Source organism: Drosophila mojavensis, unplaced genomic scaffold (genome assembly GCF_018153725.1).
Source record: "Drosophila mojavensis isolate 15081-1352.22 unplaced genomic scaffold, ASM1815372v1 contig_108, whole genome shotgun sequence".
Taxonomy (NCBI): Eukaryota; Metazoa; Arthropoda; class Insecta; order Diptera; family Drosophilidae; genus Drosophila; species Drosophila mojavensis.
The window spans coordinates 1495402-1635438 of NW_025318636.1; the positions used below are offsets into that span (position 1 = coordinate 1495402).

Sequence of the window (140037 nt, forward strand, 5' to 3'; positions counted from 1 at the left end):
CTGCTGGCCTTCTTCATAGGTATCTGCCAATACCCATCCTTCAAGTCCAGGCTGCTGATGTAGCGCTGGAACTTCTCCAGCTCCTGCATCTTTATGCATAGGCGTTGGCTGCTCCATCTTCGCCTGAGCTGGCGTCTCTGGGTCCGCCTCCACACTGGCCACAGCCACGGACAGTTTCTCCTCTGGCTGTCCGCTCGACTGTGGAATTCTCGGCTTGATCCTCAGTGTCAAGCCGCCGCATTCCAGTGTGGTGCCCATGCTGGCCAAGAAATCCCAGCCCAGCACCAAATCGTCGATCACTCCTGGCAGAATCAGCAACGGGATCTGGATTTGCTGATTCCTCAGGCTGATCGTCGTCTCCAGTTGAGAGTCCACCTGACTGCAACTGCCGTCCGCTAAGCGTATGCGCCGCCGTGTAGCACGTACCACGCCCACTCCTCTGAGCCTGTCAGCAAGCTTTTCTCACCCTGTCGCGTGTCCTGCAGTCGCGCTGCTGCACTTCTGGAGGGCAAACAGAGCCGCGCCACATACGCAAGCTCTGATTCCAGGTCGTCCTCCGTGAAGGCGATTGTTGCCTCATCCCTGAGTGAGGCATGGCGTCCATGCAGTCGCCACAGCTCGGCGATCCTCAGTGAGTAAGGAATGCTTCCATCATTCCTCTCAACCCACTCGCCGAACTGCCTCCGCATCGCGTCCAGTGTGCCTGACAAGCTCACCCCGAACTCGTCACCATACCGCAGCACTTCATCCTTTTTCAGATTATATACCCACGTTCGCACCATATTCACAAATATTCGCTAATTAATCTCTTATCGCAGGGCCCCACGTTGGGCGCCAGTTGTAACGAACCTTCGGTTTATCCCGAGTCTAAGCTGGGCTAGTTTCAACTGACTGTGGATTCGTGCCAACAAATTTATTTGTTGAAGCCCCTGCGATATTAATTAGTCACTTGTGAATTTAGGTTTTATAGCGTACATGTATATTCTCTTAATAAGTTTGAAATGTACACGTCAGCTGGTTCGCTGGTTGGCTTTAGCGAAGCACACCTACTGAGCGCTGGTTCAACGCACTCCGGCTGAGAGAGTGTTGTGCTAAAACACGCTAGTTCACCGGGACGATTCGGGAAACGCTAGGATTTCGATCTGTAAACTCTGGCGGTTCGCTCAGATATACAGGCCTCTCCTACTATCCCACTCGTTCACAGCACAGCACTAGCTACGTTTCACTCACAAACACTTCTCTTGCGCACGGCTACGTGAACTTACTCAAATACTCACTTAAGCCGCTAATATGCACCGATGTCTTGATCGGTGCCGCTGATGATCCGCAAGGATTCCCTCTGGATGTCCTTGCTGTTCCCACGATGTCCTGGGAGTCCTGATTTACCACTCGCGTTGACTTTCACTTGACTTTGGCACTTTCTTCACGCACTTCGACTTTCACTTTATATCCTCTCTTCACTATAGTTTCGACAGCCTCGTATGGAGCTGCTGGTGGCCTTTTATACCCCAGCCACAGGCCCTGACTCTTGTGGTAACGGGGCCTGTTCGGCTCTGGAGCGGGGCCTTTCTGTTGCTCGTGCCCATAAAACGGTAAAGTGGCGTGCTCTGGGTGACGCCACTTTCCCGCCAAATTGCGTGGCAGCCTCCCATAGGCCGAAGTACCGTTGTTGCCATGCGAGTGAAAATGTTCACTGCTATCACCCAGCCCGAACGGCACCTCGGCTAACGGTCCCCGATGATCGTCGTGCGTGCGACGCGAACCCATTGCTGAATCTGTAGGAGCGAAAGCGACCGCCTCTAACAGGACTTTGACCCCCTTTCCAGTGCGAGGGTCGCTCCTACAGTACTCGCGTCGCTGTGTGGAGCAACATGTATATGCACGTATATGCATATAAACGCACTGCAAATACGTACGTTCATATACATAAATACATGCATACCTATATTGCTCCTCACAACATGGATGATTAATCCTTATTGGTTGTTCTGAACAACATATGATTAAAAACTTAACAGATGTTTTCAATGTTCGTAAAAAACATAATCTGAAATTACATCCAGAAAAATGTTCATTTTTCATGCACTAAGTGACATTCTTAGGTCACAGATGCACAGATAAAGGAATACTATCAGATGAATAGAATCAGACGAATACTGGTTCGCGGGGTACTGCTTCTCACACCCCTTCGCACTGTGGTCACTTGCCCCTTCTGGCATATACATATACACTTTACACACTTTTTATACGAGCGACACAGCTACCATACTACAAATAAAGACTAGGAAATTACAGCCTGATCTTTTGTATTTATTGAAGACGCCACCACTTCAACAAATAATTTAAATAAAATGAATTCTAAATTTTTGAATTTCTCTCTTTTTGCGTTACATGCTTTGTGAAAGCTTAAGGTATAACGGAATATTCGCCGTGTGACAAAAGTTATTGACAATCACTTAACCGTTACAAAATAGTATATTAATTATATTATTATTATATATAAACAGCATATACATATATAAAAGATTATTATTATTATTATTATTTTTCTCTTTTAAATAATTTTCTATTAAAAAACATTATTATATTATTATACCCTGAACCCATTGAAAATGGAAGGTGTGGCAGATCCCACAAAGTATATATATTCTTGATCAACGACGAGCTGACTCGTTTTGGCCCTGTCCGTCTGTCTGTCTGTCCGTCCGTATGCTTGAACGCGTCGATTTCAGAAGATATAAGAGCTAGAGACTTCAATTTGTTTTGTTTTTTTTTTTTTTTTTTGTTAAAATTTACCCTCCACCAGCCTTATATCCACCCCCTCACCCACATATTTGTAAAAGATGTATTTCAAATACTAGGGACTTGTACTTTGGCAAATGCATGTATATCCACGTTATAATCATAATCATGAAAAAAAAGTACATCCACAAGTCATTGAACAATTAAGTTCGCATAGTAATCCACCACTGCAGCCAATGTGTGCTTATGCGTGCGTGCGTATGTCTGTGTGTGTGCGTATGTCTGTATGTGTGCATGTGCGAATATTTATTGAAATATGAGTTGCTCGAAGGGTTTAGGAGGTCTCGTAGTCGAGTAGTCTCGACTAGAGCTTTCTTAGTTTTTTTTCCAATAGTAATATTTACTTTAATAATATTACACCAATAACACTAACTTAACACTATCTTATAACTGAAAAATAATTTTGTTTTATTTAATGTATTTATTTATTTATTTATTTATTTATTTATTTTCTTAAAGCTATTGACAAAAATGAGAGTCAATTTTAATTTAAAAAAGCCTATACAAAGTACACGATATAATTTCAATAGTAACACCAACCCGATGGGGGTATTTTATTTGCCAGTCCGGCCGGCTATGCCCACGTCTCACAGCCAAATATGGTCAGTGATACTATTGAAGCTATGAAAAGAAAGTGTTAGTAAGAAAACTTAAAAAAATAAAATATTAAAATGTAGGTTATTAAACAATATTTAGCATACTTAAAATAATTCTTAAAATAATAATAAAAAATAAAAAAAAATAATAATAATAATAAAAAAAAATAAAATAAAATAAATAAATAAATAAAAGGAGTTAAAAAAAAACAATAATAAAAAAGAAAAAAGAATAAAATAAGAAGAGGTAAAGTATAGAAAAGAGAAAAAAGGCCGGTAATAAGAGAAGTTGCAAGAAAAGTTAATAAAAAGAATAAGAAATAATAAAAAGAAAAGAGTAATGGAAGAGCCAAAAATAGAGTATAAGAATAGAATTGAGAAATCACTAACACAACATTAGCAGCAAAAGCGTATGCCAATGCTTATGCCTGGGCATTGTGAGTGATTTCCCTAAGATAAGCTGATAGTACACTTTTTATTTTAGGAGGAGAGAGCTCTAAGGAAAAAACGTGATAATATTTATTAAAATTAACACAAAGAACATGAAACGCACTGTGCAAAGAATAATCCCTAGTGCACACAGGTAAATGAAGCGGACGATAGTGTCTAGTTGCTCGGGACGGAACCAAAAAATTTAGACGACCCAACAAAGAGGACGAATCAATATCACCACTAATCAATTTATGCAGAAAAACAATTCCTAAAATTGTTCTGCGATTGGTTAGCGATGGAAGATCAATTAGCTGGAGCCTACTATGATAAGACGGTAATCGTAAATTACTGTCCCATCTAAGGTCTCTTAAGGCAAAGAGAAGAAACTGTTTTTGGACCGATTCGATACGATCCTGATACAGTTTATGTTGCGGAGACCATACGACAGAACAATACTCTAGGATAGGACGCACAAGCGAAGTAAATAAGCGCTTGGTAATAAAAGGATCTTTAAATTCCTTAGACCAACGTTTAATAAAGCCAAGCGCACTTTTGGCTTCATTAATTATGGTAGAAATATGAAGATTAAAGTTAAGTTTACAGTCAAAGAATACACCAAGATCTTTGACTGTAAAGATGCGTCGTAAGGAATTATTGCTAATTTTATAATCAACAATTAGAGGAACGGTACGACTGAAGGTCATTGTCATACACTTTGAGCAATTTAGGTCAAGCTGGTTTGCCACACACCAAAGTTGAAATGCATTTAGGTCATCTTGAAGGTGAAGATGTCCATTTGCCCTGGAGTATGGAAGGCAAAGTTTTACATCATCAGCATACATAAATATAGTGGAATACGAGATACAACTAGGAAGGTCATTTATAAAAAGGGAAAAGAGCAATGGGCCCAAATGGCTACCCTGAGGTACACCAGACGAAACAAAGATAAGTTTAGACATAGCTGTACTCAGCAAGACTCTTTGGGTTCTACCCGTTAAATAGGATGAAATCCAAGAGACAAGACTGGGTGAAAATCCTAAACGTTCAAGCTTAAGAATTAGTATGTAATGATGTACTGAGTCAAATGCTTTACTGAAGTCCGTATAAATAACATCGGTTTGCATTTTTTTGGAAAAGCTGTCATTAACAAGCGACGTGAACTCAAGTAAATTAGAGGACGTAGATCGATTTTGAACAAAACCATGTTGAGATGGTTGAATAATCGATTTGCAAAAATGCTGCAAGGCCGATGTTATGATTTTCTCAAATAACTTCGGAATAGCAGATAATTTCGCGATGCCTCTATAATTGGAAATATCAGATCTTCCACCTTTTTTATATAAGGGAATGATGAAAGATTCTTTCCAAATTGAAGGGAACACAGAAGTATCCAAGGACAAGTTAAACAATTTTAGTAATTGTGACTGAAGAGAAACACTGCACTCTTTAATCACACAACTAGGAATATTATCAGCACCAGGAGAGAAAGATGATTTCAATGTCTTAATGGCTGCAGCCAGAGAGGATGCAGTAACTTTGGGAGTATTTATAGATCCATATTCAGGAAGAGAATAAGGATATGAGTTGCTGTAGAGATCAGCAGAAGAATAAGTGGATTGAAAAAAATCAGCAAATAGATCAGAGGAATCCTGATCATTGCATGTTTTTTCACCTCCAAGGACAAATGAGGACGGCAAACCAGCGGATTTACGCTTCGAGTTTACAAATGAGAAAAATTGTTTGGGATCACGAGTAAACTGACGTTTGCAACGTGTAAGATAATTCTCATAACAGCTAGAATTTAAAAGATTGAAGTTTGACTTGGCAATGGAATATTTGGACCAGTCAATACTTGAACCAGACTTTTTGTAATTTTTAAAACATTTAGTTTTAATGTTTCTCAAGTTCGAAAGAGTTTTGGTGAACCAAGGTGGCTTATTTGAAACTGGCGAAATACGGCGGATAGGGACACAAACATCCAGAATAGAGTTTAAGGTAGAATAAAAAAACGATTCTGCTAAATTAATATCAACCGACTCATATAAAATAGACCAGTCTGTTGAATTAATTAGTTCGTTAAGCAAAACGAAATTGCATTTACGATAACAGCGACTAAGTTTAGAAGGCATTGGAGTAGTAGAGGGAGGATTATCGATAGTTAATAAAACCTCTAAAGTGGGGTGATATATATCCTCAGGTAAGGAGAAAGGAGTTGATCTCGCGACATTAATGAGCGAATAATGATTAACAAACACAAGATCAAGAGTACGATTAAGATGGTTTGAAATAGAGTTCATCTGAAACATAGACAGGTTAAACAATTCATCAAAAAGATAGTGATCAATTGTCGGAATAAAGTAATTTGCATTACAAGTTGAAGACCAAGAAGTGTTCGGAATATTAAAATCACCCAACACAAGAAGACAATCTCTATCATTTACATGTTCATTAACTTGTTTAATACAATTTATGTGGTGAGCATAAACTTGTACATCAGAAGAGGGAGGGATATAAGAACATGTGATGTATAATGAGCACGATGGCAGAGTTAATTTAACCGCTATAATCTCCACATCATAAAGGGACGAAAAGGTAAACAATTCAGAGTGGATAATGGACTTAACCGCAATTAACACCCCACCACCTCTGCGCGACGAACGGTCGAGTCTATAAATAGTGAAATTACTTGAAAGAATTTCACTATTATGAATATTACTACTTAGCCATGTTTCAGTGAAAGCGATAATATCATATTGTACACTGAAACTATGCAAGAAAAGACTTTTAAGTTTTGAGTTTAAGCCACGTACATTTTGATAAATCAGGGACAGCTGAGAAGAGGTTTGTAAGTAATTTAGTTTTTTGGTACAACGTTTGATGAAGATTGCACCGAAGGTAAATTTACTGAAATAGGCATCGATCTGTTACGATTTTTGGGTTTAAATTCATGAACAACTACATGAGGTGGCCAGAAATTAGGGTCACAAAGGGTTTTAAAGTGTTCTACAGGCACATTGATTTTGAACGAAGCAATTTCACGCGGTGTCGCGAAACTAAACTTCGATATAAAAACATTAACCGGAATCTTATTTGAGATAAAAGCCGATACTGCCTCAATGGTAGTGTCAGATGAAAGCCTAGATAAGAAAACTTGCTTTCTAGGAGAGACAACAGATAAGGTAATGCTATGAGAGGCTGACTTATTGACACTCATTGTTTGAGCAACAATAGAAGTAGCATCCAAATTTGGGACAGGGGCTTGAGTTTCAATAGAAGCCTCAATAGGAGAAACAGATATGGGACAAGGTGAAGGAGGATCTAGAGAATTGGGAGCCGACGACAAAACAGAAGCGCAAGGTGAGGGAGGAGCAAGCGAATTAGGTGACGGTACTATTACAGAAGGAGTTACCGACAACAAAGGAGTATCCAATTGAGAGAGAGGACTTTCAAAGCCGTACTGATATAAGATTTCCTCAGCAGCAGCCATGTCACTGGTCAACTGCATAGAAATCTTCTTCAGTTTTAAAAACTGAGACCTCACAGCACTATACATTTTAGAAAAGTTTATTTGTTTTTCCAAACAAATCGGACAAGACCAGCGTATGCCTCCACTACCAGCTTTAGTAGTAGACATAATCTTGTCATATTCACGCCCAGTAAGACCTGCACACTTAGTATGCATCATGTTATCACACAGCCAGCAACTTATAAATTGCGCTTGTGCAGAATCAACTGTTTGCCTGAAAGTGCAAGCTTTTTTGCAGCAACTCATATTGGCAATCGGGATAGATCACAAAATTACTGAATGTAAACAGAAATGTCACAACAAAGAGAGGTATAAATGTGTTGAGAGCGAGTCCAACAACAAACAGCCGTTACAGAGCGCAACGAAAATATATGTTGAGAGAGCGAGTCAACAACAAAAACAGCCGTTACGGAGCAGATCAAAAGTCCTCAGCGAGAGAGTATACTTGCACACCACAAAAATCAAAGATTCAAGAGAGCAACTTATGCACACACTCACACAAACTTAGAAAGAGTGAACTGGGGAGAGCGCCAACAAATAGAAACACTAAAGCAAAAATGCAAATAATGAAACTAATGAACCGACACTGCACACAAAGCTTCACAAATTAAAAAAGCAAATTATTAAAAACGCAGTGAACAACGGATCAAACCTTGCACAGGATAATATAGATATTTACTATATACAACCGAACCGCAATTATGTGAAATTTAATAAAAATAATTAACTAAGAAAACAAGAATAATTGAAGAGCACAATAGTAAACACGTCTGTTAACTCTCACTGAGAACTCTCTCTTGAGAGTGCTCGGACGCAGTCCCTCCTGTTCAAGTAGAAATTTGAAACTGATTACTTAAATCGGCGGCGTTGGCAGCGGCGTCGCTCATGATGTTGTTGAACCGTTGTGCAATTCTTCTTAGAATTGCTGGAGCTCTGGTTGGCGTATGCAGGAAGTCCGCCAGACTTGGTGTCAACATTGTCTGACGTCTTTATGCGTCTATGTCTATGTATGTCAGTGCGTGTGTGTGTGAGTTTCTGTTGTAAGCAGAAAAGAAACGAATAATTATTAAAATATCATTGGAATATATATTAATATTGACTAAAGTTAAATAAAACAATTATTTTATTTGTAAATGCTCAAACAACCAGTGTATTTGCCAAACCACTGGTGTATAGTATTTGCTATACACTTTTCGTGAATTTTAAAGAAAATGGGATGAATTTTGGGACTGTAATCAATAGATGACAAAGACTGAAATCCTGTTAATTACACATATGAAAATCTATATTTAAAATTTTGAGACTCTAGAATTATAGTTATAGTTTTTATCTGCTGACCGTGTATAGTACGGACATAGACACAAAATTTAAGTCTCAGACGACCGGAAGGGCGAATGAAGGTACAGACAGATGGATAGGGTTAAATTTCAGCTTGTCGTCCTGATCAAGATTATGTATACTTACTTAAGTTAAAAGCATTACATCCTGAAATCGTATTCAGTGGATTCTGGGTATAAGATGACAGATGTTCCGGGGCTCAGAATGTCCTTCGCCTAGAACCTTTATTCTTGTATACTTTTAAAATTCTGATAGGACCACAATAAATAATAACCTATATTAATATATAATCTGAAGATTCAATAATCGATTTGAATAAATTTGTGATAGTTGTTTTAATATTCGAATTTTAAAATATAGAAATACAAATAATGAACTATAGTCTTAAATTTATATTATTAGGTTAAAATCTGTAGATATATTAGTCCTTTGATCTTCTTGGTCTTCCAACTTTTCCTTTCCGTTGCGCTAGTGTTCCATTAGAATTTGAGGGGTTTTTAAGCAATTTATGCCAATCTTGTTCGCAAACTAGGCTAGCTCCCAACATTGTATACCTAAATAGTGAATTAAAACACATCAAAATTAATATATTAGTTTGCTGGCCTTTTTTTTATTTATTTATATTTTTTTTTGAGATGCTTATATTATAAAATATTTTTATCACATGTTTTCTATAAATGTTCAAAATTTTGTTTACAGAATTAGGCAATATAAATATACATTTAATTTTAATAATTTGGACCTTCAAGCTCTGAAGCTTTATGATCAAAGCGCATGAACGCATGAAATTCATAGCGTGTGTGTGTTTCTTGTGTAAGCAGAAACATGCAAAAAATGATTGAAATAGCTGTTGCTCGAGGGTTCAGGGATCTCGTAGTCGAGCAGTCTCAACTAGAGCTGTCTTACTTGTTACACTCTGAACTAGGGTTGTTGAAAATATATCGATATATCAATATATCGATTTTTTTATTTTAAAAAGAAATATTTATATCGGGATTTTTCTTTTTGGCCAAATACCTAATATTTTTTGTGATTTTTATACCCTGATCCCATTGAAAATGGGAAATCAGGGTATAATGTTTTTTTTTAATGTATGTAACAGGCAGAAGGAGGCGTGGTAGACCCCATAAAGTACATATATTCTTGATCAGGGCGGCGAGCTGAGTCGATTTGTCCGTCTGTCTGTCCGTCCGTCTGTCCGTATGTATGAACGCGTCGATTTCAGAAGATATAAGAGCTAGATACCTCAAATTGTTGGTAAAATGTCCGTATTTACAGCGCGGATATCAAGTTTATCACTACAAGTCGATAACTCATCCCGATCTTTTTTTATCGATAAAAAACCATATCAAAAGCTAGTTATTTAATTATATCTCCTACACCTTTAGAGCTATAGCTTGCAAATTTTAAATGTATGCTTATATGCATTTCATATAATTTCGGTGTTTGTTAAAATTTACCCCCACCACTATATCCACCCCTTGGTGGAGCAGCTCAACTCCCGGAGCCATGGGTAAGCCGCAAACATGGCGAGGTTAATTTTTATCTTTTACAGATTCTTTCGGGACATGGGTGCTTTTAGAGCTACTTAAAGCGCTTTGGCCACGAAGAAACCGATGAATGCTCTTGGTGCGGACGGGGTCTGGTGGAGGACGCCAACCACGTCTTATTCGCATGTGGACGCTTCCTAGAGGAGAGGCGTTGTCTGGAAGAAGCAGTGGGCCTCTCCCTTAGAGCGAACAACATGGCCAACGTTATGCTGGAATCGGAGGCAGCTTGGAAACTTATAAGCACCTTGGCGGCCACAATTATGATGGAGCTTCGCAGAATCGAGCGAAGACGAGCTGTCCCCCGAAATTGTATAAATTGCATATAAGTCTACAAAGTTAAATCTACAAGTTATTGAAACAGATATATGATAATCAACGTTTAATTTTCCAGGCACAGAATGATCTTAGGTCTAAAAAGGTAGAAAATGGATTGATAACTAAACTGCGAGAGCTATCAGAGAACTTCAATGTCCATATGCGTGCTCTCAGTAGTCTGGGCACAACAGAGCAGATAGCCAGTGCCACGATTGCTCAGATATTGCCACAGAAGCTTGATGTGGCCTTAAAGTACTCCGCTTCCGACCTATCCAGTTGCACTCACAGGCGATATTTTCAAAATTTATATTTGCATGAAGGTAACGGAGATGATGAGTTATAAGTTTTCAAGCTTTATACAGTCACATATGAAACAAAACCAACGTGCGCGCCATGCACCAGCGAAAGTGGTGTTCAAGTCATCCCATGGTACTGCACTGTGACAAGGAATCATAATCAATCATAAACTTCAATGATGGCAGCAACATTACAAAGACACTTGGTCTTGCATGGGATCCAGCATGTGATCAACTTGTCTTCTCATATATGACTCTGAATCGAACCCCTAAGCCCTCCAGTCGCTTTTTTCTCTCATCTATTACTCGGTTTTATGATCCCCTCAACCAGGTTCGCTTAGTAATAACGACATTGAATCTCGGTGCTTGCCAGATTTCGATAACAGTACCACGTCTGCTGTATAATTTCGTCCAATTCTCGTTCAAGAAGTTATGAACGTAATCAATGGTCTTCAAATTAAGAAGTCTCACGGATTAGACTTCATTGACAACTGGACAATTAAAGCACTTCCCTTGAAGGCGTTTCGCAGTCAGCACTCCACGAAACAGCAACTTGGTCGCGTCACTCAATTTATAATGGAGGCTTACTCTCAGGACTATCTACAATTCTTAAGAAGCTAATTATGATTATTTGAGATTATTTGAGGTAGAGGCGTTTCGAAAGACAGTGCCGGACCATCAATTTGGCTTTCGCAGTCAACACTCCACGGAACAGCACCTTGGTCGCGTCACTCAATATATTATGGAAGCTTTTGAGGGCAATTGTTACTACTCGGTTGTCTATCTGAACATTTCTGAAGCTTTTGATCAAGTCTGGCACTCAGGGCATCTATATAAACTAAAGAATTTACTGCCTAATGTGTTTAATATTCTATATATTTATATCAAAAATCGGACATTTATAGTGGAATGTTTTGATGGTACACGATCAAGTAATAAACAAATCGCTGCGGTGTTCCGCAAGGAGGAGTATTTAGCCCAATACTATACAATTTCTACACTGCGGACATACCATTACCAGACATATCCAGCGCTCGACGCTCAGCTTCACGCAGCACCTCAATCGTTATCTCAATACTTTTCACGAATGGACCAAAAAGTGGTGTATCAAACTTAACTATTCCAAAACAGTTCATACATTCCTTAAGACATGTACAATATGATCACCAGAGTGTCATCACAATAGCAGGTAACCATATTGACAGCAAAACTGGCCATAGATATTTGAGCGTACCATTGGATAACAAGCTGTTGTTAGGGATTCATATCAATAATGTAATTGGTAAGCTTAAAACCAGAATTAAGCTAGATAATTGGAGCTAGAAGTAACGTGCCACTAAAACTTGAAATCGTGTTATATAAGCTGCACTGCAGTCCACACGTGTTTATGCGTACATGCCAGTGTGTGTCTGTGTGTATTTCTTGTGTAAGCAGAAAGACGTGAATAATTATCGAAATATCAGTTCCTCGAAGGTTTCAGAGGATCTCGTAGTCGAGCAGTCTCTAGACTAAAGTAGACCAGCCTCTAGTCTAGAGCTTTATCGCTTGTATAATGGTTTTGGTAATGTATGTAACAGGCAGAAGGAGGCGTGGCAATGCCCATAAAGTATATATATTCTTGATCAGTGTGACGAGCTGAGTCGATTTAGCTCTGTCCGTCTGTCTGTTCGTTTGTTTGAACGCGTCGATCTACGAAGATACGCACATATCGAGTTTTGCTTCAAATATCGATACCTTGCCCCGTTTTTTTGCTATCGATTAAAAACATTATCGAAATCCATTAATAAATTGATATCTCCTACATCTTTAAAGCTAGAGTCACCAAATTTTTAATGTAGATTTATATGTACTTCGATTCGATTTTGATTTATGTGTATTTCGATTTTTGTCAAAAAAAAAAAAAAAAAATAAGAGAAAGTTAACGAATTGAAGTCAAATAGAAATTAAATCAATTTGAAGCCTGACACTAAAAATTCTCAGAGTCTCAACATCACCCCACTTTAGAGGTTTTATTAACTATCGATAATCCTCTCTCTACTACTCCAATACCTTCTAAACTTAGTCGCTGTTATCGTAAATGCAATTTCGTTTTGCTTAACGAATTAATTAATTCAACAGACTGGTCTATTTTATATGAGTCGGTTGATATTAATTTAGCATCATCGTTTTTTTATTCTACCTTAAACTCTATTCTGGATGTTTGTGTCCCTCTCCGCCGTATTTCGCCAGTTTCAAATAAGCCACCTTGGTTCACCAAAACTCTTTTGAACTTGAGAAACATTAAAACTAAATGTTTTAAAAATTACAAAAAGTCTAGTTCAAGTATTGACTGGTCCAAAAATTCCATTGCCAAGTCAATCAATCTTTTCAATTCTAGCTGTTATGAGAATTATCTTACACGTTGCAAACATCAGTTTACTCGAGATCCCAAACAATTTTTCTCATTTGTAAACTCGAATCGTAAATCTTCTGGTTTGCCGTCCTCATTTGTCCTTGGAGTTGAAAAAACTTTCAATGATCAGGATTCCTCTGATCTATTTGCTGATTTTTTCAATCCACTTATTCTTCTGCTGATCTCTACAGCAACTCATATCCATATTCACTTCCTGAATATGGATCTATAAATACCCCCAAAGTTACTGCATCCTCTCTGGCTGCAGCCATTAGGACATTGAAATCATCTTTCTCTCCTGGTGCCGATAATATTCCTAGTTGTGTGATTCAAGAGTGCAATGTTTCTCTTCAGTCACAATTACTAAAATTGTTTAACTTGTCCTTGGATACTTCTGTGTTCCCTTCAATTTGGAAAGAATCTTTCATCATTCCCCTATATAAACAAGTAAGAAGACTCTAGTCGAGACTGCTCGACTAGGAGATACCTTGAACCCTCTAAGCTGATATTCTAATAATTCTGCACTTCTTTTATGCACACATACATACACATGCATCCACACGCACGCATAAGCCTGCGCTCTGCTAACTGCGCAGTAAGCAGCGACTGCGCTTGGGCTGCGCTGCAGTGTGGGCAACATTGTAAGAATTTATTTGTTGAATAATTTAATTTCTAGACGTACAATCTTAATAAAACTTTCAGAACATAATTATAATGTTTAAATGTATATACATTCCAAAGCACAAGTCTCTAGTACTTGACAAACGCCTTTTACATAGGTGAGGGTGAGGGGGTGGATATAGGGGTGGGGGGTAAGTTACAACAAAAATCGAAATTATGTAAAATACATATAAGTCTATATTTAAAATTTGGAAGCTCTAGCTCTAAAGGTGTAGAAGATATAATTAAATAACTAGCTTTCGATAAGGTTTTTGTCCGATAATAAAATATCGGGAGCAGTTATCGATATATAGAAAAGAACTCGATACGCGTGTGATATACACGGACCTGGGAAAAAAAATTTCAAGTCTCTAGCTTTTATATCTTCTGAGATCGACGCGTTCATACATACGGACAGACAGACGGACAGGGCCAAATCGACTCAGCTCGTCGCCCTGATCAAGAATATATATACTTTGTGGGGTCTGCCACGCCTCCTTCTGCCTGTTACATACTTTTAACAAAACCATTATACCCTGATTTCCCATTTTCAATGGGTTCGGGGTATAAAAAGGCGGAAGATCTGATATTTCCAATTATAGAGGCATTGCGAAATTATCTGCTATTCCGAAATTATTTGAGAAAATTATAACATCGGCCTTGCAGCATTTTTGTAAATCGATTATTCAACCATCTCAACATGGTTTTGTTCAAAATCGATCTACGCCCTCTAATTTACCTGAGTTCACTTCGCTTGTTAATGACAGCTTTTCTAAAACAAGTAAGAAAGCTCTAGTGGAGACTACTCGACTACGAGATTCCCTGAACCCTTGGAGTAATAGCTATTTCAATAATTTTTCGCGTCTTTCAGCTTACACAAGAAACACGCACACACACGCACACACAGGCATACATACACACACACGCATACACACACACGCATACACACACAAACGCATACACACACACACACATATATGATATGATACTGAATGCGCTGTCACAATATAATATCCTTAAATATCTTAAAGAAACAATAAAGGCTCAGTGCTGGGGCCTCTCCTATGGAATATCATGTACGTAGCCATAGGAAAGGAGCTCAAAGATACAGAGGATATGTGCAGCGAAAGTATCAATCGCATACGAAGCTGGTTGACTGGAGCTGGGCTCGAGCTAGCGGCACACAAAACTGAAGTTGTCCTAGTCAGCAGTCGCAAAAGAGTGGAAACTGCCAATATAAAGATCGGCAGCGTCACCATTGCGTCAAAGAGGGCGATAAAGTATCTTGGCGTCATGATAGACACAAGATTAACTTTCCGCGAGCACTTAGAGTATGTGCATAAAAAGGCAGCTGATTCTTGTAGAGCTCTCTCGAGAATTATACTTAACACGCGGGGACCTAAACAGCAACGACATCTCCTTCTAATGAGCGTCATTAGGTCCGTCATCCTCTATGTTGCGCCAATATGGGCAAGATCGATGGCAACGCCGAGCTACAGCCGGGGCATTTGCGCGATCTACAGACTGAGCGCAATCAGAGTCTGCTGCGCTTTCAGGACTATCTCCGATGACGCGGCGCTCGTCATAGCTGGTATGGTACCACTGGAGTACTTGGTCGCCGAAGCCGTGGAGCGGAATTCGCACGCGCCTGCGCGTCTCAACGCTATCAGGGCGAACAGCATTGCACAATGGCAAAGAAAGTGGAATAGCTCAGCTGAAGGGCGGTGGACGCACAAGCTCATCCCGGAGCTTGAACCATAGGTCAACCGCAAACACGGCGAGGTAAACTTCTACCTTACGCAGATCCTCTCGGGACATGGATGCTTTCGGAGCTATTTGAAGCGCTTTGGCAACGAGGAATCTGACGAGTGCCCCTGGTGCGAGCGAGGGCATGTGGAAGACGTCAACCACATTCTTTTCGAATGTGGACGGCTCCTGGAGGAGAGGCGTCGTCTGGAAGAGGCAATGGGCCGCTCCATCAGAGCGGACAACATTGTCAACGCCATGCTGGAATCGGAGGAAGCTTGGGAACTAACAAGCACCTTCGCGGCCACAGTGATGATGGAGCTCCGCAGAGTCGAGCGAATGAGAAGACGAGCTGTCCCAGGCTAAGGTAGCGCACAGTGCTTGCGAAGCAATGCTTTACGGCCGTCCCGCAAGCATCGCGCACTATCCTAGCCAACACACAACTTGCAACTTGTATTAAGATTGTCAATAAACGAATACAAAAAAAAAAAAAAAAAAAAACACACACACACACACACATACACACACAAGCATAAACACGCATGGGCGGCAGTGAGCGCTTACTATGAGAACTTAATTGCTTAATAACTTTTTTTGTGGACGTACGATCTTCATGAAACTTTTAGATTATGATTATAACATGAATATGCATGTAATTGCCAAAGCACTAGTATAATGGTTTTGTTAAAAGTATGTAACAGGCAGAAGGAGGCGTGGCAGACCGCACAAAGTATATATATTCTTGATCAGGGCGACGAGCTGAGTCGATTTGGCCCTGTCCGTCTGTCTGTCCGTCTGTCCGTCTGTCCGTATGTATGAACGCGTCGATTTCAGAAGATATAAGAGCTAGAGACTTCAAATTTTTTTTTAAATGTCCGTAATTACAGCGCGGACGTCGAGTTTGCTTTTAAAATTCGATAAATCATCCCGTTATGTTTTTATCGAGTAAAAACATTCAAGTTCAAATCAGATGCCACTAATTGTGAATGATTTTTTTTTTTTTAATTTCTCAAATATTTAATATAATATGTAGATCATATGCTGAAAGTTTCATTAAATTTCGTTCAGTCAAAAATTAATAAAAAATAATCAAATATTTGGCCAATTAACAAACGCACGTGCAGCAGCTACAACAGCATCGTATGCGTGTGCACACATACATTCAAACTTCTTCTAGAAACATTCGTTGAATCACATCAGCTGTTAGTTTCGTTTAGTTTTGGTAGATGGCGCTGCAGCAGTGAATCTATTTGAGTTTTGCCAGCGCCACTAGAAGGAGTGGGGTGGCCTAGTGTGTTAGCTGCATAACGCTCGATCGAGCAGTCGCGGTTCGAATCCCGATCGATGCAACTGATGTTAATTTTTTTAATTGTTTCAAAATATTTTTATATTTTCATAAATGCGTTTTCTATTTAATTTATATTTTTAAATACACAGAAATTGAAATTGTAACTATACTTTATGTGCGTTTTTAATAGTTTGGTTATTCTAGCAGATTCTTAGAATCACATCAGCTGTTAGTTTCGTTTAGTTTTGGTAGATGGCGCTGCAGCAGTGAATCTATTTGAGTTTTGCCTGCGCCACTAGCAGGAGTGGGGTGGCCTAGTGTGTTAGCTGCATGACGCTCGATCGAGAAGTTGTGGTTTGAATCCCGATCGGTGCAACTGATGTTAACTTTTTTAATTGTTTCAAAATATTTTTATATTTTATTAAATGAGTTTGGTATTTTATTTATATTTTTAAATACATCGAAATTGAAATTTCAGCCATACTAAATGGGCATTTTGATTTGTTGGGTTCAGGGTAGTATCTAGTCGAGCACTCTCGACTAGAGTTTTCTTACTTGTTTTATTATTGTTTTTTTAACTCTTTTTATTATTTATTTATTTTTTATTATTATTATTATTATATTTCTTATTACTTTAAGAATTATTTTAATTATGTTAGATAGTGTTAATAAGCCTACATTTTATTATATTATTTTATTATTATATTTCTTATTACTTTAAGAATTATTTTAATTATGTTAGATAGAGTTAATAAGCCTACATTTTAATATTTTATTTTTTTAAGTTTTCTTACTAACACTTTCTTTTCATAGCTTCAATAGTATCACTGACCATATTTGGCTGTGAGACGTGGGCATAGCCGGCCAGACTGGCAAATAAAATACCCCCATCGGGTTGGTGTTACTATTGAAATTATATCCTGTACTTTGTACAGGCTTGTTTAAATTAAAATTGACTCTCGTTTTTGTCAATAGCTTTAAGAAATAAATAAAAAAATAAATATGCATTTTATACAATTTCGGTTTTTGTCAAAATTTACCCCACACCCCTAATTCACCCCCTCACCATCACATTTGTAGAAAGCGTATTTCAAATACTAGGGACTTCTGCTTTGGCAAATATATGCATATCTATGGTATATTCATAATCTGAAAGTTTCTTGAAGATAGTTCATCCACAAGAAAAGTTATTAAACAATTAAGTTTGCATAGTAAGCAGCCAATGCGTATTTATGCGTGCGTCGTATGGCTGTGTGTGTGCGTGTATGTGTGCATATGCGAATAATTATTGAAATATCAGTTGCTCGAAGGGTTCAGGGGATCTCGTAGTCGAGCAGTCCCGACTAGAGCTTTCTTACTTTTTGATAATTATTTTCTTAATATATATTATGTAAAGACAAAGAAATTTTAAATTTTTTTTATGTTATCTTATTTCATTCTCATTCGCAGTTAGTGGGGTCATGCCAATAAAAAACCATAACACACTCTTGCTTATTATTTCTATTCTTCAAACTCTGTAGGTGTACGAAAATTGTACTCAAGCGTGCAACACATACATACATATTTTGTAATTTTATGCTTATAATTAATTTTGCCTATACGAATGCCACGGACCCGGCATAGTAGTTTATTTCTTGTCTTCGCAAATAATTGGCGCCAGAGTTGAAGAAAAAGCCAACCCAGGGTATAAATTGGTTCACCATACACTTCTGTATTTAATATTTTTTCAATCATTTTATCTACATATGGGCGTTTCTCCAGAGAGGTTAACCACAGCAAAAAAATACAAAGTCAAGGAAAGCATGTTCTGCTAACATATTTATTTTTATACCCTGAACCCATTGAAAATGGGAAATCAGGGCACAATGGTTTTGTAAAAAGTATGTTACAGGCGGAAGGAATCATCACAGACCCCATAAAGTATATATATTCTAGATCAGCAATACGAGCTGAGTCAATATAGCCCTATCCGTACGTCCGTATGAACAAGCCAATCTCATAAGATATTATGGCATGCATACTCGTGTATACCATACGCAGTACAAGTTTATCATATTTGTTCGATATTTCATCCGATAACTTTTTTATCGAGAATAATCGAAAAATTGATTTTGTTTGTGCATCCTAACTTGAACACTTTTAGACCGTTTAGACTTAAAGATTCAGATTTCCTGTGTATATACATTTGAATACAAAGATTTGGTAATTTACAGATTTTGGACACCACGTCCTCTTTGCCCCAAATTTGTAAAAAACCGTATTTGAAGTACTAGAGACTTTGGAATGTGCACACATTACGTGCTGCTAGTTTCATAAATATAGTCCGACTACAAGAGAAACTATTCAACTAATAAAAATTGTCCACATCGCAGTGCAGCAGTGCAGTAAGAAGGCTCCAGTCGAGACTGCTCGACTGGGAGATACCCTGAACCCTCTAAGCTGATATTCTAGCATAATTCACGCATAAAAACGCTCTCTACTGACTGCGCAGTAAGCAACGACTGCGCTTGGGCTGCGCTGCAGTGTAAATTGGGCGCAAATGCCAATTTAGCGGCATAAACTCCAAATTTAAAGATATGGACTTGAAATTTTGCAATTATGTTTAGATTTTTGTTTTAGAATTTTGGATTTTCTTCTTTTGGAATTTTGACCACACCCACACAAACCGCCCTCCAAAGCTCTGCAAAACACGTCTATTAGGTTATTTTCGCGCCTGTTTTGCCTAGCGTGACAATGGATATAATACTTATTCCGTGCCTCAGAAGCGTTTTTTCCAAGTAACTACCGACAGGAAGCACAGAAGCGCTCGTTGGATACCACGAGACTGCTCGACTACGAGATCCCCTGAACCCTTCGAGAGATAGCTATTTCAATCATTTTTCGCGTCTTTCTGCTTACACAAGACACATGCACACACACACAAACACACACACGCACACACACACACGCCTAAACACGCATGGGCTGCAGTGTGCGCTTACTATGAGAACTTAATTGTTTAATAACTTTTCTTATGGATGTACTTTCTTCATGAAATTTTCAGATTATGATTATAAAATGGATCTGCATGCATTTACCAAAGCATAAGTCTCTAGTATTTGAAATACGCCTCTTAAATTTTGATAAAAACAGAAATTCTATAAAGTACATATGAATCTACATTAAAAATCTGGCCTGCATGTTTGAAATACGCCTTTTACAAAGATGAGGGTGAGGGGGTGGATATAGGGGTGGGGGGTAAATTACAACAAAAATCGAAATTATGTAAAATACATATAAGTATACATTTAAAGTTTGGAGACTAGGAGTACTAACCAGAGAACACATAGACCGGACAAGTAGTGTAAAGCGTTTTGCACACTTTTTTTCGGGAGTTATCTCCCAGACACTTCATATTTGCTCGGCTCTTCACTTTTTGGGTTCGGGCTACGAAAATATACGAAAGCACAATCATTTTGCTTCATGCGCTCGACCGAGATGGTCGACTGTTGAACAAAAGATCCCTCTGCGCTGAATGTTTCCCTTGCTCTCTCTCTCTCACGATGCTCTCTGCTCTCTCAAATATGTATATGTATGTATGCATGTGAGCACAAGCAGCGCTCACAAATTGAAATTTCTTCGCAGCGAGAGCCCATGCCTACCCTTATGTGTGAAGAGTATACCGAACTTTTCAAACCGTTTGCCATGCGTTTTCGTTATTATTTGTGGGAAGGGTATGAAAGCGTTGGTGCGCATAATGAAAATGTTTTCGCGACGAGCATGCACACACACACACACTGTCCCTTGCTACATGTACTATGTACTGCATGTGAGCACAAGTAGGCTAACGAAAATTGAAATTTCTTTGCAGCGAGAACCCATGTGTGAAGAGTACACCGAACTTTTCAAACCGTTTGCCATGCGTTTTCGTTATTATTTGTGGGAAGGGTATGAAAGCGTTGGTGCGCATAATGAAAATGTTTTCACGACGAGCATACACACACACACTTACAGTATGCTGCATGTACTATGAACATTTGTATTCCTGTGTGCGAAGCTCTTTCTGCCTGTAGCAATTTTAAATCCCAGCCTTTGCATTTGGTCGATCTTGGGAAGTGCTCACATACATATGTATGTATGTATGTATGTATATACATTTGATTGTGTGTACTCATGGGAGGCGCTGCTCACAATTTTGGGATATAACTTGTAGAAGCATTTGTATGCCTGTGTGCCTTTACATGTGCGTGTGTGTATGTGTTTGTATGTATGCATGGGAGATGAACATTGGCGTGTGCCTCCCTCAACTTAGAATGGTGTGAACGATTTTGGGCTTTTGCGCTTATGTTTAAGTAACTGTTTTGATTCAATGATCGTGGGTTTACCTATCAGAATGAATGTGCATGCTCGTCGCGAAAACATTTTCATTATGCGCACCAACGCTTTCATACCCTTCCCACAAATAATAACGAAAACGCATGGCAAACGGTTTGAAAAGTTCGGTATACTCTTCACACATAAGGGTAGGCATGGGCTCTCGCTGCGAAGAAATTTCAATTTGTGAGCGCTGCTTGTGCTCACATGCATACATACATATGCATATTTGAGAGAGCAGAGAGCATCGTGAGAGAGAGAGAGCAAGGGAAACATTCAGCGCAGAGGGATCTTTTGTTCAACAGTCGACCATCTCGGTCGAGCGCATGAAGCGAAATGATTGTGCTTTCATATATTTTCGTAGCCCGAACCCAAAAAGTGAAGAGCCAAGCAAATACGAAGTGTCTGTGAGATAGATAGATCGATGGAAATTTTTCGATTTCGATCTATCGAAGTTTTTGCGAGCGTGGTAGCGTGTAAGGTACAATAACAATTTTTCTTTATTAATTGTTATTTTTTAGCTTTCAACAGATTAAAATAGTTAGGTACATAATATACAATAGCAATGAACACGTTCTTAGAGTCCTCTCGTAAGTATTTTACACGGATATAATTGTAAGCCCTTATGAATGTTAAAATAATATTTATGTATACCAGCAAGTTCTGCCGAATCGGAAAGAACATTTGGAAAAACAGGAGCGTTTGCTTCGGACCAAAGGTCGAGTTTAAAGTCAACTATATTCAACACTTTGGTATTTATAAACTAGACGTCTGCATGAATGGCAAAAAAAGCACATTCAAATGTACAAAGTCATCATTGAGAATGAGTGAGTGACTGAAGTCGTGTTTCTCTCGGCTGCACAAACATATACCCGAAAAGAAACGAAGTGAGTGAGTGAGCAGCAGAAGCTATTAAATGTTGTATATTGAATACATTCGAATATTGTCAGCTGTTTTCTGCTGTGTGTGTTATCTGTTAAAAGAGGAAAAAATAAAGAAATATGTGTGCAATGTATTTTTTGTTGTGGAATTTTTAACTTATATATTTATTACAAATAAAACACATTTTGCTAGCAAGAAGGCCATCGAACTCAATTCCACATTCGTTTTTTATTTTGGCAAAATATCGCCACACTTCAGTTCGTCCGCTTTTATCTGTTAAGCTGTACACTCCACTTTGTAGCATTTTTTTTATTTCGTCGCTTTTAAGCAACGCACTCTACTATATTTTATATCTTTAAACCAAATAAATATTAAATCTGCAAATATCAACACAGAAAATATATATAGACGGTCACAACTACACATTCTGTTAGTAAAACTAAAACACAAGCTTTAAACAAAACAAAACACAAAAATAACACGCTGGTATTTGCCGAAAAATACATACATTTTTTCCTGCAGCTTCCGCTTCCATTTCACAAAGCACAATATGAATAGACAAAGTATTCTTCGAACTACTTGAGTAGTTCGAATGTTTTCGAAGTTTTCATTTCATTTTGCTCTTCTTTCGTTATACTCAGTCATTCGGCATGAGACACAATATGTTCGTCTTGCGAAACAGTAGTATACACATTAGTCTCATTCTGTCCTTTTCACTCACTCATATTCTACTCAATTCGAATGTACTCAATGTGGCTTTGTTATGAATGTATTCATGCAGATGTCTATTATGAACAAAAACCAATGGCTTATTAATCAAAAGACTTATTTTTTAATTATTCTGTCAGTATCCACTAGGTTAAGTTATCAAAATGTAGTTATTATTACACAATAAGTGATTCTTGTTGACATCAAAATAAAGTTATTTTCATTTAAGCACGAGTGATTCCCCTAACTATAGATATCATGTTAAAGTTTGTAAGGTGGCTCACCTGCGACCCACCTTACATTGCACTCGCGCCATAAGTAGATAGGAGTTTGTAGGTAATAAGATTTGTAGTAGATAGGAGTTTGTAGTTCACAAGGTTGGTAGTTGATAAGATCCGATTTAATAGAATATAAGCTGTTTAGGTTTTGGATTTTTGTAGTAAGTTAAGCAATAAGTTGGAAAAGTTGGTAGTTTGTAAGAAACTGTTAATTAGTTATTAAGTGGTCATAAGTGACATAGCAAGTAGCTCTTATAGATTAAGTAGGATTTGAATAGTGGGCGGGCGCGCGATCGGCAATGCGACCATGCAGCTTAAAAGCTCGCTGTGGTGAGGCTGCATTGCCGACGTCGACCGAGCAGAATAGCAGCGAAAGCTGCAACCGTTGGGGATTAGTTTTTGGCAGGCAAACAGACGCATTTTTGGGAGTTGGAGTTTTCGGCGCTCGGCGCGAGCGGTCGTGCGCGGGTCAATTTTCGACACTCGGCGCGAGCAGATATTTTGTACTATATTTAGCGAGAAGACGAATAGTTATAAGGAATAAACTGAGTATAACCGAAGAAAATACCGTGAGTTCATTGGTAATTAGTTCCCATCACCCTATTAACCTTCGTCACTAACAATGGGCGTAGTCGGCGAGACATACCCCACGTGGTCACCTAACCTCTAACTGGTATCCTTCCCCCCTTTTTCTCTAACACTGCACGTACCGTAGAAACTTACTTGTAAGTTCTGGCCCTGATGAGACTGAGTCTCTTACCCCGGCCTAAGAAAAGTAACCTTACAAGTGGCGCCCGAGCAGGGACTGCGGGGCTGGAGATAGCGTAGTATACGGGCGGCGTAAGGACTCGCCGGTATGCTCAAGTAAAGGTGTCGGGTAATAGAGATGATCGGTAGGTTGTTGGTGGAGGCTAGTTTTGTGGAAAACTAGGAAGCTGAGGTAGTGTGCGTATGTAAAGCAGCGAAAATTAAAAGAAAAAAAAGAGAACGGGAAAAATATACATATAGTGAAGTGCGAAAGTTCATAACGGGTATACCCTACGGCGGCCACGTGGTCGAGGGTAGAAAGTTCGACAATCGGCGAGAGAGAAACGAAAAACGGTAACGGTGCCAAAAGTAGTAAAAGATCGGAAATATGCACATCCACAAGCATGGGCACGCGCCGGGTCGTCATGACGCGCGTCGCCGAGAATAAGTGTTCAAAGTGAAGAAAAGAATAAACGAATAGAAAAAACAAGTAAGAAAACTCTAGTCGAGAGTGCTCGACTAGATACTACCCTGAACCCAACATATAAAAATTCCCATTTAGTATGGCTGAAATTTCAATTTCGATGTATTTAAAAATATAAATAAAATACCAAACTCATTTCATAAAATATAAAAATATTTTGAAACAATTAAAAAAGTTGACATCAGTTGCACCGATCGGGATTCGAACCACAACTTCTCGATCGAGCGTCATGCAGCTAACACACTAGGCCACCCCACTCCTGCTAGTGGCGCAGGCAAAACTCAAATAGATTCACTGCTGCAGCGCCATCTACCAAAACTAAACGAAACTAACAGCTGATGTGATTCAACGAATGTTTCTAGAAGATGAATGTATGTGTGCACACGCATACGATGCTGTTTTAGCTGCTGCACGTACGTTTGTTAATTGGCCAAATATTTGATTAATTTTTATTAATTTTTGACTGAACGAAATTTAATGAAACTTTCAGCATATGATCTACATATTATATTGAATATTTGAGAAATTAAAAAAAAAGAAAAATCATTCACAATTAGTTATAGTGGCATCTGATTTGAACTTGAATGTTTTTACTCGATAAAAACATAACGGGATGATTTATCGAATTTTAAAAGCAAACTCGACGTCCGCGCTGTATATACGGTCATTTTAAAAAAAATTGAAGTCTCTAGCTCTTATATCTTCGGAAATCGACGCGTTCAAACATACGGACAGACGGACAGACGGACAGGGCCAAATCGACTCAGCTCGTCGCCCTGATCAAGAATATATATACTTTGTGGGGTCTGCCACGCCTCCTTCTGCCTGTTACATACTTTTAATAAAACCATTATACCTTGATTATGCATTGAAAATGGGTTCAGGGTATAATAAGTATGGTGGAAATTATGTCGTATTCGACGCGTCACGTTCGACTCTTATTAAAACTGAAAGAAAACTAACTAACTTAAATCTGAGGTTGAACTACCTTAAGTGTAGTCAAAATTTGGTCCCAACTTTCATTTTAGAATTTATGCTGAAATTTCGGGTTTTTTTCCAATAGTTATAATTAATTTAATAATACAGTGCTTATCATTGTTAATGCCAGATCCCATTAACAAGAATTGCTCCTCCCGCAACTCACAATGTTATGTTATTAACAGCAATTTTAATAACTTAACCCAGTTCTCCTACTGGTTCGCTGTACTTAGCGCCCCGCGAAGTACTTCGTCCCCCTCCACTGATCATTTGTCTCTCCTGGTATTGACGACACTACTTTTACTTCCCACTTGTGAATATACAACATCACTATCTTGCGCGACCCATCTTGGATTTAATAAATAATTTAAAAAACCACACAACAACGTGTCTTCACTCATCTGACGACTCCACCCTGCACAATCATAATTATAGCCCACTTTTAATACACTTAAACGAATCGGCTGAAAAAATGAGTAGCTCAATATTTCATTTATGAATGGGAAAAAAACGTATTCACTTAAAATTAACGATTTAATAACGACTCCTTAAAAAGAAGTAAAAGGCAAAGAAAAGCAGCACCATTTGCTGTATCAAAATTATAGCTCATATTCATATTTTGGTAAAAAAAAAAATCCGAATTCGTTGCGAATTGATGGAAAAACTAAATTTATATTTATAAATTTTAACCCTAACAAGTCATATTTTTAAGCCAAAAGACGATGATTCAAACGCGCATATGTCAGCTCGGTCGCAGTATGTCTTTCGGAAAAATCAATTCGAACAACCTTGTGGCGACTTAGCAACATAGATGCGTTGGTCCTAAGCTGACAGTCATCGCTGACATAGATTCGGCCACATGTGAGGCCAAAGCTGTACAAGCGGTTGAGCTCTTGTTAACTTTCCTAATAATTTTTCGTTTACCGTGCGCAATTAGTAACGGTTTTCGCCCAGTACGTTTTCTTGATTTTATTCTTCGGGGTTGTCCAAAAAAGTTTTAATTACACTTTGACTTCTTTTCAAAATTCGTAAATTACTCGGAATAGACTCTCCTGACTCGAAAAGCGGCATTGTTTCCAAACTATCTAAATTTACTTAATTACAATGTCTGTAAAGCCAAAAGTCTGTTCCGCACTTAATAAACTGAAATTTGCCAGATTGGGCTATAATTATGATACAAAAAAATGCTAGCACAGAGCAAAAGTTAACAGTTCTTTTTTAGTTTTCCAAAAATTGAACAAAAATTTAGATTAAATATACTGAACATGCTCCAGTCTACAAAGTTCTGTAAAATTTATTTTTGGAAAGCCTTAAAAATGTTGTTAAAACTGGCTCAAAGTTTAAGTTGCTGGGTGGGCTATAATTATGATAAGCACTGTATTACAACATTAACACTATCTTATCACTGAAAAATATTTTTGTGTACTGATATTTTTTATAGATCAATGTTTTATTAACAATAGCTTACCTATCACCAGGACGTAAATTAGATCCACACTTTGCACAGCTGAAGCATCTAAGATGAAAGTTTATAATTTGTTTTTGTTGATTTTGTAAATCAATATTATTAATTCCAGTAAGAGCTTTTGCTACCATTTCACTTGGGGGTATTGTTTCCCCACATCCAGAACAAACACCAGAACTACCAAACATGCTGTAAAAACGAATAAAATCAAGAAAAATTTTAATCATTTTTTTTTTCATAATAATAAAGTCTATAAGGACGAAGCTATACTCTATTCGTTATTAATAGTCATTTATCAAAACGTCCATATTAATTTAATATTTATTTTCTGTAATAAATATAATAATCAAATCGTGCAACGGGACGGAAAAATAAATATTAGAAGAGGACAGTTTTAAATTTATTGCAGACATGCCCTTGTCTTTCCCGCAACTTACTCTATAACAAACAAACGAAAATTTCATGAACATTTCGGTTCAAGCACTCGTCCGACATGGTCGACTTTGAACCAAAATGCCTCTATCCTCAATTTTTTTTATAAATATATTTATGTATGTATGTATGTAGGCACAAGCAGAAGCAAAACTTTAAATTTCTTCGAACCCATGTCTTCGCATCGGAGTGAAGAATATACCGAACTTTTCAAAACGTTTGCCAAGTTCTTACAAAATGTTTGCGTTTTCGTTATTATTTGTGTGAAGGGTACTACAACGTTGATGCTCATAAGAAATCAATTTTACACTCTCTTCCTACATTTGCGGCAAAATGTTTTCCTGATAATTTTTCAGACACGAGTACTCGAATGTATATATTAACAAGTAAGAACATTGCAGTCGGGCGTTACCGACTGCGGAATACTCATTGACATCCCATCAGCAATTTATCAGCTAAGTTTAGCTCTAATACTGTAGAAAATGCGTTTTTCCCCGATTTTTTTGGTTAGTTTTTAGAACGAGGTAACGGTAGCCTAACTGCAAAATTTGAATGCTTACGCTTAAAAAATAAAAATTACAGGGTATATTTTTTAATGCCCCGTCCCTAAAGAGGAGTACAAATTATTTTATTGGGGGCGTGGCAAATCGGATAGAACTGTATCTCCTACAGTTTTAAAGCTAGAACGCTGAAATTTCGCACGTAGGCTAATGTTAGGATTCTATAAAGTCGAATGACAAAATCATATGTCTATACATTGGGGGCGTGGCAAATCGGACCTGAAGCTAAAGTGATTATTTAAATTCTGCCATATTTTGGACTCAGCTCGTCGCTGGGGTCTGCCACGCCTCCTTCTGCCTGTTACATACATTTAACAAAACCATTATACCCTGATTTCCCATTGAAAATGGATTCAGGGTATAATAAAGAGTGTCGCTCAGAGCGAGATCGTGTCTGCATAAGCTTTTCGGTTATGATATGAAGCAGAGCATATACGAAAAAACGATCAACAGTCATTTGCGAGCTCTGGTAAAATATGATAAGCCTGCCTACGAAATCAATTGCATGGACGAACTGGAAGTCAAAGTGTACACAGTGTCAAAAAAAACTGGAAAGGAAAATAAGTGCACTGCAAATCGTTAAAGAAGACACTCCAAAGCTACCGAAACCGACTCTTCCTCACTTTAATGGAAGTCCTAAGGCGTGGCTAACGTTCTTCGAGCAGTTCACCAGAATAATTCACAACAGAAAGGATATCAGCGACAAGACGAAACTGATATACCTCAAAATGTATCTCTAAGGAGAAGGTCAACGATTTATAAGCCATTTCTCAATTGGAGTGGGTAACTACAAATCAGCGTGGGACTGTTTATGCAAGCGCTACAAACGTTATTTGCCTGTGGACATGGAATTGCTGAAGGATAATGATGAATGCAATATCCGCAAGTTCGTGAGTCCCTCCAATAATAATGACAACGTCACAGCTGATGAGAAGACGGCATATCAGGCTGCTTTGGATGCAATAGTGTTCAAAAAGTGGGATTACAACCCGCCGGCAAGCCTCCACGTGGGAGGAAATATAAATAAAGCTACTGAACAAGGTAATAAAGTTCAAGTGGTAACAACAAAACCAAATATAGGTGACGACAAGAGATTAATAAAAAATATTTGGGCTCCACCAACTCCGACAAAGGATCCGAAGCACATAGAATGGAATTTCTGCCACAATTTCGACATCGACGTTGAGTATCACTGAAGATACATCAACAGATATCCAATTGGAAGTTCGACCAATGGATGATATTTCCACAGTTGGCAGCACGACGGAAGAGCAAACTTCTGCGGACTTCTGGGCCCACAGAATGTACAAGCACGAAAATGAGACCTCAAGGATTGCAAGCATGGACATTTCGTCAAGATTATCAATAATTATCATATCTCTTTGTCGTGTACACAAGTAAGACGAGAAACCAGAGACAGGAATTTTCAGCTATTACTTTCTCTGGCCCCCCGCAGAATGCGGAATGCGGTGCGAATGCGTTATGGGAACATACCATCTACGCACTTAACAGCTAGCATACATAAAATAGATAATATATGTGGCAAGTGTGAACTGTCAGACTAGAATAAATATGACTCTGACCCTTAGCGACAGGAATATGTAAGAGACGAACGCTGAGCCTTACAACCTCAGCGATAAGATAAGAATATATATATATATACGAGACCGGAATCATCAAAGCAAGAGATGTTTTCATTTGGTTGGTCGAGTCCAATAGATAAGTTGGTAAGCCTTGTAGACGAAAGAGCTCAAAGAGTAAGGCTGCACATTGAAGAGGTGCTTGCCAACACTGAGCTCAGCAACCAGGAAGAAATCTTTAGCTACAAAGATACGCTAGATTTCATCTGGAACAAACTCCAGTCAACGCTGAAAGATTTGAAGGTAAAATACATAGCTCGCAAATAACTGTTAACACTTTTGTTAACACTTTTTCTTAAGTGTCTTTCACTTACACAGTCAAAAAAACTCAGACAGAAACTGCTTTTGTCGCGTCTGGCTTAGCTCGCTCGCGCTCTGAGCGAGACAAATATTTCTGTTTTCGTTTCGCTCAAGTCAAACACTGATCGTTTGCTTGAGTTAAATGAAGCAAACTGTCAGTTGCGTTTGTATGAGTAATTACACGCGATTGTTGCTTTCTTTTATGTATGTACGTATACGTGTATTTAAATGCACACGAAGGCAAAGATCATTTCTGATGAGTTTTTTAGTCAAATTGTCTTTTGCTTAGAGTCTTTGTGTAAGCGAAAATCTTATTAGTCTTTACGCGACATTGCAATGAGTCTGACCGTAACAGATTCTAAACAAAACAAAAAGTGTCGCTCAGAGCGAGATCGTGTCTGCACAAGCTTTTCGGTTATGATACGAAGCAGAGCATATACGAAAAAACGATCAACTCTCATTTGCGAGCTCTGGTTGGAATATATTAGATTATACATTTCAGTTGATAAAGCTAATTGGGATATTTGGCTTCATTATTTCGTTTCTTGTTTCAACACGAGCTCCCCTATGGCACACAGATATTGTCCATATGAGTTAGTTTACGGTAAACAGAGTAATTTACCAAAATATTTTAATAGCATAGACAATATTAAACCATTGCACTATGGTCCAGTCTAAGTTTTTTTTTTTTTTTTTTTTTTGAAATAAAGTCGAAAAAAAATGGAATAATATTGTCCTAAACTTTACACATCTTTTTATTATGACACTAATGATTTGTAAAAAAAAAAAAAATGATGCGACCACGCACACTCTTGCTACCCTTGAGAATTAAAAGAAATTTATTTATTTTATTTATTTAAGAGCAAACTTATTAATAATAAAATTAAAGGCTAGTTTAGTATTATGGCTATGGCGGCAGAGGCCTTCAGCACTAGAGTTGTATTTACATAGTTACTTAACAGTATTGTGTGTTGTATTTAGAGTAATGGATATGAGTAATGATTTTTTTTTTTCTTTTTTTTTATTGTGTTGATATAAGTTTGTTATTTTTAGATATTTGAGGATGTTTGATGTGTTTGAAGGAGTGGGAATTGCTAGGTATTGGAGGGGGGGTTGGTGTTTTTGAATATTGCTTCTCTTTGAGGTTTTAGTGTATTGCAGTTGATGAGGATGTGTTCCAGTGTTATGGTGTTGTTGCGGAGGGGGCATATAGCGGGAGAGTGATCTATGTGGTGGATGTGTGTTATTTTGGAGTGTCCGAGTCTCAGTCTGGTTCTTATTATTTGATCTCTTCTTGAGAGGGATAATGAGTTACTTTTAAAGATATGGTAATTGTTAAGTTTGTGTGGGATGTTTGTTTGGTACCAGGTTGATGTTCCGGTTATGCTGGATTGCAGTTTTTTGAGGTGCATGTTTTTTAGGTATTTTTTTATGTCTTGTATGTTGAGGTTTTCCTTTGTTATCAGGGACTGATTCGCTGCATTTTTGGCAGAGGTATCTGCTAGCTCGTTCCCTACTATTCCCACGAGCCCGGGCACCCAGAGTAGTTCGAATTTGGGGAAGGTTTTGTACATAATATTGCGAGCGTATGCGGGATAATGATCATTGTTGTTTGGATTGCTAATTGCGTCTATTGCAGAGAGTGAGTCGGTGCATATGCAGAAATTACCTCTTTTGTATTTAATGGTCTCTAAAGCTTCTACTATTGCGATGAGTTCTGCGGAAAAAACGGAGGAGTAGTGGGCTAGGAGGTATGTTTTGATGGTAACGGCTTCACTTGTGATAGCAAAGGTAGTGGTAGTGCTGTTTTGGGATCCATCTGTATAGATGTATATGTAATTAGGGTTGTCTATGGTCTTAATTTGAGCGAATTCAGCTCTGTATGTTTGTGGGCATGTGTTTTTTTTTCTATTAAGGTTCCTCAGTGTCGTGTGTGCTTATTTTGGTTGCATTCCATGGAGTGGTGGTCAGAGTAATTAGTTTTGCGGGGCGAAAGGGTAGGTTGGGTTTTTTGCTATATTTTTATACCCTGAACCCATTTTCAATGGGAAATCAGGGTATAATGGTTTTGTTGAAATGTATGTATCAGGCAAAAGGAGGCGTGGCAGACCCCACAAAGTATGTATATTCTTGATCAGGGTGACGAGCTGAGTCGATTTGGCCCTGTCTGTCTGTCTGTCTGTCCGTCCGTCTATCCGTATGTTTGAACGCGTAGATTTCAATTTTTTTTTTTTTTAAATGACCGTATATACAGCGCAAGAATCGAGCTTATCATTAAAAATCGATAACTCATCCCGATATTTTTATCGATAACGAACCTTATCGAAAACAAGTTATAAAACTATATTTTCTACACCTTTATTGCTAGAGTCTCCAAATTTTTAATGTATGCTTATATGCAATTTATGCAATTTCGGATTTTGTTAAAATTTACCCCCCACCTCTTTGTCCGCCCCCTCACCATCACTTTTGTAAAAGGCGTATTTCAAATACTAGAGACTTGTGCTTTGGCAAATACATGCATATCCATATTATAATCATAATCTGAACGTTTCATGAAGATCGTATTTTCAGAAAAAAAGTTATTAAACAATTAAGTTCTCATAGTAAGCGCACACTGCAGCCCATGCGTGTTTATGCTTGTGTGTGTATGTGTTGGTGTATGTAAATGTTTGTATATGTCTGTGTATATGTCTGTGTGTATGCGTGTGTGTGTGTGTATGTATGCCTGTGTGTGCGTGCGTGTGTATGTCTGTGGTGCGTATTTCTTGTGTAAGCTGAAAGACGCGAAAAATTATTGAAATAGCTAATGCTCCAAGGATTCAGGGGATCTTGTAGCCGAGCAGTCTCGACTAGAGCTTTCTTACTTATTATATGTATGTATGTAACAGGCAGAAGGAATCATCGCAGACCCCACAAAGTATATATATTCTTGATCAGGACGACGAGCTGAGTCGATATAGCCCTGTCCGTCTGTCCGTCCGTCCGTCCGTATGAGCAAAAGGATCTCAGAAGATATAAGAGCTAGAGAGCTGAAATTTGGCATGCATACTCGTGTATACCATAGGCAGTTTGCTTTATTTTTTCGATAACTCATCCGATAACTTTTTTATCGAGAATAATCGAAAAATCGACTTGGTTTTTTCAGCCTAGTTTGAACACCTGAATCTGGAGACTTCAAATTTGCGTTGTATATAGAGTTAATGGACACAAAAATTTTGTAATTTACAGATTTTGGATACCACGCCCCCATCGCCCCAAATTTGTAAAAAACGCATTTCAAATACTAGAGACTTGGGCTTTGGAATGTACAATTTAACCATATGATTACGCTCTGAAATTTTCATTAAGATCGTGTATCTACAAAAGAAATTATTCGACAAATAAATTCTCATGAATACAGCCGCTGCTTACTGCGCAGTTAGCAGAGCGCGTGCTTATTAGTGCATGTGTATGTATGTGTGCATAAAAGAAGTCCAGAACGATGAGAATATCAGCTTGGAGGGTTCAGGGTATCTCCTAGTCGAGCAGTCTCGACTGGAGCCTTCTTACTTGTTTTATTTCTGTAGCTTTTTTGCTGGGATCTAATTATTTTTTGTATTGTGGCTGTTTCTTTGTTTATGTTTGTGCTTGGTTTTAGTTGGATTGAGTATTCTTCTGCGAGTTCTGAAAATCGTTCCCAATTGGCTTTATCGGTGATGAAGATGGGTTTGGAGGATGTGTGTTGTGCTCTTGTTGGATAAGAGTTAAAGAGGTTAATTATAACAGGGAAGTGGTCGATACCGAAGAGATCATTTTCTGTGTACCATGTGCTGTCAAGTTGTAAAATTGGACTACTAAAGGTTATGTCGATATTTGTTAGTGTATTGTGGGTGCTAAGGTGTGTTGGTGAACCGTCATTTAGTAGGATGTAGTTTGATTGAGTTATGAATTTGTCGAGTATTTCGCCAGTGACTAGCACGGGTATGTTTGAGGTTTCTAAAACATTTTGGAGATTGTTTATAGAAAATTCCCTATTTGGTGCTATGTAGGCTGAAATTACTCTAAATTTGAGGTTTGACTTGAGTTCTGCACATGCTGCATCGAAGCCACCGTTCAGGCAGATTTCTCGAATTTTTAGGGAATTATGTATCAGTAGAGCTACGCCCCCATGGGAAGGTGAACTGTTCTTTGTTATTAAGGTGTAGTTGTTTGGTATAGGTATGGGTTTGGGGTGTATTATGTGTGTTTCTTGTAGAGATAGAATAAGGGGCGTGTGTTTTTTAATTATTGTTTGTAGTTCGCTGTAATTATTTGTGTAACCGTTTATGTTCCATTGGGTAATCTTAAAGGTCATTTGGTTTTATTTAAGTTTAAAGAGAGGAATGTGAGAGTATTGTGAGTCTATTTTTGTGATAAATGTTAAATACTGTCGCTGTCGTTGTTGTCTTTGTGTTTTCCTTTTTTGAGGTTTTGGCACTTGCTGGGTTGGATTTTGTGGGTCTGAGGTTTGTTGAAAGTGTATTATTTTTTCTCTTTAGGGAATATTCTTAATTTTAGGTCGTTTGTTTTTTCGCTTGCTAGGTTTTGTGAGTTGGTGAGGTCGACTTCGTCCATTTCCATGTCTTCTTTGCGATGGTGCTGGTGCGATGTGCTTATCCTTGAGGTCCTTGGGTGCTCTGATAATAGGTCGTGGTAAGATATGGGTTGGGACGAGGTGTTCGTTTGCTGGGCTGATGATGGTTTTTTGTAATGGGTCGGGGTTGATGTTGTCGTAACTGTATTTGTTTTTGGTATTGTTGAGTGAGCGTCTTGATTTGTGACAGCTTTGGTCAATGTTGATGCGCAGCTGTTGCTAAGTTGCGGGTTATGGCGAGAGTGGTAAATTGATAAAGCTGTTTTGTGGTCTACTTTCTCTGTAGTTTTGATTGCTACCAGTTCTTGTTGTTTTAAGAATGTTGGACATTTGCGGTCAAGTGGGCTGTGTTTGGGGTCGACTTCGGAGTTGTTTATGCAGTTTAGGCAGCACTTCTCGTTGGTGCATGTCTCATATTCAGGGGTGTGTGTAATTTGAGAGCAGTTTTTTGTTTCTTCTGGACTTTTGCAGATCGGTGTTGGATGTCCAAATCGTAGGTATTTTCTGCATCTCAGAGGTAGAGGAATGTACGGGCGAACTCTTGTGCTTTCATATCCAATTTTTATTGCTTCTGGAAGGTTGTGTGTGGCAAATGTAACGATTATAAGTCCCGTTTCAGTCATGCCTTGGTCTTGTTTTTATACCCTGAACCCATTTTCAATGGGAAATCAGGGTATAATGGTTTTGTTGAAATGTATGTAACAGGCAGAAGGAGGCGTGGCAGACCCCACAAAGTATATATATTCTTGATCAGGGCGACGAGCTGAGTTGATTTGGCCCTGTCCGTCTGTCTGTCCGTCTGTCCGTCTGTCCGTCCGTCCGTCTGTCCGTATGTATGAACGCGTCGATTTCAGAAGATATAAGAGCTAGAGACTTCAAATTTTTTTTTAAAATGTTCGTAATTACAGCGCGCATATCAAGTTTATCATTAAAAATCGATAACTCATCCCGATCTTTTTTTATCGATAAAAAACCTTATCGAAAACCAGTTATAAAATTATATCTTCTACACCTTTATTGCTAGAGTCTCCAAATTTTTAATGTATGCTTATATGCAATTTATACAATTTAGGTTTTTGTTAAAATTTACCCTCACCCTTAAATTCACCCCCCTCACCCTCACTTTTGTAAAAGCGTATTTCAAATACTAGAGACTTGTGCTTTGGCAATTACATGCATATCCATGTCATAATCATAATCTGAAAGTTTCATGAAGATCGTATGTCCACAAAAAAGTTATTAAGCAATTAAGTTCTCATAGTAAGCGCTCACTGCCGCCCATGCGTGTTTATGCGTGGTTGCTTGTGTGTGTATGTGTATGTAATTGTTTGTGTATGTGTGTGTGTGTGTATGTGTGTATGTATGTGTGTGTATGTATGCCTGTGTGTGCGTGCGTGTGTGTGTGTGTGTGTGCGTGTTTCTTGTGTAAGCTGAAAGACGCGAAAAATTATTGAAATAGCTATTACTCCAAGGGTTCAGGGGATCTCGTAGTCGAGTAGTCTCGACTAGAGCTTTCTTACTTGTTTAAAATATTTTTCGCACTTCGGTTACGCTTTGAGGTTTAAGCTCATCTAGTATTTCTGCTTCCTCTATGTTTCGTAATTCGTTGCAGTAGATTACTCCCTTAGAAAAGTTTAGTGTCTTGTGTTCAGTGGCTTCAACTTCGATATCGGCTATATTTTTGTTTTTAGTAATTTCATTGTTTGTAAGGTATTTTTGTTTTGATTAGTAAGGTGCCGGCGCGAGTTTTTTTTTTGCATAGGTCGACTTCTCCTCCACATGTGTAGTCTATTGTTTTTTTAATTAGAAACGGTGATACATTTTCAAAGGATTTATTGTTTTTTCTGTTAATTACAATGTATTTTGGGTTGTTTAGGTTTTGATATTTGGTGTAGATTGGTTTTTATTGTTGTGTTTATGTCGGGCGGCTTAAGCATTGTCGTTGTTTTTGTCGGGCTTAGGCCCCGCGCTTTGGTTTGTGACTCTTGCAGTTGTTGTTTTTTATTTTCGTATTCTGTTATGTGCACTTGTTTGTTTGTCTGATCTAACTGATAAGAGTTTTTTGTAATGCTCTTTGGGCACCGCAGAAACGCAGAAGTAACACGTCATATCTCGATGAGGGTTTCAGTGAAACTGAGACTTCCAGAGACTTCAAGTGTGTGTGCTTGCCCGTCGCAAAATCATATTCTTTATGCGTATCAACGCTTTCATACCCTTCCCACGAATAACCATCGAAACGCTACATTTTGTTTGCATGAGCGTGACAAACGCTTTTATGATTTCGGTATACTCTTCACTCAATAGGAAAGAGCTGGTATCGTCGCGAACAATTTTCAATTTCTGTGCGCTGCTGCTATTTGAGAGACCATAGAGAGAGATAGAGTGAGAGAGAGAGTAGGATAAATAGCGCATAGCCGTGCTTCATATAAGAATGGCATCATTTCGTTTGAGCGCATTTTGTCGCATTTTTTTGTCGTTGAAAAAATTTTTTCTAGATGTCTAGTCTATATGTAGTATCGATGGATTTGGGCTCTCATGATATATCGATGGTTTATTTCATCCATCAATAATTTACTACTTGGTGGCGCGAAGAGGCGCATGTAAGCATTTTCCGGAATATACATATATAACATAACATATATATATAAGTTAACACTAGTCAATGCATAGCACTTCCTCTTCTCCCCTACCATCAACTTGGCGCCTCTGCTTCCCAACATGTCTCAGGCCGTTGCCGCCCTGCTGCTGCGACGTCGACGTCGACCTGGAAAACGAAAAGGAAGAGAAGCCGCCGCCTGACGAAAGGCAGTCGATGGCAGTCGGTGGCTGGCAGCTGAACTGGACGAGACGATACATTTAACAAATATTAACAATTCATTGCGAAATTATAACGATTTAAATCGAACTATTCCAAGATTGTTTTTCTTTTGGTTTATCCGAATCTGGGAAACTAAATAACGATAAGTATAACCCTTGGACGTGGTCGCCATTAGAGTAACAAGGCATCACGATCGTTAACTGGCGCCCGAGCAGGGACCAATTCGTTTATAAAATTGTGCGGATAAAAAATAGAAATATAGTGCCACGAGTATTCCCTAAATAAAAAATAAAAAATTATATAATACGTGAAATTTTTTTCAGTTTTTCCGCGCAAAACAATCAAATATAAGTGACTAAAAATAAAAAATACGTAAATAAAAAATTAAGATAATAATTATAATTTTAATATGATTAAATAATATGCAATGATACGGAAGTTTTGAAGAATTTTTTTTAAAAATCTTTTTCGTCGGTATTGCGCGAGTTACATATGTCTAGGCACCCGTCCATGTTCCCCCCAAAAGCAGACGCGTCTTGCCTTATAAGCAAGTACTCGACTATTTTGCAGCGGCGACACTGACAGAGAAACTACCAAGAATTAGAATATAAACAGTTCTTGGAATCCTGTCAGCAGCGACGCAGACAACGAAACGACGGCGGCAAGAGATGCAAAAGCAGAGCTTGCAGTCAGTTCTATTTTTGACAATCAGTCGACTAGTCGAACAAAAACAGAGCTAATCAACTTAAAATAAAAAAGCCATAGACACCATAACTCGCGCGAATCAAAATAATAAAAATAAAAGTACTAAAAAAATAGTAATAATAATAATTAATTAAATATGATACGACACAACGCAATGAGAAAAAATTTCACTCAATAATACAGGAAACTTTGTGTTCAAGAATTAAAGGAATTTGTGCGTGTGCTAATAATATAAGAAAAAGTCTGTGGAAAATGTGTACGTAATCTCTATGTTAAGAGATGCGTGGGTTCGACTCCCTTCGCAGACCAAATAAAGAAATAAAAAGTTGAAAAAGCCGACGGCAAATTTTTAGTGGGCAGTGCACTTGTGATGTGTGATGTCGGGGTTCGACTCCCTGCCGTGCGGTGATATTCAATTTGAATTATTAAAAATGTTATATAAAATCATGCAGCTAAGGTCGGTGGCTAAAAAATATTGGTGGGCAGTGCATGTCAGGGGTCCGACTCCCCGCCACCCGACCCGAAACCGCTGATAATTTGCGCACATTTTATAATCGAAAGTGGTCTCAGTTTTAATTTTAAGAGATAACCACTGTGGCAGCTTTGAACTGCAAGTGGCATTTTTTAAATTTTAAGAGATAACCAGTGGGGCAGCTTCGACCTGCAAGTGGCATTTACAAGCACAAAAAGCAAAACAAAACGAAAAAGTAACATGCAGTGAGTGTGAGTGCAAGTGCGTTACTTGCTGATAGAGGTGTGTGGTTATGCACTGTGTTCCGTTGGAAAGGCCTTGCAATCAAAAATAAAAGACAAAATACAAATATTGCGTTCGGCTGCCCAACGGTTCGTGGAGTCGTTCTTACCCCAGTAGGCTGTAACAGGCTAAAAAGGATAATAAGGACCTCCCGTTAAGTGCAAATCGGCCCACACCTTGGCATACGATACGCTGCAACTCACGCCTGTGCGCAAAGAATACAATATGACACTATAAAAAATACCCTATAAATTTACCCTATTAAAAAAAAAATAAATAAATAAAATAAAAATAAATAAAGATAAATACGATCAACCAAATAAAGGACAGATTAAAGAAGTCAGCATACTCATATGCACAGTAGCGCACACACATTGAGAACACCGACTAACATTTATTCTGGATTAAAGAAGTCAGCACATTCATACGCACACTAACGCACACATATTGAGAACATCAACTAACATTTATTCTGACATCCTATTAACTTAATTAATATACCTAATATCAAATATGGCGGACCACTAGCGACGTTGACACAGAGCAGGGATGGAGAGTGGATAGATATTTCAACCTGATCCACATGGTAATACTGGATGAAATTGTAGCGAGCATCGAGGCGACGAGAAATGAAGCACGAGAACTAAACGCAGGGCAAATCCGAGTCTTGACGTTGTATTACCCAGAACCACACGCCGCCAAACGCCTGCAACAATCACCGGTGACACTGAACCTCGTGTTGCACAGGCAAATGACATCACTCCGGTCACCCAGAAGGTTGTCTGATCTGCGGGACGCAGATACTTAAGGGGGGAGGAGTTAACACCAGTCAATGCATAGCACTTCCTCTTCTCCCCTACCATCAACTTGGCGCCTCTGCTTCCCAACATGTCTCAGGCCGTTGCCGCCCTGCTGCTGCGACGTCGACGTCGACCTGGAAAACGAAAAGGAAGAGAAGCCGCCGCCTGACGAAAGGCAGTCGATAGCAGTCGGTGGCTGGCAGCTGAACTGGACGAGACGATACATTTAACAAATATTAACAATTCATTGCGAAATTATAACGATTTAAATCGAACTATTCCAAGATTGTTTTTCTTTTGGTTTATCCGAATCTGGGAAACTAAATAACGATAAGTATAACCCTTGGACGTGGTCGCCATTAGAGTAACAAGGCGTCACGATCGTTAACTTATATATAAACATTAAGTTAATAATATTATTATATAGGGATTAGTTTTTATAGCTATATTTCAATGATATTTGGTGGTTCTTCGTCAGAATGTATGGACAAATTTTAAAAGCCATCACTTACAACATGAAACTGATGTTTAAAGTGCAAATGTTTTTTTATTATATTATGTACATTTAAGATGGCGCTTCTGCTTCGCGTTCTACTACTAGATTTTTGCACACCGCTTCTGAGGATGATGCATCCAATTTTATCCATATGTAATAAAATATATATTTTATTAGATATACAACCATCACATAAATATCCGATTAGTATGGTATTGTTATACAAAATTGCACGAATCATTTACGCTGGATGTATGATTAAAATTATTGAAAATTTATTTATTTCTAAGAAACTTCAAATCTTCGATGGAACTATCGATAGTATCGATGGTTCATTCCATCGATGGATAAATCTATCGAGGGTAACCTCTATCGATAGTTTTGCAGCCCTACTACCGATGGTTTTACGAACGGGCGATACCTCGATATTTTGCGAATACCGATAGTCTAACATATTCAAATGTCACCGACCTTTGAACGCGTATGGAATATAAAAACTTTAATGTCAGTTGTTTCATACATTGTTTGTGTTTCTTTTTATAATTAATAGCTATACATGTAAATGAAGACAGAAACATTTTTTGGTACCGATCTGTAAATGCAGACGAAATTTTAATTATTTTAAATTTCCGACAGTACTATCGATAGTATCGATGGCTTTCACTGACAATTGTTTTCGTCATCGATGGTTTTCACTATCGACTGTGAAAGAATTGATGGTAGTATAGCTTTGCATCCCTATTCCAAAGTATCCTCGTCTTTCTTCTGGAAGCCCTTGCTCGATAGAGTTGTCCCTCTATTCCCACGAGCCCGGGCACCCAGAGTAGTTCGAATTTGGGGAAGGTTTTGTACATAATATTGCGAGCGTATGCGGGATAATGATCATTGTTGTTTGGATTGCTAATTGCGTCTATTGCAGAGAGTGAGTCGGTGCATATGCAGAAATTACCTCTTTTGTATTTAATGGTCTCTAAAGCTTCTACTATTGCGATGAGTTCTGCGGAAAAAACGGAGGAGTAGTGGGCTAGGAGGTATGTTTTGATGGTAACGGCTTCACTTGTGATAGCAAAGGTAGTGGTAGTGCTGTTTTGGGATCCATCTGTATAGATGTATATGTAATTAGGGTTGTCTATGGTCTTAATTTGAGCGAATTCAGCTCTGTATGTTTGTGGGCATGTGTTTTTTTTTCTATTAAGGTTCCTCAGTGTCGTGTGTGCTTATTTTGGTTGCATTCCATGGAGTGGTGGTCAGAGTAAGTAGTTTTGCGGGGCGAAAGGGTAGGTTGGGTTTTTTGCTATATTTTTATACCCTGAACCCATTTTCAATGGGAAATCAGGGTATAATGGTTTTGTTGAAATGTATGTAACAGGCAAAAGGAGGCGTGGCAGACCCCACAAAGTATGTATATTCTTGATCAGGGTGACGAGCTGAGTCGATTTGGCCCTGTCTGTCTGTCTGTCTGTCCGTCCGTCTATCCGTATGTTTGAACGCGTAGATTTCAATTTTTTTTTTTTTAAATGACCGTATATACAGCGCGAGAATCGAGCTTATCATGAAAAATCGATAACTCATCCCGATATTTTTATCGATAACAACCCTTATCGAAAACAAGTTATAAAACTATATTTTCTACACCTTTATTGCTAGAGTCTCCAAATTTTTAATGTATGCTTATATGCAATTTATGCAATTTCGGTTTTTGTTAAAATTTACCCCCCACCTCTTTGTCCGCCCCCTCACCATCACTTTTGTAAAAGGCGTATTTCAAATACTAGAGACTTGTGCTTTGGCAAATACATGCATATCCATATTATAATCATAATCTGAACGTTTCATGAAGATCGTATTTTCACAAAAAAAGTTATTAAACAATTAAGTTCTCATAGTAAGCGCACACTGCAGCCCATGCGTGTTTATGCTTGTGTGTGTATGTGTTGGTGTATGTAAATGTTTGTATATGTCTGTGTATATGTCTGTGTGTATGCGTGTGTGTGTGTGTATGTATGCCTGTGTGTGCGTGCGTGTGTATGTCTGTGGTGCGTATTTCTTGTGTAAGCTGAAAGACGCGAAAAATTATTGAAATAGCTAATGCTCCAAGGATTCAGGGGATCTTGTAGCCGAGCAGTCTCGACTAGAGCTTTCTTACTTGTTATACCCAGAACCCATTGAAATTGTATGTATGTATGTAACAGGCAGAAGGAATCATCGCAGACCCCACAAAGTATATATATTCTTGATCAGGACGACGAGCTGAGTCGATATAGCCCTGTCCGTCTGTCCGTCCGTCCGTCCGTATGAGCAAAAGGATCTCAGAAGATATAAGAGCTAGAGAGCTGAAATTTGGCATGCATACTCGTGTATACCATAGGCAGTACGAGTTTGCTTTATTTTTTCGATAACTCATCCGATAACTTTTTTATCGAGAATAATCGAAAAATCGACTTGGTTTTTTCAGCCTAGTTTGAACACTTAAATCTGGAGACTTCAAATTTGCGTTGTATATAGAGTTAATGGACACAAAAATTTTGTAATTTACAGATTTTGGATACCACGCGAGTTCTGAAAATCGTTCCCAATTGGCTTTATAGTTGATGATGATGGGTTTGGAGGATGTGTGTTGTGCTCTTGTTGGATAAGAGTTAAAGAGGTTAATTATAACAGGGAAGTGGTCGATACCGAAGAGATCATTTTCTGTGTACCATGTGCGGTCAAGTTGTAAAATTGGACTACTAAAGGTTATGTCGATATTTGTTAGTGTATTGTGGGTGCTAAGGTGTGTTGGTGAACCGTCATTTAGTAGGATGTAGTTTGATTGAGTTATGAATTTGTCGAGTATTTTGCCCCTATGATTATTAATATTTGAGCGCCAGTTTTTATGCCAACCATTAAGGTCGCCAGTGACTAGCACGGGTATGTTTGAGGTTTCTAAAACATTTTGGAGATTGTTTATAGAAAATCCCCTATTTGGTGCTATGTAGGCTGAAATTACTCTAAATTTGAGGTTTGACTTGAGTTCTGCACATGCTGCATCGAAGCCACCGTTCAGGCAGATTTCTCGAATTTTTAGGGAATTATGTATCAGTAGAGCTACGCCCCCATGGGAAGGTGAACTGTTCTTTGTTATTAAGGTGTAGTTGTTTGGTATAGGTATGGGTTTGGGGTGTATTATGTGTGTTTCTTGTAGAGATAGAATAAGGGGCGTGTGTTTTTTAATTATTGTTTGTAGTTCGCTGTAATTATTTGTGTAACCGTTTATGTTCCATTGGGTAATCTTAAAGGTCATTTGGTTTTATTTAAGTTTAAAGAGAGGAATGTGAGAGTATTGTGAGTCTATTTTTGTGATAAATGTTAAATACTGTCGCTGTCGTTGTTGTCTTTGTGTTTTCCTTTTTTGAGGTTTTGGCACTTGCTGGGTTGGATTTTGTGGGTCTGAGGTTTGTTGAAAGTGTATTATTTTTCTCTTTAGGGAATATTCTTAATTTTAGGTCGTTTGTTTTTTCGCTTGCTAGGTTTTGTGAGTTGGTGAGGTCGACTTCGTCCATTTCCATGTCTTCTTTGCGATGGTGCTGGTGCGATGTGCTTATCCTTGAGGTCCTTGGGTGCTCTGATAATAGGTCGTGGTAAGATATGGGTTGGGACGAGGTGTTCGTTTGCTGGGCTGATGATGGTTTTTTGTAATGGGTCGGGGTTGATGTTGTCGTAACTGTATTTGTTTTTGGTATTGTTGAGTGAGCGTCTTGATTTGTGACAGCTTTGGTCAATGTTGATGCGCAGCTGTTGCTAAGTTGCGGGTTATGGCGAGAGTGGTAAATTGATAAAGCTGTTTTGTGGTCTACTTTCTCTGTAGTTTTGATTGCTACCAGTTCTTGTTGTTTTAAGTATGTTGGACATTTGCGGTCAAGTGGGCTGTGTTTGGGGTCGACTTCGGAGTTGTTTATGCAGTTTAGGCAGCACTTCTCGTTGGTGCATGTCTCATATTCAGGGGTGTGTGTAATTTGAGAGCAGTTTTTTGTTTCTTCTGGACTTTTGTTGGATGTCCAAATCGTAGGTATTTTCTGCATCTCAGAGGTAGAGGAATGTACGGGCGAACTCTTGTGCTTTCATATCCAATTTTTATTGCTTCTGGAAGGTTGTGTGTGGCAAATGTAACGATTATAAGTCCCGTTTCAGTCATGCCTTGGTCTTGTTTTTTAAAATATTTTTCGCACTTCGGTTACGCTTTGAGGTTTAAGCTCATCTAGTATTTCTGCTTCCTCTATGTTTCGTAATTCGTTGCAGTAGATTACTCCCTTAGAAAAGTTTAGTGTCTTGTGTTCAGTGGCTTCAACTTCGATATCGGCTATATTTTTGTTTTTAGTAATTTCATTGTTTGTAAGGTATTTTTGTTTTGATTAGTAAGGTGCCGGCGCGAGTTTTTTTTTTGCATAGGTCGACTTCTCCTCCACATGTGTAGTCTATTGTTTTTTTAATTAGAAACGGTGATACATTTTCAAAGGATTTATTGTTTTTTCTGTTAATTACAATGTATTTTGGGTTGTTTAGGTTTTGATATTTGGTGTAGATTGGTTTTATTGTTGTGTTTATGTCGGGCGGCTTAAGCATTGTCGTTGTTTTTATCGGGCTTAGGCCCCGCGCTTTGGTTTGTGACTCTTGCAGTTGTTGTTTTTTATTTTCGTATTCTGTTATGTGCACTTGTTTGTTTGTCTGATCTAACTGATAAGAGTTTTTTGTAATGCTCTTTGGGCACCGCAGAAACGCAGAAGTAACACGTCATATCTCGATGAGGGTTTCAGTGAAACTGAGACTTCCAGAGACTTCAAGTGTGTGTGCTTGCCCGTCGCAAAATCATATTCTTTATGCGTATCAACGCTTTCATTCCCTTCCCACGAATAACCATCGAAACGCTACATTTTGTTTGCATGAGCGTGACAAACGCTTTTATGATTTCGGTATACTCTTCACTCAATAGGAAAGAGCTGGGATCGTCGCGAACAATTTTCAATTTCTGTGCGCTGCTGCTATTTGAGAGACCATAGAGAGAGATAGAGTGAGAGAGAGAGTAGGATAAATAGCGCATAGTCGTGCTTCATATAAGAATGGCATCATTTCGTTTGAGCGCATTTTGTCGCATTTTTTTGTCGTTGAAAAAATTTTTTCTAGATGTCTAGTCTATATGTAGTATCGATGGATTTGGGCTCTCATGATATATCGATGGTTTATTTCATCCATCAATAATTTACTACTTGGTGGCGCGAAGAGGCGCATGTAAGCATTTTCCGGAATATACATATATAACATAACATATATATATAAGTTAACACCAGTCAATGCATAGCACTTCCTCTTCTCCCCTACCATCAACTTGGCGCCTCTGCTTCCCAACATGTCTCAGGCCGTTGCCGCCCTGCTGCTGCGACGTCGACGTCGACCTGGAAAACGAAAAGGAAGAGAAGCCGCCGCCTGACGAAAGGCAGTCGATAGCAGTCGGTGGCTGGCAGCTGAACTGGACGAGACGATACATTTAACAAATACTAACAATTCATTGCGAAATAATAACGATTTAAATCGAACTATTCCAAGATTGTTTTTCTTTTGGTTTATCCGAATCTGGGAAACTAAATAACGATAAGTATAACCCTTGGACGTGGTCGCCATTAGAGTAACAAGGCGTCACGATCGTTAACTTATATATAAACATTAAGTTAATAATATTATTATATAGGGATTAGTTTTTATAGCTATATTTCAATGATATTTGGTGGTTCTTCGTCAGAATGTATGGACAAATTTTAAAAGCCATCACTTACAACATGAAACTGATGTTTAAAGTGCAAGTGTTTTTTTATTATATTATGTACATTTAAGATGGCGCTTCTGCTTCGCGTTCTACTACTAGATTTTTGCACACCGCTTCTGAGGATGATGCATCCAATTTTATCCATATGCAATAAAATATATATTTTATTAGATATACAACCATCACATAAATATCCGATTAGTATGGTATTGTATTGTATTGTTATACAAAATTGCACGAATCATTTACGCTGGATGTATGATTAAAATTATTGAAAATTTATTTATTTCTAAGAAACTTCAAATCTTCGATGGAACTATCGATAGTATCGATTGGTTCATTCCATCGATGGATAAATCTATCGAGGGTAACCTCTATCGATAGTTTTGCAGCCCTACTACCGATGGTTTTACGAACGGGCGATACCTCGATATTTTGCGAATACCGATAGTCTAACATATTCAAATGTCACCGACCTTTGAACGCGTATGGAATATAAAAACTTTAATGTCAGTTGTTTCATACATTGTTTGTGTTTCTTTTTATAATTAATAGCTATACATGTAAATGAAGACAGAAACATTTTTTGGTACCGATCTGTAAATGCAGACGAAATTTTAATTATTTTAAATTTCCGACAGTACTATCGATAGTATCGATGGCTTTCACTGACAATTGTTTTCGTCATCGATGGTTTTCACTATCGACTGTGAAAGAATTGATGGTAGTATAGCTTTGCATCCCTATTCCAAAGTATCCTCGTCTTTCTTCTGGAAGCCCTTGCTCGATAGAGTTGTCCCTCGATGTCCTTTCTGTTACACTTCCAACTTTTAAAACTTTTTGCTCTCCTCTTATAACTCTTCCGGTGTCCTTTTATAGCCTGGTCAGAGGCCCTGCTTCCCGCTGTAACGTGGCCCATTGTATTACATACTGGTCTGCCTTGTGAAGTGAGCACATGCATACATACATTTGTGTATGTGTATGCTTGTATGGGATGGCAAGCTAATTGTCTCTGGATTTAGTAGTTTGTAAATTTTGTGGGCCATTATGACTTAATTAGAAATTTTTGACAATAATGAGTAAAGCTTGAGTAAAATATGACATGTGTATTTCATATATTGCAAAGCATTTAATAAAGTTAGTAGTGTTTTACGATAATTTTTTCGGTTAAAAATGTGTATAAAATAATTTTAACCATATATAATTATTTACGTATATAAACACATTTATAAACATGATTAGCAATAATAATATATAAATGTACCTATGTACATATGTATGTATGTTCATACATAGTACATCTGTGTAAAGTGGTTATGACAGTCCGTAAGACCGACCAAATGCAAATGCTGGGCTTTAAAATTGTTACAAGCAGCAAGAGTAACGCACGCAGGTCACAAATGCTCATACATGTAGCAAGGGACTACAAGTGTGTGTGTACTTGTCCGTCGCGAAATCATATTGTTTATGCGTATGAACGCTTTCATACCCTTCCCACGAATAACCATCGAAACGCTTACATTTTGTTTGCATGAGCGTGACAAATGTTTTTATGATTTCGGTATACCCTTCAGTCAAGAGGAAAGAGCTGGGATCGTCGCGAACAATATTCAATTTTTGTGCGCTGCTGCTATTCGAGAGACCATAGAGAGTGACCATAAAGAGAGGGAGAGAGTGAGTAAGGGAAAAAGAGCGCATAGCCGTGCTTCATTTGATAATGTGTGCATTTCGTGGCAGCAGTCGCAGCACACTGATTTTGTCGTGCCTTAATTACACTGCCTGAGCCTCAGAAGACCGAGCCGACCAAATACGAAGTTGTCCGGTCTGTTCAGCGCATTTTTTCGGTGTTGAAAAAGTTTGTTCTACATGTCTAGTCTATGTGTTCTCTGGTCAGTGATATTATTTAATTGACAAGTACTCATTCATTCAGATCACCTTCAAATATTAATTAAACAAGTCAAGTCTAGTCGAGACTGCTCGACTACGAAATCCCCTGCACCCTTCGAAGAGTTGATATTTCAATAATCCTTCGCGTATTTTGACCTCTAGTATTTGAAATACGCCTTGTACAAATATGGCGGAAATTATATAAGGTATGGTCGAAATTATATAAAATACATTTAGGTTTTAGGACATATATTAAATGAACTAGTTTTCGATAAAGAGGTTTAATCGATAACAAAGAAGAAGAAGATATCGATTTTTCCATATGCGCGTGAAATACACGGATCTAGAGAAAACAAGTAAGAAAGCTATAGTCGAGACTGCCCGACTACGAGATCCCCTGAATCCTTCGAGCAACTGATATTTCAAAATTGCTTACTATGGGAAATTATTTGTTTAATAACTTTTCTTATGGATAGACTACCTTTAATGTTTTTAATCGATAACAAAATAACGGGGCAAGTTATCGATATTTAAAGCAAAACTCGATATTCGCTATACACGGACCTAGGAAAAGAATTTCAAGTCTCTAGCTCTTATATTTTCTGAGCTCGACGCGTTCAAACATACGGACGGATGGAGAGACGGATAGAGATAAATCGACTTTTTATTTTTTGAAGGGTAATTACGTCTATATTTTTTCATGTAATTTAAAAGAAAAAACTTGAGTTCAAAAATACACCTATCTTAAAATTATAGCAATGCCAAAAAAGTTTTAAAATTATAAATTATATTTGCAGTTATAAAGAGAAAATAAGTAAGAACGTTGCAGTCGGGCGTTACCGACCGCGGAATACTCATTCACATCCCATCAGCAATTTAGCAGCTAAGTTCAGTTCTAATCAGAGCTCGCAAATGAGAGTTGCTTCGCATCATAACCAAAAAAATTGTGCAGACACGACTCGCTCTGAGCGTCACTCTCTGTTTTCTTTAGAATCTGTTTCGCTCAGACGCAATGCAATGACTCATTCGTGTGACGCTCTCACATGAGTGTCGCGTAAAGACTAACACGATTTTCCCTCACACAAAGACTCTCAGCAAAAAACAGTTTGACTAAAAAACTCAACAGAAATGATCTTTGCCTTCGTGTGCATGTAAATACATGCATACATACATACATAAAAGAAAGCAACAATCGCGTGTAATTACTCATACAAACGCAACTGACAGTTTGCTTCATTTAACTCAAGCAAACGATCAGTGTTTGACTTGAGCGAAACGAAAACAGAAATATTTGTCTCGCTCAGAGCGCGAGCGAGCTAAGCCAGACGCGACAAAAACAGTTTCTGTCTGAGTTTTTTTGACTGTGTCAGTGAAAGACACTTATTTGCAGACAACGAAAAAGTGTTAACAGTTATTTGCAAGCTATGGTTCTAATACTGCAGAAAATTCTGTTTTTCCCGATTTGTCACGTCCCTACAGGGTCAGTAGGGTCAAATGATTTTTGGGTCATCGATAGAGGATTTGAAACTTCTAGCTATTATACTTTAGGGCGGATATATATCCGTCGAAGCTTTTTGGTTTTGGGTGGTCAGCCCGAGTATATATACAAAATTTGAGGGCTCTAGCATTAATAGTGTCAAAAATATAGCAGAATTTAAAAAGTCACTATATTTTCAGCTCTGATTTGCCATACCCCTAATGAGCGTAGACATAAATTTTTAGCTGACGTGCAAAATTTTAGCGCTCTAGCTGTAAAACTCTAGGAGATACTGTTTTATCCCGTTTGCCACGCCCCCAATGGGTGTAGATATATCCGCCATAGATCGTGATCTTGGGTGGTCGACGCGGATCTACATGCCAAATTTCGGCTTTCTAGCTCTTCAACTGGCATATCGTTTTCCGATTTGCGGATCGGGCGGATCGGGAAATTTCAATACCTTATAAATCGGAGATATACACGAGTGAGTATTCCGAATTTCAATTGTCTAACTTCAATAGCGCCGAAAAAAATTGCGTTAATACGGACAGACGGACGGACAAGACGGACATTGCACAAAACCAATATACTCATTTCACAAAAGATAAAAACAAGCCGAGTGTCCGGCGGAAAACTACCATAATAGACGATTCCATTCCCTGGAGTGATGAGATGAATATAAATTTTTTCGGGAATGAGTCAAACAGAAATGTTCGAGGACCAATTGGCAAAGAATTGGATCCAAAGACGGGTAAGCACGAAGGCATAGTTACTTAGGCTGCTTTTCATGGCAAGGTGTTTGTCCAATTCATTGAAATCACGACAACAATTACAGATTCCTTTATAAACAAATATTGAGCAGTGTTATGCTACCATATGACGACAACATGCCTCTAAAATGGAAATTCCAACAGGATACCGATCCTAAACATTGCTCCCGAGTGATTAAGGATTGGTTTCATGAAAATATAATTGAATAGTTATTGCGTACCAATGCAGTCTCCAGATCTCAATCCAATCGAGAACCTTTGGGGACACCTGAAAAGGGAAATTTCCAAAACTAGCTGCTCCAAGAAAACCCAATTACGGGAAAATAATCAGAAGGACTGGTATATCATTCCTGTGGAAATGTGTAGAAAGTTAACATCTTCTATGCCCTAAAGGATCAGCAAAGTCATTGCGAATAAGGCCGGACAGACCGGGTATTAAATACATTCATCTAAATATATTCTAAATATTCTACAATATTTCAGAAATTTTAATTTTTGTGCCAAAATTATGTTGAACATTATTATTTTGTTAACTTTTTTTTTATAATTTTAAGATATATCAATTTTTGAACACAATTTTTTTTTTTTTTTTTTTTTTTTTTTAAGTTACACGAGAGAAGGTAGACGTCATTACCTTAAAAAAAAAATTGTTCACATCTATTGATTTAGCCATGAGTTATATACTTTGTCTGATGTACCTAGGATAGTTATTTGGAACTGCTACTTATGTCCATCATTTAATAAATATCCGTTTTTAGTGAAATTTATTTTGCCCTGATATCCTATTTAAATTTTGCTTTTGAATGAAAAATAATTTAATAAATTACTTTTTTCTAATAATTTTTTTAATCTGTTAAGTTTTTTCATTATGATCGCGTCCACCATACCTGGAATAATCCTTTTTACAGAGTATAAGACCGCGTCTAGTAAAACAGCTAGAGCCAACGTCGGCTAACATAGCTCCACAGCAATGACATTTTAGGCAACTGTTGTGCCAATATCTGTCTAACGCATATAAAAGATATCTATCACTTATTTTGTCTATGAAAATACAAAAAGAAAAGAAACGAGTTAGTGTATAAAATATGAATTCACATTAAATTATTAATTATATAACTAACAAAATTTCATATGTGACTTCATAAATTTATTCAGAATATAATCATAATGTTGAAATGGCTCAAATGTTTCTAGTACTCGAAATACCGTTTAAACAAATTGAGACGAGGTATTCAATATATGTAAATTACAAAATCTGTGTATTCACAAAAGTATATTATTCTTATATTCTCAAAAAAAAAAAAAAAATTAAATAAATCGGAGGAGAAAAATATGAGAAGCTCGTACTGCGTACGATATACACGAGTATGCATGCAAAATTTTACGCTATATCCAATTATATCTTCTGAGATCTCGGCGTTCATGTAGATAGACGGACGGACGAAGAGGGCTATTTCGATTCAGCTCGTCGCCCTATTCAAGAATATACAATAATGATGAAAATAATAGGTACACTCCTAAAAATTTAACTTTATTGTGCTTGACTAAAATAATAGGTACACTTTACTTTGGTAAGTTGTATTCAAATTTTGGATTTTCAAATCTTAATCTTTTGTTATTTTATTTTTGGATTAATATCCTGTATATTCTCCTTAATTTTCTACAACTTTTTCTATCCGGTTAGGCATACTGCTAATCAAAGCGTGGCAGTTCTCATTCGCAATCTTCTGGGACACAGTCCCATAATTGGCGTTTATTGTCACACCTTTTCTTTGCCAATTTTCAATTCACTACACAAGTTTTTGAATGGATTCAGATCAGGAGAATGACTGGGCCAAGCGAGAGCGTCCATACCAAGTTTTTACTATTTTAGACAAGTGTTTCAGGCCGTTATCCTGTTGAAAAACCCAGCGCAGGGGCATGTTTTCCTCAGTATTTGTTAGCACTATATTTTCGAGAATACCCCTGTAGTCTGCTACTCTCATAATGTCAGATATTAGGAACATCAAACGATACAGAAGCAGCCCCACATCATAATGTTCCCACCGCCATGCTTCACTTTTTTTTTTTTTGTGTAGTGAGGATTAAATTCTTTACCTTTAGGGAGTCTGACATGTCTTGAATAGTCATTTCTATAAAGGCAAATTTTGGGTTCGTCGTTAAATAGGATAATATGCCACTTTTTTTGACGTTCAGATCTTTCCCAGGTGATGTGGTCTTTAGCAAAATTTTGCATCAATAAAAATACAATTCTTTTTTCATGTATCATATTGCCAGATTGCAGTTGTAGTCATCTCCCAAATCAATAAGCATTAATTATATTATCCATTACGGATAAAATGACCGTTGAAGACGAAAGGGTCGGATTTGGCACTTCTTTTAATGCGTTCTAATGTTGTTTTCGATGGACGTCTACGTGTTTTCTTTTATTGTGCCTTTAAAGCATTTTGCAAAAAATTAAGCGATATGTTCATCAGCTTCGCAAAGATTTGCCTTTCTCTCTACGGTTTTTAGCAATTCTCCGTTCCTCACTCGAACAATGAATATTTCGACCCATCGACATATGATAATAAGAATTGTTTTTCTACTTTTTTGTGTGAAGGATACTTACTATTTTATAACAATAAAAGCAACATTTCGTATTCTAAACGTTTTTTTCTGACTGTTGAAGTTCAGTGTACCTATTATATTAAGTAAGCTCTTTCGAGTTTTTTTTTTTTTTTTTTCAAAAATACCAAAAATTGTTAGTTATGAAGTCTTAGTTATATAGTCTCTAAAACTATTTTGGTGTACTTATTATTTTCATCATGAGTGTATATCTACTATGTGGAATCTGTGATGCCCCCTACTGCCTGTTACATACATTTTCACAAAAAGATTCTCTGATTTCCCATTTTCAATGTTTGCAGGGAATAAAAAATGCATTATATCAAAATTCAAGGTGACAAAAGTATTTTGACATATGATGAACAATTTAAATATTAGCTAAATTTTATGTTTCCACTTGACCGAATTAACTAATTTAAGTCTCCAACCAAATAAAAATAACATATGTAACCTAAAAAGAACAGAAAATATTAAAAATAGTATTATTTACAAGGCCAGCTATACCATTGAAACTATGAAAAACAGAAAGTTTTAAATGAAAACTTAAAATAAATATTAAAAGAGCTTAAATATAGTAGTTGTAATTACAATTATAATAATTCTTAAGAGACAAATTAGTAAAGAACAATTAAGAAAGCTCTAGCCCAGACTGCCTGACACAAGATCCTCTGAACCCTTCTAGGAAGAATTTAATAATTCTTGGCGACCTTCTGCTTACACAAGAAACACATACAAACACTCTCACAAATACACATAGGCAAGCACGCATATCCACGCATGGGCTGCAGTGAGGGCACTTCATGAAACTTTTAGATTGTGAATATATTGTTAAAATGCGTGCATTTGCCAAAGCTCAAGTCTCTAGTATTTGAAATACGCCTTTTACAAATAAATAACTGGTACTGAGGTAAGGGATAAATTATAACAGAAACTGAAATTCAATAAAATACATATACATTTAAAATTTTGGGACTCTAGCTCTAAAGGTGTAGGCGATACAATTAAATAACTTACTTTCGATAAGGTTTCTAATCGATACCAAAAAAATAACGGGATGAGTCATTGATTTTTGGAGATAAACTCGATATCCGCGCTATATACACAGACACTCCAAAAAAATTCAAGTCTCTAGCTCTTATATCTTCTGAAATTGACATTCATACATACGGACAGACGGACGGACAAACAGATAGGGCCAAATCGACACTGCTCGTCGCCCTGATCAAGAACATATATACTTTATGGGGTCTGCCACGCCTCCTTCTGCCTGTTACATACATTTTCACAAATCCTATACCCTGATTTCCTATTTTCAATGGGTTCAGTGTATAACAACTACGAGATCCCCTGAACCCTTCAAGCAATTGATATTTCAATAATTATTCGCGTCTTTCTACTTACACAAGGAACACACATACTCACAGACACATATAGGCACGCACGCATAAACACGCATGGGCTGCAGTGTAGGCTTACTATGGGAACTTAATTATTTAATAATTTTGCTTTTCGATGACCTTTCTTTATGAAACTTTTAGATTACGATTGTAGCATTAAAATGCGTGCATTTGCCAAAGTCTGTAGTATATCTAAGTACCTAAGAATTTACATATAAAATTTAGCGACTCTAGCTCTAAAGATGTTGGAGATATAATTTTATAACTGATTTTCGATAAGGATTTTATCGATAAAAATAACGGGATGATTTATCGATTTTTAGTGATAAACATGATATTCGCGCTATATAAATGGACATTTAAAAAAAATGAAGTCTCTAGCTCTATATCTCTTGAAATCGACGCGTTCATACATACGGACGGACAGGCAGACAGACAGGGCAATATAAACTCATCTCGTCGCCCTGATCAAGAATATATATAGTTTATGGGGTCTGCGATGATTCCTGCCTGTTACATACTTGTTTACTTGATTTCAGTTCAGAGTATAATTATTAAAGTTAACAATAAACAAAAACCAATATCTTGTGTGACCACCCTTTTGATTAACTACCATTTTTTTGGGGCTGATTCCACGAACTTTTTGGTTACTTCTAGAGTAATGGTATCTCATTCCTTAACCAATGCAGCTTTTATGACCGATTTGTTCAATATTTTGTGATTGCGAATGTTTATTTCCAAAATCGACCAAAAATTTTCGTTTACATTAAAATCAGGGCTGGCCTGGTGTTTTCATAACGTTCAGACATTTCCAGATCAGCCAAGTCTAGACTATTGTTGCAGTGTCTTTCAAGTCAATATCTTGGTGAATTCTGAAGTCCTCCTTTGTTCAGAGTTTCTGAGACTTTGAATTAAATTGGACTTCAAAATATCAAGATATTTGCCTTTATCCATTGTAGTCTCTATGAACTCCAAGTTCTCAACGCCTCCTGCTGATATACAGACCCAAACCATGTATTAGGCTTACGCCACACATATGAGGGCCCATCTAACCCAAACAAATTGAATGTGAACTCATCGCAAAATAAAACAGTGTTCTAGAATCAAATGTGCTTGTGCAAGTGCTCCTTAGCAAAGCTTAAGCGACACCTTTTCTTTTTGTCGCTTATAAAAGGCTTCTTGCGTGGTGCTCGGCCATTAAAGTTATGTGGCCGAAGCATACGGATAACAGTTTCTGGGTGACATGCCTTGCCCAACTCCTTCTTAACATCATTGGCCACTTGTCGAGCCGATAGCCTTGGGTTGTCACGGATTTTTCTCACAATATAGCGCTCGTCCATGGAATTAAAAATTTTGTTCGGAACATTTCTCCCCTTATCGTGGGTTCTATTTTCACGGACAAATCGGTATATGATGTTTTAAAATGTAGAACCACTAAATCCAACCATCAGCTATATTTCTACGGGAATGACAATTTTCAAAGTGTTTGAGAACAAGATCCCACTGCTCAATAGTTGTGCGTGGTCCCAAATTCACTTTCCTGCAAGTTGAGCTCTCAAAATTCAGCGCAAATTTATTTCATCATACTGTGAAAACAGCAAATAAAGTATTAACCAAGAATATAAAAGGATAAAGTTTTATCCGATTTGCAACGCCCCCAATGGGTGTAGATTTTAGGTGGACAACGGAAATCTACATTCCGAATTTCCGCTCTCTAGCTTTTCAAGTAAATTCTAGTATATCGAATAATGCAGTTTTCGATTTGCTACGCCCCTAGACTATACACATTTATTTATTAATATTTATACTCATCGGCATCGGTATTTGTAGCGATCAACTAAGGAATTTAAGGGGGCTATCCCCAGACGAATTTGTTACACGAACATGTTCGCCGAGTTTGTCTACTAACTATGCGAACATTTTCACAAACATGTTCGCGAGCATCATTTTAAAACAAATTTCAGACTGTGAACATGCCAGCGGAAGAAAACAAAATCGAGCTTAAGCTTAAAATAAAAGAAAGACCTGACTTTGCGCCTCATTTTATTTTTTCGAGTTCCCGCCTGTATGAAGCGTGCAGACAATTTACATTTGCTTTAACGGCATTAATTGTGTCGTTTTCTTCGACAACTTTATATTTTAATTATGATTTGTCCCATGATTTGTTGCGCAGTTTTATATTTTGATTGTTTTCGCTTTTATTTTGCCACAAAGTCGGCTCATTTTGAAAATAATCAAGAAATTATCGGTTCATTCTGGCCTATGTTGACTGTCCGAAATATTTCTAGGAATCATGTTCGTGCGAACACTCGAATCCATTGTCGAACATGCTCGCACGAACACCCGTAAGATAGAAACATTTCTATTTTCATCTGAACACAAACGAACACTCCTATCCACATTCGAATATTTCACGAACACAACATGTTCGTGTAACAAATTCGTCTGTGGATAGCCCCCTTTATATGCGTGTGCCACTTATTTATATAAATAAACTTAGATAGACATTCATATGACGGAAGGAAAATTCTTTATAAAACTTACACAAGTAAGGAAGCTCTAGTCGAGACTGATCGACTACGAGATCCCCTGAACCCTTCTAGAAAGAATTCAAAATTTCTTGTCGACTTTTTGCTTACACAAGTGTGTCACACACACATAAACTTTTGTTTGTTCAGCATTCGACCATCTCGGTCGCATGAAGTGAAATGATTGTGCTTTCGTATATTTTCGTAGCTCGAACTCAAAAATGAAGAGCCGAGCAAATACGAAGTTGTGTGGAACGCAATGCTCGGAAAAAAGTGGGCAAAAAGCTTTACGCTAATTGTCCGGACAATGTGATCTATGGTTAGTGATATAAATAACATTTTTATTTTTTAATAGGTAAAAATGTATTAGGAGTAGTTATCGATTTTTGGAGAAAAACTCGATAGCTCTCATATCTTCGGAGATCGACGCGTTCATACATACGGATGGGCGGACAGACAGACAGAGAAGGCGTAGCCTCACGCCTCCTTCTCCCTGTTAGATACCTTTAACAAAACCATCATATGTACCATGATTTGCCCATTGAAAATGAATAGCTGTCGATAATTTACCAATTTTAATCGATTATTCCTTGCTTTTTGTTTCTGACTAGAGACTTGAAAGTTCGTGCATGTTTTCAATGGCTTCAATTGAATAAAATATTTACTAGTTTTAATATATGATGGGTTAAAACTTACCTCCACAGCCTCCACATACTTTTATTAATGTGTTTGGATGTATTAACTGTTGGTTATTAAATTCATTCGAGGACTCATCCATAAACGACAATTGAGACGAAGAGATATTTGAATTACTTTCAGCAATATCCTTTGCGTTGCTGGTTCTATAGCCAACAACTACTGAAGGGAAATTTTCCGGACTAGAGGAATCTTGCTGATGCGCCGCCAGTATATCAGTATATGAATGGAACGATGCATTCATTGCAAAATTTTGCGATAGATATTATCTATAAAGGCATATAGGGGCTGTTTATTGCACGATGGACTCTGGAAAAATACAAACGTATATCGTGTATTTTATTATTAATAATACAATTAGTAAAAATATTTAGTTACTGCAAAAAGTATTTTTTTATATTAGTTTACAAAGTGTATAAAAGTAACACTCACTGGAGACCGAAGAATCAGAAAATACATTTCTAGGGCGTACTGGCAAAATAGATGTACAAGACAACCATTTATTCCTTATCAGTCCAGGAAATGCATATTTTCCAAGTACAGAGGAACCTGTTTACAAAGACGCTCAAAGGACCGACGATCTTACGTCCCTATACCCGGAGGACGCTTGAACCACAAGGAGCAAGAAATATATTTTTGTTTGTCAAAATAAAAAAATTTAAAAATGTATTTCAATAACATGGTATAGAAACATATGTGTGACGTTGCCATTGAAGTTTGTCTTATTCTCTCTCTGTCTTAGCAGCATTTGTGTTGCTGCTATGCACACAAGAGCGCCTTTTAACGCTTAACTGTTTTGTTATTTCGCTGTATTTTGTTTTTATTTTTTTGCGGTACGTCGTAATACCCGGTACATGACCGAAAAATATGAGGCTCTTTCATAAAAGTTTGTATGGGGAACAACCAACACATACAAGTGGGCATGGGCATCGGCATATAATTTTGGATCGATCTTTATTTATATCATAATAATAAGACCCCGTGAAAAATAGCAACTTTCTTGTTTTATAGCTGTAGACGATACAGCTACAACTCTCTAGCTCTTCAACCAATTCGATTAACTTCATACCGGAAAATTCATCATCGCTTTGCCACGCCCCCAACGGGCGGATCGGGAATATTTTGACACACTATACACACAATATTTTCACATTAATATTTATTAAATAAAGTGAGACAAAAAATTAACAATGGTGATAAAAAAATATTAATAATAATTAAACCCTCCTTTAACATCTGCAAGCGTCTAGGGATCAATCTACCCAAATTTTGTAATATTTATATTGAAACATCCTGGTAAACTCCTCAAACCTTAGCAATCCGTATCCTTGGGCGTTCTTGATAAGTCTAAACTACGTTTTACTTTTGCCTAAGGCCACACATTCTCTATAATATTGAGATCAAGGCTCTGAGGTGGCCATTTAATGTATTGACTGCAATATTCCCCGAAAATTAAGTTATATGGACCTGGTGGCACGGAAAATTGTCCTGCTGCTGGATACATGATTTTCCAATGAGCCGATGACCGGAATTGAGGGGTCATTCAGCACACGTAAGTAATTATCCTTAATTTTTCCAATAATTAATATCAAATTGGAGAGTCTATTGACACATGCGAACTCCCAGACCATTACCGAATCTTCACCATGTGACTCCCGTTCGTATATAGGTCTCTATTTTTACGAATATTCTTTGGCAACCTGCTATAAATCGCTTTTCTTTTATCCATGGTACTCAAAGCAACTATCGTCCATCCATAATACTTTTCCCCAGAATAATTGCGGCTTGCCTATGAAGGTTTTAGGAAATAACGTTGTTATTTTATTTTATAGTGATACTAGCTGACCCGGCAAACGTTGCTTTGCCTCCAGCGAACGCTTATATGCCATGGTGAATTCATCCCAGACAATAATTTTACATTGTTTCAGCACAATGGTCATGGATGATTTTTTTTTTTAATGTTACAAACTGCATATGGATTATTTTGAATGTTCAGTGGCAGCTTGAATGCCGAATGAGCTGTTCTGCCTCCATCTTATTAAGTAGCTGCAATGCCAGATGATGCAACGGCTAATGCGATGCCTTACTTTGCTCGTATCTCGGAAAAAAGTAACGAAATAAAGAATGTTTTGCCACCCATAAAGTGAAATTGTAAATATAAGGCTCGATTGGTATTGCACTACAAGAAAAAAAAACCCGAATTTTTGGCATAAATGCAATTTTTGTGTGTTGATTTTTAAACTTTTTTTAATTTTCCAATAATAAACACCTTAGCTAAAGTAACAAGTAAGAAGGCTCCAGTCGAGACTGCTCGACTAGGAGATACCCTGAACCCTCTAAGCTGATATTCTAATCATTCTGCACTTCTTTTATGCACACATACATACGCATGCATCCACACGCACGCATAAGCCTACGCTCTGCTAGCTGCGCAGTAAGCAGCGACTGCGCTTGGGCTGCACTGCAGTGTGGGCAATATTATGAGAATTTATTTGTTGAATATTTTCTTTTGTAGACACACAATCTTAATTAAACTTTCAGAGCATAATGTGTGTACATTCCAAAGCATAAGTCTCTAGTACTTGAAATGCGTTTTTTACAAATTGGGGGCGAAGAGGGCGTGGTATCCAAAATCTGTAAATTCCAAAATCTTTCTATCTATTAACTTTATATACAACGCAAATTTGAAGACTCCAGGTCTGAAAGTGTTCAAATTAGACTAAAAAAGTTATCGGATAAGTTATCGAAAAAATAAAGTAAGCTCGTACTGCGTATGGTATACACGAGTATGCATTTCAGCTCTCTAGCTCTTATAACTTCTGAGATCGACGCACTCATACGGACGGACGGACCAGCTCGTCGTGCTGATCAAGAATATATATACTTTTTCACAAAACCATTATAGCCTGATTTCCCATTTTCAATTGGTTCAGGGTATAAAAAGTATTTTTTTTTTTAATTTTTCTGAACTGTCCCTACTATTTAACGTAGGATTGAAGGTCACCGGACCTAGAATTACTCTGTATGCAAAAAAAAAAAAGCGCGGGAAAATTTGTGCAACTTTCAAGTTTAATGCTGCGGTAAATAAAAAGAAAACTTTAAACTTTAACAATTAAGAAAACTCTAGTCGAGAGTGCTCGACTAGATCCTACACAGAGCCAAACTAATAAAAATGCTCATTTAGTATGGCTAAAATTTCAATTTCGATGTATTTAAAAATATAAATGAAATACAAAACACATTTAATAAAATATGTATACAACAATATTTTGAAACAATTAAAAAAATTACCACCAGTTGCGCGCTCGGGACTTCTCGATCGAGCGCCAAGCCGCTACTCCCTATGTCACTTTAATTTTGAAAACTGCGCTGGCAAAACTCAAATAGAAATTAACTGTTGCGCCGCTCGGGTTTGGAACCCGCGACCTCTAGATCGAGCGCGACGCCGCTACTCACTACGCCACCTCACTTTTGGATGCTGCGCTGGCAAAACTTAAATAGATTCACTGCTGCAGAACTAAACCAAACTAACAGCTGATGTGATCCTAAGAATGATCTAGAAGTTTGAATGTATGTGAGCACACTTATACGAATATGTTGTAGCTGCTGCACGTGCGTTTGTTAATTGGCCAAACATTTTATTATTTATTAACGTCGATTGACTTACTGGAATTTAATAATATTTAATATTGTATTGAATATTTGACAAATTTAAACAAGTAAGAAAGCTCTAGTCGAGAGTGCCCGACTACGAGATCCCCTGAACCCTTCGAGCAATAGCTGTTTCAATCATTTTTCGCGTCTTTCTGCTTACACAAGACACACACACGCACACACACACGCACACACACACACACGCGCATACACAAACAGGCATATACACACACATAATACACATACGCACACACACAGAGATACGCACGCACGCATAAACACGCATTGGCTGCAGTGGTGGCTTACTAAGGGAACTTAATTGCTCAATAACTTTTCTTGTGGATGTAGTTTCTTCATGAAACTTTCAGATTATGATTATAACATGGATATGTATGTATTTGCCAAAGCACAAATCTCTAGTATTTGAAATACGCCTTTTACAAATGTGAGGGTGAGGGGGTGAATTAGGGGTGGGGGGTAAATTTTGACAAAAACCGAAATTGTATAAAATGCATATGAGTATACATAAAAAAATTGGAGACTCTAACTTTAAAGATATAGGAGATATACATTTAATACTGGTTTTCGATAAAGTTTTCAATCGATAACAAAAAACCGGGGTAATTTATCGATATTTAAAGCAAAACTCGATATGCGCGTGCTATACACGGACCTAGGAAAAAAAATTCAAGTCTCTAGCTCTTATATCTTCTGAGATCGACGCGTTCAAACATACGGACAGACGGACAGGGCTAAATCGACTCAGCTCGTCGCCCTGATCAAGAATATATATACTTTATGGGGTCTGCCACACCTCCTTCTGCCTGTTACATACATTTAACAAAACCATTATACCCTGATTTCCCATTTTCAATGGGTTCAGGATATAACAAGTAAGAAGACTCTAGTCGAGACTGCTCGACTAGGAGATACCCTGAACCCTCTAATCTGATATTCTAATCAGTCTGCACTTCTTTTCGACACACATACATACACACGCACGTATTAAAACGCGCTCAGCTAACTGCGCTTGGGCTGCGCTGTAGTGTGGGCAACATTATAAGTATTTATTTGTTGAATAATTTAATTTCTAGACGTACAATCTTAATGTAATTGTATGGTGAAAATGTGTGTACATTCCAAAGCACACGTCTCTAGTACTTGAAATACGCCTTTTACAAAGGTGAGGGTGAGGGGGTGGATATAGGGGCGGGGAGTAAATTACTACAAAAATCGAAATTATATAAAATACATATAAGTCTACATATAAAATTTGCAAGCTCTAGCTCTAAAGGTGTAGGAGATATAATTAAATAACTAGCTTTCGATAAGGTTTTGATCGATAATAAAATATCGGGAGTAGTTATCGATAAATACAGAAAAACTTGATATGCGCGTGATATACACGGACCTAGGAAAAAATTTCAAGTCTCTAGCTCTTATATCTTCTGAGATCGACGCGTTCATACATACGGACGGACGGACGACTCAGCTCGTCGCCCTGATCAAGAATATATATACTTTGTGGGGTCTGCCACGCCTCCTTCTGCCTGTTACATACTTTTAACAAAACCATTATACCCTGATTTCCCATTGAAAATGGGTTCAGGATATAAAAATTAACAACCATTCACAATTAGCTATACTGGCATCTGACTTGAACTTGAATGTTTTTATTCGATAACAAGTAAGAACGTTGCAGTCGGGCGATACCGATTGCAGAAGACTCATTCACAGCCCAAACGCTGTCAACCAGAGTATATAGTGCAATGCGCAGCAAAAAACACGGCATGATGCCATTAAAATTGGAAAATCATCGATAGCTATTGCATTCAAATTACATACATATATAATTTATACAATTTTGATTTTTATTATATATTTATATCCATACATTGGATACCGGCTTCAAGCTAACAGCAGATTAGCGCGATTTTCCTATGCTTGTGCACACACTCATCGTCTATTCTATGCGTACAGACAGAAGCGCGCCTTTTCTCACATTTTTAGAATTTCGATTGATTTCTGGACTTTCTAGCCGTTACTGTAGTTTTGTCTGATGACGCTCTCTTATTAAGCTATTTTAGCAACTGATTGCTAGAGCAAAGCAGTGGCGCGGGTGCTAAGGGCGACGCGAGTAATGTTAGAGTAGGGGAGGTTCGAACCTCTACTATGTTATAATTTTTTTTTCATACATATTTCGTTTTTTATAAAATAGATATTTTATTGGGAAGGTGCGAGCTTGACTTAATGGCACTTAATACTTTTCTTTTTCGTAGTCGAATAATTTTATAAGTTTAAATTTGTTTCTTCTTAAATAGCCCTCAAATACATATACGCAAATACATACATATGTATATATAATTATATATGTAAGCCTGCACGCATAGCATCAAGCATTCCAGCCTTATACACGCGCTCATTTGTATGTGTGTATGTATGTACACATAAATGCGTACTCTAGCATATTCTAAGAATCTCGCTGCGATTGATTTGTCTTTGCATTGTTTTTTTTTTTTTAATTTCCAACCACCACTCTGGCTTTTCTTTACTATGTTGCGTCATAGCAATAATGTCATTTCGTTTTAACTACTATTAATTGAAACGACGCGGTGGTGCTGTAGGCTGAAGCGCCGACGATCTTTATTTTAGTTATTTTGAAAAACATGCTGTTTGGGTTGGGTGCGAGTTCAAATCCCGCTGAAAACACTTTTTTGTAAATTGCAAATTTTTGTTATTTTAGCTTTTTTATATTTTATTAATTTTATAAAAATGTTTCCTTCCGTGCTATCAATGCCTATTAAGCCTACTTATGTGTACATATACATAAATAGATGGCTGACGCATATAAATGTCGCAATTCGGGCACTGTAAATGCCGATTGGCCGTAGACTCCTCAATTTTAGCCAGTTCTTAGAACGAGCAACCGGTTACCTAAATGCAAAATTTGAATTCTTACGCTCAAAAAATGTGAAAATTACAGGGTATTTTTCGATATGCCACGCCTTTAAAAAGGCATAAAAATTATTTTTGGGGCATCGATAGAGGAGGCCACCAGTAACTTAACTATCCAAATTTGAAGCTTCTAGCTCTTAAACTGTAGGATATATAAACTTTTGCGGTTTGCCACGCCCCCTATAGGCGGACATATATCTACCATAGCTCGTTGGACGTGGGTGGTCAACCCGCGTATATATACAAAATTTCAGGTCTCTAGCATCAATAGTGCCTAAAATATAGCAGAATCACTATATCTTCAGGTCCGATTTGCCACGCCCCTAGTGGGCGTAGATATATATATATTTTTCATCTATCTTCATAGAATTAAAACATCAGCTTACATGCAAAATTTCAGTATTCTAGGTTTATAACTTTAGGGGATACAGTTTTATCCGATTTGCCACGCCCCTAATGGGCGGAGATATATCCGCCATAGCTTGTGGTCGGCGCGGACCTACATACCAAATTTCAGCTTTCTAGCTCTTCAACAAACATGATTTCTTGTATATCGGAAAATGCATTTTCTGATTTGCCACGCCCCTAGTGGGCGGATCGGGAAAATTTTAACACTTTATAAATCGGAGATATACACGAGTATGTGTTCCAAATTTCAAGTCTCTAGCTTCAATAGCGCCGAAATAGATTGCGTTCATACGGACAGACGGACGGACAGCAAGACGGACATTGCACAAAACCAATACACTCATTTCACTTTCGTGAATGAGTCTAAAAATATAACGGGATGATTTATCGAATTTTAAAGGCAAACTTGAAATCAAGTCTCTAGCTTTTTTATCTTCTGAAATCGACGCGTTCAAGCATACGGACAGGGCTAAGTCGACTTAGCTCGTCACCCTGATCAAGAATATGTATACTTTATGGGGTCTCCCAAGCCTCCTTCTGCATACATACTTTTAACATTAACATTTTAACTATTATACCCCGATTTCCCATTTTAAATGGGTTCAGGGTGTAATAAGTTATGGGTGAGTTAATTTCAGTTCGAATTATATTTACAAGAATAAGAATGATAATAATTTCGTACGGTTTGACAAAGAGGTTTTGAGAGACATCTATGTCACATTCTTCTTTCAACTCTAGACCTCTTACCGAAATATATATAATATGTAGCATATGTATAAAATATGTAGCATTCACTTTTCTTAGAATAAGCCGTTCTACTCGTCTAGTTACATATATTTTTTTCGGCTCTCCTCTTGTCTTTAAAAGCAGCCTGTTTTCTTTCTCGGCCTGGTTTATGACATTAAAAACTGTTCTCCTAGTTACAGAAAACATCTCCATTAATTCTGGAACGGATTTGCCCATTTCGTGGTTTTAGTAGATGAGCTGCACTATCTCAAAGCTTAATCGCTTAAATGCTTAACAAGAAAAAATGTTCAATCAAATCGCAAGAAATGTAAAACAAATGTAAGCAAACGGTAAAGTACCGTTACTTCTAAGAACAAGAGCAAATTAGATGAGCAATATGATCACTGTTATTTATGAGTGATCTTTCTTTTTGTTGATTTTATACTTATTCAGGAAGTGAATGAAGTGAGATCGACGCGTCCATACATACGGACATGGCTAAATCGATTCAGTTCGTCTGCCACTCCTCCTTCTACCTGTTACATACTTTTAACAAAATCCTGATTTTCTATTTTCAATGGGTACAGGGTATAAAAAATTGTTTTCGTAGATCCGCGCCTACGTCGTCTGGCAAATATTTTGTTTAATAAATTCTAACTAATAAAACTCTCTGTTACCTATTCTATTGAATATTATATACTATTATATTGTAACTGACTTTAAAAAGAGAATTTGGAAGATCATCTTTATTTAGTTATAATATGTTAAAATTATGTATGTAAGCACCGCTGGATGTCTATTTCTTTGTCTAACATTATTCTCATGTTAAGTTCTGTTAATTGTAACGGAGATTCATTCGTGTATGCTTTAAGTTCATTTTCGGCTGCCTGCGCTGCAGCATATATTCATTTGTATTTTTTAGTCTCTAATAAACCTCTGAATCGAATATAATACGTTCTGTGATTGAGACATTCACACATACGGACTTTTAGTTACATACATATATGTATGTACATACAAACATATGTATGTATATTAATTTGTGGATGCAATGCCTCCTGTCACCTGTTACATTTATTTCCTGAAAGTTATTAAGCATATATGTATCTAACTTCCTCAATAGCCTGCATTATAGTATTTTAAAACTTACCTACTCAGTGGATAAAAACAATGCGCATTCTGCTAGAGGCATTAAATTTTTTAAATAAATATATTTATATAATATATTTATTGGTACATGGATTATTTGCTGTTTCCCTTGTACTTAACTAATAAAAACAAGTAAGAACGTTGCAGTCGGGCGTTACCGACTGCGGAATACTCATTCACATCCCATCAAAAATTTAGTAGTTAAGTTTCGCTCTAATACTGTAGAATATACAGGTTTTTCCAAATTGCCACGCCCCAACTGGGCATAGACACCTCATTTTTGGTCAGCTAACGAGATAACAGTACTCTAACTGCAAAGTTTGAATGCTTACTCTCAAAGAAAGTGAAAATTACAGGGTATTTTTCGATATGCCACGCCCCTAAAGAGGCGTAAAAATTATTTTTTGGGGGAATCGATAGAGAAGGCTACCAGTAACTCAACTATCCTAATTTGATAGCTTCTAGCTTCTAGGATATATAAACATTTGCGGCTTGCCACCCCCCTGTGGGCGGACATATATCCGACAAAACTTTTTGGTCTTGGGTGATCAGCCCGAGTAAATATACAAAATTTGAGATCTCTGGCATCAATAGTGTGCAAAATATAGCAGAATTCGAAAAATCACTATATCTTCAGGTCCGATTTGCCACGCCCCTAATGGGCGTAGACTTATAATTTAGAATTAATAGAATCATAACATTAGCTGACATGCAAAATTTCAGCATTCTAGGTTTACAACTTTAGGAGATACAGTTTTATCTGATTTGCCAAGCCCCCAATGAGCGGAGATATATCCGCCATAGCTGGTGATCTTGGGTGGTCGACGCGGACCTACATACCAAATTTCAGCTTTCTAGCTCTTTAACTAACATGATTTCTGGTATATCGGAAAATGCATTTTCTGATTTGCCACGCCCCTAGTGGGCAGATCGGGAAAATTTTAACACTTTATGAAAAGGAGATATATACGAATATGTGTTCCAAATTTCAAGTCTCTAGCTTCAATAGCGCCGAAATAAATTGCGTTCATACGGACAGACGGACGGACAGCAAAACGGACATTGCACAAAACCAATATACAGATTCACTTTCGTGAATGAGTATAAATATGAACTTCAATTCAACTGCAATAATTACCTTTCGATAGTCACAAGTGAAACCTAGAGCTATGTAAACAATGACATGTACATATGTAAATATATTCATTGCGTACATAAAACAAAAATAAGTAGTATGCATAAATACAATCGAGCGAAAAGTACTTATGTTTATAAGTTCATGCATATGTATGTATGTATATGCATTCACGATTTGAAAATGTTTATGAATATGTAGCCATATTTGATTCTGCAATAAACGACAGTTCTTTTTGTTCGGCAATAAGAGTATGTCATACATACATATTTACTTGTTGATGATATATCTGTTCAAATAACCACAACCTTGATAAGGATCAAATTACTTCATGTGGATATTGACTAAAATGCATTGGATATTATAATTCACATTATGTACATAATCATTTTTAGCTACATACAATTAAAATGCATAACGTTCATCAATATGGATATGTATACATTTAGGAGGATAATTCACTAATACACGACTAATAACCGGAAATTTCCTAATAGAGAAACTCACATTTTAAGACTCAATATTTAAATCGACATTCCAGTAATCACTTCAGATTTAACTTGAAACGAGATGTTTTGATAATAAATATCGCTCCAAATGCTAAATACAAAATTACAGAGATGGAACTTACTGGCAATCGATAACTTTTTATGTATTGTAGGTGTTATTATAATCAGTGCAAAATATTTTAGCAGTGATAATTATCCCGTTTTTACAATATTTTGCGTACATATAACAGTGAACATGAGGAATGATTTTTTATGTGTATGTTTATGTATTATTAAATTATTAATTTTGTAAATGAGCAGCATTTCATTTTTATTCTCATTCGCGAAAGTGAATTATTATACTGAGCATAGAACACATAGACTAGACATGTAGAACAAATTTTTGTACAGCAATGTTAAGTTGGTCGACGACTATACTTCGTATTTGCTCGGCTCGGTCGCTGGAGGTTCGAGCAGTGAAAATATTGCACGACAAAGTCAGTGCGCTGCAAGCGCTCAAACGAAATGGTCTTATTCTTATATGAAGCACAGCTATGCGCTATTTGTCCTACTCTCTCTATGGTCTTTCAAATCACCGAATTCAGCAGCGTACAAAAATTGAAATTTGTTCGCGACGATCGAAACTCTTTCCTTTGAGTGAAGGGTATACCTAAATCATAAATGCGTTTGTCAGGCTCATGCAAACAAAATGTAAGCGTTTGTATGGTTATTCGTGGGAAGGGTAGGAAAGCGTTGATACTCATGAAAATGTTTTCGTGACGAGCATGCACACACACATTTACAGTACACACTACGGGACTACCACGGATGATTGATGAACATATTGAAAAAGAATTGAGTTTCGCGACGCACGCATACTAAAGCTCATACTGTAAATGTGTGTGTGCATGCTCGTCGCGAAATTTGCCTGAGCAAATTGCCCAAAATTTACCGCCGATCGACCTTGTGCAGTAGGCACATACATACATACATGCATATGTGTATGTATGTATGGAATGGGAAGATAATTGTCTCTCGATTTAATAGTTTGCAAATTATGTATGGTTTGCATTGTAGAGTGACTGTCAAATAGGCCTTTATGACTTAATATGACATGTGTATTTCATGTCCCATTTGAAGTTTTTATAGTCTGCAACCCGAAATATTCCAAAGCATATATGTACATACATTCATACATATGTATACAAGTGAAACTTACAATTTTTAAAATAAGAATATGTTCATGGCATCGCTTGAAAATTGATTTTTTGGCTTCACCACTAACCAGAGAACACATAGACCGGAGGAGGAGGAGGAGGAGTTATCTCCCAGACACTTCGTATTTGCTCGGCTCCTCTCTTTTTGGGTTCGGGCTACGAAAATATACGAAAGCACAATCATTTCGCTTCATGCGCTCGACCGAGATGGTCGACTGTTGAACAAAAGATCCTTCTGCGCTGAATGTTTCCCTTGCTCTCTCTCTCACGATGCTTTCTGCTCTCTCAAATATGTATATGTATGTATGCATGTGAGCACAAGCAGCAGCTCACAAAAATTGAAATTTCTTCGCAGCGAGAGCCCATGCCTTCTGTGTGAAGAGTATACCGAACTTTTCAAACCGTTTGCCATGCGTTTTCGTTATTATTTGTGGGAAGGGTATGAAAGCGTTGGTGCGCATAATGAAAATGTTTTCGCGACGAGCATGCGCGCCTCTTCAAATAAAACCCAAAATCGTTCACAATATTCTAAGTTGAGGGAGGCACACGCCAATGTTCATCTCCATGCATACATACAAACACATACACACACGCACATGTAAAGGCACACAGGCATACAAGTGCTTCTACAAGTAATATCCCATAATTGTAAGCATCGCCTCCCATGCGTACACACAATCAAATGTATATACATACATACATACATACATATGTAAGTGAGCACTTCCCAAGATCGACCAAATGCAAATGCTGGGATTTAAAATTGCTATAGGCAGAAAGAGCTTCGCACACAGGCATACAAATGTTCATAGTACATGCAGCATACTGTAAGTGTGTGTGTGCATGCTCGTCGCGAAATCATATTCTTTATGCGTATTAACGCTTTCATACCTTTCCCACGAATAACCATCGAAACGCTTACATTTTGTTGGCATGAGCGTGACAAATGCTTTTATGATTTCGGTATACCCTTCACTCAAGAGGAAAGAGCTGGGATCGTCGCGAACAATATTCAGTTTCTGTGCGCTGCTGCTATTTGAGAGACCATAGAGAGAGAGAGAGAGCATAAAGAGAGGGAGAGAGTGAGGAAGGGAAAATGAGCGCATAACCGTGCTTGATTTGAGAATGTGTGCATTTCGTGGCAGCAGTCGCAGCGCACTGATTTTGACTTGCCTTATTTTCACTGCTTGAGCCTCAAGCGACCGAGCCGACCAAATACGAAGTTGTCCGGTCTCTGCAGCGCATTTTTTCGGTGTTGAAAAAGTTTGTTCTACATGTCTAGTCTATGTGTTCTCTGGTTAGTGGTTTTATATAATTTAAATGAAAATATTTAAAAATTTATTGAACCTCTTTTGTTTTTTTTTTTAAATTGTTTGTCCGGTTTTTTTGTCCTTTTTAAAAAATTCTGTCGGTTTTTTGTCTTTTTTTCTGGGCTCAACCGTACTTTTTTTGTGTAGAGGCGTCGGCAACACTGGATAGAATTGAGGAATCACTACACAACATTGGCAACGAAAATGTATACCAATGCTTATGCCTGGGCATTGCGAGTGGTTTCCCTGAGATAAGCTAGAAGTAAACTTTTTGTTTTAGAAAGAGAGAGCTCTAAGGAAAAAACGTGATAATATTTATTAAAATTGACACAAGGAACATGTAACGCACTGTGCAAAGAATAATCCCTAGTGCACACAGGTAAATGAAGCGGACGATAATGTCTAGTTGCTCGGGACGGAATCGAAAAATTTAGACGACCCAACAAAGAGGACGAATCAATTATACAGAAAAACAAGTAAGAAAGCTATAGTCGAGACTGCTCGACTACGAGATCCCCTGAACCCTTGGAGCAATAGCTATTTCAATAATTTTTCGCGTCTTTCAGCTTACACAAGAAACACGCACGCATACACACACACACACACACACGCACGCACGCACACACAGGTATACATACACACACACGCATACACACACAAACATACACACACAAACGCATACACACACACACACATACACACACAAGCACCCACGCATAAACACTATGAGAACTTCATTGTTTAATAACTTTTGTGGACATACGATCTTCATGAAACTTTAAGATTATGATCAAACCATGGATATGTATTGCCAAAGCGCAAGTCTCTAGTACTTGAAATACGCTTTTTACAAACATGTGGGTGAGGGGGTGAATTTAAGGGTGGGGGGTAAATTTTAACAAAAACCGAAATTGCATAAATTGCATACATAAAAAATTTGGAGAGTAGCAATAAAGGTGTAGGAGATATAATTTTATAACTGGTTTTCGATAAGGGTTTTTATCGATAAAAAAAGATCGGGATGAGTTATCGATTTTTAATGATAAACTTGATATGCGCGCTGTAATTACGGACATTTAAAAAAAAATTGAAGTCTCTAGCTCTTATATCCTCTGAAATCGACGCGTTCATACATACGGACAGACGGACGGACAGGGCCAAATCAACTCAGCTCGTGGCCTGATCAAGAATATATATACTTTATGGGGTCTGCCACGCCTCCTTCTGCCTGTTACATACTTTTAACAAAACCATTATACCCTGATTACCCATTTTCAATGGTTCAGGGTATATTATATATAAAGAAAAACTTGATATGCGCGTGATATACTTGGACCTAGGAAAAAGTCTCTAGCTCTTATATCTTCTGAGATCGACGCGTTCATACATACGGACGGACGGACAGACGGACAGACAGACGGACAGGGCCAAATCGACTCAGCTCGTCGCCCTGATCAAGAATATATATACTTTGTGGGGTCTGCCACGCCTCCTTCTGCCTGTTACATACTTTTAACAAAACCGTTATACCCTGATTTCCCATTTTCAATGGGTTCAGGGTATATTATATACCACAAACGAACATGGCAAATCAGGTCGCATTAGATAGGAAATACGTGAAGCAGGTTTCCTCTTCAGTCCCTGAATTCGATGGTAAGAAGTTATCATTGAATAGGTTCTTAACAGCTTTGAGGCTTGTTAAAAGAACTAAAGGCGATCAAGAGGATATAGCGGTTGAGGTTATTAAAGCAAAAATAACCGGAACAATCTTGTACAAAGTACAAAATGAAACCAATATATCCGGAGTTATTCAAAAATTAAAAGATAATGTAAAAGGGGAATCGACCGAAGTTTTAAAAGCCAAATTGTTAAACATAAAACAAAAAGGCAAAACAGCATCCCAGTATACTGCTGAAATTGATAACTTGCGGAAGCAGTTAGAAGCAGCTTATATTGACAATGGTCTAGACCCCGACAAGCCAGAAAAATTCTCAACGAAAGAATCTATTACTGCAATGACTAAGAACTGCGAGCATGAGAAACTGAGAATAATTCTAGAAGCAGGAAACTTCGTTACTTTCAACGATGTGATGGGTAAATACATGCATTGCAACACTGAAATGACTGGAAGCTCCAGCACAGTATTATTCCAGCAAAGCAATAATAGAGGAGGTGGTTACCGATACCAAAGAGGTAAAAACAATAGCCGCGGTAACTACAACTCCAACAATAACAATAACAATTACAGAAATAATGGTAGAGGCCGAGGTTACAATCGAGGAAGATATAATTCCAACCGAGGCAACAACCAAAACTACCATAATAATAATAATAATTATGGCAATAACCATGTCAGAGTTACCCAAAGCAATTCGGGAAACGGACAGAATCCTTCAGATACTCAGAGCAATTAAACAAAAAAATATATACACTTAATCTCAGTTTTAGCATCTTTATAAAAATTAACAACGAAAATACAGGAAAAGTTTATACACTACTAATAGACACAGGTGCAGATATATCAATTTTAAAAGAAAATATAGATATCTTTGATAATGTAAATAACAACATTTCAACACAAATATCAGGCATTGGTGAAGGTTCAGTTTTTTCAAAAGGTTTAGCATTCGTAAAATTATCTACAGGCAAACATGTAATACCACATAAATGCCAAATAATCTAAATTATCCGATTCATATACCAATCATACACACATGTGATAATAATGCCACAATACTTCCGGCTCGTGCTGAAGTAGTCCGTCAAATTAACATAACTTCGAAAGAACAAAATGTTCTTATTCCAAACCAGGAAATTGAAGAAGGAATTTTTATTGGAAACACTATCTCCAATAAAAATAATACATTTGTCCGAATATTAAATACGACCAATTCAATTAGAGTAATAAACCTCAACAAGATAAAAGTAGAAACGCCAAGTGACTACGAGATAGTCGAAGAAATTAGCGAAGAGAGACAACTTAATGTCATGAAAAAACTAATTCAGAACTTTCCACCCCTGTTCAAACCAGTCTTAACAAACCTCTGCACAAAATATACAGATACATTTGGACTAGAAACTGAATCGATATCTACAAATAATTTTTATAAGCAAGAACTGAGATTTAAAGATACAGAACCAGTGTATATAAAAAATTATAGAATACCACACGCTCACAAAGAAGAAGTATTGCCTGTCTACTGTCAATAAACTCATTCTTGATAAAATAGTGGAGCCTTCAGTTTCCGAATACAACAGTCCGATATTACTGGTACCAAAAAAGGCTTACCAGGTTCAGATAAAAAACGATGGCGATTAGTAATAGACTATCGTCAAATTAATAAAAAGCTATTATCTGATAAATTCCCACTTCCAAGAATTGATGATATTCTTGACCAGCTAGGGAGAGCAAAATATTTTTCATGCCTAGACCACTAACCAGAGAACACATAGACTAGACATGTAGAGCAAACTTTTTCAACACCGAAAAAATGCGCTGAAGAGACCGGACAACTTCGTATTTGGTCGGCTCGGTCTTCTGAGGCTCAAGCAGTGAAAATAAGGCAAGACAAAATCAGTGTGCTGTGTGCACTTGGTACTTTAGTTAGTCAGCTACCTTTAAAATGGGTCTATTTGGCCCGTATATGTATGTATGTATGTACATACATATGCTTCTTATTAAAAAGGTAAATTTCACCTGTATATGTGCAGGTCCCCGTGGGGTGATCGGGTCTTAGGTGCAGAATAATCCCTCAGCCATATGGTAGCTTGTCGTAAAAGGCGACTAACCATACTACTGAGGTCCCCGGTGTAAAAATTGGGATCGGTTGTCATTGTGAAGTGAGAGAAAGTTGTTCATACAGCTGATCTTGAGGTGTCAGAAAGCTGGGGTTAGCGGCTGTAAAGATCCTAACCAAATGAGTGAAAGTTGATGTCGAGCCAATCAGCCGAACTCGGAGGACTAAAGTGTTGCCAAATGAAAGCTGGGGTTAGCGGCTGGTCAGATCCTAACCAAAGAGTGAAAGTTGCTTATGTAGCTGATCTCGAGGAGAAGAAAAGATGTCGAAAGATGGTGTAAATGGGCTGGGGTTAACGGCCAGGAAAGATTTTAACCAATGAGTGAAAGTTGCTTATGTAGCTGATCTCGAGGAGAAGAAAAGTTGTCGAAAGATGGTGTAAATGGGCTGGGGTTAACGGCCAGGAAAGATTTTAACCAAATGAGTGATCTCGAGGAGAAGAAAAAGCAGCAGCCGAAAGATGGTGAATAGCGGGGCCGGGGTTAACGGCCAAGAAAGATTTTAACCGGAGGAGAACGAGGTGTCAGAAGAAGATTGGCTGCTCCTCTTCACCTTGCTATGCAAGGAGAAGGAAGGAGCAGCCAGAAGAAAATGTACTGCTGCAAAGAAGAAGAAAAATGTGGTGCATGGGCCTGTATAGTAGCGGGCGAAGAATTCTACTATAGCTCGGGATAGCTTGTATCGTAGAAGTCGACTAAACATCCCAATCGGCTATGTCCAGCAGCCTGCAGGTTAGGAAAGCAAAGGATGGGGGTCACCAACTCCCTCACCATACTGGTGTGGACCGCATTCGTGCGATTCACATTGTGTATGGGTAAATTCGGTAGCACGGGTGGGCTTGGTATTCCAAGACCAGTCCAATTGAGGTTGGCCCCCTTGTGGGAGTTCGTTCTGGCTGTGGTGTCAATATTCAGTGTGGCCCTGAGTACTGACGGTTGGGATCCAGTTGTCATATGTATTTTATATACGGATCCCAACACGGTGCTGTTTCCGTTAAGCAGTGGAAGTTGGCTAGGTGCTTCGCATCTTACCAAGGTGGAATGTACATCCTAACCATGTACATTTGTTTGGAACCCCCAAGGGGAAGTCTTCGGATGGAACTTTGGGGGGGCGTATGGTCTGGCGCTATCCAAACTCGCTGTATATTTCCTACTTTCGTAGGAAATAAGATACACGTGGTAGTAAACCCCCAATAGGGTACACGCCACGTAAAACAAATCATGGCAACTGTATATGTGCAGGTGCAAGGGATCGAAAATCGCATTCCAATTTGCCCATTGGGATTAATCAGGTACGACATTTAAAAAAAATATCATTCTGATAGGCAAACCCACGATCATTGAAATAAAATCATCTACTTAAATGTAAGCGCGCCTCTTCAAATAAAACCCAAAATCGTTTACACAATTTTAAGTTGTCGTAGGCACACGCCAATGCTCATGTCGTATGCATACACACATAAACATACACAAACATACGCACATACATATAAAGGCACTCAGATGCTTCTACAATGATTACCCCATCATTTGTGAGCATCGCGGCCCCTGCGTACACACAATCAAACATGTATGTAAGTGTGAGCAGTTCACAATATCGACCTAATGCAAATGCTGGGCTTTAAAATTGCTACAGGCAGCAAGAGCCTCGCACACAGGCATACAAATGCTCATAGTACATGTAGCAAGGGAGAGTGTGTGCGTGCACGCTCGTCGCGAAAGCATTTTCATTATAAGCACCAACGCTTTCATACCCTTCCCACAAATAATAACGAAAACGCAAATATTTTGTAGGAGCTTGGCAAACGGCTTGAAAAGTTCGGTATACTCTTCACACAGAAGGGAAGGCATGGGAACGCATCGACCACCCAAGATCACGAGCTATGGCGGATATATCTCCGCCCATTGGGGGCGTGGCAAATTGAATAAAACTGTATCTCCTAAAGTTGTAAACCTAGGATGCTGAAATTTGGCACGTCAGCATTAGGGGCGTGGCAAATCGGACCTGAAGATATAGTGATTTTTTATATTCTGCTATATTTTGGACACTATTGATGACAGAGACCTCAAATTTTGTATATATGCCCGGAGTGGCTGACTTATTGTCACTCTTTGTTTGAGCAACAATAGAAGTAGTAACCAAATTTGGGACAGCCTCAATAGGAGAAACAGATTTGGGACAAGGTGAAGGAAGATCTAGTGAATTAGGAGCCGACGACAAAACAGAAGCGCAATGTGAGGGAGGAGCAAGCGAATTAGGTGACGGTACTATTACAGAAGGAGTTACCGACAACAAAGGAGTCTCCAATTGAGAGAGAGGACTTTCAAAGCCATACTGATTTCATATTTCTTCAGCAGCAGCCATGTCACTGGTCAACTGCATAGAAATCTTCTTCAGTTTTAAAAATTGAGCCCTCACAGCACTATACATTTTAGAAATGATTATCTGTTTTTCCAAGCAAATCGGACAAGACCAGCGTACGCCTCCACTACCAGCTTTAGTAGTACACATAATCTTGTCATATTCACGCCCAGTAAGACCTGCACACTTAGTATGCATCATGTTATCACACAGACAGCAACTTATAAATTGCGCTTGTGCAGAATCAGCCTGCCTGAAAGTGCAAGCTTTTTTGCAGCAACTCATATTGACAATTGGGATAGATCACAATATTACTGAATGTAAACAGAAATGTAAAAACCAAGAGAGATTTAAATGTGTTGAGAGCGAGTCCAACAACAAACAGCCATTACAGAGCGCAACGAAAATATATGTTGAGAGAGCGAGTGAACAATAAAAACAGCCGTTACAGAGCGGATCAAAAGTCCACAGCGAGAGAGTATACTTGCACAGCAGGAAAATCAAAGATTCGAGAGAGGCAAATACAACAACAGTAGATAGTGAGAGCAATTATGCACACACTCACACTAACAAACTTAGAAAGAGTGAACTGGGGAGAGCGCTAACAAATAGAAACACTAAAGCAAAAATGCAAATAATGAAACTAGCCGTTACTGTAGTTTTGTCTGATGACGCTCTCTTATAAAGCTATTATTTTTTAGCAACTGGCTGGTCAAGCAAAGCAGTGCTGCGGGTGCTAAGGACGACGCAAATTATGTTAGAGTAGGGGAGGTTCGAAACCTCTTCGATGTTATTTTTATGCCCTGAACCCATTGAAAATGGGAAATCAGGGTATAATGGTTTTGTTGAAATGTATGTAACAGGCAGAAGGAGGCGTGGCAGACCCCACAAAGTATATATATTCTTGATCAGGGCGACGAGCTGAGTCGATTTGGCCAAATTTCAGCTTTCTAGCTCTTTAACTAACATGATTTCTGGTATATCGGAAAATGCATTTTCCGATTTGCCACGCCCCTAGTGGGCGGATCGGGAAAATTTTAACACTTTATAAATCGGAGATATACACGAGTATGTGCTCCAAATTTCAAGTCTCTAGCTTCAATAGCTTCAATAGCGCCGAAATAGATTGCGTTCATACGGACAGACGGACGGACGGACAGACGGACAGACGGACGGACAGCAAGACGGACATTGCACAAAACCAATATACTGATTCACTTTCGTGAATGAGTATAAAAATTGAGCCCTCACAGCACTATACATTTTAGAAATGATTATCTGTTTTTCCAAGCAAATCGGACAAGACCAGCGTACGCCTCCACTACCAGCTTTAGTAGTAGACATAATCTTGTCATATTCACGCCCAGTAAGACCTGCACACTTAGTATGCATCATGTTATCACACAGACAGCAACTTATAAATTGCGCTTGTGCAGAATCAACTGCCTGCCTGAAAGTGCAAGCTTTTTTGCAGCAACTCATATTGACAATTGGGATAGATCACAATATTACTGAATGTAAACAGAAATGTAAAAACCAAGAGAGATTTAAATGTGTTGAGAGCGAGTCCAACAACAAACAGCCATTACAGAGCGCAACGAAAATATATGTTGAGAGAGCGAGTGAACAATAAAAACAGCCGTTACAGAGCGGATCAAAAGTCCACAGCGAGAGAGTATACTTGCACAGCAGGAAAATCAAAGATTCGAGAGAGGCAAATACAACAACAGTAGATAGTGAGAGCAATTATGCACACACTCACACTAACAAACTTAGAAAGAGTGAACTGGGTTGAGCGCTAACAAATAGAAACACTAAAGCAAAAATGCAAATAATGAAACTAGCCGTTACTGTAGTTTTGTCTGATGACGCTCTCTTATAAAGCTATTATTTTTTAGCAACTGGCTGGTCAAGCAAAGCAGTGCTGCGGGTGCTAAGGACGACGCAAATTATGTTAGAGTAGGGGAGGTTCGAAACCTCTTCGATGTTATTTTTATGCCCTGAACCCATTGAAAATGGGAAATCAGGGTATAATGGTTTTGTTGAAATGTATGTAACAGGCAGAAGGAGGCGTGGCAGACCCCACAAAGTATATATATTCTTGATCAGGGCGACGAGCTGAGTCGATTTGGCCCTGTCCGTCTGTCTGTCCGTCCGTCCGTCCGTCCGTCCGTATGTATGAACGCGTCGATCTCAGAAAATATAAGAGCTAGAGACTTGAAATTTTCCTAGGTCCGTGTATAGCACGCGCATATCGAGTTTCGCTTTAAGACTCGATAACTTTCCCCGTTATTTTGTTATCGATTAAAAACATAATCGAAAACCAGTAATAAATGTACACGATTGAATGATAGTAGCACTGACCAGAGAACACATAGACTAGACATGTAGTACAAAGTTTTTCAACACCGAAAAATCTGTCTCCTAGGGCCTATCAATTTCGTATTTGCTCGGCACTTCACTTTTTAGGTTCGGGCTACGAAAATATGCGAAAGTACAATCATTCCGCTTCATGTGCTCGACCGATATGGTCAAATGTTGAATAAAAGATTCCTCTATGCTCAATTTTTGTTCTTGCTCTCTCGCTCTCTCTGCTCTCTGCTCTCTCAATATGTATATGTATGTATGCATGTGAGCACAAGCAGCAGCTCACGAAAATTGAAATTTCTTCGCGTTAGACTGCCGTTTCTTCCCTTACGTGAAGTGTATTCCGAACGCTTCAAGCCATTTGCCATGCGTTTTCGTTATTATTTATGGGAAGGGTATGAAAGCGTTGGTGCGCATAATGAAAATGTTTTCGCGATTAGCATGCATACACACTCTCGCTTGCTACATGTACTATGAGCATTTGTATGCCTGTGTGCGAAGCTCTTGCCGCCTGTAGCAATTTTACAGTCCAGCATTTGCATTTGGTCGATCTTGTGAAGTCCTCACATACATATGTATGTATGTATGTATATACATTTGATTGTGTGTACGCATGGGACATGAACATTGGCGTGTGCCTACCTCAACTTGGAATTGGTTGAACGATTTAGGGTTTTAATTGAAGATGCGCGCTTGTATTTAAGTACCTTTTATTTTCTATTAACAATTTATAAAAACAATTGTTATAAATAGGAATCTGTTTAATATTATTTCACTAATTTAATAAATATAAAAACAGAAAACATTAAATTTAATATAAAGAAATCAATAAAAACAAGGATAATTAAATAAAATTAACAAGATAATTCAATAAATTTATAATTCAATAACATTAACAAGATAAATTAATAATAAATTTAGAAATATAAATTTCTATGTGTGTTTGCACGCACAAGCCAGTTGCGTTCAAAAATTATGATTTCTTGGCGACGATGGGTTCGTCGTCATTTCCTCCATTGCCATACTGTTGAGAGTTTACAATGATAATGCCAGATTTAAAGATTATTGTTATTATTTGTACTGTGCATAATGAGTATCTGTTTTTCATGAACAATGTAATTCATGTCACACTCCAACAGAAATTGAACCCTTAGATGATGATTTAGAAATAGAATTGTCATTAGATACAACCATTGCCAATATTCAAAATGATTTTAATGAAAATGCATTGCGATATTTTGCTGGGTATCTTCTACACAAACTGTTGCAAAACACTGATTGCGAAGTTTGTACAAATCTTCTAAAATCATCAGACGAAATGCAGTGTTCTTCTGAGTATTTGATACTCAATAAAAATTTTCATTATATAAATAGATATCTTAAATTGAAGGCCCCTTCTGACCATTTTTACAATTTGATAAAGCTGCATTTCGAATCATTTAGAAAAATTTTCGAAAAGAAACCATACATCGCTCGCATTAAAGAGAAAATTGTTCTGTACTGCATGCACGCTACAGCAAAATAATCTTTAGATAATGAATGGTTTTCTCCCACCCACCCATGTTTTGAGCATAGAAAATCTATTCTTAATCAGTTTGTCTTAATTCTTATTAGGAAGAATTGTAAATGGCAAACTGAAAAAATTGTTGGTAAAACCAGCATAAGTAAAAGGAAATTAAAAATAATACATCAATAGGGAATTTTACTTTATATTAATTTTGGCACAATTCTCAACAGTAGAAAACAGTGAAGTGATAATAAAAGGTCGGTTAGCATTCCCCTTTTCAGATTTAATTCGAAATCGCTCGCACAATTAAAAGCCCTTGGCAGGCATTCGCCAATTTTCACGTATTATGAACATACATACATACATACATATGTATGCATGCACATACATAATATACATACATACGTACTTAAATTTTTCACAGGAGGCATGACTAGAGATTCGCACATATGTACATACATATGTAATTGGATGTGTATGCATGTAAGTAAAAACATACTCATTATGCACAGTACAAATAATAACAATATTCTTAAAATCTGACATTATCATTGTAAACTCTCAACAGTATGGCAATGGAGGAAATGACGACGAACCCATCGTCGCCAAGAAATCATAATTTTTGAACGCAACTGGCTTGTGCGTGCAAACACACATAGAAATTTATATTTCTAAATTTATTATTAATTTATCTTGTTAATGTTATTGAATTATAAATTTATTGAATTATCTTGTTAATTTTATTAAATTATCCTTGTTTTTATTGATTTCTTTATATTAAATTTAATGTTTTCTATTTTTATATTTATTAAATTAGTGAAATAATATTAAACAGATTCCTATTTAAAACAATTGTTTTTATAAATTGTTAATAGAAAATAAAAGGTACTTAAATACAAGCGCGCATCTTCAATTAAACCCCTAAATCGTTCAACCAATTCCAAGTTGAGGTAGGCACACGCCAATGTTCATGTCCCATGCGTACACACAATCAAATGTATATACATACATACATACATATGTATGTGAGGACTTCACAAGATCGACCAAATGCAAATGCTGGACTGTAAAATTGCTACAGGCGGCAAGAGCTTCGCACACAGGCATACAAATGCTCATAGTACATGTAGCAAGCGAGAGTGTGTATGCATGCTAATCGCGAAAATATTTTCATTATGCGCACCAACGCTTTCATACCCTTCCCACAAATAATAACGAAAAAGCATGGCAAATGGCTTGAAGCGTTCGGAATACACTTCACGTAAGGGAAGAAACGGCAGTCTAACGCGAAGAAATTTCAATTTTCGTGAGCTGCTGCTTGTGCTCACATGCATACATACATATACATATTGAGAGAGCAGAGAGCAGAGAGAGCGAGAGAGCAAGAACAAAAATTGAGCATATAGGAATCTTTTATTCAACATTTGACCATCTCGGTCGAGCGCATGAAGCGGAATGATTGTACTTTCGCATATTTTCGTAGCCCGAACCTAAAAAGTGAAGAGCCGAGCAAATACGAAATTGATAGGCCCTAGGAGACAGATTTTTCGGTGTTGAAAAACTTTGTACTACATGTCTAGTCTATGTGTTCTCTGGTCAGTGCTACTATCATTCAATCGTGTACATTTATTACTGGTTTTCGATTATGTTTTTAATCGATAACAAAATAACGAGGAAAGTTATCGAGTCTTAAAGCGAAACTCGATATGCGCGTGCTATACACGGACCTAGGAAAATTTCAAGTCTCTAGCTCTTATATTTTCTGAGATCGACGCGTTCATACATACGGACGGACGGACGGACGAACGGACAGACAGACGGACAGGGTCAAATCGACTCAGCTCGTCGCCCTGATCAAGAATATATATACTTTGTGGGGTCTGCCACGCCTCCTTCTGCCTGTTACATACATTTCAACAAAACCATTATACCCTGATTTCCCATTTTCAATGGGTTCAGGGCATAAAAATAACATCGAAGAGGTTTCGAACCTCCCCTACTCTAACATAATTTGCGTCGTCCTTAGCACCCGCAGCACTGCTTTGCTTGACCAGCCAGTTGCTAAAAAATTATAGCTTTATAAGAGAGCGTCATCAGACAAAACTACAGTAACGGCTAGTTTCATTATTTGCATTTTTGCTTTAGTGTTTCTATTTGTTAGCGCTCTCCCCAGTTCACTCTTTCTAAGTTTGTTAGTGTGAGTGTGTGCATAATTGCTCTCACTATCTACTGTTGTTGTATTTGCCTCTCTCGAATCTTTGATTTTCCTGCTGTGCAAGTATACTCTCTCGCTGTGGACTTTTGATCCGCTCTGTAACGGCTGTTTTTATTGTTCACTCGCTCTCTCAACATATATTTTCGTTGCGCTCTGTAATGGCTGTTTGTTGTTGGACTCGCTCTCAACACATTTAAATCTCTCTTGGTTTTTACATTTCTGTTTACATTCAGTAATATTGTGATCTATCCCAATTGTCAATATGAGTTGCTGCAAAAAAAGCTTGCACTTTCAGGCAGGCTGATTCTGCACAAGCGCAATTTATAAGTTGCTGTCTGTGTGATAACATGATGCATACTAAGTGTGCAGGTCTTACTGGGCGTGAATATGACAAGATTATGTGTACTACTAAAGCTGGTAGTGGAGGCGTACGCTGGTCTTGTCCGATTTGCTTGGAAAAACAGATAATCATTTCTAAAATGTATAGTGCTGTGAGGGCTCAATTTTTAAAACTGAAGAAGATTTCTATGCAGTTGACCAGTGACATGGCTGCTGCTGAAGAAATATGAAATCAGTATGGCTTTGAAAGTCCTCTCTCTCAATTGGAGACTCCTTTGTTGTCGGTAACTCCTTCTGTAATAGTACCGTCACCTAATTCGCTTGCTCCTCCCTCACATTGCGCTTCTGTTTTGTCGTCGGCTCCTAATTCACTAGATCTTCCTTCACCTTGTCCCAAATCTGTTTCTCCTATTGAGGCTGTCCCAAATTTGGTTACTACTTCTATTGTTGCTCAAACAAAGAGTGACAATAAGTCAGCCACTCCGGGCATCACCTTATCTGTCTTTGGTCTTGGGTGATTATCCCGAGTATATATACAAAATTTGAGGTCTCTGTCATCAATAGTGTCCAAAATATAGCAGAATATAAAAAATCACTATATCTTCAGGTCCGATTTGCCACGCCCCTAATGCTGACGTGCCAAATTTCAGCATCCTAGGTTTACAACTTTAGGAGATACAGTTTTATTCGATTTGCCACGCCCCCAATGGGCGGAGATATATCCGCCATAGCTCGTGATCTTGGGTGGTCGATGCGTTCCCATGCCTTCCCTTCTGTGTGAAGAGTATACCGAACTTTTCAAGCCGTTTGCCAAGCTCCTACAAAATATTTGCGTTTTCGTTATTATTTGTGGGAAGGGTATGAAAGCGTTGGTGCTTATAATGAAAATGCTTTCGCGACGAGCGTGCACGCACACACTCTCCCTTGCTACATGTACTATGAGCATTTGTATGCCTGTGTGCGAGGCTCTTGCTGCCTGTAGCAATTTTAAAGCCCAGCATTTGCATTAGGTCGATCTTGTGAACTGCTCACACTTACATACATGTTTGATTGTGTGTACGCAGGGGCCGCGATGCACACAAATGATGGGGTAATCATTGTAGAAGCATCTGAGTGCCTTTATATGTATGTGCGTATGTTTGTGTATGTTTATGTGTGTATGCATACGACATGAGCATTGGCGTTTGCCTACGACAACTTAAAATTGTGTAAACGATTTTGGGTTTTATTTGAAGAGGCGCGCTTACATTTAAGTAGATGATTTTATTTCAATGATCGTGGGTTTGCCTATCAGAATGATATTTTTTTTAAATGTCGTACCTGATTAATCCCAATGGGCAAATTGGAATGCGATTTTCGATCCCTTGCACCTGCACATATACAGGTGAAATTTACCTTTTTAATAAGAAGCATATGTATGTACATACATACATACATATACGGGCCAAATAGACCCATTTTAAAGGTAGCTGACTAACTAAAGTAACAAGTGCACTTCCCATTATTTTTATAGGTATTTTTTAATTGCATGAGTTTTATGACATCTAACAGATGCACCCATAGTACATCTGTGTAAAGTGGTTATGACAGTCCGTAAGACCGACCAAATGCAAATGCTGGGCTTTAAAATTGTTAAAAGCAGCAAGAGTAACGCACGCAGGTCACAAATGCTCATACATGTAGCAAGGGACTACAAGTGTGTGTGTACTTGCCCGTCGCGAAATCATATTCTTTATGCGTATCAACGCTTTCATACCCTTCCCACGAATAACCATCGAAACGCTTACATTTTGTTTGCATGAGCGTGACAAATGCTTTTATGATTTCGGTATACCCTTCACTCAAGAGGAAAGAGCTGGGATCGTCGCGAACAATATTCAATTTCTGTGCGCTGCTACTATTTGAGAGACCATAGAGAGAAAGAGAGAGAGAGAGAGCATAAAGAGAGCGAGAGAGTGAGTAAGGGAAAAAGAGCGCATAGCCGTGCTTCATTTGGTAACGCGTGCATTTCGTGGCAGCAGTCGCAGCACACTGATTTTGTCTTGCCTTATTTTCACTGCTTGAGCCTCAGAAGACCGAGCCGACCAAATACGAAGCGCATTTTTTCGGTGTTGAAAAAGTTTGCTCTACATGTCTAGTCTATGTGTTCTCTGGTTAGTGGTCTAGGCATGAAAAATATTTTGCTCTCCCTAGCTGGTCAAGAATATCATCAATTCTTGGAAGTGGGAATTTATCAGATAATAGCTTTTTATTAATTTGACGATAGTCTATTACTAATCGCCATCGTTTTTTATCTGAACCTGGTAAGCCTTTTTTGGTACCAGTAATATCGGACTGTTGTATTCGGAAACTGAAGGCTCCACTATTTTATCAAGAATGAGTTTATTGACAGTACACAGGCAATACTTCTTCTTTGTGAGCGTGTGGTATTCTATAATTTTTTATATACACTGGTTCTGTATCTTTTAATCTCAGTTCTTGCTTATAAAAATTATTTGTAGATATCGATTCAGTTTCTAGTCCAAATATATCTGTATATTTTGTGCAGAGGTTTGTTAAGACTGGTTTGAACAGGGGTGGAAAGTTCTGAATTAGTTTTTTCATGACATTAAGTTGTCTCTCTTCGCTAATTTCTTCGACTATCTCGTAGTCACTTGGCGTTTCTACTTTTATCTTGTTGAGGTTTATTACTCTAATTGAATTGGTCGTATTTAATATTCGGACAAATGTATTATTTTTATTGGAGATAGTGTTTCCAATAAAAATTCCTTCTTCAATTTCCTGGTTTGGAATAAGAACATTTTGTTCTTTCGAAGTTATGTTAATTTGACGGACTACTTCAGCACGAGCCGGAAGTATTGTGGCATTATTATCACATGTGTGTATGATTGGTATATGAATCGGATAATTTAGATTATTTGGCATTTATGTGGTATTACATGTTTGCCTGTAGATAATTTTACGAATGCTAAACCTTTTGAAAAAACTGAACCTTCACCAATGCCTGATATTTGTGTTGAAATGTTGTTATTTACATTATCAAAGATATCTATATTTTCTTTTAAAATTGATATATCTGCACCTGTGTCTATTAGTAGTGTATAAACTTTTTCTGTATTTTCGTTGTTAATTTTTATAAAGATGCTAAAACTGAGATTAAGTGTATATATTTTTTTGTTTAATTGCTCTGAGTATCTGAAGGATTCTGTCCGTTTCCCGAATTGCTTTGGGTAACTCTGACATGGTTATTGCCATAATTATTATTATTATTATGGTAGTTTTGGTTGCTGCCTCGGTTGGAATTATATCTTCCTCGATTGTAACCTCGGCCTCTACCATTATTTCTGTAATTGTTATTGTTATTGTTGGAGTTGTAGTTACCGCGGCTATTGTTTTTACCTCTTTGGTATCGGTAACCACCTCCTCTATTATTGCTTTGCTGGAATAATACTGTGCTGGAGCTTCCAGTCATTTCAGTGTTGCAATGCATGTATTTACCCATCACATCGTTGAAAGTAACGAAGTTTCCTGCTTCTAGAATTATTCTCAGTTTCTCATGCTCGCAGTTCTTAGTCATTGCAGTAATAGATTCTTTCGTTGAGAATTTTTCTGGCTTGTCGGGGTCTAGACCATTGTCAATATAAGCTGCTGCTAACTGCTTCCGCAAGTTATCAATTTCAGCAGTATACTGGGATGCTGTTTTGCCTTTTTGTTTTATGTTTAACAATTTGGCTTTTAAAACTTCGGTCGATTCCCCTTTTACATTATCTTTTAATTTTTGAATAACTCCGGATATATTGGTTTCATTTTGTACTTTGTACAAGATTGTTCCGGTTATTTTTGCTTTAATAACCTCAACCGCTATATCCTCTTGATCGCCTTTAGTTCTTTCAACAAGCCTCAAAGCTGTTAAGAACCTATTCAATGATAACTTCTTACCATCGAATTCAAGGACTGAAGAGGAAACCTGCTTCACGTATTTCCTATCTAATGCGACCTGATTTGCCATGTTCGTTTGTGGTATATAATATACCGTGAACCCATTGAAAATGGGAAATCAGGGTATAACGGTTTTGTTAAAAGTATGTAACAGGCAGAAGGAGGCGTGGCAGACCCCACAAAGTATATATATTCTTGATCAGGGCGACGAGCTGAGTCGATTTGGCCCTGTCCGTCTGTCTGTCCGTCCGTCCGTCCGTCCGTATGTATGAACGCGTCGATCTCAGAAGATATAAGAGCTAGAGACTTTTTCCTAGGTCCAAGTATATCACGCGCATATCAAGTTTTTCTTTATATATAATATACCCTGAACCATTGAAAATGGGTAATCAGGGTATAATGGTTTTGTTAAAAGTATGTAACAGGCAGAAGGAGGCGTGGCAGACCCCATAAAGTATATATATTCTTGATCAGGGCGACGAGCTGAGATGATTTGGCCCTGTCCGTCCGTCTGTCCGTATGTATGAACGCGTCGATTTCAGAGGATATAAGAGCTAGAGACTTAAATTTTTTTTAAAATGTCCGTAATTACAGCACGCATATCAAGTTTATCATTAAAAATCGATAACTCATCCCGATCTTTTTTTATCGATAAAAAACCTTATCGAAAACCAGTTATAAAATTATATCTCCTACACCTTTATTGCTACTCTCCAAATTTTTTATGTATGCAATTTATGCAATTTCGGTTTTTGTTAAAATTTACCCCCCACCCTTAAATTCACCCCCTCACCCACATGTTTGTAAAAAGCGTATTTCAAGTACTAGAGACTTGCGCTTTGGCAATACATATCCATGGTTTAATCATAATCTTAAAGTTTCATGAAGATCGTATGTCCACAAAAGTTATTAAACAATGAAGTTCTCATAGTAAGCTCACACTGCAGCCCATGCGTGTTTATGCGTGGGTGCTTGTGTGTGTATGTGTGTGTGTGTGTATGCGTTTGTGTGTGTATGCGTGTGTGTGTGTGTTTTTATACCCTGAACCCATTTTCAATGGGAAATCAGGGTATAATGGTTTTGTTGAAATGTATGTAACAGGGAGAAGGAGGCGTGGCAGACCCCACAAAGTATATATATTCTTGATCAGGGTGACGAGCTGAGTTGATTTGGCCCTGTCCGTCTGTCTGTCTGTCTGTCCGTCTGTCCGTCTGTCCGTATGTATGAACGCGTCGATTTCAGAAGATATAAGAGCTAGAGACTTCAAATTTTTTTTAAAATGTCCGTAATTACAGCGCGCATATCAAGTTTATCATTAAAAATCGATAACTCATCTCGATATTTTTTTATCGATAAAAAACCTTATCGAAACCCAGTTATAAAATTATATCTTCTACACCTTTATTGCTAGAGTCTCCAAATTTTTAATGTATGCTTATATGCAATTTATACAATTTCGGTTTTTGTTAAAATTTACCCCCCACCTCTAAATTCACCCCCTCACCCTCACTTTTGTAAAAAGCGTATTTCAAATACTAGAGACTTGTGCTTTGGCAATCACATGCATATTCATGTTATAATCATAATCTAAAAGTTTCATGAAGATCGTACGTCCATAAAAAAAAGTTATTAAACAATTAAGTTCTCATAGTAAGCGCACACTGCAGCCCATGCGTGTTTATGCGTGGTTGCTTGTATGTGTATGTGTATGTGTGTGTGTGTATGCGTTTGTGTCTGTATGCTGTGTGTGTGTGTATGTATACCTGTGTGTGCGTACGTGCGTGTGTGTGTGTGTGTGTGCGTGTTTCTTGTGTAAGCTGAAAGTCGCGAAAAAGTATTGAAATATCTATTGCTCCAAGGGTTCAGGGGATCTCGTAGTCGAGCAGTCTCGACTAGAGCTTTCTTACTTGTTTTTTTTTATATTCATTTATTGACAAACTTATATAACAAATTGCAAGTTGCGTGGTGGCTAGGATAGCGCGCGGTGCTTGCGGGACGGCCGTAAAGCATTGCTTCGCAAGCACTATGCGCTACCTTAGCCTGGGACAGCTCGTCTTCTCAGTCGCTCGACTCTGCGGAGCTCCATCATCACCGTGGCCGCGAAATTGCTTGTTAGTTCCCAAGCTTCCTCCGATTCCAGCATGGCGTTGACTAAGTTGTCCGCTCTGATGGAGCGGCCCACTGCCTCTTCCAGACGACGCCTCTCCTCCAGGAACCGTCCACATTCGAAAAGAATGTGGTTGGCGTCTTCCACATGCCCTCGCTCGCACCAGGGGCACTCGTCAGCTTCCTCGTGGCTTTAGCGCACGACTTGGGATCCCGTCTGGCCCTGGAGCTGTGTTGGTTCTAAGACCCCGGAGTAACTCTCCTATGATTTCTTCCTCTGTGACTAAAACAATTTCAGTGCTCGTTGAGCCCTGATCAGCAGACTCGGACGCAGGGGCGTGAATGGAGCTTAAACTTTCTGGAAAGAGCGTATAGTCTTTTAACTACTATCTTATATGCCATGCCCCAAGGGTCATATTCGGCTGAGTCGCACAACTCTAGAAAGCATTCTCTTTTGCTTGCCCGAATGGCCCTCTTCAGCTGTCTTCTAGCTGCCTGGTAAGCTAATTGTTTCTCAAAAAACGTAGACCTACCGCGAGCCCGTTGGTAGCTTCTTCTCGCCTGGATGCATTTGCGACGAATGTCACCTATTTGTGCATTCCACCAATATGTGCATTCCACCAATACGTAGGCTCTTGTTGTCGCGTTAACTGCTTGCGGCGTAACATGCTGCTATTGCAGGCACTCTGTATTTGGGCTACCATTTGGCATGCTCTGGCTTCAGCATTACCAATTGTACCCAGAGACTGAATGGCCTCTGAAAAGACCGCGGGATCAAAAGTATCTAGCCGATACGACTCCCTCCACAATGTTGACGCCCTGGCAGGTGGCTCACCTATTGTGAACAGAAGTGCCGTATGATCGCTGCCCATATAGCTATCGCAATGGCTCCATGTTGCTCCCCGAAAGAGGGATGAAGTGACAAAAGTAATGTCGATAACAGACCCGTATCCCGCCCGACTGAAGGTGTACTCATGGCCAGTGTTGAGCAGTGCAACATCTAGTGTCGCGAAGATAGGATACGACCTCTGGCATTTGTTGTGGGGCTACCCCATTCTAGCGCCCAGGAGTTAAAATCTCCAGCAATAATGGCCTTCCGACCCCTAGCATCCTCGGCAAGCTCGTCGAGCACCGTCGTGAATTCACTAAGCTGCATGCTGGGGGCCAGATAGCAACTGTAAAGCCATAAGCTACCATATCGGCCACGTACGAACCCATTGAATGACTTAAAATTCGAAAGTAAGTTCGTTGAGTTGCCGCATACCCACAACGCAGCTTTGCCATTAACGTCTGTTGACCATGTCCTAGGGCAGCTGGTTCTACAGTGGTGAGGCTCACTGAGAAAAGCTACATCTATACATTTTTCCCTAATGGTCTGTTCTAGAAGATCTTGGGCAGCAACACAATGATTTAAGTTAAGCTGCAAAAACCTTAACATTTCATTTTACGAGAAGCTTCGCGGTAAGATGGGCACTTGAAGCTGCCTGCTGAATGGTCCGTCTGCTTTTCACCTTTCCGGATGCAGAGGCTACATTTTGGTGGCTTGGTGCATGCTTTGGCACTGTGACCCATCTCTCCACACCTGAAACAGGCGCCCTTTAAGTCACAGTCGCTGCCGCAGTTTGCTGCCATATGACCGTAATCGAGGCACTTGAAACAGCGTTTAGGCTGCTCCACGGCTCGGATACGGCAAACTACCCATCCTATTCTAATTTTGGACAGCTCGAGCAGAGTTTTAGCTTTCCCAATTGGAAGAGCAACCGTAGCTCTTTGCTGTCCACCAAAAGCTGGCCGAAGCGATTTGATAGCCTCAATGGGGAGTGAGCTATCCTTCAACTCCACCCTAATTGCCTCCAAGATCTCCTCTTTGGTCGCTAACTCATCTAGATCGCGAATCTCAACTTGAGCCGATTCGGTAAGTGTTTTAACTACCGCTCGGTCTCCCAAGGCCTTGCCTACAGCTTCGTGCAGAGCCTCAGCGCTATGCTCCGGCTTCCTACTCAGTTGCAATAAAAGGTCCCCCTTAGCTGTCTTCCTAATGCCTTGAACGTCGCTGCTCAGATGCTTCAAATTTGGGTCGCTCTTGACTACGCGAAGCATGTCCGCATAGCTGCAACCACCTACACCTGAAAGTTGGTATTATCGGCTGCAGCCCGTAGAGCCATTGGCTCTATTGGATTTGCTGCGCTTTTATTGTGCCTCGGCTTTTTCGAGGGAGTTTTCCTATGCTCAGTGGCAACTTCCCTCAACCGCTTGGGCGTATTACTACCTGCTGTAGCACTAACGCTCGTTGATTTAGCCTTCTCAGCTACTTTCTTGACCAGCGTGGTCTGCACCTCGCAGTCTTTGACCGGTCGATTGCAGAACGCTTCGGCCGTCGTGTGAAGGCTGACCAGCCTAGCCAGCTCCTCTCTCATTAAGGCATTTATATGCCGCTGACCCCCAAATAAGGCAGACAAACCCTCTAGTGTAGCTCCTATTTGAGCTAACGCTTCTTTTAGTGACTTGGGTGCCTGGCACTCAGCCACTGGAGCCTGGTTAGAAGTCGACGGCTGCGCCAACGCCCTCTGTTGTTGCTGCGGCGATCGCTGCAACGAGGAACGACGCGCAAAAGCTTGCAGCTCGTCCTCCATCATGGCATCCATTTCTGCTCCGACTACCACGGCGTGAAGCCTGTAGTGGGCAATGGCTACTAAAATAATCTGAGTTTACAACCCGCAGTAACTTAAACTCAACTTGACTACAGCGAGAGCCCGAAAGTATGCACTACTTTTAATAACTGCTACTTCACTCCAGCAGCTAGGTTGCTGTCTTTGCTAAGGCTTAGCAACTCACCAACGTTAGTGAGCAGCTGATTGCCCGATGCAATTTCCAGCACTACTAACAGCTGTTAGAGTGAATGCACCTGATTTTTATTATTGCGCAATTTCGACGCCTAAAGTAACAAAATTTACGCGCCCACAAAAGACAAGGAAAGGAAGAAGCCCTGACGCCAAGACAATGACGCTATCGCCCCCCCTCTCTTGCACCACCGAATTATACCGCTTGGGAATTCCACGAACCGCCGCGCAGTAAGTCTCTGGTAGTTTTTTTGAGGTCGCTGGGTACGCCGCGCCCACAGCAAACACGTTGACTTCAGTTCTTTCCACTTTCACAGGGGAAAACACAGTTCAAGCTATTGTCTACGATGGATCACGATGACATCGACCGCACTCCGTGAAAACGCAACTCGAACTCCTCCTGTGTGTGCGTGCGTGTGTGTGTGTGTGTGTGTGTGTGTGTGTATGCGTGCGTGTTTCTTGTGTAAGCTGAAAGACGCGAAAAAATTTTGAAATAGCTATTGCTCCAAGGGTTCAGGGGATCTCGTAGTCGAGCAGTCTCGACTAAAGCTTCTTCTTACTTGTTTTTCTGTATAATTGATTCGTCCTTTTTGTTGGGTCGTCTAAATTTTTCGGTTCCGTCCCGAGCAACTAGACATTATCGTCCGCTTCATTTACCTGTGTGCACTAGGGATTATTCTTTGCACAGTGCGTTACATGTTTCCTTGTAGAGACGATCCTTAAAACGAAATACAAGAAATTTGCAGGCTAAATGGTGGTACAGATTGATTCTCGTATCGAGGTTCAAATCCTTGCCGTAAGACAAATATGATAAAAAAAATAAACGTCACAATTTTGCAGGCTAAATGGTGGTACAGATTGATTCTCGTATCGAGGCTCAAATCCTTGCCGTAAGACAAATATGATAAAAAAATAAACGTCACAATTTTGCAGGCTAAATGGTGGTACAGATTGATTCTCGTATCGAGGTTCAAATCCTTGCCGTAAGACAAATATGATAAAAAAATAAACGTCACAATTTCCACCTGTGTTGAATGATGGGTTTCCGTATAAATTAAAAGGAGTTAAGTTTAAAGCACTGACAATATAACAAAATTAAAAGGCGGCTGTCTCAACAAACAAGACATAAATATGCAAATATGCAAACATGAATTATTTAAATAAATAAATGCAAATGCAATAAATGCAAGAGAGAAACCAGAAAATGAGACAATGCAACATACTTAGAAATTGATAATTCAAATAATTTTACAACAGACAAAACAATAACACACGTAATAATACAATTGGTAATTCGATGAAATAATATATTAAAGAAATATATTCACAAAATATAAATATTCACATCAACAATTTAAAAATGTGTTAAAAAAAGTGTTAAAAAAATTGTGTTTACAAGACTGTTAGAGCATTACTAACGTTTTATCTCCACAGCAAGGAATTCCGCGAGACGATTAATATCATTTTCTTATCTCAATTGGAAACGGTAAATAGCAGTAACTTGGAAACAATGAAAAAACTGATTTAATGTAGAAAAATTAAATCGAAAAATTAAATTGATAACATAGTAGGCCTTGCATCGAGTCGAATAGTAAGTAAGTTTTCCGACATTAAAATTATTTAGTTCACTTGTGCACCGAGCTCAAGCCGTAAGTAAAAAATTTTTTGAAAAATTTACGAAAAAATAAAAAAAAACCTAAAAAGAAATCTTACTAAAAAAGGTAATAATAATAATAATAATAAAAATTATATAAATAAATAGAATAAAAAATACCAGGTAACGGGTGAGTAAGTCATAAAAAAATGCTCTTGTTTAAAATAACATTTACAGTGAGATTAATTTGCTAATAAATAATTTAAATTCGTAGGCAGTATGGAAAATATTATTATTATTATTATTTATTTATTAGATAATATAAAAAATATAAATCTAAAAATTATTAAACGTACTAGCTACGAGGGCCATCGACGCGATAGAAAATATAAATGAAACATTGCAAGGGTTAAGCGCGGCAGTAACGGTGTTAGCCGATCAATTTTCAAGTCTAAAAGGAGAATTGAAGCAATTGAATAGTAAAGTGGATAAATTGGAAAATAAGGATACTAATAAGTCTTTATTAATAGAAGAACAACAAATCTCACTGGCCCGTCCACGTTCGGAGCTTGAATTAAATGAAATTTCGTCATTGCCGGACTGTGTTAAAGTGTTCGAACCTTGGAATACGAATTGAATCAAATGATTCAAGGCAACAACGACTTGGAAACCTACTATAAGCAAGTTAATAGTCAGTTTTCTTAAATTTTACAGGCCTTAAACAAGCGAACAATGAGTCGTAGTATTGTCCGCATTAATAGAATCATATAGAGATAGAGCTTTAGATGTTTTCATAAGGGGACTAAACGGGACTATGTCTCGTGGAATTAATGATTATCAACAAAACAAAAACTGGAAAAATTCTTCATAAATCAGATTTAAGAAAATAGGAAAAAAAGGAAAATGCACATTTAATTATATTGTAATAATCCTCTTTTAACTTCCTTGACTTCCTAGCACCCATAGCACATTTAATTATATTGCAATAATCTTCTTTTAGCTTCCTTAACTTCCTTAGCACCCATAGCATCCACAGCATTTTACACGTGGTATATCCCTCCTAGTTTCGATCATTCATGGTAATAGGGATTTCCGAGATGCCAGACGGAATGAAATAAATGCGCTTACAATGTTGGATGTATTGTCATAACCACAAATGCTAATTTATGGACTCTGGATAATAAATTTATATTGGATAATTATCATTATATTGGACAATTTATATTGGATGGATATCGTATTAGATAAATATCATTATATTGGGCAATTTATATTGGATAATTATCATTATATTGGACAATTTATATTGGATGAATATCGTTACAATGGACATGCACCCTGATCTGCGGGACGCAGATATTTAGATGGGGAAGAGTTGAGACTTTCGACAATCTAAGGAGCCTGGAGAGTTCCGTCAGACATTCAAGGGGAGAACCTCACCAGTTGAACAGATTTAGTTCAGTTTATATTCGGACCAGACACAGTTCAGACCTATTGTTCCAAATTATATAAAATATATTATTTCATCGAACACCAAGTTGTTATATATTCACAAGAACCCAACACAGCGTCCCCAATCACTAGTACTCTAGTGTGGGTGCGCTTAACTTATATATGTACAAAAATATTTCTTAACAAATAAAAACTTACCTAACTGTCAAAATCGAATTTAATGTATCAATATGAAGCCTGTTTCTTAGCGTTGTTTTGACCAAATTAACTTGGCTAAACACCCGCTCGACTTCGGCGTTCGACCATGGCAACGAGAGTAAATTTATTGCAAATAAAGACAAACTTTCAAATTGTTTGTTGCCCGCAGAATCCATATGCTTATTGACCTCAGACCAAAGCGATACGGTATCCTCTTGATTTTTCCATTGGACAAGGTGAACTGTATTATATTGAAATACAATTTTCTCAATTTCTTCGGCATTGACTGCAAATAACTCCAATATTTGAATTATTGGGTCTTTATTTGCTCGCAATATATTTTGAACGGAAAATGCATCTATTTTTTTCAAAATTTCAAAGTAATCTGGCAATCTGAAAATAATTATATTCGATTTAATTTACAAATATAATGCAATAAGAATTGTCATACCTATGTTTTAGTTGAGAAATCAATTCAACAACGAAGTCAGTGCAATGTTGGCGAATACTCATCTCTGCGATGTCATTAATACCTATCCCAAATATAAATCGCGTTTTATATAAAGTTCAAAATCATCTTCCAAAATATCGATTTGGAAATCGGGCGGAATTACTTTTGTTTTTAGGAAATTAATTCCAAAAATTAAGTCTCCCAGTAATTTTGTGGGGTTTGATTTATTTGATTGGAAGTTTTTGTTTATACGCTGCATAACTTCCAGAATAGGCTTTAAAAATAGTAGGTACAGGTAATTGACCTCATAGTATACTACACTTAAAATTGAAGCTTTGTGACACTTTTCTGTTACCGCTGCGGTATTAAAATGCAGCTTTAATTCATTCCATTGGCTAAAAATTCGTTTAACGGCATTTTCAATTGAAAGCCACCTCGTGTCGCATACTCTAGGGATCTTAAGGGGTTCCTGAATAAAAAAAAAACATTATATGCGAGAGCCATAATTAATTGTATTACATTCACAATAAGTTGAATTATTTAAAACAAAACATTTACTTGGGACAAGTTTCAAGCCAACATATACTTTTAGTACGTGGTTAAAATGCAACACAAACACACAAATTAATAATCTGGAAGAATAATGTTATGTATGTAAACTTCATCACTGTTTATGACCTGATATAAACTTTTGTAAGCCATCTGTCTACTTGAACTCTTTGAAAACCATGAGTAGGTTTCGCTTATTATGAATTCAAGCGATTCTGGCAATGTTCTCTTACAAGCTGCATTAACCGCCAATTGCACTGAATGGCACACGCACTTTATTAAAATTAAGGACGGTACGGTCTTCCTTAACTCCACATAAACACTTTTCTTCTTACCCACCATGACGTTTGCGTTGTCTGTACCGATTCCAATCAAGTTTTTTATTGGGAGTTTCCGTTTACACAATTCTGCCAATACACAGTTTGATATAGTGACCGCGTCTCCATTTTCAAGTGGAATCAGCGACAACAATGTTTATGTTATGTCCATACGTTGATGGCTATAATAAATTATGGCGACACCTGAATAACAAATATAATAATTAAAATTGTTTAAGTACTAAAGATGGTTTCTTACCTAGCATCTTATTAATGCAAACATCAGTTGACTCGTCTATTAATAAGCAATATTTGCTTTCCCCTATATCATTTTTTAGCTCCTCCTCGAAGTGCGGGGCCAAAACATTTTTAATTATCCCTGTGCACTTGGTTCTGTGCAATTTTATATCTTTTGCGTCAAATTGCAACCCACACAACTCGCTCAAATGGCCAACAGTGTTGATTGCGCAATGTTGTGCACAAAAAACTGCAAGTGCCGCTTCCTGTCTGCAAGTTACATTGCTTGCCAGAGGTTTAAACTGAATTTTATTTACCTGTGCGGAAGGCTCTGCCCTTTGCACATGTTTTTTTGTACGACCATGCGCGCGAAGCTGGTCAATTTTGGAATTTAACGTGCACTTGCAATATTTGCAATATGCCTTGTCGGGGTCCTTGGGATCCCGACACATCCAATTCTTTAATTCCGATTCGTCCATCCACGAATCGCGGAACTTTTGTTTATAAAATTTCTTTTGGCATGATCAAGCTTCAAAAATTATAACGCAAATAAGCAATATTCGATAGGTCTGATATCGATTACACGTTTTTGAACAGGGCTGCATCGCATTGAAAAGTGATGGGTGAAGCCAAAAAAATCAATTTTCAAGCGATGCCATGCAGTTCAAAATAACAAATTGTATATGCGACCACTAACCAGAGAACACATAGACTAGACAACTAGTGGAAAGCTTTTTGCACGCTTTTTTTGAGGCTTTACAACCCCAGACAGCTTTGGACTCGCTCGGCTCCTTACTTTTAGGTTCGAGCTACGAAAAAATACGAACGCACAATCATTTCGCTTCATGCGCTCGACCGAGATGGTCAACTTTTGAACAAAAGATCCATCTATGCTCAATGTTTCCCTTGCTCTCTCTCTCTCTCTCTCGATGCTCTCTGCTCTCTCGTATGTGTATATGTATGTATGCATGTGAGCACAAGTAGCGCTCACAAGAATTGAAATTTCTTCGCAGCAAGAGCCCATGTCTTCCCTTCTGAGGGAAGAGTATTCCGAACTCTTCAAGCCGTTTGCCATGCGTTTGCGTTATTATTTGTGGGAAGAGTATGAAAGCGTTGGTGCGCATAATGAAAATGTTTTTGCGACGAGCATGCACACACACACTTACAGTATGCTACATGTACTATGAGCATTTGTATGCCTGTGTGCAAAGCCCTAGCTGGCTATAGCAATTTGAAATCCTAGCATTTGCATTTGGTCGATCTTGTGAAGTGCTCACACTTACATAAATATGTTTGATTGTGTGTACGCAGGGGCCGCGATGCTCACAAATGATGGGGTTATCATTGTAGAAGCAGTTCAGTGCCTTTATATGTATGTGCGTGTGTGTATGTTTATAAATGTATGCATGCGACATGAGCATTGACGTGTGCCTACGACAACTTAGAATTGTGTGAACGATTTTGGGTTTGACCGGAAGAGGCGCGCTTATATTTAAGTAGATGATTAACTAAAGTAACAAGTGCACTTCCTATTACTTTTATAGGTATTTTTTAATTGCATGATTTTTATGACATCTAACAGATGCACTCTTTAAAATGGGTCCATTTAGCCAGTATATGTATGTATGTACATACAAATGCTTCTTATTAAAAAGGTAAATTTCACCTGTATATGTGCAGGTACAAGGGATCGAAAATCGCATTCCAATTTGGCCACTGGGATTGATCAGGTACTACATTTCTAGCAAAAATCATTCTGATAGGCAAACCCACGATCATTGAAATAAAATCAATTAAACAAACAATTAATGGACATACTGTATGTATGAATGTATGTAAGTTATTTTATTTTGTAATGTGGAGGCTTTATTTAGCGATCCACAAAAGATTTGTATCAGCTCGACTTTATTCTAATTAATAGATATTAGCAACAGCTTGTGCGTGTTGCTCTTAGGTGAGTTCTTTTTGATACTGCCGGCCACGCGATCTGCTCCAAGCGATAAAGCTTGCCCATCATAAAGCTTTTGCATTTCCGCCAATAATCGGACGCCACGTCAGCAACCACATGGATATTTGACGTTTGTGCTATCAGCTGAGAATAGCTTTGTGGGGACAAAGCTTCGAGTGATAACCACAGGGAGATTCAATGATAGTGCTATCAACTGAGAATAGCTTTGTGGGAACAAAGCTTCGAGTGATATAGCTTTTAAGCCTCTGTATCGAATGAAACTTTGGATTTACAAAGCTTTACATGATAACTACTCCCCCCCTCAATCGGGGTCGTCCTCGATTCCGTAGAATATGATCAGCTTCCAATTGCCAGGTGGGCTTTTTTCATGTCTGGCCAAATCGCTGATCCAGGCGACATAGTATCGGTGGTGGTTTTCCTTGTGAAATGCATAACAATTGTTGCTTAGACTATTTTATAACTAACAAAATTAATATGCAAAAAATATGAAATGCTCATTTGTATGAAATAATGTCCGCTGTGTCCTCGATTCCTTTTGCTAACTTTAAACATCTACCAATTGCACTAAGGTGCTGTGAAATCTCTCGACCTGCCCGTTCGATGTACTGTGCATAGGTGGATCACTTGCAATTGTTATACCGAAATGGTCACGAAGACATGATACAACAGTATTAGAGATTAAAGACCGCTCGTTGTCACAATAAATAGTTTTTGTTCGAGAAAATATATTTAACAGCTGCAGAAGGTGTATTTTTACATCCAATATTGTACGAGATGCTATTTTTTGCACTACTGCAAACTTAGATAACTTGTCCACGCATGTCAGGAAATAGTTTGAGTCCGTAGAGTAAATGTCAACGTGCAGAAGTTCCCCGACATAAGTTGGAATAGGGGTCTCGCAGATTGGATGCTTCGTTGGGTGTCTAGCATACTTTGCCTGCAAACAAATCCTGCAGTTTAAAGCAACTTCCTTAGCCTTTTTCTCCATTTTGGGAAAAAAATAATCTCGAATAATTAGTTTTACGTTTTCTTGTGGAGCTCTATGAGCTCTATTATGTTCCTGGTTAATAATTTCGAGCTGCTCGTTGGGGTTAAAAACGTCAGTAACCATATTTTCGGTGTGTCGGAAACAAGTTTTAGGGAAAAGCTCAACCAGACAAGATCTTGAATTTTACCAAGAACTGACAATTCACACTTAATTGCATTAACTACTCCCAATTTAACGCAGTCATGCACCGTGTTAATTAAGCTCTGAAAATCGGTAAAAACTATAATATGCCGTATTTTCTTGCCAAACAAAATGGTTGTTCGCTTAGAAGGTGTTTTTCCCTGCTCAAGAATTATTTGGTTGGCGTAGCAGTTGACTGGTCTGGTAACGGATTCTATAGCATTTGAATAAGATTCCTCGCTATGAATTGTTGCCATGTCCGAACTATTATCTTCTTCAGTATAGTTTAAATATTGGCGAGATAATGCATCTGCAACTTGATTCTCTTTTCCGGGCTTATAGAAAAGTGTGGCATCGTACTCCTCAATGAACGCTTTCCATCTTTGGATTTTTGAATTCGGATTTCGATCCGATACGGCATAGGTCAGGGGCTTATGATCCGTATAGATCTTAAGGCCCTTTACTCCATAAAGATAATTTCTTAACGTTTTAATAGCCCAAACAATAGCAAGCAACTCTCTCTCGTTGGTCGCATAATGTTCTTCGGCTTTTTGAAGAGTTCTTGAAATCATTGTGACGGGACGACCATCTTGAGACAAGACTGCACCCAACGCATTTGAAGAAGCGTCGGTTGTAAGCTCAAAAGGCTTACGAAAATTTGGATACGCGAGCATAACCTCTTCTGAGACCAAAATTTGTTTTAGTTTATTAAACGCTTCTTGTTGACTCTCATCTAATGAAATTACTATCTTTTTGGACTGTGACCCTGGGACACTACCATTTTCGCCTCTAAGAATACTGGTCAATGGTTTCGCAATCTTTGAGTAATCCCTTATAAATCGCCTATAGTAACCAGACAATCCTAAGAAGGATCGCAGAGCTTTTAACGTACATGGCTCCGGAAATACTTTGATTGCTTCAACTTTTTTGGGACAAGTTTTAATTCTACTGCGACTAACCAGATACTCAACTTCGTCTTCAAAAAATGTTGATTTCTCAGCCGATACCCTCATATTTGATGCATAAAGGCTTGATAGTATCAACTCTATATGTTTTAGGTGCTCCTCCATAGTTTTAGTAAAAATGATGACGTCATCAATATAAAGAAAGCAATATTTCCCAATATGTTCTCGCAGAACATCATCAATCGCTCTTTGAAACACACTGGGAGCATTTTTTAGTCCAAAAGGGAGGCGACAAAACTCATATTTTCCACTGCTAACCGAAAAGGCTGTCTTTTCTCGGTCTCGCTCTGAAAGCTCGATTTGGTGGAATCCTGATTTAAGGTCAAGCATCGTGAAGAAATTGGAATCGCCCAGATTGGACATAATAACTTCGATGTTTGGAATGGGATATGAGTCCTCAATAGTTTTTGCATTTAACTTTCTAAAGTCTATAACCATTCTCTTTTTCCTAACTCCATTTTCGTCAATACCATTTTTATCTACGACCCATATGGGATTATTGTATGGAGATCTCGACGGTCTAATAATGCCGTTGTCGAGCAGCAATTGTATTTCATTATTTACAAACGATCTAACACTCATAGGGTACGGATATAGTTTAGACTGTGTTGGCTCCTCATCACGTGTTCGAATTGTTGCCACGATATTGGTATTGTATGGGAGCTTTTCATTGGGATCTGCAAAAACGCCGGATTTCTCCTTCATCATTTCATCGAAAAGTTCCTTAATGGCCAACGGCACTGCCTCAGATCGAACCTGCAAATGACTAACATCCTGGCCTGCCAGAAACTGTATAGTTTCACTACCATAGTCATGAGTGATAAGTTTAGTTTTGAAATTCAAAGTCGCATTAACTTTTTCCAATAAATCGAGCCCTATAACGCCATCAAACGATATAAGATTTGGAGAATAAAAAATCGGAAGTTACACCAAATACGTTAATTCTACATTTACGGGTTATAAATGTAGTTCCATGTATGGATTTTACAGAAAATTTCTTATCAGTCTGCCGAATACCTTTCAGCATAGGCAATGGTTTAATATAGCTTTTCGATGCTCCCGTATCGAGTAGCAGTTTTACTTCTTTCCCCCCTACATATCTAGATATCCATGGCAGGAGGGAACTGCCACTAAAAAATTAACCTGATCTTCTTCAATATCTGCTACTTCTTGTTCGCCACGATCGTTGTATACCTCATCAAGATCAGACTTTTCTTCACTCAGATGATTAATTCTTAAATGATTAGTTTTTAAACTTTGACGATCAGGTGGATTATTAACCCATTGCTGAAAATTAGAATGTTGCCTGCCCGATTGGCCTCGACTTGGGTACGACGTGTTTTGTCTAAAACGAGACGTAGAAGGGTCAACATCCATTGGTTCACCCAAAGATTGAGTAACAACCGGCGTGATGTTACCTTTTAGCAATTTCTGGTTGTCATTGGTCTGTGCTACAGCGTTTGTGTCACTAACTGAAGTCGTTTTCCTGTTAGATAAATGTGGATTGCGAATGCCTGTCACCGATTCTGAGTTAGTGATTCTTTGAGTTGGTTGCCTACTCCTCGTAAACGTTTCAGACGAACCTTTTGCAAAATGCGAGGCAAAAGTATAACGTTCATGGTTTGCACCAACTTCTTCTGCTAGTGCAAGTGCGCATGGTAGATCAGAGGGCCTAGATGCAAATACTATATCGCATAGGGGTTTTTTTAATCCAGATATAAAAACCCTCAATGCGTCGCCCCTATATTTTTCACTAATTGCGTTAGCAATATCTGCTTCGTAAGTCATAATAGTCTTATTAGTTAACAGCGTAAGTTTTTTCTCTATTTCGTCGTAAAACTCGAGGATTGTCTTTGTTCCCTGTCTCAATGTTGACAATTCCTGTTCAATAAGGTAAGCCGGACGCTTATCCGAGTAAGTAAAATCCAACCTAGCAATTATCGCATCGAAATTGAGCACTGTACTAAAAGATGATAATACACCGTCAGCAGCACCTCTAATTATACTCATTCACGAAAGTGAATCAGTATATTGGTTTTGTGCAATGTCCGTCTTGCTGTCCGTCCGTCTGTCCGTCCGTCCGTCTGTCCGTCTGTCCGTCTGTCCGTATGAACGCAATCTATTTCGGCGCTATTGAAGCTAGAGACTTGAAATTTGGAACACATACTCGTGTATATCTCCGATTTATAAAGTGTTAAAATTTTCCCGATCCGCCCACTAGGGGCGTGGCAAATCGGAAAATGCATTTTCCGATATACCAGAAATCATGTTAGTTAAAGAGCTAGAAAGCTGAAATTTGGTATGTAGGTCCGCGTTGACCACCCAAGATCACGAGCTATGGCGGATATATCTACGCCCATTGGGGGCGTGGCAAATCGGATAAAACTGTATCTCCTAAAGTTGTAAACCTAGAATGCTGAAATTTTGCACGTCAGCTAATGGTATGACTCTATAAAGTCTAAAGATAAAATTATAAGTCTATGCCCATTGGGGGCGTGGCAAATCGGACCTGAAGATATAGTGATTTTAAAAATTCTCCTATATTTTGGACACTATTGATGGCAGAGACCTCAAATTTTGTATATATACTCGGACTGATCACCCAAGATCAAAAAGTTTTGTCGGATATATGTCCGCCCACAGGGGGCGTGGCAAACCACATATCTCCTAAAGTATAATAGCTAGAAGCTTTAAATTTGGATAGTTGAGTTACTGGTAGCCTCCTCTATCGATTCCCCAAAAATAATTTGTACGCCTCTTTAGGGGCGTGGCATATCGAAAAATACCCTGTAATTTTCACATTTTTTGAGGTTAAGCATTCAAACTTTGCAGTTAGGGTACCGTTATCTCTTTCTAAAAACTGACTAAAAATGAGGTGTCTACGCCCAGTTGGGGCGTGGCAAATCGGAAAAACCTGTATATTCTACAGTATTAGAGCGAAACTTAGCTACTAAATTGTTGATGGGATGTGAATGAGTATTCCGCAGTCGGTAACGCCCGACTGCAACGTTCTTACTTGTTTTATTTCTTATAATTGTTACAGCTTGAAAGTGGCGTGAACTCCCATTAAACTCTTTAAAAATCTCATACACATTATGCGCTGCGTCGCGCCAAGACACGTATGTACCGGGTTGCCCAGAAAAATCGGGAAGAGATTTCACAGCATCAAGCGTTTCTTCACATTTTATTCCCGGCACAATTTTAACTTTTTCCCCCGTTTTTATACCCTGAACCCATTTTCAATGGGAAATCAGGGTATAATGGTTTTGTTGAAATGTATGTAACAGGGAGAAGGAGGCGTGGCAGACCCCACAAAGTATATATATTCTTGATCAGGGTGACGAGCTGAGTTGATTTGGCCCTGTCCGTCTGTCTGTCCGTCTGTCCGTCTGTCCGTCCGTCCGTCTGTCCGTCTGTCCGTATGTATGAACGCGTCGATTTCAGAAGATATAAGAGCTAGAGACTTCAAATTTTTTTTTAAAATGTCCGTAATTACAGCGCGCATATCAAGTTTATCATGAAAAATCGATAACTCATCTCGATCTTTTCTTATCGATAAAAAACCTTATCGAAACCCAGTTATAAAATTATATCTTCTACACCTTTATTGCTAGAGTCTCCAAATTTTAATGTATGCTTATATTTTTAATTTATACAATTTCGGTTTTTGTTAAAATTTACCCCCCACCTCTAAATTCACCCCCTCACCCACACTTTTGTAAAAAGCGTATTTCAAATACTAGAGACTTGTGCTTTGGCAATTACATGCATATTCATGTTATAATCATAATCTAAAAGTTTCATGAAGATCGTACGTCCTTTATGGACACATACACACACAAGCAACCACGCATAAACACGCATGGGCTGCAGTGTGCGCTTACTATGAGAACTTAATTGTTTAATAACTTTTTTTATGGACGTACGATCTTCATGAAACTTTTAGATTATGATTATAACATGAATATGCATGCCAAAGCACAAGTCTCTAGTATTTGAAATACGCTTTTTACAAAAGTGAGGGTGAGGGGTGAATTTAGAGGTGGGGGTAAATTTTAACAAAAACCGAAATTGTATAAATTGCAATAAGCATACATTAAAAATTTGGAGACTCTAGCAATAAAGGTGTAGAAGATATAATTTTATAACTGGGTTTCGATAAGGTTTTTTATCGATAAAAAAGATCGAGAAGAGTTATCGATTTTTAATGATAAACTTGATATGCGCGCTGTAATTACGGACATTTTAAAAAAATTTGAAGTCTCTAGCTCTTATATCTTCTGAAATCGACGCGTTCATACATACGGACAGACGGACAGACAGACGGACAGGGCCAAATCAACTCAGCTCGTCACCCTGATCAAGAATATATATACTTTGTGGGGTCTGCCACGCCTCCTTCTCCCTGTTACATACATTTCAACAAAACCATTATACCCTGATTTCCCATTGAAAATGGGTTCAGGGTATAATGAGCAGATCACTTACATTGGTTTTAGAGTTATTTAATGTATTTGCAAAATTCTTTTCGCCGCGTTGATGTTTTTCGTCTATATTCGTCCAGTGTTTTCAATGCCTGTAGGTCGGTCCTCTGGATTTTTCTTGTAGTACAGGTTTTTCCGTTGGGCGCCAGTTATTATACCCTGAACCCATTTTCAATGGGAAATCAGGGTATAATGGTTTTGTTGAAATGTATGTAACAGGCAGAAGGAGGCGTGGCAGACCCCACAAAGTATATATATTCTTGATCAGGGCGATGAGCTGAGTTGATTTGGCCCTGTCCGTCTGTCCGTCTGTCCGTCCGTCCGTCTGTCCGTCTGTCCGTCTGTCCGTATGTATGAACGCGTCGATTTCAGAAGATATAAGAGCTAGAGACTTCAAATTTTTTTTAAAATGTCCGTAATTACAGCGCGCATATCAAGTTTATCATTAAAAATCGATAACTCATCCCGATCTTTTTTTATCGATAAAAAACCTTATCGAAAACCAGTTATAAAATTATTTCTTCTACACCTTTATTGCTAGAGTCTCCAAATTTTTTATGTATGCTTATATGCAATTTATGCAATTTCGGTTTTTGTTAAAATTTACCCCCCACCCTTAAATTCACCCCCTCACCCTCACTTTTGTAAAAAGTGTATTTCAAATACTAGAGACTTGTGCTTTGGCAATTACATGCATATCCATGTTATAATCATAAACTGAGTTTCATGAAGATCGTACGTCCACAAAAAAAGTTATTAAGCAATTAAGTTCTCATAGTAAGCGCTCAGTGTGTGTATATATATGTAATTGTTTGTGTATGTGTGTGTGTGTGTGTGTGTATGTGTGTGTATGTATGTGTGTATGTATGCCTGTGTGTGCGTGTGTGTGTGTGTGTGTGCGTGTTTCTTGTGTAAGCTGAAAGACGCGAAAAATTATTTAAATAGCTATTACTGCAAGGGTTCAGGGGATCTCGTAGTCGAGTAATCTCGACTAGAGCTTTCTTACTTGTTTTATTTTGTAATGTGGAGGCTTTATTTAGCGATCCACAAAAGATTTATATCAGCTCGACTTTATTCTAATTAATAGCTATTAGCAACAGCTTGTGCGTGTTGCTCTTAGGTGAGTTCTTTTTGATACTGCCGGCCACGCGATCTGCTCCAAGCGATAAAGCTTGCCCATCATAAAGCATTTGCATTTCCGCCAATAATCGGACGCCACGTCAGCAACCACATGGATATTTGACGTTTGTGCTATCAGCTGAGAATAGCTTTGTGGGGACAAAGCTTCGAGTGATAACCACAGGGAGATTCAATGATAGTGCTATCAACTGAGAATAGCTTTGTGGGAACAAAGCTTCGAGTGATAGCTTTTAAGCCTCTGTATCGAATGAAACTTTGGATTTACAAAGCTTTACATGATAACTTGTACATATATGCTTTGGAATATTTCGGGTTACAGACTATAAAAACTTCAAATGGGACATGAAATACACATGTCATATTAAGTCATAAAGGCCCATTTGACAATGCAAACCATACATAATTTGCAAACTATTAAATCGAGAGACAATTATCTTCCCATTCCATACATACATACACATATGCATGTATGTATGTATGTGCCTACTGCACAAGGTCGATCGGCGGTAAATTTTGGGCAATTTGCTCAGGCAAATTTCGCGACGAGCATGCACACACACATTTACAGTATGAGCTTTAGTGTGCGTCCGTGGTAGTCCCGTAGTGTGTACTGTAAATGTGTGTGTGCATGCTCGTCACGAAAACATTTTCATGAGTATCAACGCTTTCCTACCCTTCCCACGAATAACCATACAAACGCTTAAATTTTGTTTGCATGAGCCTGACAAACGTTTTTATGATTTAGGTATACCCTTCACTTCAAAGGGAAAGAGCTGGGATCATCGCGAACAAAATTCAATTTTTGTGCGCTGCTGAGTTCGGTGATTTGAGAGACCAAAGAGAGAGATAGAGTGAGAGACAGAGAGTAGGACAAATAGCGTATAGCTGTGCTTCATATAAGAATGGGACCATTTCGTTTGAGCGCTCGCAACGAACTGACTTTGTAGTGTTGTATTTTCACTGCTCGAGCCTTAAGAGACGGAGCCGAGCAAATACGAAGTCGAGTAGTACATAATGCACATGTTTTCGGTGGTGAAAAAGTTTGTTCTACATGTCTCATCTGTGTTCTTTGGTCAGTGACCAAAGGCAATAGCACTAACCACAGAACACATAGACCGGACAAGTTGTACACTTTTTTCGAGCATTAGTACCCAGACCACTTCGTATTTGCTCGGCTCCTCACTTTTAGGTTTGGGCTACGAAAATATGGGAACAGAAAATCATTTCTCTTCATGCGCTCGGCCAAGATGGTCGGCTGTTGAACAAAAGATTGAAATTTCGTCGCAGCAAGAACATACATATGTTTTCCCTTCTGAGTGAAGAGTATTCCGAACTTTTCAGGGCGTTTGCCACGCTCGTGCAAAAAGGTTTGCGTTTTCGTTATTATTTGATGCGATTGCTCACAATTATGGGATATTACTTGTAGCAGCATTTGTATGCCTCTGTGCCTTTACATGTGCGTGTGTATGTGTTTGTTTGTATGCATGGGACATGAACATTGGTGTGTGCCAACCACACTTTAGAATTGTTTGTGAGAACGAATTTCGGTTTAAATTGCAGAATAGCGTTTGAAGTTAAGTAGATGACTAACTAAAGTAACAACAGATTCACCCTTTAAAATGGGTCCATTTGGCCAGTATATGTATGCTTCTTATTAAATGGTAAATTTCACCTGTATACCTGCAGGTACAAGGAATCGAAAATCGCATTCCAATTTGCCCACTGGGATTAATCAGGTACTACGTTAAAAAAAAACAAGTAAGAAAGCTCTAGTCGAGACTGCTCGACTACGAGATCCCCTGAACCCTTGGAGCAATAGATATTTCAATACTTTTTCGCGACTTTCAGCTTACACAAGAAACACGCACACACACACACACACACGCACGTACGCACACACAGGTAAACATACACACACACGCATATAGACACACATACACACACACACGCATACAGACACAAACGCATACACACACACACATACACATACAAGCAACCACGCATAAACACGCATGGGCTGCAGTGTGCGCTTACTATGAGAACTTAATTGTTTAATAACTTTTTTTTATGGACGTACGATCTTCATGAAACTTTTAGATTATGATTATAACATGAATATGCATGTACTTGCCAAAGCACAAGTCTCTAGTATTTGAAATACGCTTTTTACAAAAGTGAGGGTGAGGGGGTGAATTTAGAGGTGGGGGGGTAAATTTTAACAAAAACCGAAATTGTATAAATTGCATATAAGCATACATTAAAAATTTGGAGACTCTAGCAATAAAGGTGTAGAAGATATAATTTTATAACTGGGTTTCGATAAGGTTTTTTATCGATAAAAAAAGATCGGGATGAGTTATCGATTTTTAATGATAAACTTGATATGCGCGCTGTAATTACGGACATTTTAAAAAAAATTTGAAGTCTCTAGCTCTTATATCTTCTGAAATCGACGCGTTCATACATACGGACAGACGGACAGACGGACAGACAGACGGACAGGGCCAAATCAACTCAGCTCGTCACCCTGATCAAGAATATATATACTTTGTGGGGTCTGCCACGCCTCCTTCTCCCTGTTACATACATTTCAACAAAACCATTATACCCTGATTTCCCATTGAAAATGGGTTCAGGGTATAAAAAAAAATGCAAGTAAGAACGTTGCAGTCGGGCGATACCGTTTGCAAAAGACTCATTCACAGCCCAAACGCTATCAACCAGAGTATATAGTGAAATTTTCAAGTCTAGTGCGAAACAAAAAACAGGGCATGATCCCATTAAAATTGGAAAATCATCGATTGCTATGATCATTCAAATTACATACATATATAATTTATACAATTTTGATTTTTATTATATTTATTTATCTTAGAGTTAGAGTTAATTAAAATTAAAACTAACTTAAATTTTTAAAGCGCTGGCTGCATGGGCCTTCGGCTTATCGGATTAAGAATATTTTAACATTTTTTAACATATTTACATATTTTACTTATAATGGGTTTTAAAGGTTTATAGGATGTGGTAGAGGTTTGATTTCTTTAGGTATTTTATTATTTGGGGAATGTTGGTTGATGTTGGGTTTGATAACATTTTTAAGGGGCATACGATTTTGAAGATTTCTTTTCTTATGTGGGATGTTGCAGTGCAGTTTTTATACCCTGAACCCATTGAAAATGGGAAATCAGGGTATAATGGTTTTGTTGAAATGTATGTAACAGGCAGAAGGAGGCGTGGCAGACCCCACAAAGTATATATATTCTTGATCAGGGCGACGAGCTGAGTCGATTTGGCCCTGTCCGTCTGTCTGTCTGTCCGTCTGTCCGTATGTTTGAACGCGTCGATTTCCGAAGATATAAGAGCTAGAGACTTGAATTTTTTTTAAAAATGACCGTATATACAGCGCGGATGTCGAGTTTGCTTTTAAAATTCGATAAATCATCTCGTTATGTTTTTATCGAGTAAAAACATTCAAGTTCAAATCAGATGCCACTATAGCTAATTGTGAATGATTTTTCTTTTTTTTAAATTTCTCAAGTATTCAATATAATATGTAGATCATATGCTGAAAGTTTCATTTAATTCCGTTCAGTCAAAAATTAATAAAAAAATAATCAAATATTTGGCCAATTAACAAACGCACGTGCAGCAGCTACAACAGCATCGTATGCGTGTGCACACATACATTCAAACTTCTTCTAGAAACATTCGTTGAATCACATCAGCTGTTAGTTTCGTTTAGTTTTGGTAGATGGCGCAGCAGCAGTGAATCTATTTCAGTTTTGCCAGCGCCACTAGCAGGAGTGGGGTGGCCTAGTGTGTTAGCTGCATGACGCTTGATCGAGAAGTCGCGGTTCGAATCCCGATCGATGCAACTGACGTTAATTTTTTTTAATTGTTTTAAAATATTTTTATATTTTCATAAATGAGTTTTCTATTTCATTTATATTTTTAAATACACCTAAATTGAAATTTTAACTATACTTTATGTGCGTTTTTAATAGTTTGGTTATTCTAGCAGATTCTTAGAATCACATCAGCAGTTAGTTTCGTTTAGTTTTGATAGATGGCGCTGCACCAGTGAATCTATTTGAGTTTTGCCAGAGCCGCTAGGAGGAGTGAAGTGGCCTAGTGTGTTAGCTGCATGACGCATGATCGAGAAATTGTGGTTCAAATCCCGATCGGTGCAACTGATGTTAACTTTTTTAATTGTTTCAAAATATTTTTATATTTTATTAAATGAGTTTAGTATTTTATTTATATTTTTAAATACATCGAAATTGAAATTTCAGCCATACTAAATGGGCATTTTTATATGTTGGGTTCAGGGTAGTATCTAGTCGAGCACTCTCGACTAGAGTTTTCTTACTTGTTTAGTATGTGTTCTATGTTTAGGTCGGATGTTGAGTTGCAGTTTGGACAGGGTGTTATATCGTCAGGGTTGATGTAGTGTTGTTGGGTGAATCTTGTGTGTCCTAATCTGAGCCTTAGAATTTTTATTTGATCTATGCGTGTTATATCTTTTTGGTTTAAATTTTTTAGGTAGTGTTCTGTGGGTGAAAGGTTGCTGTTTAATTGTTGGTACCATGTATTGCAGTGGTCTATGTTATTTATGAGTTTATGAATTAAGTTATTTTTTAGAAATTTGTTTATATCTGTGGAGTTGAAGTTGGGAGTGTAATGGAGTGGGGAATTAATTGTGGATTTGGCGGTTTGGTCAGCAAGTTCGTTGCCTTTTATGTTGCAGTGGCTCGGAATCCAGAGGAGTTTTATTTTGGTTTTGGTTAGGGTTAGGATTGTTCTTATTAATGTGGGATAAAAGTTGTTGTTGTTTATGTTGCCGATTGATTTGATTGCTGATAAGGAGTCAGAGCATATTATGAAGTTTCCTTTTTTGTTTCTTATCAGTTTTATGGCTTCCAGAATGGCTATTATTTCTGCAGAGAGGATGGAGGAATAATGCGGAAGGATACCTGCTTTTAAAACTTCTGTTTCGGTTGTTATGGCAAATGTAGCTGTCTTATGTTGTAATGAGCCGTCTGTGTAGATGAAATTATGTCTTTGGTGTTTGTATTTTATGTCTAGAAACATTTTTTGGTATATTTCTGGTGATGTGTTGGGTTTTCTAAGGTCGTGTAGTGAAGTGTTGATGTTAGAGTGGGGGAATAGCCATTGGGGTGTGATAGGTTGGTTGTTGAGTAGGGGAAGGTGGGGAATATTATGCTCTTTGCAGGATGTTATGGTTCTTTCTATTGCGGATTGTAATTTCTTTATGTTGTGGTGTTTAATTTGTTTGGTATATTTTTGGATTGGGGAGTTTGCGCTGTGTAAAATTGTTTTGAATGTTTTTGCTGTCATGAGGTCTCTTTTTTGTTCTATTGTGGGTATATTAGCTTCGAAAAGCAGATTGGCTATTGGTGTTGAGGGAAGGGCTCCTAGGGCTGCGCGTATTCCTGCATTAAGTGCTGTTTTTAGTTTGTTAAGAGACGATTTAGGGGCGTGTGTATGTATTTTATGTGTGAGTCCCATCTGTATTTGTTGTTTATTGTTAGGCCTAGAATTTTGAGGCTATTTACTTCGGGAATTGTTTGAGGAAATTTTGCATTTGCAGTTTTGTTTCCTACAAATATGTAGGTGTTGGCATTTGTATAGGGATAGTGATGCTCCTGAGTATGAGCACCATTGTTGGATGTTTGCAAAAAGGGAGTCAAGGTTGCATGTTTGGTTCTTTTGTCTATTGAGGGGAATTATTAGGAAAAAATCGTCTGCATAGGCACTAGATTGGATATCTTTTTGTAGGCTAATAATGTGGGAAAGTTTGTTGTAAGCAATTAGGAAAAGGATAACTGATATGGGTGATCCTTGGGGGATCCCGTTAAAGAGTGGGAGGGGGTGACTGAATGTGTTTTTTATTTTGATTTTGATTTTCCTGTTGGACATAAAGTTTTTGACGAAGTTTATCATTTTGGGGCCCATTTCCCATTCTATTAATTGGTCGACTATGGAGTGCACTCCGACCCTGTCGAAAGCTTTTGAAAAATCAAAAGCAATGACAGAGGAGTGCTTTTTGGTGCGCAGCGACTTTGTTAAAAGATAGTCTGCTATGAGCAGACCATCTGAAACAGACTTGCCGCGTTTGAATCCTGTTTGATTAGGGTGGATCAAATTGTTTTTGGTGACGAACCACCAAAGGCGTTTTGCAATAATTTTTTCTAGAGTTTTTGCGAGACAGCAGTTTAGGGAAATTGGTCTGTAGTTTGTGATTAATGTCTTGTGTGAGTTTGACTTTAGGATGGGGATCACTAGGCTGGTTTTAAAGGATTGTGGTATGAAGTTATTGAATATGTTGTTAAAGAGGTTTTTGATACGGGTTTTTACTGTGTTGGAGCTATTTTTAATCATAGGGTATGATATTCTATTGATGCCCGGTGTGGTTCCTTTAAGTGAGTGTAATGCGGAAAGGAGTTCGATTTGGGATATGTCGGATTCTATGATTTGTGCTGAGGGGTGGGGTATGTAGTTTGTTGATCTGTTTAAGTATTTGTTTGTTATGAAGGTTTGTTTAAAGTTGTCATCTTTGGATTGGTTAGACCAGTGTTGGGCGAATAGTTGGGCTATGGAGATTGGGTCTATTGTGGGTAGGTTGTTGGATGGGTTGGTTATGCAATGGATTTGCTTGACTGGGTTAAGTCCGCAGAAACGGCGGATGTTGGCCCAAATTTTGTCGGAGGGGGTGTTGTGCTGTATTGTGGAGGTGAATTCGTTTGCGGCTTTGATTTTAGATAGTTTAAGTTCCCTGCGAAAGATTGCGTTGGCTCTTTTGTAGTTGATTAAGTTGTCAGTGTTATTGTTGTATTTGAATATTTTCCATGTTTTTTGTTTATTTGCTCTAAGTACGCTAAGTGTTTTGTTCCACCAAGGTGTATTTTTTTTGAAGTGGTTGGGGGAGGTTTGTGGTATATTATGGTGGGCTGATTGGAGAATGATTTTGGTAATGTTTGCAGTTACTTTGTTTATGTTTGAGCATATTGGCACGATTTCGTCTTTATCGTGGGTATATTGAGTGAAGGATGGCCAATTGGCTTCTTTTATTTTAAAATAGGGGCGAAAGGAGTTGTTTGTTTTTGACTGGGAGAATAGTGAAATAAGGATTGGGAAGTGGTCGCTGCCGTGAAGGTCATCGATAATCTTCCAATTAGCGAAGGGTGTAAGTTGAGGTGAGCATAAGGATAGGTCTGTGTGTGTGAATGTGTTGTGTGTTGAGAAGTGTGTTGGAGATCCGTCATTAAGGATGTGTAGGTTTGCATTCTGAAGGAATTTGTGAAGGTTTTTACCTCTCTTGTTTGTTTGTGGTGAGCCCCAGCTGTTATGCCAACTGTTGAAATCACCTACAATAATCTGGCTATTGTTGGTTGTATCGATGTTGTCGTTTAAAGATTTAGTGGAAAAATTTTTGTTAGGGGAAATATATATTGATTTTTGTGGATTTGAAATTGGTAGAGAGGGTGTTAGTTTTGGGATCTTTAGAAAATATTTTTAATTTTAGATTGCTGGTCTGTTGTGATGTATATGTTGTGTTTGCCAGATTACAGTCGGTTTCCATGTCCTCTGTTGTAGTCTGTTGATTATTATGTTCTTTTTGGTGTATTGATCGTGTTTCTGTTACTTTTATTGAGTTGGCTGGTGGATTGTGTATCGATATTGGTGTGGAAGTTGATGGTTGTAGCGAGCAGTCTTCTGAGTATGTGTTTAGATTCCTGGAGAGTGTGTTGGTTGGACGGGTGTTTCCTGTGTGTGCAGTCGGGAGTGTGAGTATTTTAGTTAAGTGCTGTTTTGTGATCCACTTTTTCGGTTATTTTTTTATAGCTGTTAATTCTTGTTGTTTGCGGAATGTGGGGCATTGTCGATCGAGAGGTGAGTGTTGATGGTCGATTTCAGGGTTATTTTTGCAGTTAAGGCATTTTTTGTTGTTCTTGCATTGTTCGATTCCGTTTGTGTGTGTTTGTTCAGAACAGTTTTTGCATGATTCTGAGTTTTTGCAGGCTGAAGTAGGGTGACCAAAGCGAAGGCAGTTTTTGCATCTGAGTGGAAGTGGTATGTATGGCCGGATCCGTACGGTTTCGTATCCGATTCTGATGGTTTCTGGTAGTTTAAGTGTTGCGAACGTTAACGTAATAAGCCCTGTTTCGGTAAGTTTGACGTTATTGTCTGCAGTGTTTGTTGTTTGGTGGGCAGCGTTTGATTGTTTTTTAAATATTTTTTTACTTCTGTTACCTTTTGTGGTTTTAATTCTTGTAATATATCGTTTTCGTCTATGTCCCTTAGTTCGTTGCAATAGATAACTCCTTTTGTGAAATTTAATGTTTTATGTTCTGATGCGATAATGTTGAAGTCTGTCATTTTAGTTAGCTTTAATAGTTTTATAACTTGCAGTTTGTTTTTGGTCTTTACTAGGAGCGAGCCGTCTCTTGTTTTTTTGCAAGATTCGACTTCACCTCCGAATGTGCAGTTATCATCGCGTTTTAGTATTATATATTTCGGTTCGCCCAGTTGTGTGTTGTTGTTTCTGTTGATTTTGTGTATGTCTGGTGGATCGAGCATGTTTGTTGTTGTTGGGCTGAAGCCCGGCTTAACGGTTTGCAACGTGCGATATGTTTTTGTCTTTGTTTTCTTTTGTGTTTGAGTTTTGTTTGAAGAGTTTTACTGTTACTTTTAGATGCACTGGCGTTAAGCGAGGTTTAATGTATTGCGACACGTCTTATCTCTGCGGGAGTTGAGGTGTGACTGATTTTTATTATATATTTATATCCATACATATATTTCATACCGGCTTGAAGCTAGCAGCAGATCAGCGCAATTTTCCTATACATGTGCACACACTCGTCTATTCTATGCGTACAGACAGAAGCGCGTCTTTTCTCACATTTTTAGAATTTCGATTGATTTCTGGACTATCTAGTCGTTACGGTAGTTTTGTCTGATGACGCTCGGTTATAAAGCTATTCTATTTTAGCAACTGGCTGATCAAGCAAAGAAGTGGCGCGGGTGCTAAGGGCGACGCAAATTATGTTAGAGTAGGGAGGCTCGAAACTCTTCGATGCTATTTTTTTTTTCATACATATTTCGTTTTTTATAAAATAGATATTTTATTGGGAAGGTGCGAGCTTGAATGAATGGCACTTAATCCTTTTCTTTTTCTTAGCCGAATAATTTTATAAGTTTAAATTTGTTTCTTTTTAAATAGCCCTCAAATACATATACGCAAATACATACATATGTATATCTTCTTCTTCTATATTTATATATATAAAAGAGAGTTGTGTAAAAGTGTACAGAGACTTATAACTTGATATGTGCTGGACCAATTTTCATGGTTTTTGATTTGTTGGATTTGTCTCCGCCACGAGTAGGATAGTAGATCTTAAAAATACTGAAAAATTTGACGAATACTTGAAAAACGCGGTTTTTTCCCTAAAGATTCAAATTTCCATTGATTCTCAGTAGGCTTGATAACAGTGACAGTTTTCGGTCCTGCTCTCATATTATACAATAGTATTTGTTTGTCTCAAACATAAATTTGTGTAAATTATTTACATTTATATTTCTCATTGTTTTATATGGTTTTGTGCGCGTCCTAGAAGATCTAATCTTTCCCGGCGGACCCATAATGCAATTAGGCAACGGAATATCGCGAGTCAATTATCTGACGAAGAACAAGAAATCGCCCGAGAAGAGCGCCGCGTTAGTACCCAGCAAAGAAGGGCCTTAATTCGTGCTTCTCAAAGAGAGGCAGCCCGTGAAACGGCAATAAGAAATTGTTCAAGGATTGATTTGAATCGAGCAGCGTTTCGATATGATTGCACCATTGACTACAGCTTGAATCGTTTAGTTTGCATTGGTCCAATAGACGTTGTTTGCCAGCATTGTGGCGCATTGAAGTTTGCTGGTGAAAAGCCCGGTTTGAGCTGCCTTAGTGGTAAGTGATATTGCCATTAGTGGTCCCGCCACCAGAGCCATTGCGTTCCCTACTTTTCTAGCGAGCACTCAAATGACTTCATTTGGGGCGAAAAATTATTGAAGAACACGGATATAATCCAACAATCGATGAAGTGGCAATCCTAATTGTTGCTGAAAACTTGGAAGCACGTGATATTGTGCTTACACGACGCAATACTGGGCAACTACAAAGAATATATGAAACGCACCGTTCATATGACGCGTTACAATACCCGCTGATGTTTTGGCAAGGAGACGATGGATATCACTTTTATATCAAAATGATTAATCCATTGAATGGTAAGATCAATATCATTGTTTTCATTTTAACTTGATATACTTTTTATTCTGTTTGCTTTTGGTACACAAAAAAGTTGTCACTCTTAATTTAGTAGAGAGTAGCTTATTAGGGGTTCTAAAATACAATTTTTACTGTATTTGTTTCAGGTGGGGAAACTACCAAGAAGGTTAGTTCGATGAATTATTACGCATATTGTTTGATGATTCGTGAAAATTCTAACAATTATCTATATTAATATTTTTTGTATTATTGTATTACGTTCATAGAAGCCTAAATTAGTTAAGCTAAAAGGTAACACGACATTACTTACTCGCCAGCCTCCTTAGATTGTCGAAAGTCTTAACTCTTCCCCACCTAAATATCTGCGTCCCGCAGATCAGGGTGCATATGTCCATTATAATGATATTCATCCAATATAAATTGTCCAATATAATGGTATTTATCCAATATAAATTGCCCAATATAATGATATTTATCCAATATAAATTTATTATCCATAGTCGATAGTTCCAGAGTCCATAAATTAGCATAAAAAGGGCCATCGATATCCACCTTCAAGTTAATTCAAAGCATTCATAGTTCCATACATTTAGTATTCATTTGTGGTTATGACAATACATCCAACATTGTAGGCGCATTTATTTCATTCCCTCTGGCATCTCGGAAATCCCTATTACCATGAATGATCGAAACTAGGATGTGCATTTTCCCTTTTTTTATACCCTGAACCCATTTTCAATGGGAAATCAGGGTATAATGGTTTTATTGAAATGTATGTAACAGGCAGAAGGAGGCGTGGCAGACCCCATAAAGTATATATATTCTTGATCAGGGCGACGAGCTGAGTTGATTGGGCCCTGTCCGTCTGTCTGTCCGTTCGTCCGTCCGTATGTATGAACGCGTCGATCTCAGAAGATATAAGAGCTAGAGACTTGAAATTTTTTTTCCTAGGTCCGTGTATATCACGCGCATATCAAGTTTTTCTTTATATATCGATAACTACTCCCGATATTTTATTATCGATCAAAAACCTTATCGAAAGCTAGTTATTTAATTATATCTCCTACACCTTTAGAGCTAGAGCTTTCAAATTTTAAATGTAGACTTATATGTATTTTCTCTAATTTCGATTTTTGTTGTAATTTACCCCCCACCCTATATCCACCCCCTCGCCCACACCTTTGTAAAAGGCGTATTTAAAGTACTAGAGACGTGTGCTTTGGAATGTACACACATTTTCACCATATGATTACGCCCCAAAAGTTTCATTAAGATTCTATGTCTACAAAAGAAATTATTCAACAAATAAATTCTTATAATGTTGCCCACACTGCAGCGCAGCCCAAGCGCAGTCGCTGCTTACTGCGCAGTTAGCAGAGCGCGTTCTAATACGTGCGTGTGTATGTATGTGTGTCGAAAAGAAGTGCAGACTGATTAGAATATCAGATTAGAGGGTTCTGGGTATCTCCTAGTCGAGCAGTCTCGACTAGAGTCTTCTTACTTGTTTTAATAAGTTATTTTTATAGAATTATTGACACGTCACCATTTCCCTTTATTTCCGTGAAGAATGTGGGTCTCTGCTCGTGCGCCAGTTAAGCGCTCCCACATTAGAGTAGTAGTGATTGGGGACGCTGTGTTGGGTTCTTGTGAATATATAACAGCTTTGTGTTCAATGAAATAATATATTTTATATAATTTGGAACAATAGGTCTAAACTCTCTCTAGTCCGAATATAAACTGAACTAAATCTGTTCAACTGGTTAGGTTTTCGCCTTGAATGTCTGACTGGACTCTCCAGCCTCCTTAGATTGTCGAAAGTCTTAACTTATATACCAAATTTCAGGTCTCTAGCATCAATAGTGCCTAAAATATAGCAGAATTCGAAAAATCACCATGTCTTCAGGTCCGATTTACTACGCCCCTAGTAGTCGTGGTTATATAATTATACCCTGAACCCATTTTCAATGGGAAATCAGGGTATAATGGTTTTGTTGAAATGTATGTAACAGGGAGAAGGAGGCGTGGCAGACCCCACTAAGTATATATATTCTTGATCAGGGTGACGAGCTGAGTTGATTTGGCCCTGTCCGTCTGTCTGTCCGTCTGTCCGTCTGTCCGTCCGTCCGTCTGTCCGTATGTATGAACGCGTCGATTTCAGAAGATATAAGAGCTAGAGACTTCAAATTTTTTTTAAAATGTCCGTAATTACAGCGCGCATATCAAGTTTATCATGAAAAATCGATAACTCATCTCGATCTTTTCTTATCGATAAAAAACCTTATCGAAACCCAGTTATAAAATTATATCTTCTACACCTTTATTGCTAGAGTCTCCAAATTTTTAATGTATGCTTATATTTTTAATTTATACAATTTCGGTTTTTGTTAAAATTTACCCCCCACCTCTAAATTCACCCCCTCACCCACACTTTTGTAAAAAGCGTATTTCAAATACTAGAGACTTGTGCTTTGGCAATTACATGCATATTCATGTTATAATCATAATCTAAAAGTTTCATGAAGATCGTACGTCCTTTATGGACACATACACACACAAGCAACCACGCATAAACACGCATGGGCTGCAGTGTGCGCTTACTATGAGAACTTAATTGTTTAATAACTTTTTTTATGGACGTACGATCTTCATCAAACTTTTAGATTATGATTATAACATGAATATGCATGCCAAAGCACAAGTCTCTAGTATTTGAAATACGCTTTTTACAAAAGTGAGGGTGAGGGGGTGAATTTAGAGGTGGGGGGTAAATTTTAACAAAAACCGAAATTGTATAAATTGCATATAAGCATACATTAAAAATTTGGAGACTCTAGCAATAAAGGTGTAGAAGATATAATTTTATAACTGGGTTTCGATAAGGTTTTTTATCGATAAAAAAAGATCGAGATGAGTTATCGATTTTTAATGATAAACTTGATATGCGCGCTGTAATTACGGACATTTTAAAAAAAATTTGAAGTCTCTAGCTCTTATATCTTCTGAAATCGACGCGTTCATACATACGGACAGACGGACAGACGGACAGACAGACGGACAGGGCCAAATCAACTCAGCTCGTCACCCTGATCAAGAATATATATACTTTGTGGGGTCTGCCACGCCTCCTTCTCCCTGTTACATACATTTTCAACAAAACCATTATACCCTGATTTCCCATTGAAAATGGGTTCAGGGTATAATGAGCAGATCACTTACATTGGTTTTAGAGTTATTTAATGTATTTGCAAAATTCTTTTCGCCGCGTTGATGTTTTTCGTCTATATTCGTCCAGTGTTTTCAATGCCTGTAGGTCGGTCCTCTGGATTTTTCTTGTAGTACAGGTTTTTCCGTTGGGCGCCAGTTATTTTATTTTGTAATGTGGAGGCTTTATTTAGCGATCCACAAAAGATTTGTATCAGCTCGACTTTATTCTAATTAATAGCTATTAGCAACAGCTTGTGCGTGTTGCTCTTAGGTGAGTTCTTTTTGATACTGCCGGCCACGCGATCTGCTCCAAGCTATAAAGCTTGCCCATCATAAAGCTTTTGCATTTCCGCCAATAATCGGACGCCACGTCAGCAACCACATGGATATTTGACGTTTGTGCTATCAGCTGAGAATAGCTTTGTGGGGACAAAGCTTCGAGTGATAACCACAGGGAGATTCAATGATAGTGCTATCAACTGAGAATAGCTTTGTGGGAACAAAGCTTCGAGTGATAGCTTTTAAGCCTCTGTATCGAATGAAACTTTGGATTTACAAAGCTTTACATGATAACTTGTACATATATGCTTTGGAATATTTCGGGTTACAGACTATAAAAACTTCAAATGGGACATGAAATACACATGTCATATTAAGTCATAAAGGCCCATTTGACAATGCAAACCATACATAATTTGCAAACTATTAAATCGAGAGACAATTATCTTCCCATTCCATACATACATACACATATGCATGTATGTATGTATGTGCCTACTGCACAAGGTCGATCGGCGGTAAATTTTGGGCAATTTGCTCAGGCAAATTTCGCGACGAGCATGCACACACACATTTACAGTATGAGCTTTAGTGTGCGTCCGTGGTAGTCCCGTAGTGTGTACTGTAAATGTGTGTGTGCATGCTCGTCACGAAAACATTTTCATGAGTATCAACGCTTTCCTACCCTTCCCACGAATAACCATACAAACGCTTAAATTTTGTTTGCATGAGCCTGACAAACGTTTTTATGATTTAGGTATACCCTTCACTTCAAAGGGAAAGAGCTGGGATCATCGCGAACAAAATTCAATTTTTGTGCGCTGCTGAGTTCGGTGATTTGAGAGACCAAAGAGAGAGATAGAGTGAGAGACAGAGAGTAGGACAAATAGCGTTTAGCTGTGCTTCATATAAGAATGGGACCATTTCGTTTGAGCGCTCGCAACGAACTGACTTTGTAGTGTTGTATTTTCACTGCTCGAGCCTTAAGAGACGGAGCCGAGCAAATACGAAGTCGAGTAGTACATAATGCACATGTTTTCCGGACAAGTTGTACACTTTTTTCGAGCATTAGTACCCAGACCACTTCGTATTTGCTCGGCTCCTCACTTTTAGGTTTGGGCTACGAAAATATGGGAACAGAAAATCATTTCTCTTCATGCGCTCGGCCAAGATGGTCGGCTGTTGAACAAAAGATTGAAATTTCGTCGCAGCAAGAACATACATATGTTTTCCCTTCTGAGTGAAGAGTATTCCGAACTTTTCAGGGCGTTTGCCACGCTCGTGCAAAAAGGTTTGCGTTTTCGTTATTATTTGATGCGATTGCTCACAATTATGGGATATTACTTGTAGCAGCATTTGTATGCCTCTGTGCCTTTACATGTGCGTGTGTGTATGTGTTTGTTTGTATGCATGGGACATGAACATTGGTGTGTGCCAACCACACTTTAGAATTGTTTGTGAGAACGAATTTCGGTTTAAATTGCAGAATAGCGTTTGAAGTTAAGTAGATGACTAACTAAAGTAACAACAGATTCACCCCTTAAAATGGGTCCATTTGGCCAGTATATGTATGCTTCTTATTAAATGGTAAATTTCACCTGTATACCTGCAGGTACAAGGAATCGAAAATCGCATTCCAATTTGCCCACTGGGATTAATCAGGTACTACGTTAAAAAAAAAAAAAAATGCAAGTAAGAACGTTGCAGTCGGGCGATACCGTTTGCAAAAGACTCATTCACAGCCCAAACGCTATCAACCAGAGTATATAGTGAAATTTTCAAGTCTAGTGCGAAACAAAAAACAGGGCATGATCCCATTAAAATTGGAAAATCATCGATTGCTATGATCATTCAAATTACACACATATATAATTTATACAATTTTGATTTTTATTATATTTATTTATCTATTTATTTATCTTAGAGTTAGAGTTAATTAAAATTAAAACTAACTTAAATTTTTAAAGCGCTGGCTGCATGGGCCTTCGGCTTATCGGATTAAGAATATTTTAACATTTTTTAACATATTTACATATTTTACTTATAATGGGTTTTAAAGGTTTATAGGATGTGGTAGAGGTTTGATTTCTTTAGGTATTTTATTATTTGGGGAATGTTGGTTGATGTTGGGTTTGATAACATTTTTAAGGGGCATACGATTTTGAAGATTTCTTTTCTTATGTGGGATGTTGCAGTGCAGTTTTTTAGTATGTGTTCTATGTTTAGGTCAGATGTTGAGTTGCAGTTTGGACAGGGTGTTATATCGTCAGGGTTGATGTAGTGTTGTTGGGTGAATCTTGTGTGTCCTAATCTGAGCCTTAGAATTTTTATTTGATCTATGCGTGTTATATCTTTTTGGTTTAAATTTTTTAGGTAGTGTTCTGTGTGTGAAAGGTTGCTGTTTAATTGTTGGTACCATGTATTGCAGTGGTCTATGTTATTTATGAGTTTATGAATTAAGTTATTTTTTAGAAATTTGTTTATATCTGTGGAGTTGAAGTTGGGAGTGTAATGGAGTGGGGAATTAATTGTGGATTTGGCGGTTTGGTCAGCAAGTTCGTTGCCTTTTATGTTACAGTGGCTCGGGATCCAGAGGAGTTTTATTTTGGTTTTGGTTAGGGTTAGGATTGTTCTTATTAATGTGGGATAAAAGTTGTTGTTGTTTATGTTGCCGATTGATTTGATTGCTGATAAGGAGTCAGAGCATATTATGAAGTTTCCTTTTTTGTTTCTTATCAGTTTTATGGCTTCCAGAATGGCTATTATTTCTGCAGAGAGGATGGAGGAATAATGCGGAAGGATACCTGCTTTTAAAACTTCTGTTTCGGTTGTTATGGCAAATGTAGCTGTCTTATGTTGTAATGAGCCGTCTGTGTAGATGAAATTGTGTCTTTGGTGTTTGTATTTTATGTCTAGAAACATTTTTTGGTATATTTCTGGTGATGTGTTGGGTTTTCTAAGGTCGTGTAGTGAAGTGTTGATGTTAGAGTGGGGGAATAGCCATTGGGGTGTGATAGGTTGGTTGTTAAGTAGGGGAAGGTGGGGAATATTATGCTCTTTGCAGGATGTTATGGTTCTTTCTATTGCGGATTGTAATTTCTTTATGTTGTGGTGTTTAATTTGTTTGGTATATTTTTGGATTGGGGAGTTTGCGCTGTGTAAAATTGTTTTGAATGTTTTTGCTGTCATGAGGTCTCTTTTTTGTTCTATTGTGGGTATATTAGCTTCGAAAAGCAGATTGGCTATTGGTGTTGAGGGAAGGGCTCCTAGGGCTGCGCGTATTCCTGCATTAAGTGCTGTTTTTAGTTTGTTAAGAGACGATTTAGGGGCGTGTGTATGTATTTTATGTGTGAGTCCCATCTGTATTTGTTGTTTATTGTTAGGCCTAGAATTTTGAGGCTATTTACTTCGGGAATTGTTTGAGGAAATTTTGCATTTGCAGTTTTGTTTCCTACAAATATGTAGGTGTTGGCATTTGTATAGGGATAGTGATGCTCCTGAGTATGAGCACCATTGTTGGATGTTTGCAAAAAGGGAGTCAAGGTTGCATGTTTGGTTCTTTTGTCTATTGAGGGGAATTATTAGGAAAAAATCGTCTGCATAGGCACTAGATTGGATATCTTTTTGTAGGCTAATAATGTGGGAAAGTTTGTTGTAAGCAATTAGGAAAAGGATAACTGATATGGGTGATCCTTGGGGGATCCCGTTAAAGAGTGGGAGGGGGTGACTGAATGTGTTTTTTATTTTGATTTTGATTTTCCTGTTGGACATAAAGTTTTTGACGAAGTTTATCATTTTGGAGCCCATTTCCCATTCTATTAATTGGTCGACTATGGAGTGCACTCCGACCCTGTCGAAAGCTTTTGAAAAATCAAAAGCAATGACAGAGGAGTGATTTTTGGTGCGCAGCGACTTTGTTAAAAGATAGTCTGCTATGAGCAGACCATCTGAAACAGACTTGCCGCGTTTGAATCCTGTTTGATTAGGGTGGATCAAATTGTTTTTGGTGACGAACCACCAAAGGCGTTTTGCAATAATTTTTTCTAGAGTTTTTGCGAGACAGCAGTTTAGGGAAATTGGTCTGTAGTTTTTGATTAATGTCTTGTGTGAGTTTGACTTTAGGATGGGGATCACTAGGCTGGTTTTAAAGGATTGTGGTATGAAGTTATTGAATATGTTGTTAAAGAGGTTTTTGATACGGGTTTTTACTGTGTTGGAGCTATTTTTAATCATAGGGTATGATATTCTATTGATGCCGGGTGTGGTTCCTTTAAGTGAGTGTAATGCGGAAAGGAGTTCGATTTGGGATATGTCGGATTCTATGATTTGTGCTGAGGGGTGGGGTATGTAGTTTGTTGATCTGTTTGAGTATTTGTTTGTTATGAAGGTTTGTTTAAAGTTGTCATCTTTGGATTGGTTAGACCAGTGTTGGGCGAATAGTTGGGCTATGGAGATTGGGTCTATTGTGGGTAGGTTGTTGGATGGGTTGGTTATGCAATGGATTTGCTTGACTGGGTTAAGTCCGCAGAAACGGCGGATGTTGGCCCAAATTTTGTCGGAGGGGGTGTTGTGCTGTATTGTGGAGGTGAATTCGTTTGCGGCTTTGATTTTAGATAGTTTAAGTTCCCTGCGAAAGATTGCGTTGGCTCTTTTGTAGTTGATTAAGTTGTCAGTGTTATTGTTGTATTTGAATATTTTCCATGTTTTTTGTTTATTTGCTCTAAGTACGCTAAGTGTTTTGTTCCACCAAGGTGTATTTTTTTGAAGTGGTTGGGGGAGGTTTGTGGTATATTATGGTGGGCTGATTGGAGAATGATTTTGGTTATGTTTGCAGTTACTTTGTTTATGTTTGAGCATATTGGCACGATTTCGTCTTTATCGTGGGTATATTGAGTGAAGGATGGCCAATTGGCTTCTTTTATTTTAAAATAGGGGCGAAAGGAGTTGTTTGTTTTTGACTGGGAGAATAGTGAAATAAGGATTGGGAAGTGGTCGCTGCCGTGAAGGTCATCGATAATCTTCCAATTAGCGAAGGGTGTAAGTTGAGGTGAGCATAAGGATAGGTCTGTGTGTGTGAATGTGTTGTGTGTTGAGAAGTGTGTTGGAGATCCGTCATTAAGGATGTGTAGGTTTGCATTCTGAAGGAATTTGTGAAGGTTTTTACCTCTCTTGTTTGTTTGTGGTGAGCCCCAGCTGTTATGCCAACTGTTGAAATCACCTACAATAATCTGGCTATTGTTGGTTGTATCGATGTTGTCGTTTAAAGATTTAGTGGAAAAATTTTTGTTAGGGGAAATATATATTGATGTTATTCGAATTTTTCTTTTGATTCTATTTCTATGGTAAGTGATTCAAAGTAGCCGGTTTGGTTAATCTGGGTATGGCCAATAGATTGGTGGACTAATATGGCTGTGCCACCGAACCTGTTGGAAGCTGTATTGGTGAAAATTAGGTAGTTAATTGGGATTGGTACAGGTATGTGTGTATTATAATAGTGTGTTTCTTGAAGGCATATTATTTGTGGTGAGTGTTTTTTTATAATAGTTAGGAGTTCGTTGTAGTTGTTAGTGTATCCTTTTATGTTCCATTGTAAAATCTTAAGCATTGCTATAAATAAGTATAAGTTTTCGTGTTTAAGTATCTAAGAGTGTTTAAGTGTTTAAGTCTTAAGTTGATTTAGCTACTTTGTTTATATAGATTCACTATCGCTGTTGTTTGTTTGTTGGTTCTTAATTAAAGTTTTGGGTTTTGTCTTTGTTTTTGTGGATTTGAAATTGGTAGAGAGGGTGTTAGTTTTGGGATCTTTAGAAAATATTTTTATACCCTGAACCCATTTTCAATGGGAAATCAGGGTATAATGGTTTTGTTGAAATGTATGTAACAGGCAGAAGGAGGCGTGGCAGACCCCACAAAGTATATATATTCTTGATCAGGGCGACGAGCTGAGTTGATTTGGCCCTGTCCGTCTGTCTGTCCGTCTGTCCGTCTGTCCGTATGTATGAACGCGTCGATTTCAGAAGATATAAGAGCTAGAGACTTCAAATTTTTTTAAAATGTTCGTAATTACAGCGCGCATATCAAGTTTATCATTAAAAATCGATAACTCATCCCGATCTTTTTTTATCGATAAAAAACCTTATCGAAAACCAGTTATAAAATTATATCTTCTACACCTTTATTGCTAGAGTCTCCAAATTTTTAATGTATGCCTATAAGCAATTTATACAATTTCGGTTTTTGTTAAAATTTACCCCCCACCCTTAAATTCACCCCCTCACCCTCACTTTTGTAAAAAGCGTATTTCAAATACTAGAGACTTTTGTTTTGGCAATTACATGCATATCCATGTTATAATCATAATCTGAAAGTTTCATGAAGATCGTACGTCCACACAAAAAAAGTTATTAAGCAATTAAGTTCTCATAGTAAGCGCTCACTGCCGCCCATGCGTGTTTATGCTTGTGTGTGTATATGTATGTAATTGTTTGTGTATGTGGGTGTGTGTGTGTGTGTGTGTGTGTGTGTGTATGTGTGTATGTATGTGTGTGTATGTATGCCTGTGTGTGCGTGCGTGCGTGTGTGTGTGTGTGTGTGCGTGTTTCTTGTGTAAGCTGAAAGACGCGAAAAATTATTGAAATAGCTATTACTCCAAGGGTTCAGGGGATCTCGTAGTCGAGTAGTCTCGACTAGAGCTTTCTTACTTGTTAATTTTAGATTGCTGGTCTGTTGTGATGTATATGTTGTGTTTGCCAGATTACAGTCGGTTTCCATGTCCTCTGTTGTAGTCTGTTGATTATTATGTTCTTTTTGGTGTATTGATCGTGTTTCTGTTACTTTTATTGAGTTGGCTGGTGGATTGTGTATCGATATTGGTGTGGAAGTTGATGGTTGTAGCGAGCAGTCTTCTGAGTATGTGTTTAGAATCCTGGAGAGTGTGTTGGTTGGACGGGTGTTTCCTGTGTGTGCAGTCGGGAGTGTGAGTATTTTAGTTAAGTGCTGTTTTGTGATCCACTTTTTCGGTTATTTTTATAGCTGTTAATTCTTGTTGTTTGCGGAATGTGGGGCATTGTCGATCGAGAGGTGAGTGTTGATGGTCGATTTCAGGGTTATTTTTGCAGTTAAGGCATTTTTTGTTGTTCTTGCATTGTTCGATTCCGTTTGTGTGTGTTTGTTCAGAGCAGTTTTTGCATGATTCTGAGTTTTTGCAGGCTGAAGTAGGGTGACCAAAGCGAAGGCAGTTTTTGCATCTGAGTGGAAGTGGTATGTATGGCCGGATCCGTACGGTTTCGTATCCGATTCTGATGGTTTCTGGTAGTTTAAGTGTTGCGAACGTTAACGTAATAAGCCCTGTTTCGGTAAGTTTGACGTTATTGTCTGCAGTGTTTGTTGTTTGGTGGGCAGCGTTTGATTGTTTTTTAAATATTTTTTTACTTCTGTTACCTTTTGTGGTTTTAATTCTTGTAATATATCGTTTTCGTCTATGTCCCTTAGTTCGTTGCAATAGATAACTCCTTTTGTGAAATTTAATGTTTTATGTTCTGATGCGATAATGTTGAAGTCTGTCATTTTAGTTAGCTTTAATAGTTTTATAACTTGCAGTTTGTTTTTGGTCTTTACTAGGAGCGAGCCGTCTCTTGTTTTTTTGCAAGATTCGACTTCACCTCCGCAAGTGTAGTCTATTGTTTTTTTGATTATAAAGGGAGACACTTTTTCGAATGTGCAGTTATCATCGCGTTTTAGTATTATATATTTCGGTTCGCCCAGTTGTGTGTTGTTGTTTCTGTTGATTTTGTGTATGTCTGGTGGATCGAGCATGTTTGTTGTTGTTGGGCTGAAGCCCGGCTTAACGGTTTGCAACGTGCGATTTGTTTTGGCTTTGTTTTCTTTTGTGTTTGAGTTTTGTTTGAAGAGTTTTACTGTTACTTTTAGATGCACTGGCGTTAAGCGAGGTTTAATGTATTGCGACACGTCTTATCTCTGCGGGAGTTGAGGTGTGACTGATTTTTATTATATATTTATATCCATACATATATTTCATACCGGCTTGAAGCTAGCAGCAGATCAGCGCCATTTTCCTATACATGTGCACACACTCGTCTATTCTATGCGTACAGACAGAAGCGCGTCTTTTCTCACATTTTTAGAATTTCGATTGATTTCTGGACTATCTAGCCGTTACGGTAGTTTTGTCTGATGACGCTCGGTTATAAAGCTATTCTATTTTAGCAACTGGCTGATCAAGCAAAGAAGTGGCGCGGGTGCTAAGGGCGACGCAAATTATGTTAGAGTAGGGAGGTTCGAAACTCTTCGATGCTATTTTTTTTTTCATACATATTTCGTTTTTTATAAAATAGATATTTTATTGGGAAGGTGCGAGCTTGAATGAATGGCACTTAATCCTTTTCTTTTTCTTAGCCGAATAATTTTATAAGTTTAAATTTGTTTCTTTTTAAATAGCCCTCAAATACATATACGCAAATACATACATATGTATATCTTCTTCTTCTATATTTATATATTTAAAAGAGAGTTGTGTAAAAGTGTACAGAGACTTATAACTTGATATGTGCTGGACCAATTTTCATGGTTTTTGATTTGTTGGATTTGTCTCCGCCACGAGTAGGATAGTAGATCTTAAAAATACTGAAAAAATTTGACGAATACTTGAAAAACGCGGTTTTTTCCCTAAAGATTCAAATTTCCATTGATTCTCAGTAGGCTTGATAACAGTGACAGTTTTCGGTCCTGCTCTCATATTATACAATAGTATTTGTTTGTCTCAAACATAAATTTGTGTAAATTATTTACATTTATATTTCTCATTGTTTTATATGGTTTTGTGCGCGTCCTAGAAGATCTAATCTTTCCCGGCGGACCCATAATGCAATTAGGCAACGGAATATCGCGAGTCAATTATCTGACGAAGAACAAGAAATCGCCCGAGAAGAGCGCCGCGTTAGTACCCAGCAAAGAAGGGCCTTAATTCGTGCTTCTCAAAGAGAGGCAGCCCGTGAAACGGCAATAAGAAATTGTTCAAGGATTGATTTGAATCGAGCAGCGTTTCGATATGATTGCACCATTGACTACAGCTTGAATCGTTTAGTTTGCATTGGTCCAATAGACGTTGTTTGCCAGCATTGTGGCGCATTGAAGTTTGCTGGTGAAAAGCCCGGTTTGAGCTGCCTTAGTGGTAAGTGATATTGCCATTAGTGGTCCCGCCACCAGAGCCATTGCGTTCCCTACTTTTCTAGCGAGCACTCAAATGACTTCATTTGGGGCGAAAAATTATTGAAGAACACGGATATAATCCAACAATCGATGAAGTGGCAATCCTAATTGTTGCTGAAAACTTGGAAGCACGTGATATTGTGCTTACACGACGCAATACTGGGAAACTACAAAGAATATATGAAACGCACCGTTCATATGACGCGTTACAATACCCGCTGATGTTTTGGCAAGGAGACGATGGATATCACTTTTATATCAAAATGATTAATCCATTGAATGGTAAGATCAATATCATTGTTTTCATTTTAACTTGATATACTTTTTATTCTGCTTGCTTTTGGTACACAAAAAAGGTTGTCACTCTTAATTTAGTAGAGAGTAGCTTATTAGGGGTTCTAAAATACAAATTTTACTGTATTTGTTTCAGGTGGGGAAACTACCAAGAAGGTTAGTTCGATGAATTATTACGCATATTGTTTGATGATTCGTGAAAATTCTAACAATTATCTATATTAATATTTTTTTGTATTATTGTATTACGTTCATAGAAGCCTAAATTAGTTAAGCTAAAAGGTAACACGAGATTACTTACTCGCCAGCCTCCTTAGATTGTCGAAAGTCTTAACTCTTCCCCACCTAAATATCTGCGTCCCGCAGATCAGGGTGCATATGTCCATTATAATGATATTCATCCAATATAAATTGTCCAATATAATGGTATTTATCCAATATAAATTGCCCAATATAATGATATTTATCCAATATAAATTTATTATCCATAGTCGATAGTTCCAGAGTCCATAAATTAGCATAAAAAGGGCCATCGATATCCACCTTCAAGTTAATTCAAAGCATTCATAGTTCCATACATTTAGTATTCATTTGTGGTTATGACAATACATCCAACATTGTAGGCGCATTTATTTCATTCCCTCTGGCATCTCGGAAATCCCTATTACCATGAATGATCGAAACTAGGATGTGCATTTTCCCTTTTTTTATACCCTGAACCCATTTTCAATGGGAAATCAGGGTATAATGGTTTTGTTGAAATGTATGTAACAGGGAGAAGGAGGCGTGGCAGACCCCACAAAGTATATATATTCTTGATCAGGGTGACGAGCTGAGTTGATTTGGCCCTGTCCGTCTGTCTGTCCGTCTGTACGTCTGTCCGTATGTATGAACGCGTCAATTTCAGAAGATATAAGAATTTTTTTTAAAATGTTCGTAATTACAGCGCGCATATCAAGTTTATCATTAAAAATCGATAACTCATCTCGATCTTTTTTTATCGATAAAAAACCTTATCGAAACCCAGTTATAAAATTATATCTTCTACACCTTTATTGCTAGTATGCAATTTATACTTATATGCAATTTATATGCAATTTATACAATTTCGGTTTTTGTTAAAATTTACCCCCCACCTCTAAATTCACCCCCTCACCCTCACTTTTGTAAAAAGCGTATTTCAAATACTAGAGACTTGTGCTTTGGCAATTACATGCATATTCATGTTATAATCATAATCTAAAAGTTTCATGAAGATCGTACGTCCATAAAAAAAGGGTTTAAACAATTAAATTCTCATAGAAAGCGCACACTGCAGCCCATGCGTGTTTTCAACAAACATGATTTCTGGTATATCGGAAAATGCATTTTCCGATTTGCCACGCCCCTAGTGGGCGGATCGGGAAAATTTTAACACTATAAATTGGAGATATACACGAGTATGTGTTCCAAATTTCGTATTTCATTCATTTATTCTCTAGCTTCAATAGCGCCGAAATAGATATCGTTCATACGGACAGACGGACAGCAAGACGGACATTGCACTTTCGTGAATCGTCTAAAAAGATCTGCTGCTGCTCATACCGCTCTAGCACATTTGTTTTACTCTCATCTCGCTCTGTTATTATCTCGCTATGTTCTCATCTGGCTCTGATCTCATCTTGCTATGATTTCATCTCGCTATCGCTTTCGCAGAGCAGAGCACAAACTTTTTATTGTTAGGCTACGGCTCTGCTACGGGTCTCGTCAAAAACGAGAGGGGTAGCGATTAATTAATTAATTATCTTCGATCATGATCTTGTTGAGTTTTCTAAAATCAATGCTCATTCTTGTCTCCTGTTATTTTCTTTGCAGCTTTTTTTTGAGCAGCTACGCTGTATGATGCCATCTCTAAGGTATTCGTCTCACATTATCTGTAATTTTTTCGTATGTTCATTTCACATTTGTTGTTAGGTTTCACTGGCTTTTCGGCATCTGCATATGCCACTTTCAGCAATCTAATTAGCTTTTCTCGTATGTCATAACTAATGTTTTCACCGATATTATATGTATGTCTCTTTTTCATTGTCTCCTACTACCATATTGATTTGAAGCCAGCTGTTCTCAAAATTATCGTCGAAAACGCTTTTGCTATTTATTTCCATTCACTTTTCTAAACACTCCTTTGAACTATCGTTCTCGTTTTTGCCTAACAATTTTTTTTCTAACTTTTTATTATCTAACAATTCACCTAACAGTTTCTCTTCTAATTCTTTATTATCTAACATTTTATCTAACCATTTGTCTAACAATGTGCTTCCTAACGATGTATTTTCTAACAATTTACTCTCTAACGTACTTAATTTTCATTTTTCCGCATAGTTGTTTTCTCTAAGTTTTGCTATAATAGACTTCGATTCGACCATCGTGCTGGCTGTTTTTTTCCACTGATATCATCTTCAGAGCGCTTGGGTCAACATAGAAGTTACAAGTTTCCATGAAATCCCTTCCTAGTATTACTCCCCACCTCATAGATTCATCAGCCACCACTATTAACCAAAAATTTATTTTAGTAGACTTCTTGACATATGAACAAATGTTTTTCCAATGACATTTAGCTGGCTTTCATTCAGCCCAAAGTAATTTTCTGCGAGTGCTTCAAGTTCTATTCCAAATGGTACACATGATTTTTTAATAAAATAAATGGGACTTCCTAAATCTATGCGGCATTCTGCAATAATTGAAGTTTTATCTCTGCTCTTAAAATATATTTTGATTAGTCTTACGAAATTGTTTTTAGTATCAGCCTTTCTCTTAGTGCATTGTGCCATCATATATGTCCTTAGCACCGCAGTGGTAGCACGTACCCTTCTTCCTCGTGGCCTTTCGACAATCTCTTGCCCAATGTCTCTTGTAGTTGCAGTTGAAGCAACGCGTCTCCTTCATTACGTTATTGGACGCTGGTTTCACTAATGTTGTCCCTTTTCCTCCAGTAGAGCGTTGCTGTGGCAGACGCACCTCTGCGAAGGACCTTACCATTTTGCTGGGGTCTTCAAAGCACTGTATCCTGGCTTGCGCGCGTAAGACTGCATTCGGGATTCCTTCGATGAGACCTTCCAATAGCTCGTCTACTTCTAAATGGATTTCACTTGCTAAACGTGTCTTATCTTCGTAGTACAGGGCGTGCCCCAAACTTGCGACGCATTTCAGCCTTGGATATCCTGCTCTCGAATGCTGCTGCCAATCCGTTCAGTAGTTTGCCCAACGGCTGTACAATCCTCGATGGATCTGCATGTATCCACTGTCCCATAGTGCTGTTCCCTTAAATCTTACACTAGCCTGATACACTTCGAACAACAGATATTTCAACAATTATTCGCACATGCACACACACAGGCATAAACACGCATTGGCTGCAGTGGTCGCTTATTATGGAAACTTAATGGTTTAATAACTTTTTTGTGGATTGTCTATCTATTCATGAAACTTTCAGATTATAAATATAACATAGATATGCATGTATTTGCCAAAGCACAAGTCTCTATGAAATGCGCTTTTTACAAATGTGATGGTGCGGGGGTGAACTAGGGGGATAAATTTCGAAATTCCATAAAGTACATATAAATCTACATTAAAAATTTGGTGACTCTAGCTTTGTAAATTTATTACTGTGTGAGGAGCAATATTGGTATGCACGTATTAATGTATATGAACGCTGTGCGTTTATATGCATATACGTGCATATAAGCGTTGCTCCACACAGCGACGCGAGTACTGTAGGAGCAGCCCTCGCACTGGAAAGGGGTCAAGGTCCCACTATAGTCAGCCTCTTTCGCTCCTACAGATTCAGCAATGGGCTCGCGTCGCACGCACGTCGATCATCGAGGACCGTTAGCCGAGGTGCCGTTCGGGCCGGGTGATAGTAGTGGACATTTTCACTCGCAGGGCATCAACGGTACTTCGGCCAATGAGAGGCTGCCACGCAATTTGACGGGACAGTGGCGTCGCCCAGGTCACGCCACTTTACCGATTTTATGGGTACGAACGGCAGAAAGGCCCCGCTCCAGAGCCGAACAGGCCCCGTTACCACCCGAAGCAGGCACTGTGGCTGGGCTATAAAAAGGCACCGGCAGCTCCATACGGGGAGTTAAAAAGAAAAGTGATTATTAAGAGTGAAAGTCAGAGTGACAAGAGTGCCGAAGTAAAACTAGTACGTGAAAGTCAACGCGAGTGGCAAAACAGGACTTCAAAGGACTCCCAGGACATTGTGGGAACAGCAAGGACATCCAGTGGGAATCCTTGCGACGACTAAAGAGGCAATCAGGACGGTCAGCGGCACCAACAAGGACATTGGGTAAGTTCACGTAGCCGTGCGTAAGAGAAGTGTTGTGAGTGAAACGAAGCTAGTCTTTTGCTGTGAGCGAGAGGAATCGTAGGAGAGGTCTGTATAGCCGGGCGAACCTCCGGAATTCACAGATCTAGATCCTGACGTTTTCCGAATCGCTCAAGTGAAACTAGCGTGTCTTAGCACAGCATTCTCCCAGCCGGAGTACGCTGAACCAGCACTCAGCAGGTGTACCTTGCGAAAGCACAGCATCTTATAAGTTATACTCTAAGTGAAGTGTAAAATTTATAAAACCTATTCAAGAAAATATACTTTACGTTTTTGTACCATAAATCACAAGTGACTTATTATTATCGCAGGGGCTTCAAATAAAAAGTTGGCACGAACTCACAGTCAGCTGAAACTAGCCCAGCTTAGACTCGGGATAAACTGAAGGTTCGTTACAACTGGCGCCCAACGTGGGGCCCGACGATAAAAGTTTAATTAGAATTTGTGACTATGGTGCAAGCGTGGGTATATATATTGAAAAAGGATGAAGTGCTGCGTTATGGTGACGAGTTCGGAGTGCGCTTGTCAGGCACACTGGACGCAATACGGAGGCAGTTTGGCAAGTGGGTTGAGAGGAATGAAGGAAGCATTCCTTACTCACTAAGGATCGCCGAGCTGGGCCGACTGCATGGACGTCGTGCCTCACTCAGGGATGAGGCAAATCTGGAATCAGAGCTTGCGCATGTGGCGCGGCTCTGTGTGCCCTCCACGAGCGCAGCAGCGCGACTGCAGGACCCGCGACAAGGCCAATCAGCAAATCCAGATACCGTTACTGATTCTGAGCATAGCTCGCAAATAACTGTTAACACTTTTTCGTTGTCTGCAAAAAAGTGTCTTTCACTGACACAGTCAAAAAAACTCAGACAGAAACTGTTTTTGTCGCGTCTGGCTTAGCTCTCTCGCGCTCTGAGGGAGACAGTTGTTTCTGTTTTCGTTTCCTCAAGTCAAGCACTGATCGTTTGCTTGAGTTAAATGAAGTAACGGTAAGTTGCGTTTGTATGGGTAATCACACGCGATTATGTATGTATGCGTGTATTTACATGCACACGAAGGCAAAAACATTTTCTGCTGAGTTTTTTAGTCAAAGTGTTTGTTGCTGAGAGTCTTTGTGTGAGGGAAAATCGTGTTAGTTTTACGCGACACTCATGTGAGAGCGTCACACGAATGAGTCATTGCATTGCGTCTGAGCGAAACAGATGCTAAAGAAAACAGAGTGACGCTAAGAGCGAGACGTGTCTGCACAATTTTTTTGGTTATGATGCGAGGAAGAGAATAAACGAAAAAACGATCAACTCTCATTTGAAAGCTCTAGTAAATAACAATTATTTATTAAGCACCTGACCTCTCTTTAAAAGATTGAATTTTATAATATATAAGTTAAGACTTTCGACAATCTAAGGAGGCTGGAGAGTCCAGTCAAACATTCAAGGGGAGAACCTAACCAGTTGAACAGATTTAGTTCAGTTTATATTCGGACTAGAGAGAGTTCAGACCTATTGTTCCAAATTATATGAAATATATTATTTCATTGAACACAAAGTTGTTATATATTCACAAGAACCCAACACAGCGTCCCCAATCACTAGTACTCTAGTGTGGGAGCGCTTAACTTATATGTATTTGCATGTATATCTATAATTTCTACGTTAATGGTGTTTAGGTGTCGTTATTAAATATCTCTGTCGAGAGTGGAGTGATGTTTTCGACATTCCTGATTTTAATATTTCTCTTGAAAGTGGAGATTCCTTGTCTATAGTTGAAGGAATCAAACAATAAAAAACAAATGAATAATCATAAATGACTTTAATAAAGAAAATAGTGTTTATTTTGGCTTATTTTTTCGGAAATTTAGCTTCTTTTAGCTTCTTTTTTTTTGCCAATCTGGCTCTATTTGCTCGAAAAATTATGACAGCACTGCTCTTGGCGTTGTTTTTGACCGTATAAGAGCACATTTGTTAAATTACGCCACTGCGCAATGGGCGATTTTCCGTGATAAGCGGCATAAAGTCCAAAAATTTATGGTGAAATATTAAGAAGATTAGTTTATTCCTTAGTTGCTAATACTCCAATTAGATGGGAAAAATTTTTTGTGAATTTTGAAGGTCAATTCTTTAAAATTAAAAAGATCCCTCTACGCTGAATGTTTCCCTTGCTCTCTCTCTCTCTCTCAATGCTCTCTGGTCTCTCAAATACGTATGTATATGTATGTATACATGTGAGCCCAAGCAGCTGCTCACGAAAATTGTAATTTCGTAGCAACAAGAACCAGTAATGTCATTTCCGCTTTTATGCCGTCAGATTTGGCTTTTTTAAAAGTGCGATTGCGGGAAAAATTTGAAAACAGCTGGCAGCGAGAATTCCAGCTTTTTTTAGCAAATTCAAACCGCATTTTTTTTTTTCAAAGTAAATTTTTTCTAAATTTTTCCAGCTGTTTTAACGATTTATATGTTAACTAGTTGTCCCGGCGAACTTCGTACCGCCTAACAGTCTCTATATATAAAACAAAGTAGAGTTTGTTACAAAACTTCTAATTCGAGATCTGCTGCACCAATTTTCATGGTTTTTGATTTGTTGGATTTGTCTCTGCCCCGAATTGGAAACAGGCATTGTATTTTTGAGTGCTCGCTAGAAAAGTAGGGAACGCAATGGCTCTGGTGGCGGGACCACTAATGGCAATGTCACTTTACCACTAAGGCAGCACAAACCGGGCGTTTCACCAGCAAACTTCAATGCGTCACAATGCTGGCAAAAAACGTCCATTGGACCAATGCAAACTAAACGATTCAAGCTATAGTCAATGGTGCAATCATATCGAAACGCTTCTCGATTCAAATCAATCCTTGAGCCATTTCTTACTGCCATTTCACGGGCTGCCTCTCTTTGAGAAGCACGAATTAAGGCCCTTCTTTGCTGGGTACTAACGCGGAGCCTTTCTCGGGCGATTTCTCGCTCTTCGTCAGATAATTGACTCGCGATATTCCGTTGCCTAATTGCATTATGGGTCCGCCGGGAAAGATTAGATCTTCTAGGACGCGGCATTTTTATTAATAGTAATACTGCCCTCGCACAAAACCATATAAAACAATCGAGAAATATAAATATAAAAAATTTACACAAATTTATGTTTGAGACAAATACCTAAGCATTCGAGATATCTAGCTTTTGTACGCACGCGCACAATTATTATTTATAAAGTTTAAAAGTCCAAAAATATAAAAAGCCAAAAATACACTTTTTAATAATTAACTTTTTTTTTTGGAATTTCGAATTTTGAATTTTTTATTTATTTTTGATTAGTCAAGTTTTAATCTTTTGATTTTTTTTTTAATTTTTGCAGATTTTTGATTTGAAATATTTTTCTTTTTGATTTGGAAATTTTTTTTTTTTGTTTATTTTTTTTGAAGTCTTTTTTTTTATTTATTTTTTTTTTTTTTTTTGAATAGTCTTTTTTTTTTTTTTTTGTTGAATAGTCAGGTCTGCTCGAGGCTGTGCCGTAGACTGACTGACTACATTTGTTTATTTACTTCTATACAGGACCGAAACTGTCACTGTTGTCAAGGCTACTGAGTATAAATGGAAATTTGAATCTTTAGGGAAAAAACCGCGTTTTTCAAGTATTCGTCAAATTTTTTCAGTATTTTTAAGATCTACTATCCTACTCGTGGCGGAGACAAATCCAACAAATCAAAAACCATGAAAATTGGTACAGCAGATCTCGAGTTATAAGTGCTAAGACACTTTTACGCAACTCTCTTTTATATATATAGATAATATATCTATCTATATATATAAAAGAGAGTTGTGTAAAAGTGTACAGAGACTTATAACTTGATATGTGCTGGACCAATTTTCATGGTTTTTGATTTGTTCGATTTGTCTCCGCCACGAGTAGGATAGTAGATCTTAAAAATATTGAAAAAATTTGACGAATACTTGAAAAACGCGTTTTTTCCCTTAATGATTCAAATTTCCATTGATACTCAGTAGGCTTGATAACAGTAACAGTTTTCGGTCCTGCTCTCATATTATACAATAGTATAGAAGAAAATAAACAAATGTAGTCAGTCAGTCTACGGCACAGCCTCAGGCGAACCTGACTATTCATAAAAAAAACACATTTGATAAAAATAATACGCGTGCGTACAGAAGCTAAATATCTCGAAAGTTCAGGTATTTGTTTGTCTCAAACATAAATTTGTGTAAATTATTTATATTTATATTTCTCGATTGTTTTATGTGGTCTTGTGCGAGGGCATATTCAGTGTTACTATTAATAACAAGTAAGAACGTTGCAGTCGGGCGTTACCGACTGCGGAATACTCATTCACATCCCATCAACAATTTAGTAGCTAAGTTTCGCTCTAATACTGTAGAATATACAGGTTTTTCCGATTTGCCACGCCCCAACTGGGCGTAGACACCTCATTTTTGGTCAGTTTTTAGAAAGAGATAACGGTACCCTAACTGCAAAGTTTGAATGCTTAACCTCAAAAAATGTGAAAATTACAGGGTATTTTTCGATATGCCACGCCCCTAAAGAGGCGTACAAATTATTTTTGGGGAATCGATAGAGGAGGCTACCAGTAACTCAACTATCCAAATTTAAAGCTTCTAGCTATTATACTTTAGGAGATATAAACTTTTGTGGTTTGCCACGCCCCCTGTGGGCGGACATATATCCGACAAAACTTTTTGATCTTGGGTGATCAGTCCGAGTATATATACAAAATTTGAGGTCTCTGCCATCAATAGTGTCCAAAATATAGGAGAATTTTTAAAATCACTATATCTTCAGGTCCGATTTGCCACGCCCCCAATGGGCATAGACTTATAATTTTATCTTTAGACTTTATAGAGTCATACCATTAGCTGACGTGCAAAATTTCAGCATTCTAGGTTTACAACTTTAGGAGATACAGTTTTATCCGATTTGCCACGCCCCCAATGGGCGTAGATATATCCGCCATAGCTCGTGATCTATGATCATACCAAATTTCAGCTTTCTAGCTCTTTAACTAACATGATTTCTGGTATATCGGAAAATGCATTTTCCGATTTGCCACGCCCCTAGTGGGCGGATCGGGAAAATTAACACTTAACACACTAAAACTTTATAAATCGGAGATATACACGAGTATGTGTTCCAAATTTCAAGTCTCTAGCTTCAATAGCGCCGAAATAGATTGCGTTCATACGGACAGACGGACAGACGGACAGACGGACGGACGGACAGACGGACGGACAGCAAGACGGACATTGCACAAAACCAATAGACTGATTCACTTTCGTGAATGAGTATAAAAATGCCGCGTCCTAGAAGATCTAATCATTCCCGGCGGACATAAAATGCAATTAGGCAACGGAATATCGCGAGTCAATTATCTGACGAAGAACGAGAAATCGCCCGAGAAAGGCTCCGTGTTAGTACCCAGCAATGAAGGGCCTTAATTCGTGCTTCTCAAAGAGAGGCAGCCCGTGAACGTGAATATGATCCACATGAACTAATGCACGAATAAACGAATGTACCACTGTTGAATCCTAAGCAGAGGGAAATCCATGATACACTGATTAATGCAATTGATGATGGAAATGGTGGCTTATTTTTTTTGGATGCCCCCGGTGGAACTGGGAAGACATTTCTCAAGTCATTGATTTTGGCAACTGTACGTGCGACATCCGAAATTGCGGTAGCAATCGCTTCTTCTGGAATAGCGGCCACATTGTTAGACGGACGCCGTACGGCTCACTCAGTGTTAAAATTGCCATTAAATCTTCAAGCTACTGAACAACCGACATTTAACATTTCAAAACACTCCGCAATGGCCAAAGTTTTAGTAGCATCAAAAATTATCATATGGGAAGAATGCACAATGGCGCACAAACGCGCATTGAAAGCACTATACCGAACATTAAAAGATCTGCGCAATGACTCGAGATGTTTTGGTGGTTCAATGATTTTATATCTGGCGATTTCCGACAAACACTACCAGTAAATCCAAGATCTACTGCTGTTTGCCTCAAAGCATCAAATCTGTGGAGATTTGTAACCCAACTTCAACTGTCTGTAAATATGAGAGTTGCATTGTTGAACGATCTATCTGCTGATAATTTCTCGAAGCAATTGCTGAATATCGGTAATGGCCGTATTCCTGTTGACGAATCGAGTGGCTTGATTTCATTTCCTCAAAATTTTAATAATCAGAGTGTATCC

The 140037-nt window shown here is 38.1% G+C and overlaps 1 protein-coding gene and 4 long non-coding RNA genes across 9 annotated transcripts; 1 reads left to right on the top strand and 4 right to left on the bottom strand.

The window, feature by feature from the left end:
• Positions 1-8037: 8037 nt before the first annotated feature.
• Positions 8038-8992, bottom strand: LOC122757793. The gene is made up of 2 exons (XR_006357982.1): positions 8821-8992; positions 8038-8391 (listed from the first exon to the last, which is right to left on the bottom strand). It is a non-coding gene; the product is annotated as an uncharacterized LOC122757793 (long non-coding RNA).
• A 118-nt stretch (positions 8993-9110) lies between these two features.
• On the bottom strand, positions 9111-67758 carry LOC6578216 (LIM domain transcription factor LMO4). 5 transcript variants are annotated; one of them, XM_032728840.2, is made up of 6 exons: positions 67546-67630; positions 67409-67486; positions 57116-57424; positions 50775-50928; positions 26840-27025; positions 9111-9248 (listed from the first exon to the last, which is right to left on the bottom strand). In XM_032728840.2, exons 3-6 carry the CDS (start codon positions 57357-57359, stop codon positions 9116-9118), a joined length of 717 nt encoding a protein of 238 aa, XP_032584731.1. In that variant the 5' UTR covers positions 57360-57424; positions 67409-67486; positions 67546-67630; the 3' UTR covers positions 9111-9115. The 5 variants fall into 5 exon arrangements, with proteins under 5 accessions (XP_032584731.1, XP_002004132.1, XP_043867380.1 ...); XM_002004096.4 differs by lacking the exons at positions 67409-67486; positions 67546-67630 and adding an exon at positions 67650-67758; XM_044011445.1 differs by lacking the exon at positions 67409-67486 and having other exon boundaries at positions 67546-67617.
• Positions 36742-37288, top strand: LOC122757880. The gene is made up of 2 exons (XR_006358063.1): positions 36742-36983; positions 37043-37288. It is a non-coding gene; the product is annotated as an uncharacterized LOC122757880 (long non-coding RNA).
• LOC116803865 lies at positions 51398-56785 on the bottom strand. The gene is made up of 2 exons (XR_004363873.2): positions 54505-56785; positions 51398-52945 (listed from the first exon to the last, which is right to left on the bottom strand). It is a non-coding gene; the product is annotated as an uncharacterized LOC116803865 (long non-coding RNA).
• A 24298-nt stretch (positions 67759-92056) lies between the features above and the next one.
• Positions 92057-96979, bottom strand: LOC26527543. Its single transcript, XR_004364013.2, has 5 exons — positions 96449-96979; positions 95324-96393; positions 94873-95265; positions 92189-92346; positions 92057-92096 (listed from the first exon to the last, which is right to left on the bottom strand). It is a non-coding gene; the product is annotated as an uncharacterized LOC26527543 (long non-coding RNA).
• Between the last annotated feature and the right edge of the window lie 43058 nt (positions 96980-140037).

What these genes read in the sequence shown, in the direction of transcription:
- LOC6578216 (XM_002004096.4), bottom strand. Translation starts at nt 57,359, where the DNA reads ATGAATGCATCGTTCCATTCATATACTGATATACTGGCGGCGCATCAG. An exon ending in AGTATGTGGAGGCTGTGGAG is followed by an intron (nt 50,929 to 57,115) that starts GTAAGTTTTAAC and finishes GTATTTTCATAG; the next exon opens with ACAAAATAAGTGATAGATAT. An exon ending in TGTAAAAAGGATTATTCCAG is followed by an intron (nt 27,026 to 50,774) that starts GTATGGTGGACG and finishes TCGTTTTTACAG; the next exon opens with CATGTTTGGTAGTTCTGGTG.